Source organism: Physella acuta, unplaced genomic scaffold, assembly GCF_028476545.2.
Source record: "Physella acuta isolate Inbredline_101_S28 unplaced genomic scaffold, ASM2847654v3 ptg000233l, whole genome shotgun sequence".
Taxonomy (NCBI): domain Eukaryota; kingdom Metazoa; phylum Mollusca; class Gastropoda; family Physidae; genus Physella; species Physella acuta.
In genome coordinates this window covers 513,664-655,000 of record NW_026731752.1, presented here as the reverse complement: position 1 = coordinate 655,000, position 141,337 = coordinate 513,664, and the positions used below count along the sequence as shown (strand labels likewise).

Below are 141,337 nucleotides of genomic sequence, written 5' to 3'. Positions count from 1 at the left end.
TTCCGTAAAAAAAAGTTCACCATTGCAACGTTTTTTGATGACAAAGCTAAGATGTGGAACGCTTGAATTCAGTTCTCGGATTAACGAGGGTCGCTGTCTAGAGCTTGGCGGGCCCCTCTCCCACCCCATTACGTCACCAATGGGATACCCCAAAATCTGGGCGGGCAGGAGAAAGGGGCGACTCCCCCAACAACCCCCTTTACAAATAAAAATCAGTTTTAAGGCTAAGAAATCGTCGATTTGATTCAGTGTTGGCTACAACTGGTAACCATGGCAACCATTGTTGGCTACAACTGGTAACCATCGCAACCATTCTGTCGAGCCTGGCTGCTTCATAAAGAGCTATTTTCAAGCAATCACTCGGGCATTGTGGCCCATCAGGCCATGCGAGTTCTAGGGCAGAGCCGACACGACGGGGGGGCAGAGGCGACGCTTTTATTCACATTTTCAATAGCGTCCATTTTAACATTCTGCCAGATTCCAGAATTGTCGAAGACGGTCGCGACGGCAAAGTAACGAATTTTTCACACGACAAACCATCGAATCCCAAAAAATCGCGACGGTAAAGTAACGAATTTTTCACACGACAAACCATCGAATCCCAACAATCGCGACGGTAAAGTAACGAATTTTTCCCACGGCAAACCATCGATCCCAAAAATCGCGACGGTAAAGTAACGAATTTTTCACACCACAAACCGTCGAATCCCAAAAATCGCGACGGTCAAGTAACGAAATTTTCACACCACAAACCGTCGAATCCCAAAAAATCGCGACGGTAAAGTAACGAGTTTTTCACACGACAAACCATCGAATCCCAAAAAATCGCGACGGTAAAGTAACGAATTTTTCACACGGCAAACCATCGAATCCCAAAAAATCGCGACGGTAAAGTAACGAATTTTTCACACCACAAACCGTCGAATCCCAAAAAATCGCGACGGTAAAGTAACGAAATTTTCACACCACAAACCGTCGAATCCCAAAAAATCGCGACGGTAAAGTAACGAGTTTTTCACACGACAAACCATCGAATCCCAAAAAATCGCGACGGTAAAGTAATGAATTTTTCACACGACCAACCATCGAATCCCAAAAAGTCGCGACAGTAAAGTAACGAATTTTTCACACCACAAACCATCGAATCCCAAAAAATCGCGACGGTAAAGTAACGAATTTTTCACACGACAAACCATCGAATCCCAAAAAAATCGCGACGGTAAAGTAACGAATTTTTCACACGGCAAACAATCGAATCCCAAAAAAAACAGACTTCAAATGTTTCATTGGCACAGTATTGGAGAAAAAATGAGTAGGCTAGATACAATTTTATGGAGTTTGTTGACCACCTTTCCTAGCATTTACCAAATGACCAACTTGCCTAGCATTGACCAATTGACCACCTTTCCTAGCATGGACCAAATGACCAACTTACCTAGCATTGACCAAATGACCAACTTGCCTAGCATTGACCAATTGACCAACTTGCCTAGCATAGACCAAATGAACAATTTGCCTAGCATTGACCAATCGACCAATTTGCCTAGCATTGACCAAAAGAACAACTTGCCTAGCATTGACCAATCGACCAATTTGTCTAGCATTGACCAAATGACCAACTTGCCTAGCATTGACCAAATGACCAACTTTCCTAGCATAGACCAAATGACCAATTTGCCTAGCATTGACCAAATGACCAATTTGCCTAGCATTAACCAAAAGAACAACTTGCCTAGCATTGACCAATCGACCAATTTGTCTAGCATTGACCAAATGACCAACTTGCCTAGCATCGACCAAGTTGCCTAGCATTGACCAAATGGCCAACTTGCCTAGCATTGACCAACTTGCCTAGCATTGACCAACTTGCCTAGCATTGACCAACTTGCCTAGCATTGACCAAAAAAAACAGACTTCAAATGTTTCATTGGCACAGTATTGGAGAAAAAATGAGTAGGCTAGATACAATTTTATGGAGTTTGTTGACCACCTTTCCTAGCATTTACCAAATGACCAACTTGCCTAGCATTGACCAATTGACCACCTTTCCTAGCATGGACCAAATGACCAACTTACCTAGCATTGACCAAATGACCAACTTGCCTAGCATTGACCAATTGACCAACTTGCCTAGCATAGACCAAATGAACAATTTGCCTAGCATTGACCAATCGACCAATTTGCCTAGCATTGACCAAAAGAACAACTTGCCTAGCATTGACCAATCGACCAATTTGTCTAGCATTGACCAAATGACCAACTTGCCTAGCATTGACCAAATGACCAACTTTCCTAGCATAGACCAAATGACCAATTTGCCTAGCATTGACCAAATGACCAATTTGCCTAGCATTAACCAAAAGAACAACTTGCCTAGCATTGACCAATCGACCAATTTGTCTAGCATTGACCAAATGACCAATTTGCCCAGCATTAACCAAAAGAACAACTTGCCTAGCATTGACCAATCGACCAATTTGTCTAGCATTGACCAAATGACCATCTTGCCTAGCATCGACCAAGTTGCCTAGCATTGACCAAATGGCCAACTTGCCTAGCATTGACCAACTTGCCTAGCATTGACCAACTTGCCTAGCATTGACCAAATGGCCAACTTGCCTAGCATTGACCAACTTGCCTAGCATTGACCAACTTGCCTAGCATTGACCAACTTGCCTAGCATTGACCAACTTGCCTAGCATTGACCAAATGATTAACTTACCTAGCATTGACCAACTTGCCTAGCATTGACCAAATTAACAATTTGCCTAGCATTGACCAATCGACCAATTTGCCTAGCATTGACCAAATGACCAACTTGCCTAGCATTAACCAAAAGAACAACTTGCCTAGCATTGACCAATCGACCAATTTGTCTAGCATTGACCAAATGACCAACTTGCCTAGCATTGACCAAATGACCAACTTTCCTAGCATAGACCAAATGACCAATTTGCCTAGCATTGACCAAATGACCAATTTGCCCAGCATTAACCAAAAGAACAACTTGCCTAGCATTGACCAATCGACCAATTTGTCTAGCATTGACCAAATGACCATCTTGCCTAGCATCGACCAAGTTGCCTAGCATTGACCAAATGGCCAACTTGCCTAGCATTGACCAACTTGCCTAGCATTGACCAACTTGCCTAGCATTGACCAACTTGCCTAGCATTGACCAACTTGCCTTGCATTGACCAAATGATTAACTTACCTAGCATTGACCAACTTGCCTAGCATTGACCAAATGATTAACTTGCCTAGCATTGACCAACTTGCCTAGCATTGACCAACTTGCCTAGCATTGTCCAACTTGCCTAGCATTGACCGAATGACCAACTTGCCTAGCATTGTCCAACTTGCCTAGCATTGACCGAATGACCAACTTGCCTAGCATTGAATAACTTGCCTAGCATTGACCAAGTGACCAACTTGCCTAAAATTGACCAAATGACCAACTGAATACAAACAGCTTCACCTAACACATTTCAGCGATCAATATTTTAATTAGTTGCTTTTGGTCTGTAGGTTTGGTGTGGGGGTGGCTGAGGGGGGGGGGGGGGCGGGTGGCCAGGAGCGCTGGCGTCTTGCTGGACAAAAGCCACCATTGTGCTGGACGGCCGAGCTATGGCAGGAGAAAAGGCTCCGTTAATAAACTGAATGCCAGGTTATTGAAGCCGGTCTCCCAGCTCAGGGTAGACTTGATAATATTTCCTAATGAGCTGGTGGGGAGGGTGGGGGTTGTATGAGGGTGGGGGTTGTATGAGGGTGGGGGGGTTGTATGGGGGTGGGGGTTGTATGGGGGTGGGGGGGGGGGTTGTATGGGGGTGGGGGTTGTATGAGGGTGGGGGTTGTATGGGGGTGGGGGTTGTATGGGGGTGGGGGTTGTATAAGGGTGGGGGTTGTATGAGGGTGGGGGTTGTATGAGGGTGGGGGGGGTTTTGTATGAGGGTGGGGGTTGTATGGGGGTGGGGTTGTATGGGGGTGGGGGTTGTATGAGGGTGGGGGTTGTATGGGGGTGGGGGGGGGGTTGTATGGGGGTGGGGGTTGTATGGGGGTGGGGGTTGTATGGGGGTGGGGGGGGTTGTATGGGGGTGGGGGTTGTATGGGGGTGGGGGTTGTATGGGGGTGGGGGGGGGTTGTATGGGGGTGGGGGTTGTATGGGGGTGGGGGTTGTATGGGGGTGGGGGTTGTATGGGGGTGGGGGTTGTAGGAGGGTGGGGGTTGTATGGGGGTGGGGGTTGTATGGGGGTGGGGGTCGTGTGAGGGTGGGGGTTGTATGAGGGTGGGGGTTGTATGGGGGTGGGGGTTGTATGGGGGTGGGGGTTGTATGGGGGTGGGGGTTGTATGGGGGTGGGGGTTGTATGAGGGTGGGGGTTGTATGGGGGTGGGGGTTGTATGGGGGTGGGGGTTGTATGAGGGTGGGGGTTGTATGGGGGTGGGGGTCGTGTGAGGGTGGGGGTTGTATGGGGGTGGGGGTCGTGTGAGGGTGGGGGTTGTATGGGGGTGGGGGTTGTATGGGGGTGGGGGTTGTATGGGGGTGGGGGTTGTATGGGGGTGGGGGTTGTATGGGGGTGGGGGTTGTATGGGGGGGGGGTTGTATGGGGGTGGGGGTTGTATGGGGGGGGGGTTGTATGAGGGTGGGGGTCGTATGGGGGTGGGGGTTGTATGGGGGTGGGGGTTGTATGGGGGTGGGGGTTGTATGGGGGTGGGGGTTGTATGGGGGTGGGGGTTGTATGGGGGTGGGGGTTGTATGAGGGTGGGGGTTGTATGGGGGTGGGGGGTGGGGGTTGTATGGGGGTGGGGGTTGTATGAGGGTGGGGGTTGTATGGGGGTGGGGGTCGTGTGAGGTTGGGGGTTGTATGGGGGTGGGGGTTGTATGGGGGTGGGGGTTGTATGGGGGTGGGGGTTGTATGGGGGTGGGGGTTGTATGGGGGTGGGGGTTGTATTGGGGGGGGGGGGGGGTTGTATGGGGGTGGGGGTTGTATGGGGGGGGGGTTGTATGGGGGTGGGGGTCGTATGGGGGTGGGGGTTGTATGGGGGGGGTTGTATGGGGGTGGGGGTTGTATGGGGGTGGGGGTTGTATGGGGGTGGGGGTTGTATGAGGGTGGGGGTTGTATGGGGGGGGGGTTGTATGGGGGTGGGGGTTGTATGACGGTGGGGGGGGGTTGTATCAGGGTGGGGGTTGTATGGGGGTGGGGGGGGTTGTATCAGGGTGGGGGTTGTATGACGGTGGGGGTTGTATGACGGTGGGGGTTGTATGAGGGTGGGGGTTTTATGGGGGTGGGGGTTGTATGACGGTGGGGGTTGTATCAGGGTGGGGGTTGTATGGGGGTGGGGGTTGTATGGGGGTGGGGGTTGTATGGGGGTGGGGGTTGTATGAGGGTGGGGGTTGTATGGGGGTGGGGGTTGTATGACGGTGGGGGTTGTATGACGGTGGGGGGGGGGGGTTGTATGAGGGTGGGGGGGTTGTATCAGGGTGGGGGTTGTATGGGGGTGGGGGTTGTATGAGGGTGAGGGTTGTATAAGGGTGGGGGTTGTATAAGGGTGGGGGTTGTATAAGGGTGGGGGTTGTATAAGGGTGGGGGTTGTATAAGGGTGGGGGTTGTATAAGGGTGGGGGTTGTATAAGGGTGGGCTTTGGAGCAATATGGGGGAGGGGGTGTGGAAGTAGGTTACTAATATAAAGTATGTACTGGTTTCAATAAGCATGGCCAACATTTGGGTATGGCCAACATTTGGGTATGGCCAACATTTGGTTATGGCCAAAATTTGGGTATGACCAACATTTGGGTATGGCCAACATTTGGGTTTGGCCAACATTTGGTTATGGCCAACATTTGGGTATTACCAACATTTGGGTATGGCCAACATTTGGTATAAAGACAGATTTGCTGATAATTGCAGGCCTAAATATGATCAGCCTAAGGCGGAATACGGCCACTCAATGACTACATTATATATGGTGGATGTGGTGGGTCTGGTGGATGTGGTGGATGTGGTGGATGTGGTGGATGTGGTGGATGTGGTGGATGTGGTGGATGTGGTGGGTCTGATGGATGTGGTGGATGTGGGGGTGTGTGGTGGATGTGGTGGATGTGATGGATGTGGTGGATGTGGTGGATGTGGTGGATGTGGTGGATGTGGTGGATGTGGTGGATGTGGTGGATGTGGTGGATGTGGTGGATGTGGAGGTTGTGGTGGATGTGGTGGATGTGGTGGATGTAGTGGATGTGGTGGATGCAGTGAATGTGGTATTTTTGTGTGTGTGGGGAGTATGGTGGGTGTGGTGGATGTGGTAGATGTCACTAGGAAATTAAATTCTTCAGACCATACTTGGCACATTAAGGATTGGTGACATAATGGGTTGGTGACATAATGGGTTGGTGACATAATGGGTTGGTGACATAATGGGTTGGTGACATAATGGGTTGGTGACATAATGGGTTGGTGACATTAAAGTTTGGTGACATAGTGGGTTGGTGACATAATGGATTGGTGACATAATGGGCTGGTGACATTAAAATTTGGTGACATAATGGGTTGGTGGCATAATGGGTTGGTGACATAATGGGTTGGTGACATTAAAGTTTAGTGACATTAAAGTTTGGTGACATAATGGATTGGTGACATAATGGGTAGGTGACGTAATGGGTTGGTGACATAATGAGATGGTGACATAATGGGTTGGTGACATAATGGGTTGGTGACATAATGGGTTGGTGACATTAAAGTTTGGTGACATAGTGGGTTGGTGACATAATGGATTGGTGACATAATGGGCTGGTGACATTAAAATTTGGTGACATAATGGGCTGGTGACATTAAAGTTTGGTGACATAATGGGTTGGTGACATAATGGGTTGGTGACATAATGGGTTGGTGACATTAAAGTTTGGTGACATTAAAGTTTGGTGACATAATGGATTGGTGACATAATGGGTAGGTGACATAATGGGTTGGTGACATTTAAGTTTGGTGACATAATGGGTTGGTGACATAATGGGTTGGTGACATAATGGGTTGGTGACATAATGGGTTGGTGACATAATGGGTTGGTGACATAATGGGTTGGTGACATAATGGGTTGGTGACATAATGGGTTGGTGACATAATGGGTTGGTGACATAATGGGTTGGTGACATAATGGGTTGGTGACATAATGGGTTGGTGACATAATGGGTTGGTGACATAATGGGTTGGTGACATAATGGGTTGGTGACATAATGGGTTGGTGACATAATGGGTTGGTGACATATTGGTTGGTGACATAATGGGTTGGTGACACAATGGGTTGGTGACATAATGGGTTGGTGACATAATGGATTGGTGACATAATGGATTGGTGACATAATGGGTTGGTGACATTTAAGTGTGGTGACATAATGGGTTGGTGACATTTAAGTTTGGTGACATAATGGGTTGGTGACATAATGGGTTGGTGACATAATGGGTTGGTGACATAATGGGTTGGTGACATAATGGGTTGGTGACATAATGGGTTGGTGACATAATGGGTTGGTGACATAATGGGTTGGTGACATAATGGGTTGGTGACATAATGGGTTGGTGACATTTAAGTTTGGTGACATAATGGGTTGGTGACATAATGGGTTGGTGACATAATGGGTTGGTGACATAATGGGTTGGTGACATAATGGGTTGGTGACATTTAAGTTTGGTGACATAATGGGTTGGTGACATAATGGGTTGGTGACATAATGGGTTGGTGACATAATGGGTTGGTGACATAATGGGTTGGTGACATAATGGGTTGGTGACGTAATGGGTTGGTGACATAATGGATTGGTGACATAATGGGCTGGTGACATTTAAGTTTGGTGACATAATGGGTTGGTGAAATTTAAGTTTGGTGACATAATGGGTTGGTGACATAATGGGTTGGTGACATAATGGGTTGGTGACATTAAAGTTTGGTGACATAATGGGCTGGTGACATAATGGGTTGGTGACATAATGGGTTGGTGACATTAAAGTTTGGTGACATAGTGGGTTGGTGACATTAAAGTTTGGTGACATAGTGGGTTGGTGACATAATGGATTGGTGACATAATGGGTTGGTGACATAATGGGTAGGTTACATAATGGGCTGGTGACATAATGGGTTGGTGACATAATGGGTTGGTGACATAATGGGTTGGTGACATAATGGGTTGGTGACATAGTGGGTTGGTGATATTAAAGTTTGGTGACATAGTGGGTTGGTGACATAATGGATTGGTGACATAATGGGTTGGTGACATAATGGGTAGGTGACATAATGGGCTGGTGACATAATGGGTTGGTGACATAATGGGTTGGTGACATAATGGGTTGGTGACATAATGGGTTGGTGACATTAAAGTTTGGTGACATAATGGGATGGTGACATAATGGGTTGGTGACATAATGGGTTGGTGACATAATGGGCTGGTGACATAATGGGTTGGTGACATAATGGGTTGGTGACATTAAAGTTTGGTGACATAATGGGTTGGTGACATAATGGGTTGGTGACATAATGGGTTGGTGACATAATGGGTTGGTGACATAATTGGATTGTCCAATCTCGGGTTGGATATCTTAGCAAGTCTAGAATCCCCTCCCCCTCTACATAAATATCAGTGCCTGCCTCCATAAATTTGTTTTCCTCCAGCCTCTCCCCCCCACCCCCCTCCGATGTAATCCCGGGAGCTCTATGGGGAGCACGCCAGCAATTAGCGGGCAAGAGACCAAGAAAGAATTCCCCCCCCCCCCCCCCCCCCCCCCCTCCACCTCAGCTCTGGGCAGCGGCTCCCGATGAAAGGCCCACAGAAACGCCGTTATTGAATCCAACACTATATTGTCAATCAGGAGCCACGGCTCACTATACTTTAGATTCTAAAGCTCCGAGGTCTCGCTATACAATACGCAACTTTTTAAGCTGGAGGAAGTGACGTCACAAAACTCTGGACTTGGATCGATGACGTGGTCGTGGTGTACGGTGCGCGGGTGGGTCATTTCTTCAATCTTTGTATGGTGCGCGAGTGGGTCAATTCTAAATTTTTTTTGTATGGTACGCGGGTGGGTCAATTCTTCCTTTTTTACGTTGACCGAATTTCATGCTAAGTATTATATCAAATTAGTAGTTTTGTACTAACTTTTGATCGATTTCCGGTAAACGGAAGCGGTACTCAATCAACTTCCTGTTTTTGAAATGTCAATAACTTGATTATTGTTTAAGTTAAGTGGACGAAATTTCACGCTTATGTTGTAAGCGAATGCTTCTTGCAAATTTTGAAAGGTATCCAACTTGAGTACTGTTCTAAATGAAATTTCGTACACAAGTTCACGATTTTATACTTAGATTACCGTCACATTTTTAGTGAACTACAAGAAGTGGAAGTAGTATTTTATTTCTGGGTTCAAATTACCGATAACTAGAATGCTGTTTCAGGTAAATGGACGAAATTTTAAACGTATGGATAAGATTTCATTCCCTTGATACTATCAAATTTTAAATAATTTCCTGTCATCGAAAATATTATTTTATGCAATTTTCGATTTTTTCAAAAGGGTCGATTTTTTTCAAACCTAATCACCTAGGCCAAGACTCGCATAATGATCTAAAACATTTCTATATCCGGACTGCATGAAAGTGACATCGCTATTACAGTTTGTAACGTTAACCTATCTATCAGCCAAATAGAAGGAGAACGTCCCCGGATTCTTTTTTCGGGGTCATATGCAAATGCCTTACGGCCTAAGTGGATGAACACTTAACACAACGACCACTAGGGCTCGAATTTAATGTCTAGGGAAGCTAGTGATACTATTGTAATTAACACTCATCCAATCTACATACGACCTTTTAATCAGCGAACTCAGAAGTGGCAGAACACAAGGTTGAACTAAATAAAATATTTAATGTATAAAATATCAAAAACCCAACTTACACAATGTAGGAAAAAACACTATCACAGATTTCTACACTGTCTAAAGAACAGCTACAGGCCACACAACACTGCTGTAGCTTCAAGACTTACTTAGCGACAAGTAATATTAAACTAGAAGACTAAATCAACTGAAGAAAGCAAGGCACACACAGGTCTTAAGTACTCTCACGTTCAAATGGTCAGAGTCTATAGCCGGACAATATGGACGGCTGCCTGACTAAGGTAAAACTGCCTCGTAGACTGCCAGGTCAAGATAAACTGCCTCGTGTTGCGAGTGTGCAGTGCAATTATAGACTTCTGTGACAGGGGAGGTTATCCTCAACTCATGTCGCCATTGGTTGGGATAATCATCTGATCAGAATCATTCAATCAGATTTTAATGGAAATTTTCTATGTCTCAAACACCTTAATAGTCAGTGGAAAAACCCCAGGTGTTACACCATCATTCCATATAAGGAATTATACAATGTCAAAATAAAAATGACTCGACCTAAGTAGGTCACATCCCCTCCCTTTTTGGAAGTGACAGATAGGTTCCACAAAAACATACATAGGGAACCAATCTGGCAATGAAATAACAAAAATGTTTTACAAATGTAGGCAATCAAAATCATAACACCAGATGAAAATATCCCTGAACATAAAAGGGAAGTAACTCCAACTTTTACAATTGGTGAAAGGGGAGTAACCCTTCAAAAAGTAATTATACATCAAAATCCCTCAAAAAAGGGTATTACAATATTTCCATGTGGATATTAAAAGTGGTAAACCCGCCAGGGTAAGACCTTTATTTCAATGACTAGCTACAATATCAATGGAGCCATATGAGACATATTATTATAAAAGATTACATATAATCAAAAACCACCTTTAATTAAGGTTCACCTGAAAATAAACAAAATATTCAACAGGATTGGAATTTTGAAAAATTCTAACTCACACCACTCATTTTCATATGAGTGACACTCAAACAAAACCTGTTTATGGTCCTAATGAACCACAAAGCGTGTCACATGATCAAGGTGTGTAACAAGATTTTACATCCTTGACAAACAATCAGCCACAACATTATCACTACCCTTAATGTGTGAAATTTCCAGATTAAAATTTTGGAAATATAAGCACCATCTCAATATTCTTTGATTTGTCTGTCCTAACTTAGAGGTAAATTTCAGGGGATCATGGTCAGAAAACACTCTGACTGGATTGGTTGAAGAAGAGACATAGACTTCAAAATGTTGTAATGATAAAACCAAAGCTAAAGCTTCTTTTTCAATAGTAGAATAATTCTTTTGGTTCTCATTTAACTTCCTGGAAAAAAAGGCAATGGGATGGTCAATTCCCATGTTGTCTTCTTGAAATAGGACTGAGCCAATGGCTAAGTTGCTAGCATCAATGGCAAGTTTAAAGGGCTTGCTAAAATTTGGTGCAGCCATAACAGGAGCATTTGATAAAAATGACTTAATGGTTAAAAAAGCTTCTTGACATTTATCTGACCATTCAAATTCAACACCCTTTTTCAATAATGCAGTAAGAGGTTCAGCAATAGCTGAAAAGTTTTGACAGAACCGCCTATAGTAACCAGCCATCCCAAGGAACTTTTTGATCTCTTTACAATTTTTGGGAGGTGGCAACTTTACAATAGCATCTACTTTAGCTTCAATGGGCCGAACTTGGTTCGTTCCCACTTGGTAACCCAAATAGGTAATTGAAGCTTTACAGAAATCACTTTTATGTAAGTTTACAGTAAAATTCACTTCAGACAATTTTCTAAAAAGGTTAGTCAATTGAACAATATGTTCTTCAAAAGTATTAGAAAATACAACTATATCATCTATGTAGGCCTCACATTGGTCTATGTCAGCAATGACAGAGTTAATGACTCTCTGGAAAGTTTGACCAGCATTTCGCATACCAAAAGGCATACGTTTGTATCTATAAAAACCATTAGGGGTTACAAAAGCAGATATTTCTTTTGCACGGTCAGATAATGGGATTTGCCAGTATCCTGAAAGTAAATCAATTTTGGAAATTATCTTAGCCTGACCAACTTTATCAATAACGTCTTCTATCCGAGGTAAGGGATAGGAATCAGCTTTGGTGAGCGCATTCACCTTCCTAAAGTCGGTCACAAACCTGAAAGATCCACCGTCTTTCGGGACTAGGAGACATGGGGAACTCCAGTTGCTGAAACTGGGCTCAATGATATCATTCTTGAGCATATAATCAATTTCATCTTTTATCAAAGCAGCTTTTTCTGGATTAACTCTATAGGGGTGTTGTTTAATGGGTTTTGCGTCAGCAACGTCTACATCATGAGGTGGAACCTTCGCTTCTTTGGGGACATCCCCAAAAATAGAGGGAAATGTCTCGAATAACTGAGACAACCTATGGCTTTCCTCTGTGGACAAATGCATAAGGTGGACATTCAAATTATCTAAAAAGGAAGAATTTACCAATTTTGGGGGTTTCAGTTTATCATGTATCACATCATCAGAAACATTTGAACATACAGGTAAATTAATTTTAGCTGTGGATTGAAAATTGTTACAATTATCATAATACTTTTTCAGTGAGTTGACATGATACACTGTCTGTTTCTTTCTTCTGTCGGGCGTATTGACAACATAGTTCAAATCACTTAATTTTGAATGCACAGTGAAGGGTCCACAATATCTCAAGGATAACGCATTGTTCAGATTAGGCACTAACACAAGAACTTTGTCGCCTGGATTGAATGTTCGTTTACAAGAACTCTTATCATACAGTTCTTTCCTTCTCACTTGGGCCTTTCTTAAGTTCTTGTGAGCCATTTCGCACACGGCTTTCAGTCGAACGTGAAAATCGTCGAAGTTTTCCACTGGATGATCACTGGTACCTGTCCAACGTTCGTGTATCAGCTTCAGGGGACCCCGGACAGAATGTCCAAACACAAGTTGAAAAGGCGAGTAGCCTAAAGAGTCCTGGACACAGTCCCTCGCGGCGAAAATAATCCAAGGAACAGACTCATCCCATTGGGTGTTACTATTAGCGAATGTCCTTAGCATGGTTTTGAGGGTTTGGTGGAACCTCTCAAGTACGCCTTGAGACTGAGGGTGGTAGGCTGAGCTGGTGATGTGGGTAACGCCTAGCGTGGCTAGCGCTTCCTGAAAATGGTGACTGGTGAAGTTGCTGCCTTGATCTGTTTGCACGATTCTAGGTAATCCAAAGGTAGTGAAGAACCGGGTCATGGCTCTGACTACAGTCTTTGCCTTAATGTTCCGTAAGGGAATCGCCTCGGGAAAACGGGTACTTGAACACATAAAGGTAAGTAGGTACTCGTTGCCCGTCTTGGTTTTAGGCAAGGGACCTACACAGTCCATGACGATTTTAGAAAAAGGTTCTTCTAATACAGGAATCGGACTCAAAGGGGCCTTAGGAATTGTCTGGTTTGGCTTTCCGGCCAACTGACAGTTCGTGCAACTTCTACAGTAACGCGACACATCTTTTCTCATTTTGGGCCAAAAGAACAGTTCTTTGATCTTCGCCGTCGTTTTAGTGACTCCTGGGTGCGCTGACATTGGATGGTCATGTGCCAGCTTAAGTATTTCATGCCGATAAGGTGGAGGGACCCACAGCTGGTTTTTACCCAACCATGGTTCGGCTGGTGAGGCAATCACTGGTATAGCGCGACGAAAGAAGAGGCCATTCTCGGCGAAATATTCTCCATCGTCAGATGATAGAGATTTTTCGACCGTTGCTTTGAGTTCCGCGTCGACTTGTTGAGCTTTAATGATGTCTTCCTGAGATATTCTCAGGGGTAAGCCCAGACTTGTGTTTTCTGGAAGCATAGACTCCAGTTTGGGAGTCGAATTTCTTGACGATGATGGTAGATGTGGTTCAGACGTTGTGTCAGCCAATTGTTTGGTCTGGCTTCTTGTCACCGCACATGCAGGATACAGTTCATAATCATTATCTGGAACTGTTGACAAAGGGTCTGAAACCGTACAGGGGTATACTTTGCTTCCCGCAAGGTCATTCCCTAGAAGTAGGTGTACTCCTGGGACAGGAATACTATCTATCACACCTAAAATGACCTCACCTTCGACGAGATGATGTTTCAGGGCAAACTTGTGTAGAGGGACGACAGTAGATTTTGTCCCCACTCCCTGGATAATGGAAATCCTTCCGGTGTTCGTCTCAGGTGTAATGTCCATTGAACTTTTCAAGAGGAGTGATTGTGACGCTCCTGTGTCTCTTAGAACGGTGATATTCTTCTGAGACAACGGATCACCTGGTTTGCTAATGATGGCTTCAGCAATAAAAGATGAAAAGTCAACTTTTCTCGATCCCTCGAGATCGGTAGACTCGGAAGAAACTGGATGGTGGCGAGAACAGTCAAAATGTGACTGCACATAATGTGTGGAGACTTGACTACCTTCTTGCGGACACTTAGGGTTAGAGTCCTTTTGAATTCTAGAGTTCATAGTTGAACTGGCTGCTTGAGGGGATAGAGCATAGTGCGCGGAAGTACGCACCACCTCTCTGTTATTCTGAAGACGTTTGTAACAGTCCTTGACATGGTGACCAGGCCTTTTGCAGAACTGGCATACTGCTCGACGATTGAGAGTTGATCTTGGTTTCTCTCTGGACTGTGATGCCTTCAAATGTTGGCCAACAGGATGATTGCTGCCAAAAAGGGGAAGCACGGGGTTGAGGCGGTTTCCTGACACTGGTGGTTTCTTATGCACCAACATATAGGTGTCAGCCGACTCAGCAGCCTTCTGGATGTCAGTTATCTTGTTATCCAGAATGTGTAGTCGTATCTCTTCAGGCAGGGACGATAGGAATTCTTCCCTTAGGATAAGTGACCTGAGTTTCTCAAACTCAGAAACTTCCTCAGAGTGTAGCCACCTTGAGAATATTTTCTCCTTTTCAAAGAGAAATTCCACATATGATTGTGTGGGTAACTTGCGGAGTGTTCGGAATTTTGTCCGATAGGCCTCGGGCGTCAGTGCGTAGGCCTTTAAAATGGCAGTCTTGACCAAACTATAGTTATTTTGAACGTCGTGAGAGAGTGCCTGGTATGTTTTTGCAGCTTTCCCAGTAAGGACAGAGCTCAATAAAGCAGTAATGGAAGTTTCGGGCCATTCACATGTCTTCGCTAAACTCTCAAACGAGTTAAAGAAAACGACCAAATCTGTTTCATCAAATTTAGGCACTAATTTCCCAAATTTGGCAATCACTTGCCCTACCGACAACTTTTTTGGATCTACCAGAGAAGTGACATCACTAACTTGACCAAATTCTGATTCCAACCTCCTCCTGTCTAAAGCAATTTTAACCTCTAACTCCTGTTCTTTTAATGCCTTCTCTAAAGCAACTTTCTCCTCACGAAGTAATACACCAGCCAACAAACTTTCATCAAATACCCCTTCATTAATGAAATGAACAACAATTTTATCTCTCAACACCTCTGACTTCTGCGTAACAGAATAATCCAATTTCAATTCCTTAACAAGACTAATCAACACTTTTCTACTCAACTTTTCTACACCTTCAAAAGTAGGATTAGCCAAAAAAGACTCCATAACACTAACTTTCAAATCACAACAAGCCTAGGTTCACTAACTTAACACACAGCGTTGGGCCGTGTACTTGACCTCTTCAATCTAGGACAACACGTCTGGCTATTGACCTAGATACCTCTATGCTTGCGCGCGTTGTAAGGACACTGCGCTACTGGATATAAAAACAACTAAATCCAACTAACCTTAGTATTCAACTGATATAACCAACAACTGGAACGACAGATTAAATCCCGGACGAGCCCCCACTTTGTAACGTTAACCTATCTATCAGCCAAATAGAAGGAGAACGTCCCCGGATTCTTTTTTCGGGGTCATATGCAAATGCCTTACGGCCTAAGTGGATGAACACTTAACACAACGACCACTAGGGCTCGAATTTAATGTCTAGGGAAGCTAGTGATACTATTGTAATTAACACTCATCCAATCTACATACGACCTTTTAATCAGCGAACTCAGAAGTGGCAGAACACAAGGTTGAACTAAATAAAATATTTAATGTATAAAATATCAAAAACCCAACTTACACAATGTAGGAAAAAACACTATCACAGATTTCTACACTGTCTAAAGAACAGCTACAGGCCACACAACACTGCTGTAGCTTCAAGACTTACTTAGCGACAAGTAATATTAAACTAGAAGACTAAATCAACTGAAGAAAGCAAGGCACACACAGGTCTTAAGTACTCTCACGTTCAAATGGTCAGAGTCTATAGCCGGACAATATGGACGGCTGCCTGACTAAGGTAAAACTGCCTCGTAGACTGCCAGGTCAAGATAAACTGCCTCGTGTTGCGAGTGTGCAGTGCAATTATAGACTTCTGTGACAGGGGAGGTTATCCTCAACTCATGTCGCCATTGGTTGGGATAATCATCTGATCAGAATCATTCAATCAGATTTTAATGGAAATTTTCTATGTCTCAAACACCTTAATAGTCAGTGGAAAAACCCCAGGTGTTACACCATCATTCCATATAAGGAATTATACAATGTCAAAATAAAAATGACTCGACCTAAGTAGGTCACAAGTTATATTAGAATATACGAGAAAGTTTAGTGGAAATTATTTAAAATTTTGTTATAATTTTCTTAATCAGTAGTAAAAAGCACAATGATAGAAGTGTGTGTAGGTGGAGGGGGGGGGGGGGAGGGGGGCACACAACTTGTCCGGTACTGTCACAACTGTTAAATTTTCTCTTCTCTAGAAAATGATTTCAAGGGTTTTTGTAGAAAGTGGTTTTAAGGGTTACCATAGAAAATGGTCTCCGTACTTGAATGAACCAATCGCTACTCGCCTTACATTGATCAAGTGCACTTGTGAGGTGAGCACGTAGCAAGTATCTTCTTGTCTCCCCACCCTCCACTTCTGTCCTACCCCACCCATTTACTGCCCCCCCCAACCTCCACTTCTATCTTATTCCACACATTTTCCACCCCTCAACCACCCACTTTTCTTTCCCCCACACCTCCGTGTCTCCACCCTCCCCCATCCCTTCACTTCTTTGTTCTACACCCAATCACCCACACCACACCTCACCCCACACCTAACCCCCACACCACCTCACCCATTCCTAGCACCACCTCACCACCTCACCACTCCTCACCCCCACCCCACCAACACCTCACCCACACCTCACCAAGAAATCACTGCACACCCCCCTCCCCAGTGTTAAACATTGAAAGTTTTGAGAAAACGTAAACGGGCCACGTGATCACACTTCATTTTTCTATCACCAACTGACCAACTGACGAACTGACCACCAACTGACCAACTGACCACCAACTGACCACCAACAGACCACCAACAGACCACCAACTGACCACCAACTGACCACCAACAGACCACCAACTGACCACAAACTGACCCCCAACTGACCACCAACTGACCACTACCTCGCCTAACATACAAGACATCTCCCCATCTTACTCATATCACCTTCTTTATTGTTGCTTATACACAACCATATACAACCACATACAGCCACATACAGCCATATACACAGCCACATATATAGCCACATACAGTGTACACACGCAAACACACATATCAACACACAAACACGCACAGACGAATATATACCACACGGAGCCAAACACACACACATATCGTTTGTTATATAAACACGAACACAAGTTTGTTATATAAACACTGACACACCAGTTTGTTATATAAACACTGACACACCAGTTTGTTATATAAACACTGACACACCAGTTTGTTATATAAACACTGACACACCAGTTTGTTATATAAACACTAACACCAGTTTGTTATATAAACACTGACACACCAGTTTGTTATATAAACACTGACACACCAGTTTGTTATATAAACACTAACACCAGTTTGTTATATAAACACCAACACAACAGTTTGTTGTATAAAGCCCGTACAATTTCAAGTCATTTGATCCAACAAAAGATGCCTCTGATCCTATTGTCCCAGTCAAGTCTAACATCCGATCAATTTGAAATGTGAGGCTTGGTATCGACATGGGAATTAGTTGACTTGTTGCAACAATTACATTTTATCCCTATAATATGATACTTTACCTTAGGTATCGATACCATAATACCTAAAACACATTGAGTGTCGATACGTTTTGATATCGATACCTTTGTTTGCAATCATTTGGTTCGATACTCCATCAATGTCACGCTAACTTTAACACGCTAGAAATGTGAGGGCTAAAACACGCTAGAATTGTGATGGCTAACATTAAACACGCTAGAAATGTAAGGGCTAACATTAAAACGCGCTAGAAATGTAAGGGCTAACATTAAAACACGCTAGAATTGTGAGGGCTAAAACACGCTAGAAATGTGAGGGCTAACATTAAAACACGCTAGAAATGTGAGGGCTAAAACACGCTAGAAATTTGAGGGCTAAAACACGCTGTTCTTTAAAACACTTTGCGTACCTGGAATGTTTATTCCAAGAATTTTTTTTTAAATTTTCAATATTTTATTACTGATTATTAATTGGAAACATTAATGATTGAAACACACATGATTGAAACACACATGATTGAAACACAAATGATTGAAACACAAATGATTGATACACAAATGATTGAAACACAAATGATTGAAACACAAATGATTGAAACACAAATGATTGAAACACAAATGATTGAAACACAAATGATTGAAACACAAATGATTGAAACACAAATGATTGAAACATAAATGATTGAAACACAAATGATTGAAACACAAATGATTGAAACATAAATGATTGAAACACAAATGATTGAAACACAAATGATTGAAACACAAATGATTGAAACACAAATGATTGAAACACAAATGATTGAAACATAAATGATTGAAACACAAATGATTGAAACACAAATGATTGAAACACAAATGATTGAAACACAAATGATTGAAACACAAATGATTGAAACAAAAATGATTGAAACATAAATGATTGAAACACAAATGATTGAAACACAAATGATTGAAACACAAATGATTGAAACACAAATGATTGAAACATAAATGATTGAAACACAAATGATTGAAACACAAATGATTAAAACAGAAATGATTGAAACACAAATGATTGAAACACAAATGATTGAAACACAAATGATTGAAACACAAATGATTAAAACAGAAATGATTGAAACACAAATGATTGAAACACAAATGATTGAAATACAAATGATTGAAACACAAATGATTGAAACATAAATGATTGAAACACAAATGTTTGAAACACAAATGATTAAAACAGAAATGATTGAAACACAAATGATTGAAACACAAATGATTGAAACACAAATGATTGAAACACAAATGATTGAAACACAAATGATTGAAACACAAATGGTTGAAACACAAATGATTGAAACATAAATGATTGAAACACAAATGATTGAAACACAAATGATTGAAACACAAATGATTGAAACACAAATGATTGAAACACAAATGATTGAAACACAAATGATTGAAACACAAATGATTGAAACACAAATGATTGAAACACAAATGATTGAAACACAAATGATTGAAACACAAATGATTGAAACACAAATGATTAAAACAGAAATGATTGAAACACAAATGATTGAAACACAAATGATTGAAACACAAATGATTGAAACACAAATGATTAAAACAGAAATGATTGAAACACAAATGATTGAAACACAAATGATTGAAATACAAATGATTGAAACACAAATGATTGAAACATAAATGATTGAAACACAAATGATTGAAACACAAATGATTAAAACAGAAATGATTGAAACACAAATGATTGAAACACAAATGATTGAAACACAAATGATTGAAAATGTTATTTTATTGTTATCGCGGACGCTTGCATTTGTACAACCTTGACCTGCAGCGACTTTGACCCAACAGCCATGACCTTGACCTTAGACCAGTGTGCCTTGCAGCAGGAGGTTGTCCGGGGGTTCTGGTGTCGGCGCCGTGACGGGGGAGTCCGTGCGGCTGGCATCATCGGACCAGCTCTGGGGATCTGCAGCCAGAGTAGGGAGGGGTCAGTCACTGGGGTCAGTGGCTGGGGTCAGTGGCTGGGGTCAACGGCTGGGGTCAGTGGCTGGCATCATCGGACCAGCTCTGGGGATCTGCAGCCAGAGTAGGGAGGGGTCAGTCACTGGGGTCAGTCACTGGGGTCAGTGGCTGGGGTCAGTGGCTGGCATCATCGGACCAGCTCTGGGGATCTGCAGCCAGAGTAGGGAGGGGTCAGTGGCTGGGGTCAGTCACTGGGGTCAGTGGCTGGGGTCAGTGGCTGGCATCATCGGACCAACTCTGGGGATCTGCAGCCAGAGTAGGGAGGGGTCAGTGGCTGGGGTCAGTGGCTGGGGTCAGTGGCTGGGGTCAGTGGCTGGCATCATCGGACCAGCTCTGGGGATCTGCAGCCAGAGTAGGGAGGGGTCAGTCACTGGGGTCAGTGGCTGGGGTCAGTGGCTGGCATCATCGGACCAGCTCTGGGGATCTGCAGCCAGAGTAGGGAGGGGTCAGTGGCTGGGGTCAGTCACTGGGGTCAGTGGCTGGGGTCAGTGGCTGGCATCATCGGACCAGCTCTGGGGATCTGCAGCCAGAGTAGGGAGGGGTCAGTCACTGGGGTCAGTCACTGGGGTCAGTGGCTGGGGTCAGTGGCTGGCATCATCGGACCAGCTCTGGGGATCTGCAGCCAGAGTAGGGAGGGGTCAGTCACTGGGGTCAGTGGCTGGGGTCAGTGGCTGGGGTCAGTGGCTGGGGTCAGTGGCTGGCATCATCGGACCAACTCTGGGGATCTGCAGCCAGAGTAGGGAGGGGTCAGTGGCTGGGGTCAGTGGCTGGGGTCAGTGGCTGGGGTCAGCGGCTGGCATCATCGGACCAACTCTGGGGATCTGCAGCCAGAGTAGGGAGGGGTCAGTGGCTGGGGTCAGTGGCTGGGGTCAGTGGCTGGGGTCAGCGGCTGGCATCATCGGACCAACTCTGGGGATCTGCAGCCAGAGTAGGGAGGGGTCAGTGGCTGGGGTCAGTGGTTGGGGTCAGTGGTTGGGGTCAGTGGTTGGGGTCAGTGGTTGGGGTCAGTCGCTGGGGTCAGGCGTTTGTCAAAGTGTTCAACCCAAACATTTGGACTAACCCTTGATGTAGACCGGAGGAGACGGAGTGGTCTAGCGGTAGAGAGCTGGACTGCTAACCCGTTAGTCTCGAGTTCGAATCCGGGTTCAAGTCTGTAGACCGTCCCTGAGTCCACCCAACTCTGATGGGTATCTAACTCACGTTAGGGAGAGCAAAGGCGGCTGGGCATAGTGCTGACCGCAATATCTCTTCATATGCCGAAGTCACAGAAACAAGTGAACTCTATTTCACTTACCCCATAGACAGTCAGGTTTGAAAGGGAAACTTTACTTTTTTTAAAATTTTATGTAAACCAGGGGTCTCCAATCTTTTCAGCCCGGGGCCGGGTTAACTATCAAACAAATGGGGCCACAACACACTGATGTAACAACAGGGGCCACAACACACTCATGTAACAACAGGGGCCACACGACACTCATGTAACAACAGGGGCCACAACACACTCATGTAACAACAGGGGCCACAACACACTCATGTAACAACAGGGGCCACAACACACTCATGTAACAACAGGGGCCACAACACACTCATGTAACAACAGGGGCCACAACACACTCATGTAACAACAGGGGCCACAACACACTCATGTAACAACAGGGGCCACAACACACTCATGTAACAACAGGGGCCACAACACACTCATGTAACAACAGGGGCCACAACACACTCATGTAACAACAGGGGCCACAACACACTCATGTTTGTTTTTCGAATTGTTTTTCAATTAATTCATTCTTGAAAATGTATTTTCACACAGGTGTGTTGTTCCAAAAATTGAAAAGTACCTTGATGCAAAAGTTTCCACATTAGGAATGTATTCCTTGTGTAAAGTCTTGTAATATCCCACCAGTGCTTCTTTGAACTTGTCCCTAAGGAGGTAATTTGCTTGCAACCCAATAACCTACAGCTGCAGTTCATCTGGGCAACTGGCCACATCTGGGCAACTGGCCACATCTGGGCAACTGGCCACATCTGGGCAACTGGCCACATCTGGGCAACTGGCCACATCTGGGCAACTGGCCACATCTGGGCAACTGGCCACATCAGGGCAACTGGCCACATTTGGACAACTGGCCACATTTGGGCAACTGGCCACATCTGCTTCAAATGGTTTTGGTCTCACTTTTCATGTCTTTGAATCCTAGTCAGAAAACCGCTACTGAAACCGCAGCTGAACGTCTTTGGTGATCTCGCATGCAAATGACGTGGGGAACTCAGTGGTTGCTTCAGCCATGAAGACCTTGCACTGCTGAAAGTTGGCCTGTACTTGTTCCAAAAACCAGACAAGTGTTAGTGTCCACTAAAAATACAGTGCAGTAACATTGGTTGTAGAATGTCTTTCTGTATGCCACTCGTATACTTTACTCCATCAACAGTCAGGTAACTGAGGCTAGTCCAAGTTATAATCAGCAAATGTTTTTTTTTAAAGTCATTGAATATAATATATCCTCTCCGGTAACAGTGCCATACTTGTTATGTAGGGAAGCCAGCTCTTGTGTTTTGCTCATGTCTTCATCCACACCTCTAATAAACACAAGAAGTTGCGAGGTGGAACAACTGTCCAGCGACTCATCAATTGCAATTAGAAAAATGTCGAAACTTGCTTGAATTTTTCGTTATTTGAGTCTGAATGTTTTCACCATGTCTGCTACACGGCGGGCGATTGTATTTGCACCCCCAAAGCTACATTTTCAAATTGTTTTGAAGTTTCTGGGCAAAGTTTCTCAGCAGCTACAAACAAACATAATTTTAGGTGGACAAAAATATCACCACGGGCCTCGCGGGCCGCAGTTTCGAGAGCCTGGTGTAAAGGAACAACACTAACACGACAACGTGACCACTTAACTGATTTCAACGAGAGGGGAGACGACCTCAATAACGATGTTGCCAACAGCAGTAGGACTGGCGCTGGTAGCTTCCCCTTGCTTATTCTTAGCGGTCTTGTGGGCCAGGCGATTGGCTCGCTGAAAGTCGTCGAGTTAGGTAAGTCGTGGGTATCAACCACCACGCCAACCACCTCAACCACTACCCCAACCACCTCAACCACCACAACAACCAAAACCACCACCTCACCCACCACCCCAACCACCTCAACCACCACCCCAACCACCTCAACCACCACCCCAACCACCTCAACCACCACCCCAACCACCTCAACAACCACCTCAACCACCACAACAACCACATCAACCACCACAACAACCACATCAACTACCACCCCAACCACCTCAACCATCACAACAACCACATCAACCACCACAACAACCACATCAACCACCACGTCAACCACCACAACCACCACCTCAACCACCACCCCAACCACCACCTCAACCACCACATCAACCACCACGTCAACCACCACAACCACCACCTCAACCACCACCCCAACCACCACCTCAACCACCACCTCAACCACCACCTCAACCACCACCTCAACCACCACCACCATCACCATCTCAACCACCACCTCAACCACCACCTTAACCACCACCCCAACCACCACCACCATCACCACCTCAACCACCACCACCACCACCATCACCACATCAACCACCACCTCAATCACCACCTCAACCACCACCCCAACCACCACCTCAATCACCACCCCAACCACCACCTCAACCACCACCCCAACCACCACCACCATCACCATCTCAACCATCACATCAACCACATCAACCACCACAACAACCACATCAACTACCACCCCAACCACCTCAACCACCACAACAACCACATCAACCACCACATCAACCACCACCCCAACCACCTCATCCATCACAACAACCACATCAACCACCACAACAACCACATCAACCACCACGTCAACCACCACAACCACCACCTCAACCACCACCCCAACCACCACCTCAACCACCACATCAACCACCACGTCAACCACCACAACCACCACCTCAACCACCACCCCAGCCACCACCTCAACCACCACCTCAACCACCACCTCAACCACCACCACCATCACCATCTCAACCACCACCTCAACCACCACCTTAACCACCACCCCAACCACCACCACCATCACCATCTCAACCACCACATCAACCACCACCCCAACCACCACCTCAATCACCACCTCAACCACCACCCCAACCACCACCTCAATCACCATCTCAACCACCACATCAACCACAACTTCAAACACACCTCAACCACACCTCAACCACCACCTTCACAATCATCAGCAAGTGACCTTGGATGTTGGAGGTTTTTCCTGGGTCAAGGTCGGCAGAACGTGATGCAGCACCAGCTGTTTCCGGTAGATCAAAACCTCCAGCTCGCCCAAGGCTTTCAGGCGGCTTCTGCGGGCAGAGGGCATATTGGTTAGGTTAGAGGGCATCTAGGTTAGGTTAGAGGGCATATTGGTTAGGTTAGAGGGCATATAGGTTAGGTTAGAGGGCATATTGGTTAGGTTAGAGGGCATATTGGTTAGGTTAGAGGGCATATTGGTTAGGTTAGAGGGCATATTGGTTAGGTTAGAGGGCATATTGGTTAGGTTAGAGGGCATATTGGTTAGGTTAGAGGACATATTGGTTAGGTTAGAGGGCATATTGGTTAGGTTAGAGGGCATATTGGTTAGGTTAGAGGGCATATTGGTTAGGTTAGAGGGCATCTAGGTTAGGTTATAGGGCATATAGGTTAGGTTAGAGGGCATATAGGTTAGGTTAGAGGGCATATAGGTTAGGTTAGAGGGCATATAGGTTAGGTTAGAGGGCATCTAGGTTAGGTTAGAGGGCATATAGGTTAGGTTAGAGGGCATCTAGGTTAGGTTAGATGGCATATAGGTTAGGTTAGAGGGCATATAGGTTAGGTTAGAGGGCATCTAGGTTAGGTTAGAGGGCATATTGGTTAGGTTAGAGGGCATCTAGGTTAGAGGGCATATTGGTTAGGTTATAGGGCATATTGGTTAGGTTAGAGGGCATATTGGTTAGGTTAGAGGGCATATTGGTTAGGTTAGAGGGCATATTGGTTAGGTTAGAGGGCATATTGGTTAGGTTAGAGGGCATATAGGTTAGGTTATAGGGCATATTGGTTAGGTTAGAGGGCATATTGGTTAGGTTAGAGGGCATATTGGTTAGGTTAGAGGGCATATTGGTTAGGTTAGAGGGCATATTGGTTAGGTTAGAGGGCATATTGGTTAGGTTAGAGGGCATATTGGTTAGGTTAGAGGGCATATTGGTTAGGCTATAGGGCATATAGGTTAGGTTAGAGGGCATATTGGTTAGGTTAGAGGGCATCTAGGTTAGGTTAGAGGGCATCTAGGTTAGGTTAGAGGGCATCTAGGTTAGGTTAGAGGACATATAGGTTAGGTTAGAGGGCATATTGGTTAGGTTAGAGGGCATCTAGGTTAGGTTGGAGGGCCCCTCCCCACCCCAGAAATACGATATCACTCCCCTCCCCACCCCAGAAATATAACCCACAACAATAAACACACACAATTTTACAATTCTCGACAATAAAATCAATATATATCTCAAATGATATTTTGTGACTTTTTTCCTGTGACTTTTTTCCTGTGACTTTTTTCCTGTGACTTTTTTTCCAGTGACTTTTTTCCAATGACTTTTTTCCTCTGACTTTTTTCCTCTTACTTTTTTCCTGTGACTTTTTCTTGTGACTTTTTCCTGTGAAATTTTTGCTGTGACTTTTTTCATGTGACTTTTTTCCTGTGACTTTTTCTTGTGACTTTTTCCTGTGAAATTTTTGCTGTGACTTTTTTCATGTGACTTTTTTCCTGTGACTTTTTCTTGTGACTTTTTCCTGTGAAATTTTTCCTGTGACTTTTTTCATGTGTCTTTTTTCCTGTGACTTTTTCCCCCCTCACCTCCCCACCATACCATGATTTACCCGAGCGAGGCCAAAAGCTAGACAGTTGCTATGGCAACCAAAGACATGCTCACCTGACCGCAGCGAGTGCTGCCGTGGCGTCAGCAGGCGACCGGATGTTGGTGTAGCGTCGGTAGCAGGCCGGCTCTAGACGTTTGGCGTCGCTCTCTTTACTGATGGTGGCCACTGGGAGACACAGGGGGTCAAGGTGGCAAGGTCAGATATACGGGGTTACGGTGACATTTCACCAAACAGACACGCTGATGTGACACTGACAACACTGACACGACACTGACATGACATGACACGACACTGACACGACACTGACACTGACACGACACTGACACGACACTGACACTGACACGACACTGACACGACACTGACACGACACTGACACGACACTGACACGACACTGACACGACACTGACATGACATTGAAACGACACTGACACGACACTGACACGACACTGACACGACACTGACACGACACTGACACGACACTGACACGACACGACACTGACATGACACGACACTGACACGACACTGACACGACACTGACACGACACTGACACGACACTGACATGACACTGACACGACATTGAAACGACACTGACACTGACACGACACTGACACGACACTGACACGACACTGACACGACACTGACACGACACTGACACGACACGACACTGACATGACACGACACTGACACGACACTGACACGACACTGACATGACACTGACACGACACTGACATGACACTGACACGACACTGACACGACACTGACACGACACTGACACTGACACGACACTGACACGACACTGACACGACACTGACATGACACTGACACGACACTGAAACGACACTGACACTGACACGCCACTGACACGCCACTGACACGACACTGACACGACACTGACACGACACTGACACGACACGACACTGACATGACACGACACTGACACGACACGACACTGACATGACACTGACATGACACTGACACGACACTGACACGACACTGACATGACACTGACACGCCACTGACATGACACGACACTGACATGACACTGACACGACACTGACACGACACTGATATGACATGACACCGACATGACACTGCCATGACATGACATGACACTGACACGACACTGACATGACATGACACTGTCATGACACTGACACGATACTGACACGACACTGACACGACACTGACACGACACTGACACGACACTGACATGACACTGACATGCCAGCTTACCTGCTAGATCACAGACCGCCGTGACCGTACACCTCATCTCCGCCGCCTGACACCGGAGAGCCTCTCCCTGCCGGTCAATGCCGGCCAGCATCTCTCTCAGCTCCTCCGTCTCCAGCCGTAGCTGGTCCATGTACAGCTCCAGCCGAAACAGCCGGGCCGTCTTATCCCTGGTGGGGGGGGGGGACAAGTGGGCCTGCAGTCAGCCGTTAGACTCAGCTTGGACATCGGGATTGTCCCGAACTTAATATGTCCCGAGCTAAATTTGTTCCGAACTAAATTTGTCCCGAACTAAATTTGTCCCGAACTAAATTTGTCCCGAGCTAAATTTGTCCCGAGCTAATTTTGTCACAAGCTAAATTCCCGAGCTAAATTTGTCCTGTGCTAAATTTGTCCTGATATATATATATATATATATATATATATATATATATATATATATATATATATATATATATATATATATATATATATATACACGACTATACGTTGTGTATTTTCTCTATAGTTCGCCGAAATAAGCACAGCCATGTTAAATGTGTCCGATCTAAATTAAACCTAGATGTCTTGAGACTGACCTATATTTTTTGATACACTTTTTGAGTTGATGGTTTTGAGAGGCCACTCTCTTGTTCAGTTTATAAATATCCACCAATCCGCTGTCGTCACACACGTAGGTCTCTTCTTCCTCCTCGCAGGAAAACTCTCAAAAATATAGGGGAGAAAAGCACAGGCAGTTAGGCAGACAGGCAGACAGACAGACTAACAGACAGACAGACAGACAGACAGACAGACAGACAGACAGACAGACAGACAGACAGACAGACAGACAGACAGACAGAGACAGACAAGACAGACAAGACAGACAAGACAGACAGACAGACAGACAGACAGACATCACAGACAGACAGACAGACAGACAGACAGACAGACAGACAGACAGACAGACAGACAGACAGACAGACAGACAGACAGACAGACAGACAGACAGACAGACAGACAGACAGACAGACAGACAGACAGACAGACAGACAGACAGACAGACAGACAGACAGACAGACAGACAGACAGACAGACAGAGAAAGAGAAAGAGACAGAGACAGTGACAGTGACAGTGACAGCGACAGCGACAGTGACAGTGACAGAGATATCGACAGAGACAGAGACAGTGACAGTGACAGAGATATCGACAGAGACAGAGACAGACACAGACACAGACACAGAGACAGAGACAGAGACTGAGACTGAGACTGAGACAGAGACAGACAAGACAGACAAGACAGACAGACAGACAGACAGACAGACAGACAGACAGACAGACAGACAGACAGACAGACAGACAGACAGACAGACAGACAGACAGACAGACAGACAGACAGACAGACAGACAGACAGACAGACAGACAGACAGACAGACAGACAGACAGACAGACAGACAGACAGACAGACAGACAGACAGACAGGCAGAGAAAGAGAAAGAGACAGAGACAGTGACAGTGACAGTGACAGCGACAGCGACAGTGACAGTGACAGAGATATCGACAGAGACAGAGACAGTGACAGTGACAGAGATATCGACAGAGACAGAGACAGACACAGACACAGACACAGAGACAGAGACAGAGACTGAGACTGAGACTGAGACAGAGACAGACAAGACAGACAAGACAGACAGACAGACAGACAGACAGACAGACAGACAGACAGACAGACAGACAGACAGACAGACAGACAGACAGACAGACAGACAGACAGACAGACAGACAGACAGACAGACAGACAGACAGACAGACAGACAGACAGACAGACAGACAGACAGACAGACAGACAGACAGACAGACAGACAGACAGACAGACAGACAGACAGACAGACAGACAGACAGACAGACAGACAGACAGACAGACAGACAGACAGACAGACAGACAGACAGACAGACAGACAGACAGACAGACAGACAGACAGAGAAAGAGAAAGAGACAGAGACAGAGACAGTGACAGTGACAGTGACAGCGACAGCGACAGTGACAGTGACAGTGACAGAGATATCGACAGAGACAGAGACAGACACAGACACAGACACAGACACAGAGACAGAGACAGAGACAGAGACTGAGACTGAGACAGAGACAGAGACAGAGACAGACAAGACAGACAAGACAGACAAGACAGACAGACAGACAGACAGACAGACATCACAGACAGACAGACAGACAGACAGACAGACAGACAGACAGACAGACAGACAGACAGACAGACAGACAGACAGACAGACAGACAGACAGACAGACAGACAGACAGACAGACAGACAGACAGACAGACAGACAGACAGACAGACAGACAGACAGACAGACAGACAGACAGACAGACAGACAGACAGACAGACAGACAGACAGACAGACAGACAGACAGACAGACAGCCAGACAGACAGACAGACAGACAGACAGACAGACAGACAGACAGACAGACAGACAGACAGACAGAAAGAGACTGAGACAGAGACAGAGACAGTGACAGTGACAGTGACAGTGACAGAGATATCGACAGAGACAGAGACAGAGACAGACACAGACACAGACACAGACACAGACACAGAGACAGAGACAGAGACAGAGACTGAGACAGAGACAGAGACAGAGACAGAGACAGAGACAGACAAGACAGACAGACAGACAGACATCACATACAGACTTTTACCTTTGAGAACACAGCTGGACCCCTCACTGTCTGTCACGTGATTGGTTAGCTGTTTGACCCCTGAGGTCACATCGAACTCCGCACTTGCCTGGTCACCTTCTGACGCCACTGGCGCGTCTTGACCTTGACCTTCCGACTTTTCGTTGGGGTGGGAGCTTGAGGGCAGAGACACGAGGTCTAGCTCGTTTCTTGAGGGCAGAGACACGAGGTCTAGCTCGTTTCTTGAGGGTAGAGACACGAGGTCTAGCTCGTTTCTTGAGGGCAGAGACACGAGGTCTAGCTCGTTTCTTGAGGGCAGAGACACGAGGTCTAGCTCGTTTCTTGAGGGCAGAGACACGAGGTCTAGCTCGTTTCTTGAGGGCAGAGACACGAGGTCTAGCTCGTTTCTTGAGGGCAGAGACACGAGGTCTAGCTCGTTTCTTGAGGGTAGAGACACGAGGTCTAGCTCGTTTCTTGAGGGCAGAGACACGAGGTCTAGCTCGTTTCTTGAGGGCAGAGACACGAGGTCTAGCTCGTTTCTTGAGGGCAGAGACACGAGGTCTAGCTCGTTTCTTGAGGGCAGAGACACGAGGTCTAGCTCGTTTCTTGAGGGCAGAGACACGAGGTCTAGCTCGTTTCTTGAGGGCAGAGACACGAGGTCTAGCTCGTTTCTTGAGGGCAGAGACACGAGGTCTAGCTCGTTTCTTGAGGGCAGAGACACGAGGTCTAGCTCGTTTCTTGAGGGCAGAGACACGAGGTCTAGCTCGTTTCTTGAGGGCAGAGACACGTGGTCTAGCTCGTTTCTTGAGGGCAGAGACACGAGGTCTAGCTCGTATCTCAAGGTCGTGTACGCCTGTGTCGGCCTCATCGCTTCCCCGCACACGACTGGGGCGGCCAGTTGACCGGCATCCACCACGTTATCCACCACGTTATCCATCACGTTATCCACCACGTTATCCACCACGTTATCCACCACGTTATCCACCACGTTATCGACCACGTTATCCACCACGTTATCCACCACGTTATCCACCACGTTATCCACCACGTTATCCACCACGTTATCCACCACGTTATCCACCTTTAAACCATCGTCAGTTCTATCCACTTCAACCACAGCTACATCTTCTTCTATACCACCCACCCCTTTATCCAGGTCTTTATTTACTGATGTATCCACTTCTATACCACCCACCCCTTTATCCAGGTCTTTATTTACTGCTGCATCCACTTCTTTATTATCCATATTTATATCCAATTGGATATCAGTCAACTTTAGCACTGCACCGGATTTCACCTCGCTGACCTCTAACTCGTTGACCTTCACATTGGCAGCCACCGTACACCCGACCCCAGGTTGACCTTGAGAAGAGGCTCCTGACACCTCACCGTCAGGTACCGGCTGAGTCTTCCTGTCCTCGGCGTCAGAAGACGTCGAGGGATGACCGGCGTCACCAGACGTCGAGGGATGACCGGCGTCATGAGGCGTCAGTGGGTGACCGGCGTCGTGTATAGTTGGCTTGTCTGTTGGGGTCTCCTGAGCGACCTTGACCTCCTTGCCCAGGACGTTGACCGTGCCGTAGTCCTTGTACGTCTTGATCTGCGTGTTCTCTCCGCCGATGTTGATGTAGATGTGTTCGCCGCTGATGTTCATGGGCGCCCTCTTGCTGTCCGAGAACACGGGGGCGTCCGTGCTAACTTTCTTGTTCTCTTGCGCATCTGAGTCTGCGCATGTGGCCTCAGCCCCACAGACTTCCTGCTCCAGGTCCCCCACGATGATGACCTGCGCGTGCTTGCCGTTGATGCTGAACTGCTCATGTTCGTCCTTGATTTTAAAACGGTCCCGTGCGAGGCTGACGTTCATGTGCGAGCCCTTGCTGACCAGCTTGGAGGGCAACAAGTGCTCAAAGGTGTGACACTCCGGCTTGCGACCCATCTCGATTTGCTTGGTCTGCTCGTTGTAGAAGAGCTTCCCCAGCTTCTCCATGTTGGCCAGAGCCGGATGTTTATGGCACTCGCCGACTCGCCAGCTCAACTTGTGGCTGCAGCATTTCCGGTCTACTTTCGTTTTCCCACCGGAAGTGCTGCCAAGTTCTGACGGATCTGTCTGTGTGGACACAGATAGGGGCTCGCCCAGCGCCTTGCTGGCTGTCGGGCCGGGCACGGAGTCCAGACTACCGCCAGATGAGACGGAGCTTGAGGCTTTACGCTTCATGTACCTCGCGGCCTTGACCCGACGACCCGAGTCCGGTTCACGGAGGTCAAACTGGGCGATGTACGAGTGGTAGAAGCGCTCGAGTGGCGAGAGACTGGCCGCAGGGACGCAGAGGTTGGACGGGCGGGAGAGGATGGTGCTGGTGCTCAACTTGTCTATGGGGACGGAGGCCAACTCAACGTAGCTCTGCTCCATGTCCAGCTCCTGGGGGAGGGGGGGGGGTAAGGGGGGCAACGGTCAGCACAGGTCACGGGTCACATGTAGGTCTATAGTGTAGGTCAATTTAGTGTGTTGTATCATACAAAGGTAGAAGCTACACAGACAACATGACACAGACAACATGACACAGACAGACAACATGACACAGACAACATGACACAGACAACATGACACAGACAACATGACACAGACAACATGACACAGACAACATGAAACAGACAACATGACACAGACAACATAACACAGACAACATGACACAGACAACATGACACAGACAACAAGACACACACAACATGACACAGAGAACATGACACAGACAACATGACACAGACAACATGACACAGACAACATGAACCAGACAACATGACACAGACAAGATGACACAGACAGACAACATGACACAGACAACATGACACAGACAACATGACACAGACAACATGACACAGACAGACAACATGACACAGACAACATGACACAGACAACATTACACAGACAACATGACACAGACAACATGACACAGACAACATGGCACAGGCAACATGACACAGACAACATTACACAGACAACATGACACAGACAACATGACACAGACAACATGGCACAGGCAACATGACACAGACAACATGACACAGACAGACAAAATGACACAGTCAACATGACACAGACAACATGACACAGACAACATGACACAGACAACATGACACAGACAACATGACACAGACAACATGGCACAGGCAGACAACATGACACAGACAACATGACACAGACAACATGACACAGACAGACAACATGACACAGACAGACAACATGACACAGACAACATGACACAGACAACATGACACAGACAACATGACACAGACAACATGAAACAGACAACATGACACAGACAACATAACACAGACAACATGACACAGACAACATGACACAGACAACAAGACACACACAACATGACACAGAGAACATGACACAGACAACATGACACAGACAACATGACACAGACAACATGAACCAGACAACATGACACAGACAAGATGACACAGACAGACAACATGACACAGACAACATGACACAGACAACATGACACAGACAACATGACACAGACAGACAACATGACACAGACAACATGACACAGACAACATTACACAGACAACATGACACAGACAACATGACACAGACAACATGGCACAGGCAACATGACACAGACAACATGGCACAGACAACAAGACACACACAACATGACACAGAGAACATGACACAGACAACATGACACAGACAACATGACACAGACAGACAAAATGACACAGTCAACATGACACAGACAACATGACACAGACAACATGACACAGACAACATGACACAGACAACATGACACAGACAACATGGCACAGGCAGACAACATGACACAGACAACATGACACAGACAACATGACACAGACAGACAACATGACACAGACAGACAACATGACACAGACAACATGACACAGACAACATGACACAGACAACATGACACAGACAACATGACACAGACAACATGACACAGACAACATGACACAGACAGACAACATGACACAGACAACATGACACAGACAACATGACACAGACAGACAACATGACACAGACAACATGACACAGACAACATGACACAGACAACATGACACAGACAGACAACATGACACAGACAACATGACACAGACAACATGACACAGACAACATGACACAGACAACATGACACAGACAACATGACACAGACAACATGACACAGACAACATGACACAGACAACATGACACAGACAGACAACATGACACAGACAACATGACACAGACAATATGACACAGACAACATGACACAGACAACATGACACAGACAGACAACATGACACAGACAACATGACACAAACAACATGACACAGACAACATGACACAGACAACATGACACAGACAACATGACACAGACAACATGACACAGACAACATGACACAGACAACATGACACAGACAACATGACACAGATAACATGACACAGACAACATGACACAGACAACATGACACAGACAACATGGCACAGACAACATGACACAGACAGACAACATGACACAGACAGCATGACACAGACAACATGACACAGACAAGATGACACAGACAACGTGACACAGACAACATGACACAGACAACATGACACAGACAACATGACACAGACAACATGACACAGACAACATGACACAGACAAGATGACACAGACAACATGACACAGACAGACAACATGACACAGACAACATGACACAGACAACATGAAACAGACAACATGACACAGGCAACATGACACAGACAACATGACACAGACAACATGACACAGACAACATGGCACAGTCAGACATGAGTGACCTTGGCCTAACTGACCTCAGAGAGGTGTTGCTGAGGTAGGTCATCAAAGCTGGGACTGTTAGATCGACCAAGCAGGTAGGGTCTGGTCAATGACCTTTTAGACATTGGCACGGTAGCTGATGACGTCAGGCACGAGCCCTAGCACTCACAGATCTGCAGCAGCCGACACCTGGAGACTTGTGACGTCAGCAGCAACACCTGGGGACTACACAAAAACCTACACATTACTGCAACCAATATTCTCTCCCCCTCTCTCTGTCTCTCCCTCTGTACTGTTTCTATCTACAACACTCTCTCTCTCTCTTCCACCCTCTCTCTCACCCTCTCTCTCTTCCACCCTCTCTCTTCTCCCTTTTACTTTCTCCCTTTCTATTCCTCTCTCTGTCCTTTCTCTCTACCACTCATCTCTCCTATCTCATCTCTCACCTCTCTCTCCCACACTCTCTCTCCTACTCATTTCTACCCCCCCCCCTAACCTCTAAAACACAACAATGAGACACCCCTAACCTCTAAAACACAATAATGAGACACCCCTAACCTTTAAAACACAACAATGAGACACCCCTAACCTCTAAAATACAACAATTAGACACCCCTAACCTCTAAAACACAATATTTAGACACCCCTAACCTCTAAAACAAAATAATTAGACACCCCAACCTCTAAAATACAAAGCTCTATGCACCATATAGAGTTTCAAATTTTTAAAACACGCAGAATAAGGGATGTAATGCAATTTGTATTACTATGGATAGTTTTAAGAAGACTTACTTCCCCTGAACAAATCAGAAGTTTTAAAAATATATTGAGCATTAGTTATAGGTTTTAAAAGGCAATGCAATAATAGTAAATTTAAAAAAAAAAGTCTTTTTTAAAAGATATCGCAAGCCAAAAATTTATACTTACATTTATAAAATGAAAGCTGTTTGGGAACCATCGATTACACTCATTACACATTTGTGTACTGAATATAGGCCGTTCAAAAGTACAAAATAATTTAATCAATTCAAATATTAAAAAAAAAAAAACTACCCCCAACCTCTACCTCAAGTCAACCAGAGTGGCCAGGGAAAGTAAAACAAAGTCAGAACAATTATTTCCTTGATAAAATACACAATAACACTCAATGTGATATGGCCTAGTAGTTTATTTATATTAAATAGTATAACATCCCCTATCATCACAATATCCTGACTCTACTAATCCAATTCGAAAATAAAAGTTGTTAGCTAAATTACGATTACTACTAGTAATTATTTTTAGCGCAATTTTCATACTGGAATTGCGATTATTAACTCGTCATATCTGGATGGATGAATGAATGAATGAATGTGTGTCCGCAGCTTTAAGTCGTATCTCCTCCTCAACAAAGCAATATCGAGGACTAGTTCCAAAAGCAAATATGTTAAGCAAGTTCCAAGGATGATTGTGGGCCAAAAAAATTCCCGGAATTCCTTCCTTGATTTCCCGAAAAAGCCAAAAAACCTCGAACAAATGCAGCGTTTGCTCCATATCTCGGCAACCAGACAACTTAGCGACTTGAAACATTTACCAATCGATTCATGCCATAATTTAGACCAATATTGCCGAAAAAAGTTTTCAAAAATATCCTTTCGTTCGGTCACAAAAAATTAATTAAGAACATTAAAACTGAGCGTCGTGTAGGTTTTTAGCGCAAAGCTGAGGTGCGAAAGGATTTTACCATAGCGAATGAGCGGAGGTTCGAAAGGATTTTTTAAAAATCTCGTTAATAAATATTTTTTCTATTTTGTTTTGAATTATTAAAACTACTTGTGTTGCATTATTTATTTGCTGAATATATGATTTATCTCGATTTAAAATTGTTACGGATAACATAAGGAAATTGCGCTTAAATTGTCACTAGACTTTTTAATAACTTGTTTTAAACATTTTCAGCCTAAATAAACCGGAAGTTATTTTGTTTTTATTACACCAATTTAATAAAAACGTCAATTTGGTTGAAAAATATACTTTCTGGCAACAACCGTTTAAAACCAGTTAGAACCAGATTTGTATCGCCCTGTCTGATGCAGCTAGAGTTGGCTGTGTCAGACAAATTCATGGCTGCAGCTAGATTTAAAAAAAGACTGACCTGACTAATTGATGGCACAATAAAGACTGACCTAATAGACGGCACAATAAAGACGGACCTAACTAATGGACACCAGCGAGTTGACGAGATTCTTTCCGTAATGTTATTGACATGGAATAAAAATGTGCTTTTTTAGATTTAGAACCATAAAAGTAATAAATGATAAAATTTTATTAAAAACTTAAGCCTAAAATTAATTCAGAAATTTAATATTTTTAGAATCAGTGCTATACAAGTTGCAGATCCAAAGATCTTGAAAATAATTTGTTGAGTTTAAGGCTACATTTCTAGAGCTATTTATTTTCATCAAGCCTAAGTTATAACCCGATGTTTCACTTTCGTAAGACAAACATTGATTGGCTGTAAAGGAACTCCGTGATCGATTTCTGACAGCCCCACTTAATAGTTATTTTGTTTACAAAACTTTGCAGATCAAGTTTTTAAATAACTTTGCAAATTTAAACACCATGACCTATTTTTTCTATTTTTAGCTTACAATGTGTACAACAAAATTTATGGCGGCCATTGTTTATGTCGCCATTACACGTAAAAACCAAATTGTTTTTGCTTTTTTTTAAATTTTTATTTAGTTACCGAAAATATTAAAAACATAAAATACATCCAATCTTTAGTAAAGTCCGAAAAAAAACAGACAGACAGGAGTTTTATAAGCATTTTAATTGTAACAACGCCGTGCAAGATTTTTAAATTAATTTATGCACCTCTCAAATACCTTTGAGACTTTTCTCGCTAGTGTCCATTGACGGCACAATAAAGACTGACCTGACTAATTGACGGCACAATAAAGACTGACCTGACTAATAGACGGCACAATAAAGACTGATCTGACTAATTGATGGCACAATAAAGACTGACCTGACTAATTGACGGCACAATAAAGACTGACCTGACTAATTGACGACACAATAAAGACTGACCTGACTAATAGACGGCACAATAAAGACTGATCTGACTAATTGATGGCACAATAAAGACTGACCTGACTAATTGATGGCACAATAAAGACTGATCTGACTAATTGATGGCACAATAAAGACTGATCTGACTAATTGACGGCACAATAAAGACTGATCTGACTAATTGATGGCACAATAAAGACTGATCTGACTAATTGATGGCACAATAAAGACTGACCTGACTAATTGATGGCACAATAAAGACTGACCTGACTAATTGATGGCACAATAAAGACTGATCTGACTAATTGATGGCACAATAAAGACTGACCTGACTAATTGACGGCACAATAAAGACTGACCTGACTAATTGACGGCACAATAAAGACTGACCTGACTAATTGACGGCACAATAAAGACTGACCTGACTAATTGACGGCACAATAAAGACTGATCTGACTAATTGATGGCACAATAAAGACTGACCTGACTAATTGACGGCACAATAAAGACTGATCTGACTAATTGACGGCACAATAAAGACTGACCTGACTAATTGACGGCACAATAAAGACTGACCTGACTAATTGACGGCACAATAAAGACTGACCTGACTAATTGACGGCACAATAAAGACTGACCTGACTAATTGACGGCACAATACAGACTGATCTGACTAATTGACGGCACAATAAAGACTGACCTGACTAATTGACGGCACAATAAACACTGACCTGACTAATTGACGGCACAATAAAGACTGACCTGACTAGATTCTAATTGACGGCACAATAAAGACTGACCTGACTAATTGATGACACAATAAAGACTGACCTGACTAATTGACGGCATAGTCCCAGAGATTCCTATTCGCCACGTTCCCACATACAGTGTCCGACTATCAGTTTTCGTTTTTTCTATTCGAGCAATGATGACATTTAAATCAAGTTTTGTTTCAAGAAGTACTTTGATGTAAACAACATTTTTCTTGATGGTTTAATTATCCCATATTGGCGCAACTGATGACGTCAAGACGCACTCTAAAATGTTTGGAAATTCCCGAAATTCGCCGCATCAATTTTATCTTGAAGTAGTTTGGAAGACAAGAAAAGCCAAAGAAACAAAAACACACAAACACTATGGAAGATGAGAATTTGAGACTAGTCAATGGCTTATGTACAAGCTGCAATGTTATGCTTGGACCAGTGGCGGAACTGTAAAAAAAAAAAAGCTCCCTCCCCCCTACGCAAACTTTACTAAATTTTAAATAAATGTATGTTCTAATTTGGTAATTTAACCTATTTTCTAATTTGGTAATTTAACCCATTTTCTAATTTGGTAATTGAACCTATTTTCTAATTTGGTAATTGAACCTATTTTCTAATTTGGTAATTGAACCTATTTTCTAATTTGGTAATTTAACCTATTTTCTAATTTGGTAATTTAACCTATTTTCTAATTTGGTAATTTAACCTATTTTCTAATTTGGTAATTTAACCTATTTTCTAAATTGGTAATTTAACCTATTTTCTACTTTGGTAATTTAACTATTTTCTAATTTTGGTAATTTAATCTATTTTCTATTTTGGTAATTTAACCTATTTTCTAATTTGGTAATTTAACCTATTTTCTAATTTGGTAATTTAACCTATTTTCTAATTTGGTAATTTAACCTATTTTCTAATTTGGTAATTGAACCTATATCATTGCAAGTTGTAACCAGACTGAGACAACAAACCAGACAAAAATATGTCCAAACTCGAGCCTGATTTGATCTTTAAAAAATGTTCTTGTTTGGCATTTCATGTCCCGAAAGTTGTGAAAATAACAATTAAAAGACCGGCTAGCTGCTAAAAAATATATAAACACGTAAGCTTGATATGTGTGTTATGGTTTCTTGCATGCTGTTTATTTTTATGATTTTTGTATTTATATGTTTAATTTTGAACACATCTTTTTTTTTATCTATGGCATTCTTTAGAAAGTCTTATTTAAATACTAATTAAGAGAAATTAATTGCTTTTTAATTTACTTACAAAACTATTTAATGGAGATTTATGGTCACTCCTGTTAGACTATTGAAGGAAGGGAAATAAGTCATGGAAGTAATGTGAACCTATCTACCACACTACAGCTCAAGTAGATTTCATAACTACTAGCAGTATATCCGTGCTCAGCCACGGTGAATATTTTTTAAATGTAGCAACTTAAGAACAGAACAAAAGAAAACACAAGCACAACACAAGCACAACACAAACACAAACACAACACAAACACAACAGAACACAACACAAGCACAACACAAACACAACACAACACAAACACAAACACAAACACAACACAAACACAACACAAACACAACACAAACACAACAGAACACAACACAACACAAACACAAAACAAACAATACACACACAACACAAACACACAAAAACAACACAAAAACAAAACAAACACAACACAAACACAACACAACACAACACAACACAAACACAACATACACACACACAACACAACACAACACAAACACAACACAAACACAACACAAACACAACACAAACACAACACAAACACAACACAAACACAACACAAACACAACACAAACACAACACAAACACAACACAAACACAACACAAACACAACACAAACACAACACAAACACAACACAACACAAACACAACACAAACACAACACAAACACAACACAAACACAACACAAACACAACACAAACACAACACAAACACAACACAAACACAACACAAACACAACACAAACACAACACAAACACAACACAAACACAACACAAACACAACACAAACACAACACAAACACAACACAAACACAACACAAACACAACACAAACACAACACAAACACAACACAAACACAACACAAACACAACACAAACACAACACAAACACAACACAAACACAACACAAACACAACACAAACACAACACAAACACAACACAAACACAACACAAACACAACACAAACACAACACAAAACGGGACGGCTAGTATTATATAAAATGGTATATCTTCTTGTAGTTTGGTGCAGGTGTCTATAAAAGAGCTTTCTGGTGCTACCGACAAAAACGAACTCCTTCGTGCGCAAAAAAGGACAGACACAAAAGAAAACGCAAAAAGACACAAATAATAACATGCGGGAATAGCCGTTCCCGAATAAGGATGTCATTTGTTACTTCAACTGTCTTTGATTAAAAATAATAATAAGAAAACAGTACGTTCAGTGTATAGAATAAATAAAAGGCAGTATTTAAAATACCTGTCTGGGCGCCGGAGGACGCCTGGATTCGATTCACTTAAAGACTATAGTAACCTTTCTTATCCACAGCCTATCGCACTGTTTAAAACGAAATTATGCACCATAGCGCTCATAGGACAGCCCAGGGCGCCAAATTGAACCCTATAATACACCAAGCTTATCCGTAAACGGGGAAGAAATATACTTATAGGAAATGTAGGACCTAGCTTATTAACTGTTATTGATTTTAAAAAAAATAATTAGTAAACAGTACGTTCAGTGTATAGAATAATAAAAAGGCAGTACTAAAAATACCTACAACATTGCACTTGATCAATCCCCGCTAATTATGTAATTTTTTTTTTTCCCAACACCAAAACAAAGTAATAAAAAGTAAATTCTTTTCCTCTCAATGTAATGTTTTTTAAAGGGAAGTAATTGTGTTTTCCTAATCAAGGGACGTAATGAGCGTTAAAGGACTAAATGCAAATAATTTTCAGACACAATTACAAATTTTATTAACGTTGATACATTTTTTTTTTAAATTATGTAATGTTCATGCTGAAAATTATTATTTTAAGTATGCAAAATGAAAATTGTTTTAAAACACTTTCAATATTAATTTTTTAACTAATAAATTTAGACCATGAGCACTTCAGACATTTAAAACTTAAATCCATAGAAGTATTGTTTTTTTTATATTCTTTTGTAATCCACGACGAACATACATTTTACAAACATACAGAATTTAACTTTAAAAAAAAATTGGCCTACAGAATTTAACTTTAAATATTGGATTTTTAACGCAACAGTGTGTACACTAATCACTGCTTTAGTTGTCTGGGTTTTTTTCAAAACCACAATCAAGTTGCACGAGAAACGTTGTTTATATGGTAGGAGTTAGGTTCCCTAAATGGCCTGCCCCCCCTCCCCCCCCACCACACACGCATTGCTAGGTCTGGTTGGATGTCAAGCATGTCCTGTGGTGTAGTTGAGCACCTACAGATTACACCTGTTTTAAGATGGGATTAGAGTGACGTCAGTGTGTACACCTGTTTTAAGATGGGATTAGAGGGACGTTAGTGTGTACAGCTGTTTTAAGATGGGATTAGAGGGACGTTAGTGTGTACGTTCGCATGTCACGTGTCTGACCTCAGGGTTTGCTGATGTCGGGAAATATGAGCGGTTACCTCCCGTGGTGGACATGTTTGTCTACCCGTGGCTAAGTTAATCTTTCCCCGTCCGTGCTGTCACCTACACGACACCGACACGACACAGACACGACACCGACAGGTCACCTAGCGTGGCAGCTAATCTACTGCAAGGAGCGGGGTTAACCAAGCGTAAGAGGAAACTTTCGGGTGCATGAAATAGTTCACACACCTGACGTGTGTTACCAACACACACTCGTGGCTTACACATAGAACACACACACACCTCAGTAACGACACGAATCTAGACTTATGGGCTCTCGGGCCAGTGGGCTTTCAAGTTCCAGACCTTAGTAGCAGATCACCGGGTAAGTTGAAGACGTGTCCGTGTGGCATCTAAAGGGCCAGCGACAAACGGACTCCGTCAGATACACCCATGTACCCCCCTAGATACACCCATGTACCCCCCTAGATACACCCATGTACCCCCCTAGATACACCCATGTACCCCCCTAGATACACCCATGTACCCCCCTAGATACACCCATGTACCCCCCTAGATACACCCATGTACCCCCCTAGATACACCCATGTACCCCCCTAGATACACCCATGTACCCCCCTAGATACACCCATGTACCCCCCTAGACACACCCATGTACCCCCCTAGATACACCCATGTACCCCCCTAGATACACCCATGTACCCCCCTAGATACACCCATGTACCCCCCTAGATACACCCATGTACCCCCCTAGATACACCCATGTACCCCCTAGATACACCCATGTACCCCCCTAGATACACCCATGTACCCCCCTAGATACACCCATGTACCCCCCTAGATACACCCATGTACCCCCCTAGATACACCCATGTACCCCCCTAGATACACCCATGTACCCCCCTAGATACACCCATGTACCCCCCTAGATACACCCATGTACCCCCCTAGATACACCAATGTACCCCCCTAGATACACCCATGTACACCCCTAGATACACCCATGTACCCCCCTAGATACACCCATGTAACCCCTAGATACACCTATGTACCCCCACCCTAGATACACCTATGTACCCCCCTAGATACACCTATGTACCCCCACCCTAGATACACCTATGTACCCCCACCCTAGATACACCTATGTACCCCCACCCTAGATACACCTATGTACCCCCACCCTAGATACACCTATGTACCCCCACCCTAGATACACCCATGTACCCCCCTAGATACACCCATGTACCCCCCTAGATACACCCATGTACCCCCCTAGATACACCCATGTACCCCCCTAGATACACCCATGTACCCCCCTAGATACACCCATGTACACCCCTAGATACACCCATGTACCCCCCTAGATACACCCATGTAACCCCTAGATACACCTATGTACCCCCACCCTAGATACACCTATGTACCCCCCTAGATACACCTATGTACCCCCACCCTAGATACACCTATGTACCCCCCTAGATACACCTATGTACCCCCACCCTAGATACACCTATGTACCCCCACCCTAGATACACCTATGTACCCCCACCCTAGATACACCCATGTACAACCCCTCCCCCCAGACACACACATGTACCCCCACCCTAGATACACCCATGTACCCCCACCCTAGATACACCCATGTACCCCCCTAGATACACCCATGTACCCCCCTAGACTAGATACACCCATGTACCCCCCTAGATACACCCATGTACACCCCTAGATACACCCATGTACCCCCCTAGATACACCCATGTACCCCCCTAGATACACCCATGTACACCCCTAGATACACCCATGTACCCCCACCCTAGATACACCCATGTACCCCCCTAGATACACCCATGTACCCCCCTAGATACACCCATGTACCCCCCTAGATACACCCATGTACACCCCTAGATACACCCATGTACAACCCCCCCCCCAGACACACCCATGTACCCCCTCCCCCTATATACACCCATGTACCCCCACCCTAGATACACCCATGTACAACCCCCCCCCAGACACACCCATGTACCCCCTCCCCCTATATACACCCATGTACCCCCACCCTAGATACACCCATGTACCCCCCTAGATACACCCATGTACCCCCCTAGATACACCCATGTACCCCCCTAGATACACCCATGTACAACCCCCCCCCCCCAGACACACCCATGTACCCCCTCCCCCTATATACACCCATGTACCCCCACCCTAGATACACCCATGTACCCCCCTAGATACACCCATGTACCCCCCTAGATACACCCATGTACCCCCCTAGATACACCCATGTACACCCCTAGATACACCCATGTACAACCCCCCCCCAGACACACCCATGTACCCCCTCCCCCTATATACACCCATGTACCCCCACCCTAGATACACCCATGTACAACCCCCCCCCCAGACACACCCATGTACCCCCTCCCCCTATATACACCCATGTACCCCCACCCTAGATACACCCATGTACAACCCCCCCCCAGACACACCCATGTACCCCCTCCCCCTATATACACCCATGTACCCCCACCCTAGATACACCCATGTACCCCCCTCGATACACCCATGTGCCCCCACCCTAGATACACCCTAGATACACCCATGTACCCCCCCTAGATACACCCTAGATACACCCATGTACCCCCCTAGATACACCCGTGTACCCCCCTAGATACACCCATGTGCCCCCACCCTAGATACACCCTAGATACACCCATGTACCCCCCCCCCCCTAGATACACCCATGTACCCCCCTAGATACACCCATGTAACGCTCACCTCCCTTAGATATACCCATGTACCCCTACCCTAGATACACCCAGAGGCGTAACGACCCTTCCCGGGGACAAACTTTTCGATTTGCACCCCCCCCCCTCAAACTTCCGATTTGCACCCCCCTCGAGATTTTGATTTGCACCCCCCCCCCTCAAACTTTCAATTTGCGCCCCCCTCAACCTTTCAATTTATTTTTCCAACCCATTTTGGCGCCCCCTAAGCTCGGCGCCCGGGGACATATGTCCCCCCCCCCGCCCCCCCCCCCCTCGCTACGCTACTGGATACACCCATGTACCCCTCTAAACTAGATACACCCATGTACCCCCCACCTAGATTTATATATGTACCCCCACCCTAGATACACCCATGTACCCACCCACCTAGATACATAGATGTGCCCCCACCCGAGATACACCCATGTGCCCCACCCCCAAGATACACCCATGTACCCCCACCCCTAGAAACAAACATGTGCCCCCACCCTAGATACACCCATGTACTCCCCCATATACACCCATGTACCCCCCCCCCCCCCCATTGATACAACCATAAGCCCCATAGAAACATTATGTCCCGCTGTATACACTCATGTCTTTCTAGATAACACACCTGCCACCCCACCAGATACACCCTTGCCCCCCCCCCCCCCCAGATACACCCTTGCCCCCCCCTCCAGATAAACCCTTGCGCCCCCCCCCCCCCAGATAAACCCTTGCCCCCCCCCCCCCCCCCCCCCAGGATACACCCATGTTTGTAAGGAATGTTTGTCTCCCCCCACACCTTAAGCTTGTAATTATCTTGAACAGTTGTCAGCTGTCAATCACTCAACGGATCGATGAATCAATCGATCAATGAATCGACGAATCAATCGATAAGGTTAGCCTTGTGTTCACTCCCTTGTCCCAGTTCACTCCAGTCATATGACCTCCTGCTTCAGTCATATGACCTCCTGCTTCAGTCATATGACTTACGGCTCCAATCCCATTGTTTCTTGCCTAAAGGTCACGTGTTCTTGACATGAGAAAATCTTGATCACGGAATTATCGATCTAGTGTGTGTCTTGGGCGTGCTATATCACTGTCTTCATTCAAGCGGCTAGTGTCTTGTGAGACAGTGTGTCTTGGGCGTGCTATATCACTGTCTTCATTCAAGCGGCTAGTGTCTTGTGAGACAGTGTGTCTTGGGCGTGCTATATCACTGTCTTCATTCAAGCGGCTAGTGTCTTGTGAGACAGTGTGTCTTGGGCGTGCTATATCACTGTCTTCATTCAAGCGGCTAGTGTCTTGTGAGACAGTGTGTCTTGGGCGTGCTATATCACTGTCTTCATTCAAGCGGCTAGTGTCTTGTGAGACAGTGTGTCTTGGGCGTGCTATATCGCTGTCTTAATTCAAGCGGCTAGTGTCTTGTGAGACAGTGTGTCTTACAATACCCGTCTTAACACATAGTATCGAGACATTTGTGTCGAGACACTTGGGATGGGATGTATGTCAAGACACCTCTGACACCTCTAAATGTGAAGACACCTTTAAATGTGAAGACACCATTGGTCTAAGGCTACTCCTACATGTAAGTTTTTAATCATCAAGTATTTTTTATTAATTATTTTTAGATTTCTCTTTCGGTGGGCCACGTCGGTCTTACAGGAGGTATGTAGACACACCTTGAGGTTATCGCTCAACGGATTGTAAGGGGTTGGAGGGTTGTAGGGTTGGCAGACTGTTGGGTTGACAGGCGGTAGGGTTGGCAGGTTGTAAGGTTGACAGGCTGAAGGGTTGGCAGGTTGTAGTGTTGGCAGGTTGTAGTGTTGGCTGATTGTAGGGTTGGCTGATTGTAAGGTTGGCAGGTTGTAAGGTTGGCTGGTTGTAAGGTTGGCAGTCTGCAGGGTTGGCGGGTTGTAGGGTTGGTTGCAAGACTGCTTACATGACCTACCCCAAAAAAAACACTTACACCGTCAGGACACGGTACGATGAACCACGAGAGGTAATTAGCTAAAGTCAATCAACCGTCACACCTAGATGTGTACCAGTGACGTCACATGGTCGCCTCGCTCCAGTGAACCCTGGAGGTGTTGGCGGCGAACGGAGTGACTAATTAGCCTGATTAGTGAACACCGCCTCGGTGAATAGTGAATTGACTGATCAGAACTGATTAAATTTTTTTTTACTAGTTCAGGCCATTTGTGTTGCATGTTAGAAGGTGGGGTCATATATGGTAGGGTCACATATGGTGGGGTCACATATGGTGGGGTCACATATGGTGGGGTCACATATGGTGGGGTCACATATGGTGGGGTCACATATGGTGGGGTCACATATGGTGGGGTCACATATGGTGGGGTCAACTATGGTGGGGTCACATATGGTGGGGTCACATATGGTGGGGTCAACTATGGTGGGGTCACATACGGTGGGGTCACATATGGTGGGGTCACATATGGTGGGGTCAACTATGGTGGGGTCACATATGGTGGGGTCACATATGGTGGGGTCACATATGGTGGGGTCACATATGGTGGGGTCACATATGGTGGGGTCACATATGGTGGGGTCAACTATGGTGGGGTCACATATGGTGGGGTCACATATGGTGGGGTCACATATGGTGGGTCACATAGGTGGGGTCACATATCACGGGGTCACATATGGTGGGGTCACATATGGTGGGGTCAACTATGGTGGGGTCACATATGGTGGGGTCACATATGGTGGGGTCACATATGGTGGGGTCAACTATGGTGGGGTCACATATGGTGGGGTCACATATGGTGGGGTCTCTATAGACTTGGTGGTGTGGGTTCACTAGATGACTTTCACTTTCTAGAATCTTCCACACACCACACACACAATTTCTTCACCACACCACCTGAGGACACATGACACCGACAGGTGGAGACCAAAAGAGGGGGGAGGGGTTGAAGAGGTGTGTCCAATTTATTTCCCTCTCTGACGGAATGGTCCAAAATTCTAATGTACAAAAAAAATAACTGAAGATCAAGGAAAACTCTAATTGGACATTAATTACACATTTAGGACACATTAAGGATACATTAAGGACACATTAAGGACACATTAAGGACACATTAAGGACACATTAAGGACACATTAAGGACACATTAATTACATATTTAGGACACATTTAGGACACATTAAGGACACCTTAAGGACACATTAAGGACACATTAATTACATATTTAGGACACATTTAGGACATATTTAGGACACATTTAGGACACATTAAGGACACATTAAGGACACAATAATTACATATTTAGGACAAATTAGGGACACATTAAGGACACAATAAGGACACATTAAGGACACATTAAGGACACATTAAGGACACATTAAGGACACATTAATTACATATTTAGGACACATTTAGGACACATTAAAGACACATTAAGGACACATTAATTACATATTTAGGACACATTTAGGACACATTTAAGACACATTTAGGACACATTAAGGACACATTATATAGAAGCATTCAATGCAGATTTCAGCGGTGCGACAATCCGAATCAAATTCCTTGAACAAGTTCCAGGATTCTTACTTTTATGGCCCCTTGTGCTGAGATCAATGATCAATAATCGATAAACGCTGGGGATAATTTATACCACGGGTCTGGGACCGCACTCACACGGAACCCTTATTAAAATCTCGTTCATTCACGACCCCCAGGTTTGACCCTCTTGCCGGTCGACCGGCTGTCAAGCCGGCAATAAGACAGCTATGATCGGTCCTCAATAGTTCAGCCGTCAGCGACTTGAAAAGTGTTGAAATGTGCGCCAAACCTTACACCATTTATTTGTGCGTTAGGTCATGACCATAGGAAATATAAGGTCACGACCATAGGATATATAATTTTCACAAAAACCTTATCACAAGTTTTTAAGTGCGCACAAAAAAAAAAAGAAAAAAATTAAAACAATTTTAGCTATAAATAGTAACAGTATTACCATTAAAAAGATATCCTGTCGACAAGCGCTGTACTAGTACCACGTTTTCTTAAACATCCGTGGTACGTTTAAAAAGAAATCAGAATGTATTTTAAACTCTCAAGTCTTAGCATTCGTGTAATCCCACCTCCACCCTGCTCCTACTCCCCCCCCCCCCACAACCCCAAATGCTAAAATCACATATTCTATCTTGTAATCTCGCATGTACCCCCACGTGAAAAGTTTAATATTTGGAAGGAAAAAAAGTTTTGTGCTTTTGTCATTTGAAAATCTTTGCTAGAAATTAATCAAAATTGGTTAAATTAATTAGAATAACCGATGAAATTAGACCATGTAAATATAACAGGACTGTATGATGGACTAATGATGGACTGTATAATGGACTGTATGATGGTCTGTATGATGGTCTGTATGATGGTCTGTATGATGGTCTGTATGATGGACTTATGATGGACTGTATAATGGACTGTATGATGGACTGTATGATGGTCTGTATGATGGTCTGTATGATGGACTGTATGATGGTCTGTATGATGGTCTGTATGATGGACTGTATCATGGACTGTATGATGTTCTGTATTATGGACTGTATGATGGTCTCTATGATGGACTGTATGATGGTCTGTATGATGGACTGTATGATGGACTGTATGATGGACTGTATGATGGACTGTATGATGGTCTGTATGATGGACTGTATAATGGCCTGTATGATGGACTGTATGATGGACTGTATGATGGACTGTATGATGAACTGTATGATGGTCTGTATGATGGACTGTATGATGGTCTGTATGATGGACTGTATGATGGACTGTATGATGGACTGTATGATGGACTGTATAATGGCCTGTATGATGGACTGTATAATGGACTGTATGATGGACTGTATGATGGACTGTATAATGGCCTGTATGATGGACTGTATGATGGACTGTATGATGGACTGTATGATGGCCTGTATGATGGACTGTATGATGGTCTGTATGATGGACTGTATGATGGTCTGTATGATGGACTGTATGATGGTCTGTATGATGGACTGTATGATGGTCTGTATGATGGACTGTATGATGGTCTGTATGAGACGTAGCTGCTCACAATTTACTTTTTTTGGCCGTCCTTTATGTTTAGACTATAAACATGTCTTAGACTGTCTTCATGTCTTAGACTGTCTTCATGCCTTAGACTGTCTTCATGTATTAGTTGTTAGACTGTCTTCATGTCTTAGTTGTTAGACTGTCTTCATGTCTTAGACTGTCTTCATGTCTTAGACTGTCTTCATGTCTTAGACTGTCTTCATGTCTCAGTTGTTAGCCTGTCTTCATGTCTTAGTTGTTAGACTGTCTTCATGTCTTAGTTGTTAGACTGTCTTCATGTCTTAGTTGTTAGACTGTCTTCATGTCTTAGACTGTCTTCATGTCTTAGTTGTTAGACTGTCTTCATGTCTTAGTTGTTAGACTGTCTTCATGTCTTAGTTGTTAGACTGTCTTCATGTCTTAGTTGTTAGACTGTCTTCATGTCTTAGTTGTTAGACTGTCTTCATGTCTTAGACTGTCTTCATGTCTTAGACTGTCTTCATGTCTCAGTTGTTAGCCTGTCTTCATGTCTTAGACTGTCTTCATGTCTTAGTTGTTAGACTTTCTTCATGTCTTAGTTGTTAGACTGTCTTCATGTATTAGTTGTTAGACTGTCTTCATGTCTTAGTTGTTAGACTGTCTTCATGTCTTAGACTGTCTTCATGTCTTAGACTGTCTTCATGCCTCAGTTGTTAGCCTGTCTTCATGTCTTAGTACTGTCTTCATGTCTTAAATTGACGTTTTGGTGCCATTAGCAACCCCCTACCTACCCAGACACAATCTACCTACCCCAAACACCCCCTACCTACCCCTGACACCCCCTACCTACCCCAGACACCTCCCTACCTACCCCAAACACCCCCTACCTACACAAGACACCCCCCTACCTACCCCAGACACCCCCTACCTACCCCTGACAGCCCCCTACCTACCCCAGACACCCCTCTACCTACCCCAGACACCCCCACCTACCCCAGACACCCCCCTACCTACCCCAGACACCCACTACCCCAGACACCTTCCCCCAACCTACCCCAGACAACCCCCTACCTACCCCAGACACCCCCCTCCCCTACCTACCCCATACACCCCCCTACCTACCCCAGACACCCCCCTCCCCTACCTACCCCATACACCCCCCTACCTACCCCAGACACCCCCCTCCCCTACCTACCCCATACACCCCCGAGGTACCAGCCGTTTCACTGGAAGCCTGTGAATAAAAATATGCGGAGGTTAAAGTTCAAATACGTGTTTCTATCTTCCCTTGAGATTAACGCACAGTGACCTGCACACTTTGCCCTCCCCACGGCACCCTCCCCACGGCACCCTCCCCACGGCGCCCTACCCACGGCGCCCTACCCACGGCGCCCTACCCACGGCACCCTCCCCACGGCGCCCTACCCACGGCGCCCTACCCACGGCGCCCTATCCAAGCTGTCCATTGATAACCCAACTATGCCACAACAAAGTCGACTACTTTTATAAAGTCAATATCGATTACCATAACCCTTTCACCGTCATCACGCGATGAGTGGGTACGATTATATTGTGTACGATCGTAGAATCGATTTCTCGGCAGGATGAATTGAGCCACTTAGTATCGATACCATGGACGTCAGTTTACCCACGGCCTACAGAGACGTCAAAAAAGAGGAACGATAACTAGCAAAAGGGAATAACTGAAGGGGATTAATGGGAACACATCAGGTGCCGAGGTAACTCATGAATTTAAACATGTGATGACTTTAGTAAGGGTTAGGGTTATGACGTCAGTTGATGCTATAATTGATAGAATATCACATGGTTGGTTAGAGAGTTCAAATGTTGACATTGTTCACGTAAGTCTGACCGGGTTGTTTCAATGAACAAAATCTAATTCAACTTTCTCATTTATCTCCAAACTATTTCGGTTAGTCCCATTTTGTCAAATAATTAAACCAAGCTGACAGATACTATAAATAGAACACTTTACAACCCACCAAATACCCACCATAAACCCACGACCCCGCCCCCCACTAACCAACAATAACAAATATAAAACTGTAAAACAATAATTCTGGACCCAGGCTTCAGTGATCGATTAGGTTCGATCAGGAGCAGTTCACGATTGTTTCGATTTCAATAAACCAATCAATCAGTAGGTCTATATTAGCAAACTGATCTTAGGCATTATCGATAACTTTTCAATTAACCGTAATTAGCGATGGATATTTTAAGTTTTCATTAACCGTGATTAGCAATGGACATTTAAATGTTTAATTAATCCGTAATTAACAATGGACATTTAAATGTTTAATTAATCCGTAATTAGCAATGGACATTTAAATGTTTAATTAATCCGTAATTACCAATGGACATTTAAATGTTAAATAAATCAGTAATTAGCAATGGACATTTAAATGTTTGATTAATCCGTAATTAGCAATGGAAATTTAATGTTTAATTAATCCGTAATTAGCAATGGACATTTGAATGCTTAATTAATCCGTAATTAGCAATTGACATTTAAATGTTTAATTAATCCGTAATTAGCAATTGACATTTAAATGTTTAATTAATCCGTAATTAGCAATGGAAATTTAATGTTTAATTAATCCGTAATTAGCAATGGGCATTTAAATGTTTAATTAATCCGTAATTAGCAATTGACATTTAAATGTTTAATTAATCCGTAATTAGCAATGGACATTTAAATGTTTAATTAATCCGTAGTTAGCAATGGAAATTTAATGTTTAATTAATCCGTAATTAGCAATGGACATTTAAATGTTTAATTAATCCGTAATTACAATGGACATTTAAATATTTAATTAATCCGTATTTAGCAATTGCCATTTAAATGTTTAATTAATCCGTAATTAGCAATGGACATTTAAATGTTTAATTAATCCGTAATTAGCAATGGACATTTAAATGTTTAATTAATCCGTAATTAGCAATGGACATTTAAATGTTTAATTAATCCGTAATTAGCAATTGACATTTAAATGTTTAATTAATCCGTAATTAGCAATGGACATTTAAATGTTTAATTAATTCGTAATTAGCAATGGACATTTAAATGTTTAATTAATCCGTAATTAGCAATGGACATTTAAATGTTTAATTAATCCGTAATTAGCAATTGACATTTAAATGTTTAATTAATCCGTAATTAGCAATGGACATTTAAATGTTTAATTAATTCGTAATTAGCAATGGACATTTAAATGTTTAATTAATCCGTAATTAGCAATGGACATTTAAATGTTTAATTAATTCGTAATTAGCAATGGACATTTAAATGTTTAATTAATCCGTAGTTAGCAATGGACATTTAAATGTTTAATTAATCCGTAATTAGCAATGGACATTTAAATGTTTAATTAATTCGTAATAAGTAATGGACATTTAAATGTTTAATTAATTCGTAATAAGTAATGGACATTTAACATTTTTAGTCATGTGACTGGCTGTAATGTTCACATCAAGAGCCAAGAGGTAGCCTAGTTGTAGCCTAGGTCTAGAGGTAGCCTAGACGTAGCCTAGGTCTAGAGGTAGCCTAGTTGTAGCATAGGTATAGAGGTAGCCTAGGTGTAGCCTAGGTCTAGAGGTAGCCTAGGTGTAGCCTAGGTCTAGAGGTAGCCTAGACGTAGCCTAGGTCTAGAGGTAGCCTAGGTGTAGCCTAGGTCTAGAGGTAGCCTAGGTGTAGCCTAGGTCTAGAGGTAGCCTAGGTGTAGCCTAGGTCTAGAGGTAGCCTAGGTGTAGCCTAGGTCTAGAGGTAGCCTAGAGGTAGCCTAGGTCTAGAGGTAGCCTAGGTGTAGCCTAGGTCTAGAGGTAGCCTAGGTGTAGCCTAGGTCTAGAGGTAGCCTAGAGGTAGCCTAGAGGTAGCCTAGACGTAGCGTAGGTCTAGAGGTAGCCTAGGTCTAGAGGTAGCCTAGGTCTAGAGGTAGCCTAAGTCTAAAGGTAGCCTAGAGGTAGCCTAGAGGTAGCCTAGGTCCTGTTACGAGCCTTAAACAGGTTTCGTTATCTCGCCCGTCCAACATAGCTTGCTGGATGTCAGACGACAGACGACAGTTTGATGAGCTACTAGCTGTAAACGCCTCCAATCAATTGATCTGGTACACCAAAGTGTTTGTTTAGCAAGAGACTAACGTAAACATTGCAGTAATTTGTAAAAACAACAAGTGGTGCGGAGGTTAATTAGATTAATTAGGTTAATTAATCAAATGTTTATTCCGATGTCAGTCAGCTGAGAAAATGTGTTCTGCTGTTGTGACAAGACGTGTGGTGTGTGGTGTGTGATGTGTGATGTGTGGTGTGTGGTGTGTGGTGTGTGGTGTGTGGTGTGTGATGTGTGATATGTGATGTGTGATGTGTGATGTGTGATGTGTGATGTGTGATGTGTGATGTGTGATGTGTGATGTGTGGTGTGTGGTGTGTGGTGTGTGGTGTGTGGTGTGTGGTGTGTGGTGTGTGGTGTGTGATGTGTGATGTGTGATGTGTGATGTGTGATGTGTGATGTGTGATGTGTGATGTGTGGTGTGTGGTGTGTGGTGTGTGGTGTGTGGTGTGTGGTGTGTGATGTGTGGTGTGTGATGTGTGATGTGTGATGTGTGATGTGTGATGTGTCATGTGTGGTGTGTGATGTGTGATGTGTGATGTGTGACGTGCGATGTGTGATGTGTGATGTGTGATGTGTGATGTGTGGTGTGTTATGTGTGACGTGCGATGTGCGATGTGTGGTGTGTGATGTGTGGTCATCTGATGACGTCATACTCGAGCTAGTAAATAGCGAAACTCGTCATTACATAATAGCACGTTTATCAGCCAATCAGAGAAGTCCAACTTGGACTGGAAGGGCGCCAGTGCTGGCAATGAGAGATCGATGAAAAAAGTGTTCAATAGCTCGTCTGACGGGCGCCCAAGTCGCGGGATTAGCGGGACCAGCGCGCCGTGAATGCATTTTGAGAGAAACACGTGTTCAGCCATTGAGCTTGGATTAAGTCAGTAGATCAAGGGTTTAATCCCACGTGAAATCAGCAGCTAGTTGGGATTAATAAAACACAAGCAACCAATCGTGAGTAGGAGAGTCTTTGTTTCATGTACCGTCCGCTAGTAGCGGCGACTCGGTTAGGTGGGGGGGGGGGGGGGTGACTGATGGAGTGAATATGACTTATATGACTGACTGTGTCAATATGACTTACATGACTGACTAGGTCAATGACTTATATGACTGACTGTCTAATATGACTTATATGACTGATTGTATCAAAATGACTTATACAACAGACGGAGTGAATATGACTTACATGACTGACTGTGTCAATACGACTTACATGACTGACTGTGTCAATACGACTTACATGACTGACTGTGTCAATACGACTTACATGACTGACTGTGTCAATACGACTTACATGACTGACTGTGTCAATATGACTTACATGACTGACTGTGTCAATACGACTTACATGACTGACTGTGTCAATATGACTTACATGACTGACTGTGTCAATATGACTTACATGACTGACTGTGTCAATATGACTTACATGACTGACTGTGTCAATATGACTTACATGACTGACTGTGTCAATATGACTTACATGACTGACTGTGTTATTTACTTAATTATTAAATTATTTCTCGACAACCTAGACAGTTGTCTTTAGTTAAAGAATTTTTAATTTGCTTAAAGACACCCCATACTGGCTAATTAATTAAAGACGTTAATCTGCCGTATGACGTTTACAAGACCTAACTTTGTGTAAGTGTAATCTGTGTAATATGTATGTACTGTATGTCTATTACTTAGGTAATATGTATGCAATAAGTGTAATATATCTGTACCACGTGTGTAATATGTATGTAATACATGTGTAAGATGTGCGTAGTATGTCTGTTGTACGTCCCATCTTCCTTACGCTAACATCTGATAAATATTTTGTTTGTGAACGTAGAATGTTGGACGGACCAACCCACAACTAGACCTACACTGCCGCTGAGGGCCCCCTACCATCCCCTGTCTAGTAGAGCCCCCCCCCCCCCCCCAAGCCAACATGTCGGTTACCTTACGCAGGCACCGGTCAGCGGAGCCCTACAGGGGCCCCTTTGGCCCCACCCCCGTGAGTCACGTGGGGTACCTGGAGAGTCGACACCTGCACCCTGAGAGGCTGCCCAGCAGGAAGAAGGAACAAGTTGTCTCCCTTCGTCTTCTGGATGTCAGCAGGGAGACTATCACTAACGTCACGGTGGGTTCACGTTGTCAGGGGTGGGTTCACGTTGTCACATTGTCACGATGGGTTCATGTTGTCACGTTGTCACGTTGTCACTGTGGGTTCACATTGTCACGTTGTCACGTTGTCACGGTGGGTTCACGTTGTCACATTGTCACATTGTCACGTTCTCTGTTTTCTTTGACTTTATTTCTGTGACGTTTTTTCCCAGCGAAAACTTTTTTTTCCTGTGTTTTTTCCTGTGACTTTTTCCGTTCACATGTATGATTCAACATATGACCCCCATAGGACCCCCATGTATGATCCAACATAGGACCCCCATAGGACCCACACATGCAACCCACCAGCGTAATCGAAGTACGACCTGCACGATCAACCCAGCCATAACTGATTGGTTAGATAATGAACCCCGTCATTGATTTTTTTACTTTGATCTACGAACCGATAAACTAATCATGATCGATCTAGATCAACTTCGATCATAACAAAACATCGCGTGGGTGCTCAGTCAAGCGTGTCGGGTTTTAGAAGTAACACGTCACACAGTAAGTGATGCATGGCTTGCTGTATGTGTCATATGTCACACAGTAAGTGATGCATGGCTTGCTGTATGTGTCATATGTCACACAATAGGTGATGCATGGCTTGCTGTATGTGTCATATGTCACACAGTAAGTGATGCATGGCTTGCTGTATGTGCCATATGTCACACAGTAGGTGATGCATGGCTTGCTGTATGTGTCATATGTCACACAGTAAGTGATGCATGGCTTGCTGTATGTGTCATATGTCATGGGTTTCGATCCCGCAGAATGTGGCGCCGACAGTGAGGCGGCTGGTGGCGACCAACCTGAGCCTGCTGATGGTGCCAGACGATCTGCTGTCTGGCCTCGTGCACCTGACCAAACTGGACATCAGCAACAACAGGCTGGGGGACGGCTCCTTCCCAGGTCAGCCTGACATGCCACCTCACGGTGTCTGTCTAAATTAGCAATTGATGTTTTGGAACTGTTAGTGTGTTTCTTTGTGTGTGTCTGTGTGTCTGTGTGTCTGTGTGTCAGTATGTCTGTGTGTCTTTGTTTTTGTGTGTGTCTAGATGTCTGCGTGTGTCTGTGTGTCTGTGTATGTCTGTATGTATGCGTGTATGTCTGTGTGTCTGTGTCTGTGTGTCTTTCTGTGTGTGTGTGTGACTGTGTGTGTCTGTGTGTCTGTGTGTGTCTGTGTCTGTGTATGTCTGTGTGTCTGTGTCTTTGTGTCTGTGTGTCTGTGTGTGTGTGTCTGTGTGTCTGTGTGTGTGTGACTGTGTGTGTCTGTGTGTCTGTGTGTGACTGTGTGTGTCTGTGTGTCTGTGTATGTCTGTGTGTCTGTGTCTGTGTGTCTGTGTGTCTGTGTGTGTGTGTCTGTGTGTATGTGTCTGTGTGTGACTGTGTGTGTCTGTGTGTGTGTGTGACTGTGTGTGTCTGTGTGACTGTGTGTCTGTGTGTGTGACTGTGTGTGTGTGACTGTGTGTGTCTGTGTGTGACTGTGTGTGTCTGTGTGTGTGTCTGTGTGTCAGTATGTCTGTGTGTCTTTGTTTTTGTGTGTGTCTAGATGTCTGCGTGTGTCTGTGTGTCTGTGTATGTCTGTATGTATGCGTGTATGTCTGTGTGTCTGTGTCTTTGTGTCTTTGTGTCTTTGTGTCTGTGTGTCTGTGTGTGTGTGTCTGTGTGTCTGTGTGTGTGTGTCTGTGTGTGTGTCTGTGTGTGACTGTGTGTGTCTGTGTGTGTGTGTGACTGTGTGTGTCTGTGTGACTGTGTGTCTGTGTGTGTGACTGTGTGTGTGTGACTGTGTGTGTCTGTGTGTGACTGTGTGTGTCTCTGTGTGTGTGTGTGTCTGTGTGTCTGTGTGTCCGTGTGTGTGTGTCTGTGTGTGACTGTGTGTGTCTGTGTGTCTGTGTGTGACTGTGTGTGTCTGTGTGACTGTGTGTCTGTGTTTGTGACTGTGTGTGTGTGTCTGTGTGTCTGTGTGTGTGTGACTCTGTGTGTCTGTGTGTGTGTGTTACTGTGTGTGTCTGTGTGTCTGTGTGTGTGTGACTCTGTGTGTCTGTGTGTCTTTGTGACTGTGTGTCTCTGTGTGTGTGTGTCTGTGTGTCTGTGTGAGTGTGTACAATGACAGCTAACCAAGTGCCACCTGCATGTGTAGATTCCATGGAGAGCCTGGACCAGCTACTGGAGGTCCGACTCAGCAGCAACTGTCTGACCAAGGTGCCGAGGTGCATCAGGAAACTCCGGAACCTGGCCCGACTAGATCTCAGCAACAACCAGGTCAGTTCTACATCCATGTGCCCACACACACGGCAACGGCACATGAGAGTGTCACCTCACTCTGTCCAGGTAGACTCACCTGCCACCTCTCTAAACTAGCCTGCCACCCCTCTCTGTGTGCAGGTAGACTCACCTGCCACCTCTCTAAACTCACCTGCCACCTCTCTAAACTCACCTGTCACCTCTCCAAACTCACCTGCCACCTCTCTAAACTCACCTGCCACCTCTCTAAACTCACCTGCCACCTCTCCAAACTCACCTGCCACCTCTCTAAACTCACCTGCCACCTCTCTAAACTCACCTGCCACCTCTCCAAACTCACCTGCCACCCCTCTCTGTGTCCAGGTAGACTCACCTGCCACCTCTCTAAACTCACCTGCCACCCCTCTCTGTGTCCAGGTAGACTCACCTGCCACCTCTCTAAACTCACCTGCCACCCCTCTCTGTGTGCAGGTAGACTCACCTGCCGGCCTTGAGAAACTCCGGAAGCTCCAGATCCTAGTGCTCGACAACAACAAACTGACGTCATTGATTAAAGAAATTTCTGGGTTAAAAAAGCTGGAGATCCTCAGGTGTAGCGGCAACAGGCTTCACGAGGTGAGTCACGTGACCTTAATCAGCTGACGTTGGTCACTCACACCTGCAGTACAACGGCTCAAATGTGTCTGACCTACATTGACGTGTCTGACCTACTTTGGCGTGTCTGACCTACATTGGCGTGTCTGACCTACTTTGGCGTGTCTGACCTACATTGGCGTGTCTGACCTACATTGGCGTGTCTGACCTACATTGGCGTGTCTGACCTACATTGGTTTGTCTGCCCTACATAGGTGTGTCTGACCTACATTGTATTTATCCAAAAGGTGTCACGTGATATTCGACATTTAAAAAAACTAGTTGACCTAGATTTGTCGGACAACCGGATCACGTGCTTGCCGACGGATATTTTTCTGTTGCCTGATTTAGATGTCGTTGACCTCAGTCAAAACGAGGTAGATTTTTCTTTCAGATTTTAGCATCTTATTGTAGACAAGACGAATGTGCTTGTTATTCTGCGTGTGTGGGTCATTGAATGTCAGTCTGTATGTGTGTATGTGTGTGTGTGACTGTGTGATCCCCTGTTCTACACATCTGTTGTCCCCCCCCCACCCCCCCCCCCCCAAGATCTCGAAAGTTCCGACACTCCGACAACGTCACCAAGACAACAGGTGTCTGTCTGCCATCGACCTGTCGGACAACAAGCTGCTCACCTGTCCGACACACCTGCTGCTGTTCACAGACAGGCTCGATGTCAGCGGCAACCACATCAAGGTCTTGCCCTACAGCCTGGTCAAGGTGAGTACCGGCTTGCCTACAACCACATCAAGGTCAAGGTCATGCCCTACAGCCTGGTCAAGGTGAGTACCGGCTTGCCTACAACCACATCAAGGTCAAGGTCATGCCCTACAGCCTGGTCAAGGTGAGTACCGGCTTGACACTTGTCTGACCTAGTTTAGCACCGTATGACCTAGTTATACACCTACCGGACTTATGGCCTTGAATGACCACGTGTGACCTAATTAAATTGACCTATTTGTCAGAAACTCGATGACAGCCGAAACCAAGACCTCCTGGTGGACGACAACCCCCTGACCTACCCACCCCCCGAGGTCTGCCTCTCGGGCCTCAAGAACATTGTGACCTACTTTCAAGAGAGTAGGTCGGAGGTCAAAGTTTACCAAGGAATTAAGGTAAGAAAATCTGACCAATCGGCGACGTTTTAAAAATTGCTCATACAAGGGTGCAAATCGTTTTGAAGTACAATAATGTCGGCGTCCTGAGACCTTGTAACTTCCCATGTTTGAGGTTCTAGTTGAGACCTTGTAACTTCCCATGTTTGAGGTTCTAGTTGAGACCTTGTAACTTCCCATGTTTGAGGTTATAGTTGAGACTTTGTAACTTCCCATGTTTGAGGTTATAGTTGAGACCTTGTAACCTGTCGAGTTGAGACCTTGTAACCTGTCTAGTTGAGACCTTGTAACCTGTCTAGTTGAGACCTTGTAACCTGTCTAGTTGAGACCTTGTAACCTGTCTAGCTGAGACCTTGTAACTTCCCATGTTTCAGGTTCTAGTTGAGACCTTGTATCCTGTCTAGTTGAGACCTTGTAACCTGTCTAGTTGAGACCTTGTAACCTGTCTAGTTGAGACCTTGTAACCTGTCTAGTTGAGACCTTGTAACCTGTCTAGCTGAGACCTTGTAACCTGTCTAGTTGAGACCTTGTAACCTATCTAGTTGAGACCTTGTAACCTGTCTAGTTGAGACCTTGTAACCTGTCGAGTTGAGACCTTGTAACCTGTCTAGTTGAGACCTTGTAACCTGTCTAGTTGAGACCTTGTAACCTGTCTAGTTGAGACCTTGTAACCTGTCTAGCTGAGACCTTGTAACTTCCCATGTTTCAGGTTCTAGTTGAGACCTTGTATCCTGTCTAGTTGAGACCTTGTAACCTGTCTAGTTGAGACCTTGTAACCTGTCGAGTTGAGACCTTGTAACCTGTCTAGTTGAGACCTTGTAACCTGTCTAGCTGAGACCTTGTAACCTGTCTAGTTGAGACCTTGTAACCTGTCTAGTTGAGACCTTGTAACCTGTCTAGTTGAGACCTTGTAACCTGTCTAGTTGAGACCTTGTAACCTGTCTAGCTGAGACCTTGTAACCTGTCTAGTTGAGACCTTGTAACCTGTCTAGTTGAGACCTTGTAACCTGTCTAGTTGAGACCTTGTAACTTCCCATGTTTCAGGTCCATGTTGAGACCTTGTAACTTGCCATGTTTCAGGTCCATGTTGAGACCTTGTAACTTCCCATGTTTCAGGTCCATGTTGTAGGGCACCACCAGAGCGGCAAGACGTCCCTGGTGCAGACCCTGGTGGAGCAACAGACCCGGATGTCTGAAGACGTGCAGGACAGTACGGCCGGCCTGGACACGGTCAGCTGGGGCATCGAGCTGGAGACCCTGGAGGACGGGAGGCCGGGCAAAGCTCTGGAGGTCAGTGGCAACATTAGGTCTATCGCACTCCGTCAACACTTTAAGTCGGGAGCTACAACATTAGGTCTATCGCACTCCGTCAACACTTTAAGTCGGGAGCTACAACATTAGGTCTATCGCACTCCGTCAACACTTTAAGTCGGGAGCTACAACATTAGGTCTATCGCACTCCGTCAACACTTTAAGTCGGGAGCTACAACATTAGGTCTATCGCACTCCGTCAACACTTTAAGTCGGGAGCTACAACATTAGTTGTATCGCTCTCCGTCAACACTTTAAGTCGGGAGCTACAACATTAGGTCTATCGCACTCCGTCAACACTTTAAGTCGGGAGCTACAACATTAGGTCTATCGCACTCCGTCAACACTTTAAGTCGGGAGCTACAACATTAGGTCTATCGCACTCCGTCAACACTTTAAGTCGGGAGCTACAACATTAGGTCTATCGCACTCCGTCAACACTTTAAGTCGGGAGCTACAACATTAGGTCTATCGCACTCCGTCAACACTTTAAGTCGGGAGCTACAACATTAGGTCTATCGCACTCCGTCAACACTTTAAGTCGGGAGCTACAACATTAGGTCTATCGCACTCCGTCAACACTTTAAGTCGGGAGCTACAACATTAGGTCTATCGCACTCCGTCAACACTTTAAAGAGTTTAAATTAACAGGGCTATATCACAAGTCAACCATTTTGTAAAAGTTCCTTCAATTGTATGACGTGGCTCTCGTCTGTTGCAGCTAAATGTCTGGGACTTCTGTGGCCACGCCTTCTACCTCTACCCACACTACATATTTCTGGAGCAGCCGGCTGTGACCTTACTGACCTTCAGCGTGCCGGAGTACCGGCCGGACCGGTTCCATGAGCTGCTAGGCTGCTGGTTGGACTGGATGATGGCGAAAAGCAACCAGCTGGTTGTCGTGCTGGTGGCGACACAGTGCGACATGGCGGACCGGCAACACGTGACGGAGGTAACTTCCGTTTGCTGTCGTGTGCTGTCGTGTGCTATCGTGTGCTGGCGTGTGCTGTCGTCTGCTGTCGTCTGCTGTCGTCTACTGTCGTCTGCTGTCGTGTGCTGTCGTGTGTTGTCGTGTGCTGTCGTGTGCTGTCGTCTACTGTCGTCTACTGTCGTGTGCTGTCGTCTGCTGTCGTGTGCTGTCGTGTGCTGTTGTGTGCTGTCGTCTGTTGTCTTGTGCTGTTGTGTGCGGTTGTGTGTTGTCGTGTGCTTTCGTCTACTGTCGTCTGCTGTCGTGTGCTGTTGTGTGCTGTCGTCTGCTGTCTTGTGCTGTTGTGTGCGGTCGTGTGTTGTCGTGTGCTGTCGTATGCTGTCGTGTGCTGTCGTGTGCTGTCGTGTGCTGTCGTGTGTTGTCGTGTGCTGTCGTGTGCTGTCGTCTACTGTCATCTACTGTCGTCTACTGTCGTCTGCTGACGTGTGCTGTCGTCTACTGTCGTCTACTGTCGTCTGCTGTCGTGTGCTGTCGTCTGCTGTCGTGTGCATAACGACGTGCTGTCGTGTGTTGTCGTGTGCTGTCGTGTGCTGTCGTGTGCTGTCGTGTGCTGTCGTGTGCTGTTTTGTGCTGTCGTGTGCTGTCGTGTGCTGTCGTGTGCTGTCGTGTGCTGTCGTGTGCTGTTTTGTGCTGTCGTGTGCTGTCGTGTGCTGTCGTGTGCTGTCGTGTGCTGTCGTGTGCTGTCGTGTGCTGTCGTGTGCTGTCGTGTGCTGTCGTGTACCTAACGACATGCTGTCGTCTGCTGTCGTGTGCCTAACGACATGCTGTCGTCTGCTGTCGTGTGCTGTCGTCTGCTGTCGTCTACTGTCGTGTGCCGTCGTGTTCTGTTGTGTGCTGTCGTGTGCCTAACGACGTGCTGTTGACAGGTGATGTCGGACGTACAAGCGCGAGTCTTGCAGCACATCGAGATGAAGAGTGACGTCATCAAAAGCCGGATCCGTGAGATTGAGGACCGGCCACAGATCTCCCCGACACTCTCAGACCAGCTGCAGGGGTATATCAGGCTACTGCAGGTGGGTGGGGGGGGGCGTGGGGGTGTGGGGTGGGTGGGGGGGGTACATCAGGCTACTGCAGGTGGGTGGGGGGGGGGGGGTTTGGGGGGTACATCAGGCTACTGCAGGTGGGTGGGGGGGGGGTACATCAGGCTACTGCAGGTGGGTGGGGGGGGGGGTTGGGGTGGGGGGTTCATCAGGCTACTGCAGGTGGGTGGGGGGGGGGTACATCAGGCTACTGCAGGTGGGTGGGGGGGGGTACATCAGGCTACTGCAGGTGGGTGGGGGGGGTACATCAGGCTACTGCAGGTGGGTGGGGGTATATCAGGCTACTGCAGGTGGGTGGGGTGGGGGGGTTGGGGTGGGGTGGGGGTGGGGGGTACATCAGGCTACTGCAGGTGGGTGGGGTGGGGGGGTTGGGGTGGGGTGGGGGTGGGGGGTACATCAGGCTACTGCAGGTGGGTGGGGTGGGGGAGGGTTTGGGGGGTACATCAGGCTACTGCAGGTGGGTGGGGTGGGGGGTGGGGGGTTGGGGTGGGGTGGGGGTGGGGGGTACATCAGGCTACTGCAGGTGGGTTGGGGTGGGGGTGGGGATGGGGGGTACATCAGGCTACTGCAGGTGGGTGGGTGGGGGGGGGTTGGGGTGGGGGTGGGGGGTACATCAGGCTACTGCAGGTGGGTGGGGTGGGGGGGTTGGGGTGGGGGTGGGGGGTACATCAGGCTACTGCAGGTGGGTTGGGGTGGGGGTGGGGATGGGGGTACATCAGGCTACTGCAGGTGGGTGGGGGGGTACATCAGGCTACTGCAGGTGGGTGGGTGGGGGGGGGGTTGGGGTGGGGGTGGGGGGTACATCAGGCTACTGCAGGTGGGTGGAGGTGGGGGGGTGGGGGGTGGGGGTGGGGGGTACAGCAGGCTACTGCAGGTGGGTGGGGGGGGTACATCAGGCTACTGCAGGTGGGTGGGGGTGGTGGTGGGGGGGTGGGGGGGTGGGGGCGGGGGTGGGGGTGGGGGTGGGGGGTACATCAGGCTACTGCAGGTGGGTGGGGGGGGATACATCAGGCTAATGCAGGTGGGGGTGGGGGCGGGGGTGGGGGGTACATCAGGCTACTGCAGGTGGGTGGGTGTGAGGGGGGTGGTGAGAGGGGGAGGGTTAGTGGTGAGAGGGAGAGGGTGGGGGAGGGTGGGGAGACTGGTGGAAGGGGGAGGGTGGGGGAGGGTGGGGGAGGGTGGGGAGACTGGTGAGAGTGGGATGGTTGGGGAGGGTGGGGAGACTGGTGAGAGGGGGAGGGTGGGGGAGGGTGGGGAGACTGGTGAGAGGGGGAGGGTGGGGGAGGGTGGGGAGACTGGTGAGAGGGGGAGGGTGGGGGAGGGTGGGGAAACTGGTGAGAGGGGGATGGTGGGGGAGGGTGGGGAGACTGGTGAGAGGGGGATGGTGGGGGAGGGTGGGGAGACTGGTGAGAGGGGGAGGGTGGGGGAGGGTGGAGAGACTGGTGAGAGGGGGAGGGTGGGGAGACTGGTGAGAGGGGGATGGTGGGGGAGGGCTACAACCTGTTGCTGCTCGCTCACCACCCATCTACAAAAGATCTAACCTGACCTTGTCTTCTCTTGACCAGGCTGTCAAGGTCACCATCTACCCGGAAGTCGTGTCGACCAGTGCTAGACGCTACACGGGCTTTGATCAGCTGACGCAGGCCATTCTTTCATTGGCTGGGGACAGACAACTCTTTCCAAACGTCATGAGAGTTATCCCAACGTTTTGGCTGGATGTACAACAATACTTTGAGGTCAAATATCAAATCTGTACACTGTACACATCCCTCATGTAACGCATAGCGGCACTAGCCGGCGTCCAGTAGCTGATGGAGGCGTATAGTGCCGGTGTGTCCGTCAATTAACTAACCGATGCTCTACTTGCAGGACAAGGGCAACTCCATGGCCTGGCCAGTTCTTAGGTTTGAAACGTTTCAGGAGGAAGTGACGTCACGCTTTGGGATGAAACACCTGGTGAAACCTATAGCTCAATATCTTCACGATACCGGGCAGGTGAGTGGTGGCTGAGGTGGTAGGTGTGGTTGGTGTGGTTAGTGGTCTGGTGGTGGCTGATGTGTGGTTGGTGTGGTTGCTGGTCTGGTGGTGGCTGATGTGTGGTTGGTGTGGTTGCTGGTCTGGTGGTGGCTGATGTGTGGTTGGTGTGGTTGCTGGTCTGGTGGTGGCTGATGTGTGGTTGGTGTGGTTGCTGGTCTGGTGGTGGCTGATGTGTGGTATGCGAGAATTGTCGGTTGTGTGAACCTTAACTACATCTATGAAATAAGCTTGTTTTATTAAATGTAATCAACTTAGCGATTTACATTGCCGTTAGATTTTGTGGTTTTCACATGTGGAGACGCTACGAGACTTGGTCTTTATACGGCCATCTTGGCTCTTTGACGTCTTCCGGTCCGTGTTACGTCACGACTTCAACACTTTGTCTTTCAGCTCACTCGAGGTTCACAGGTGAGTGTTGCTACTCCACAACCACAGACACTATCAATATAACCACCACCAACATCACCACCAACATCACCACCATCACCACCATCACCACCAACATCACCACCAACATCACCACCACCATCATAAAGACAACCATCGACATTGCAACCAGCATCACCGACACCAACACCACCATCAAGACAACCATCAACATCTCTACCAGCACCAACAACATCACCACCGTCACCACATCAGCACCACCCTATGTTACCCTCCAGTCTGACTCTCTAGTCTGACTCTTCAGTCTGACTCTCTAGTCTGACTCTCTAGTCTGACTCTCTAGTCTGACTCTCCAGTCTGACTCTCTAGTCTGACTCTCCAGTCTGACTCTCTGACTCTCCAGTCTGACTCTCTGACTCTCCAGTCTGACTCTCTGACTCTCCAGTCTGACTCTCTGACTCTCCAGTCTGACTCTCTGACTCTCCAGTCTGACTCTCTGACTCTCTAGTCTGACTCTCTGACTCTCCAGTCTGACTCCCTGACTCTCCAGTCTGACTCTCTGACTCTCTAGTCTGACTCTCCAGTCTGACTCTCTAGTCTGACTCTCCAGTCTGACTCTCTAGTCTGACTCTCTAGTCTGACTCTCCAGTCTGACTCTCTAGTCTGACTCTCCAGTCTGACTCTCTAGTCTGACTCTCCAGTCTGACTCTCCAGTCTGACTCTCTAGTCTGACTCTCCAGTCTGACTCTCTGACTCTCCAGTCTGACTCTCTAGTCTGACTCTCCAGTCTGACTCTCTGACTCTCTAGTCTGACTCTCTGACTCTCCAGTCTGACTCCCTGACTCTCCAGTATGACTCTCTGACTCTCTAGTCTGACTCTCCAGTCTGACTCTCTAGTCTGACTCTCCAGTCTGACTCTCTAGTCTGACTCTCTAGTCTGACTCTCCAGTCTGACTCTCTAGTCTGACTCTCCAGTCTGACTCTCTAGTCTGACTCTCCAGTCTGACTCTCCAGTCTGACTCTCTAGTCTGACTCTCCAGTCTGACTCTCTGACTCTCCAGTCTGACTCTCTAGTCTGACTCTCCAGTCTGACTCTCTGACTCCAGTCTGACTCTCCAGTCTGACTCTCTGACTCTCCAGTCTGACTGCGGCACGGTTTGAAAGATTGAAGAAAGAAGCTTGGTCGGACGGCGTCCTCGACCGTGACCTTGCTAGATGTATCCTCGCGCCCCTGGTGACCTCTGACCCCATGAACCTGACCAATGATGTCATGCATCTGTTGACCCAACATTTTCAGCTCGGCTACTCCATCATCAAAAAACAGTCTGACTCCTCAACTCCAAACAAAAAACAGCCTGACTCCTCCTACTCTCTGACGCCTGAGAGGGAGGGGCCGGCACCCCACTTGTCCAAGATTTTGATGCCGTGGCTAAGGAAGAACACGGAGCCAGGGGAGTTCACCGCAGTCTGGGGCAGCATGGGAAGTAAGCAGCGACTTGAGGCCGTCTTCCTGTTCCCAAACTACTTCCCACCCGGGATCTTTGAGGTCATGTGCGTTAGGACGCACAGCGACGCACACAAGCTGCGCTTCCTACACCACTGGAATACAGGTGTGCACGCACTACAGGTGGATGAGCAGGTGCACGTGCTGATATCGTACTCTCGTGAGCACGGCCAGACGTGGTTCAAGGTCGAGGTCAAGCGAGACAAGGCCGTCTCGGTAGAGGACGACAACACGACGGCTCTCTGGGCGGTGTTGTTGCCCCTGATCATGGACATGGAGGAGCTACTGGGCACATACGCAGGTAAGGTGCACTTGACATGTGACATACACAGGTAAGGTGCACTTGACATTGGGCAGGTGACCAAGATTTCACCTGTCTTACAGGAGTTCTCGTGGAGCGGCTGATGGGGTGCCCGTCCTGCAGGCAAGCGACGTTCCTGGGGGAGTGGTTGACGCCTAAAGAGACGCAAGGCATGACGGTCAGCTCATGTGACACATGTGGAGACGACATAGACACCGCCTACCTGGTACAGCCGAGAGAGAAAAAGCGAGGTAACCGAGAGGGGACATAACCGATAGTTTGTCTGTTGATGGGGGACCTAACTCATGATTTGATTGGTTAAGGGGAACCTAGCATACCATTGTGTGGACATTCCAAGGGAAACAACTCAATATATAGTTGACGTCACAAGGGAAACAACTCAATATATAGTTGACGTCACAAGGGAAACAACTCAATATATAGTTGACGTCACAAGGGAAACAACTGTTTGCTAGGAAAGGGGACAGATGGTCGAGTGGATTGTTTGATATGTGATTGGGGAAAAACTCTTCTCTTGTTTTTTCAACAGATGTATTCTGTGGTACTTGATATAACACATATATTATGTGGTACTTGGTATAACAGATATAGTATGTGGTACTTGATATAACACATATAGTATGTGGTACTTGATATAACACATATAGTATGTGGTACTTGATATAACACATATAGTATGTGGTACTTGATATAACACATATAGTATGTGGTACTTGATATAACACATATAGTATGTGGTACTTGATATAACACATATAGTATGTGGTACTTGATATAACACATATAGTATGTGGTACTTGATATAACACATATAGTATGTGGTACTTGATATAACACATATAGTATGTGGTACTTGATATAACACATATAGTATGTGGTACTTGTAAAAAAAAAATTATGTGGTACTTGTACTGACCCCTGCACTATGTAGTACCTGAAATGACCCCTGTATTATGTGGAACTCAAGATGACCCCTATTCCCACAATTTTTATCCAGATGGCCCGCATATGACCCACCAGTACGTAATGTGAACTTTTTTACATTCCAATTTGTTTTTAAATCTCCTACTTTGTAGTCTAAGGGAATTTTTTGTTTTATTATTTTCATTTAATTTATTTTTAGGTCTAATTAGTCTTCATCTAATTACTTTTCCTTCAATTAGTTTCTATTTAACTCGTTTTTGTTTATTAGTTTTTATGTGATTAGTGTTTATTTGATTAGTTTAATTTTAATAAAATTTATTTTATTAGTTTTTAATTAAGTACTTTTAATTTAATTTGTTTTTATTTAGGCCTAGTTAGTTTTTATTTAATTACTTTTAATTTGATTACTTTTAACTATATTTCATTTAATTAGTGCTAAACTAGCTTTTATTTCCCCCTAACAACCGAACGTCTGATATTGAAACTTGTCTGGATTTAGACATTTTAAAATTATTTTTAAATTTAATTTTAATTTAATTTTCTTTTTTTCCTTTTTTCTTTTTTATTCTTTATTTTTATTCATCATACGTAGATCTTAAAGTCAGCCCAGAAATAGTTATTTTATAAGGAAATCATTCAAAATCATTCAAAATAAGTCAAGATCATTCAAAATAGTTCAAGATCATTCAAAATAGTTCAAGATAATTCAAAATAGTTCAAGATAATTCAAAATCGTTTGATATCATTCAAAATAATCTAAAAAATATTTAATTATTTTCCGCTTACATTTTAAACTTGGCATAAGAAACAAAGTTTCAGGAATATTTTGTCGTGAGCTTAATTCTTGTTCCACCAAATTGTGAGCTTAATTCCTGTGCCCACCAAGTTGTGAGCTTAATTAATGTATAACCGGTGATTGATTTAAATTATGAAGTTCGAAGTTTTGTAAATATTTAATCTGGTTGATTTCCTCCAGTTTTTATAGAACGCAAAGTTCCGAATCCGACGACTCGCGTGCAGACGACCACACAATCAGGGCAGATGACGACTGACGCGGTGGTGACGTCAGCTGCTGCGTCACTTGATGTGATGACGTAGCGAGTCCGAGAAAGCAGTCAAGCAACCAGCAACCATCACCAGACAAGCAACCAGTCAAGCAACCAGCAACCATCACCAGTCAAGCAACCAGTCAAGCAACCAGCAACCATCACCAGTCAAGCAACCAGCAACCATCACCAGTCAAGCAACCAGCAACCATCACCAGTCAAGCAACCAGCAACCATCACCAGTCAAGCAACCAGTCAAGCAACCAGCAACCATCACCAGTCAAGCAACCAGCAACCATCACCAGTCAAGCAACCAGTCAAGCAACCAGTCAAGCAACCAGCAACCATCACCAGTCAAGCAACCAGTCAAGCAACCAGCAACCATCACCAGTCAAGCAACCAGTCAAGCAACCACTCAAGCAACCAGACAAGCAACCAGCAACCATCACCAGTCAAGCAACCAGCAACCATCCGAGGAATTTCCAAACCATCAGGATATTCAAATGACATGTCCGTGTTGTCATATAAATGACACCGTCTAAAGCATGTTGAAAAACCAAGTGAAACGATGTCATCTCTATAGTGACATTTACCTGACATCAGCCACTCTACACATGACATTGTAAAGTTGATGTAAAGTACGCCACTGTTGGGTGGATACAGACAGTCCACTACTCTACTGCTCCTGCACTCGCTTGCTGTCCGGACTGTCCAGGCCACTTGTTACGTAATGCTCAATTTAAAACAATGATCTGTGACCTTACGTTGTTGATATATAGTGAATCACCTCATTAGATGTCACATGACATCTGTATTATGTAACATGTCATCCGTGCTTGTCACATGTCAATACTGTATTTTTCCCACAAAACCACATCACAAAATCACATCACATGTATTACATATGTATTTTTATATCATTGGTACTGTCGAATTCACAAATTATAAATGACTGAAAAGTAGAAAAAAAAAACCAACTAAATAGCGGCGTATGATACGCAGCGGGTCGGCTCGTATATATATAATTCTCTTCTGGGAGACATTAGAAAACAATCTGCAAGCGCGCCTTACAGTCCCCCTCTCTTCCTCTCTATCGCTACCACCCCCCACCCCCCTCACATGATCTGGTGAGTTGTGTTCACGCTAAATTTTTACATTTTACAATCGTAGAGCTGGGTTTGGTGACGGCTATTAGGGGCAGATAATTTAGTTTGAAACGATTTTAAACTTAGAGGAGGTAACTAAGAGGAGGCTGCTTTCACGGGGGGGGGGGGGGGGGGGTTAGTGTTTTAAAGCAAATATTTTCAGTGGCAGCATTAGTACTGTCGAATTCACAAATTATGAATTACTGAAAAGTAGAAAAAACAAAAACTAAATAGCGGCGTATGATACACCGCGGGTCGGCTCGTATACATATAAAATATCAGATGACACAAATAATATCAGCCTGTTCAATTATTATATTAATATACTAACGTAGATTTCAGGACCACATATCACAAACTATACCACCTTAAAGTATACCACAAACTATGTCTATGTCACAAACTATATCAAACTATATCACAAACTATACAAGAAAGTTTACCACAAACTATAGCACCAAATACACCTTAAAGTGTACACAAAATAAAGTTTGACACAATATCACAAACTATACCACAAAGTATACAATCATCCCATATTATATTTAACAAACTATGTACAATAAAAAAATACCAAACGAATGTTAAAATCAATTTGATCTCTCCTTACAGTGTTATTTTTAAAAGCAATTAAGCTAAATGTTAATTAAATGTCAATTAAACTAAATGTTAATTAAATGTCAGTTAAACTAAACGCGTTTACTTTTAACACGTGTTTACTTGTAGTGTACTTATGTAGCGTGGTGTGGTTGTGTGGTGTGGTTGTGTGGTGTGGTTGTGTGGTGTGGTGTGGTGTGTTTGTGGTTGTGTAGTGTGGTATGGTTGTGTGGTGTGGTTGTGTGGTGTGATGTGGTTTTGTGGTGTGGTTGTGTAGTGTGGTGTAGTGTGGTTGTGTAGTGTTGTGTTGTGTTGTGTGTTGTGGATGTGTAGTGTGGAGTGGTTGCGTGGTGTGGTTGTGTGGTGTGGTTGTGTGGTGTGTTTGTGTGGTGTGGTTGTGTGGTGTGGTGTGGTTGTGTGGTGTGGTGTGGTGGGGTTTTTGTGTGGTGTGGTGTGGTTGTGTGTTGTGTGTTGTGGTTGTGTGGTGTGGTGTGGTTGTGTGGTGCGGTTGTGCGGTGTGGTGTGGTTGTGTAGTGTGGTGTAGTGTGGTGTAGTGTGGTTGTGTAGTGTTGTGTTGTGTGGTGTGGACAACTAAGAGCTGTGAAACGTTTGTTTACCTGCCAAGTCCAGCATGGACTAAATTTCAAACTATTTTTAGACTGACTAAAACATTGGACTAGACTAGAGCCACTGACATTGGGCTAGACTAGAGCCACTGACATTGGGCTAGAGCCACTGACATTGTGCTAGACTAGAGCCACTGACATTGGGCTAGAGCCACTGACATTGGGCTAGAGCCACTGACATTGGGCTAGACTAGAGCCACTGACATTGGGCTAGACTAGAGCCACTGACTAAAACATTGGGCTAGACTAGAGCCACTGACATTGGGCTAGACTAGAGCCACTGACATTGGGCTAGAGCCACTGACTAAAACATTGGGCTAGACTAGAGCCACTGACTGTAAAATTGGGCTAGACTAGAGCCACTGACTGTAACATGGGGCTAGAGCCACTGACATTGGGCTAGAGCCACTGACATTGGGCTAGAGCCACTAACATGGGGCTAGAGCCACTAACATTGGGCTAGAGCCACTAACATTGGGCTAGACTAGAGCCACTGACATTGGGCTAGAGCGACTGACTAAAACATTGGGCTAGACTAGAGCCACTGACCGTAAAATTGGGCTAGACTAGAGCCACTGACTGTAACATGGGGCTAGAGCCACTGACATTGGGCTAGAGCCATTAACATTGGGCTAGAGCCACTAACATGGGGCTAGAGCCACTAACATTGGGCTAGAGCCATTAACATTGGGCTAGAGCCACTAACATTGGGCTAGAGCCACTAACATTAGGCTAGAGCCATTAACATTGGGCTAGAGCCACTAACATTGGGCTAGAGCCACTGACATTGGGCTAGAGCCATTAACATTGGGCTAGAGCCACTGACATTGGGCTAGAGCCACTGACATTGGGCTAGAGCCATTAACATTGGGCTAGAGCCACTGACATTGGGCTAGAGGCACTGACTAAAACATTGGGCTAGAGCCACTTACTAAAACATTGGGCTAGACTAGAGCCACTGACTAAAACATTGGGCTAGAGGCACTGACTAAAACATTGGGCTAGAGCCACTGACTAAAACATTGGGCTAGACTAGAGCCACTGACTAAAACATTGGGCTAGAGCCACTGACTAAAACATTGGGCTAGACTAGAGCCACTGACTAAAACATTGGGCTAGACTAGAGCCACTGACTAAAACATTGGGCTAGAGCCACTGACTAAAACATTGGGCTAGACTAGAGCCACTGACTGTAAAATTGGGCTAGACTAGAGCCACTGACTGTAACATGGGGCTAGAGCCACTGACATTGGGCTAGAGCCATTAACATTGGGCTAGAGCCACTAACATGGGGCTAGAGCCACTAACATTGGGCTAGAGCCATTAACATTGGGCTAGAGCCACTAACATTGGGCTAGAGCCACTGACATTGGGCTAGAGCCACTAACATTGGGCTAGAGCCATTAACATTGGGCTAGAGCCACTAACATTGGGCTAGAGCCACTGACATTGGGCTAGAGCCATTAACATTTGGGCTAGAGCCACTGACATTGGGCTAGAGCCACTGACATTGGGCTAGAGCCATTAACATTGGGCTAGAGCCACTGACATTGGGCTAGAGGCACTGACTAAAACATTGGGCTAGAGCCACTTACTAAAACATTGGGCTAGACTAGAGCCACTGACTAAAACATTGGGCTAGAGCCACTGACTAAAACATTGGGCTAGAGCCACTGACTAAAACATTGGGCTAGACTAGAGCCACTGACTAAAACATTGGGCTAGAGCCACTGACTAAAACATTGGGCTAGACTAGAGCCACTGACTAAAACATTGGGCTAGACTAGAGCCACTGACTAAAACATTGGGTTAGAGCCACTGACATTGGGCTAGACTAGAGCCACTGACATTGGGCTAGAGCCACTGACATTGGGCTAGAGCCACTGACATTGGGCTAGACTAGAGCCACTGACATTGGGCTAGAGCCACTGACATTGGGCTAGACTAGAGCCACTGACATTGGGCTAGAGCCACTGACATTGTGTTAGAGCCACTAACATTGGGCTAGAGGCACTGACATTAGGCTAGAGCCACTGACATTGGGCTAGAGCCACTGACTAAAACATTGGGCTATAGCCACTGACATTGGGCTAGAGCCACTGACTAAAACATTGGGTTAGAGCCACTGACATTGGGCTAGAGCCACTGACATTGGGCTAGAGCCACTGACATTGGGCTAGAGCCACTGACATTGGGCTAGAGCCACTGACATTGGGCTAGAGCCACTGACATTGGGCTGAAATTTAAAGGTCTGGATAAAATGCTGCTGATTGCGCAATTCTTGGAACACACATGACGTCATCACAGTTAGTGGGTCATCTCCAGCACGTGCAGATGTGAGTCCTGCACGTGTCACGTGTCACGTGTCACGCGTGTGTTCAGTGTCTCCACCACCTGCCGTGTCATTACTGTTCACCTGCTGTCGGCTGGATCAGTGGCTCCCATCTGTCTGTTGGTTGTAGATGTTAGACCATAATGCGACCACGTCGAATGTGTAGCAGTACCATCGTTTGTAGAACTCAGACTTTGTTTCGTTTGTCTATGGACTTGGAATCTCATGTATTTTCTATTCCCGACTGGGATTATACCAATAGCAGTTTCTACGGAAGGCAGCGCTTTGAAATTCGTCATTAACTCAAAGGTTTGATTAATGGCAAAGTTCAAAGTTCAAGGTTGACTAAAAACTTCTGTTTCACAAGGTGAGGGCCATTACAGTGTCTAGGTTTATTTTTATATCTGTGGCTAGCTGTGGCTATCTGTGGCTAGCTGTGGCTATCTGTAGCTATCTGTGGCTATCTGTGGCTATCTGTAGCTATCTGTGGCTATCTGTGGCTATCTGTGTCTAATTAACGTACGTGTCGTTAATTGACTATAACAAATGACGTCACAGATGAGATAAAGTATCCGCCATGTTGGAAACTTGACCCGGATCACCAGATGGCTAAACCCTGCCGACAGATGTCACCAGGTGTCACCAGGTGTCACCAGGTGTCACCCCATCAACCCACCGTGCTAGTGACAGATAGTAGCAACACATCACCAACACATCACCTACACATCACCTACACATCACCTACACATCACCTACACATCACCTACACATCACCTACACATCACCTACAGATCACGTACACATCACCTACACATCACCTACACATCACCTACACATCACCTACACACCACCTACACATCACCTACACATCACCTACACATTACCTACACATCACATCACCTACACATCACATCACCTACACATCAGCAACACATCACCTACACATCACCTACACATCACCTACACATCACCTACACATCACCTACACATCACCTACACATCACAGACACAAGCGTCGAGTTGTTTTTGCTCTCCCCGCACGCAAGTCCGGGTGAGATTGGAACCTGTGCCATCAAGTAACCAAAACATTCCTGAGGTCAACACTAAACGCGCTGATCAACCAATTAGAGAGGACAAGGGGCGTAGTCGCTAATTCGTCAGGTATTGATATATTACTTCATTAATTAGGTCAGTTTTGTTTACTTTATTTTACTTATTTTATCATGTATTGATAAATTACTTCATTAATTAGGTCAGTTTTGTTTACTTTATTTTACTTATTTTATCATGTATTGATAAATTACTTCATTAATTAGGTCAGTTTTGTTTACTTTATTTTACTTATTTTATCATGTATTGATAAATTACTCATTAATTAGGTCAGTTTTGTTTACTTTATTTTACTTGTTAAGTAACTGGTTGTCAACTAGTTTAACTTTAAAAGAAAGTGGGAATCGTTCTATTTTTTTAAATATAGGATTTCAATACAGGGGTGGGGTCCTGGGGACGATGTGGATACAGTTATGGGGGCAATATGATATGGGGGTCCTGGGTTTGGGGGTGGGGAAGGTGTGATGAAAGGGGGCGTGTCGATTAGGATTGGGCCAGGTGGCCAATGCAGTGTCACGTGTTCTTTACGTTGTGGTGTTACTAATTATGGTTGCTAATTATGGTTGCTAATTATGGTTGCTAATTATGGTATATGTGTTTGAATGCTGTTGTTGTCGAGTCGTCTACTATAAATCAAGTCTAGTACGTGTCCCGTGAACTGTACCTTGTCGTCTTTTACTTTTATTCTACCTTTCCAAATAGTCTGTCTATATATAGCTACCGTCCTTGCTTTTTGCTCTAGGTCCGTCCTGTCTCTTTGTTAAGGGATTTTGTTTACAGTTATAACTATGTCGATGTTGAAGGTCTCGTTTCTTGTTATTTTGGTTTCTAGCGTCTTTTTCATGTTTTGTATGGTGGGGCATTCTACATAGATGTGCGTTTCGGTTTCGGATGTGTTTTGTCTGCATAGTGGGCAAAAGGGTTTCTGTTGTTTTGCTAGGGGTGTTGAATTGTAGATGAGTCTGTATGTTATTTCCCTGGCTTTGGGTGTGATGGTTTTAAGGTGAAGGTTCTGAAAGGTGTCAGTTGTGTCTGTTAAAGTTGAAATAACTAATACTTCCGGTTACCGGAAATCCCTCAACGATTGATAGAAAACTACTAATCTGATAAATGTTTATTATGAAATTTCGTCAAATGAACTGAAAGGGTACTATTTATAATGTTCAGACACACAGACACATTCACAGACATACAGACACACAGACAAACAGACAAAATTGGATAAAAGTTTTCGGACTCAAGGAGGTGCAAAAGGTGGAGATTTATGAAAATCTATTTTTAGTTCCTCTACATTTCGTACACGTGATATTTTCAAAATAATTTCAGGTGTGGCTCCAGTTATTTCTCGCACTCACTGTACGCTTGACAACACTCACAGTTTCATCAGAGAAAACTGGAATCGAATAAACATCAGTGCGCATGTTTGGTGAATCATTCAAACACGCGTCGGTGACATGCGTCAGGACACGCGTCAGCGAAATGCGTCAGTGACACACGTCAGTGACACACGTCGGTGATGTCAGCCTACGGCGCTGTAGACAACAGAAACGGCGGTGACACCGTCAAACTGTCTAGAAATTTCTTTAAGACAACTAATGTAACCAGCTTGCCGTGTGACGTTAGCCGGCAGCCGGTCTCCGTCAACACGTTCGGCTCCATCTTGCCGGATGTCAACAGCGAGGTTGACCTGAACACAACGTCCGAGGCTGAGGACCGGCAGCCTTACGAGCCGAACCTTCTAGAACGGGCCCTGGAGAGAAGCATCTGCTACAACCCCCGCCGCCGGGTCAAGGCCACGCCCCTGACGGTGGTGTTGCTGTGCCTGATGACGGTGACGTCACACGCCGCCGTTCTCATCATCTGCCCCATCTACACCTCGTCCATGTGCAGGGCGGGCGGGGACGCGATGGTGGTGCTCCTGTCCCTGGCCAGCGTGCTGCCCCTCCCCCTGATATTGCTAACCTTGACCCTCAAGCACGTGTACGACTCGACAATCACGCTCAGGCCCGTGGTGCCCCTGCCCATCTACGCAGCACTGGGCATATGCCTGGCATTGCGTCTTAATCTTGGGATTTATTCTAGGTAAGCTTCAAGTGAGTCACTGACTCACAGATTTATACAGGTGAGTCACTGACTCACAGATTTATACAGGTGAGTTACTGACTCACAGATTTATACAGGTGAGTCACTGACTCACAGATTTATACAGGTGAGTCACTGACTCACAGATTTATACAGGTGAGTCAGTAACTCACAGATTTATACAGGTGAGTCACTGACTCACAGATTTATACAGGTGAGTCACTGACTCACAGATTTATACAGGTGAGTCAGTAACTCACAGATTTATACTAGTGAGTCAGTGACTCACAGATTTTTACAGGTGAGTCACTGACTCACAGATTTATACAGGTGAGTCAGTGACTCACAGATTTATACAGGTGAGTCACTGACTCACAGATTTATACAGGTGAGTTTAACGATGAATTGAACATGACTACTTTTATGAACGCCATCATTCACGTTCTTTTGTGTGACGGCTAACGGACATGTGCTTATATGTTAACCTGCTTTTCATCCCCATGGAGACAGCCACCCCCACCACGCCCCCGCAGCTCTACAGCCGGGGCTCTCAGGGGCGAGCATCCCGTTCTCGTTCATCACGACACTCGTCATCACGAGAAAAGGTAGGTCACTCTCTCGTGTTGTTTGTCCATCAGCTAGTTCCGACTCTCATTGTATACATCGACCTGTGTTTAATATACACCTGATCCCTGTTTGGTACACCTGATCCCTGTTTGGTCCTTCTGACCCCTGTTTGGTACACCCGACCCCTGTATGGTACATCTGACCCCTATTGGTACACCCGACTCCTGTTTGGTACATCTGACCCCTGTTTGGTACACCCGACCCCTGTATGGTACATCTGACCCCTGTTTGGTATCCCCGACCCCTGTTTGGTACACCTGACCCCTGTTTGGTACACCCGACCCCTGTTTGGTACCCCCGACCCCTGTTTGGTACACCTGACCCCTGTTTGGTACACCTGACCCCTGTTTGGTACACCTGACCCCTGTTTATGAACTAAGATTCTTGCCAATTATGTGATCTACAGACACGTGACCCATCTCGTCCAATCAGGTTTGAGCCGGCGCCGCGGGGCCTGCTGTCTGGTGGCCCTGGTGGCCCTGTTCATCGGCCTGGAGCCACGGATCTGGTCCCTGGAGGGTAGCGGTCACGGTGACCTCTTCTACTCCCAGCACCTGGAGGATCGGATTCTCTGGCCCGTGCTCTTCTCACTCAGCTTTCTCTTCCTCTCTCTCTACCACACGCTGGGGGAGGGGCAGATCAGGGGGCGCAAGGTACGTGTCACGTTATGGTAGATGTCACGTTATGGTAGGTGTCACGCTATGGTAGGTGTCACGTTATGGTAGATGTCACGTTATGGTAGGTGTCACGTGGTAGGTGTCACGTTATGGTAGGTGTCACGTTATGGTAGGTGTCACGTTATGGTAGGTGCCACGTTATGGTAAGTGTCAGGTGGTGGTAAGCGTCCAGAAAGTATGAAAATATTTTTTTCTTAATGACACATATTTAAAGCTGTTTGTCTTTAAAATGTCATTGCTAATTCATTTTAGTACTTTTTACGCTGTTTTAAAATTATTTATTTTATTCTTAAACCTTGAAAAGTAAGAAAGGTAACCGTGTTAAATAAACAGACAATCAGGAGTAGCCGAGTTACTTCCCATAAACAAAACTTTGAGTCGTCAGATTTTTCTGCAGATCCACGTTGTGTCGCTGTCTACTTCCGGTCTCTTGTCTGCCTGTGTGTTTACCGTCCTAGCTTTTGGCGCCAATTTCCTGCCGTGGTATGGAGATGTAAGTATAGATTAAAACGTTAAGGGAGGAGGGGGGGGGGGCGTTTCTAGAGAGGTGTGGAGGGGAAGGTTATGGCGTATTTAGGCCAGGAGGGTGGTAGTGCTGTATTTAGGGAGGGAGGGGGTAGTGGTGTATTTAGGGAGGGAGGGGGGTAGTGGTGTATTTAGGGAGGGAGGGGGTAGTTGTGTATTTAGGGAGGGATGGGGGTAGTGGTGTATTTAGGGAGGGGGGTAGTTGTGTATTTAGGGAGGGAGGGGGTAGTGGTGTGTTTAGGGAGGGAGGGGGGGAGTGGTGTATTAATGGAGGGGGGGGTAGTGGTGTATTTAGGGAGGAGGGAGGGGGGTAGTGGTGTATTTAGGGAGGGAGGGGGGTAGTGGTGTATTTAGGGAGGGGGGTAGTAGTGTATTTAGGGAGGGATGGGGATAGTGGTGTATTTAGGAAGGGAGGGGGGTTGTGGTGTATTTAGGGAGGGGGGTAGTGGTGTATTTAGGGAGGGAGGGGGTAGTGGTGTATTTAGGGAGGGAGGGGTAGTGGTGTATTTAGGGAGGGTCACAACTCTTATGTTGAACATTGGGCAGCCGATTAACTTAAGACAACTCAAAAGAAATGCACTTACCGTTTTTGCCCCCCCCCCCCCCCCCAACCTCTTTACCCATGAACAGGTTAGCGATTGGTCAGAATTCTGGAAGCGGATAAAGAACGGATACACGTGTAACTTCAGGTGAGTGTAACTTCAGGTGAGTGTAACTTCAGGTGAGTGTAACTTCAGGTGAGTGTAACTTCAGGTGAGTGTAACTTCAGGTGAGTGTAACTTCAGGTGAGTGTAACTTCAGGTGAGTGTAACTTCAGGTGAGTGTAACTTCAGGTGAGTGTAACTTCAGGTGAGTGTAACTTCAGGTGAGTGTAACTTCAGGTGAGTGTAACTTCAGGTGAGTGTAACTTCAGGTGAGTGTAACTTCAGGTGAGTGTAACTTCAGGTGAGTGAGTGTAACTTCAGGTGAGTGAGTGTAACTTCAGGTGAGTGTAACTTCAGGTGAGTGTAACTTCAGGTGAGTGTAACTTCAGGTGAGTGTAACTTCAGGTGTAACTTCAGGTGAGTGTAACTTCAGGTGAATGTAACTTCAGGTGAGTGTAACTTCAGGTGAGTGTAACTTTAGGTGAGTGTAACTTCAGGTGAGTGTAACTTCAGGTGAGTGTAACTTCAGGTGAGTGTAACTTCAGGTGAGTGTAACTTCAGGTGAGTGTAACTTCAGGTGAGTGAGTGTAACTTCAGGTGAGTGAGTGTAACTTCAGGTGAGTGTAACTTCAGGTGAGTGTAACTTCAGGTGTAACTTTAGGTGAGTGTAACTTTAGGTGAGTGTAACTTCAGGTGAGTGTAACTTCAGGTGAGTGTAACTTCAGGTGAGTGTAACTTCAGGTGAGTGTAACTTCAGGTGAGTGTAACTTCAGGTGAGTGAGTGTAACTTCAGGTGAGTGTAACTTCAGGTGAGTGAGTGTAACTTCAGGTGAGTGTAACTTCAGGTGAGTGTAACTTCAGGTGAGTGAGTGTAACTTCAGGTGAGTGTAACTTCAGGTGAATGTAACTTCAGGTGAGTGTAACTTCAGGTGAGTGTAACTTCAGGTGAGTGAGTGTAACTTCAGGTGAGTGTAACTTCAGGTGAATGTAACTTCAGGTGAGTGTAACTTCAGGTGAGTGTAACTTCAGGTGAGTGTAACTTCAGGTGAGTGTAACTTCAGGTGAGTGTAACTTCAGGTGAGTGTAACTTGAGGTGACTGTAACTTCAGGTGAGTGTAACTTCAGGTGAGTGTAACTTCAGGTGAGTGAGTGTAACTTCAGGTGAGTGTAACTTCAGGTGAATGTAACTTCAGGTGAGTGTAACTTCAGGTGAGTGTAACTTCAGGTGAGTGTAACTTCAGGTGAGTGTAACTTCAGGTGAGTGTAACTTCAGGTGAGTGTAACTTGAGGTGACTGTAACTTCAGGTGAGTGTAACCTCAGGTGAGTGTAACTTCAGGTGAGTGTAATTTCAGGTGAGTGTAACTTCAGGTGAGTGTAACTTCAGGTGAATGTAACTTCAGGTGAGTGTAACTTCAGGTGAGTGTAACTTCAGGTGAGTGAGTGTAACTTCAGGTGAGTGTAACTTCAGGTGAGTGTAACTTTAGGTGAGTGTAACTTTAGGTGAGTGTAACTTCAGGTGAGTGTAACTTTAGGTGAGTGTAACTTCAGGTGAGATTCTTTTAAAACACTTTAAAATCTATCGATATAAAAGGCAATGTATTAGATTTTGCACGGGCGGCCTCAGGCAGGGTGCTATTTGGCGCCCAGGGCTATCCAGTGAGCGATATGGTGCCTACCTTCGTTTTAAACAGTGCAAAAGACTATGCATCAGATCGGGTTTTAGAGTCGTTCACTCGACATTCCATGGTTAAAAGTAGCCAGGGGCTTACGAGAGAGCCCTTTTACTTCTCGGAAACTAAGTTGTTAAGTGATTAACGGATTAAGGTTGATATTACGGTGAGTAATTAACGTGCACTCAAGGCTTTCATATAGCACGCTCCACGGCGGGCTGGGTAATACCGTGCCCCGATAAATATGATCAAAGTCCAAGCATTGTTTACATTTAAAAAACTCTGTTGTAGAAAACAAGAACATATAATTGGTAAAGCATTGATGAAACCCTTCTAATATATTTCGTCCGATTTTACTTTTAAAGATTACTGCAACTTTTATCCCATCGCCATGAAACTTGGGAAGGAATACACCTTGAGATTTTTCTGAAAAAAAAATATTTCATTTTTGCATGGGCGGCGCCGCAGCAGGGTACTATTTGGCAACCCGGGCTATCCCGTAAGCGCTATGCCGCCTACGTGTGTTTTAAAAGTGCGAAGGACTATGGATACAATGGGGCATTATACCCTTTCACTAAACCGAATTAGGCGCGTTCGCCCAGGCCCCGGTAGGGTGCGATTTGCTCAGGGCTATCCTCGTACTAATCCCACGGCAACGCGCGGGGACGGGCACGCTAGTATATACTAAATGGTAGCACACCCGAAACCTGTCTAAATGTTAACACACGTGAACCCTGTATAAATGTTAACACACGTTAACCCTGTATAAATGTTAACACATGTTAACCCTGCCTAAATGTTAACACACGTGAACCTGTCTAAATGTTAACACACGTGAACCCTGTATAAATGTTAACACACGTTAACCCTGTATAAATGTTAACACACGTTAACCCTGCCTAAATGTTAACACACGTGAACCTGTCTAAATGTTAACACACGTGAACCCTGTCTAAATGTTAACACACGTGAACCCTGTATAAATGTTAACACACGTTAACCCTGCCTAAATGTTAACACACGTGAACCCTGTCTATATGTTAACGCACGTGAACCCTGTCTAAATGTAAACACACGTGAACCCTGTCTAAATATTAATACACGTTAACCCTGTCTAAATGTTAACACACGTGAACCCTGTATAAATGTTAACACACGTTAACCCTGCCTAAATGTTAACACACGTGAACCCTGTCGAAATGTTAACACACGTTAACCCTGTCTAAATGTTAACACACGTTAACCCTGTCTATATGTTAACACACGTGAACCCTGTCTAAATATTAAGAGACGTGAACCTCCCCAGCTACGCCCCTGAGTGTCACCAGGCCCTAGTACAGCTGGTAGTGCTGAGTGTGGCCGTGTTTGGTTACAACCTCTTCTCTCTGCTGCTGGTCGCCGCCACTGAAGGCAGCCTGTTCGTCGCACTGGTCAGCTCACTGGCCGCACCTATGACGTCAGCCTTCTGGTCCCTCTTCTATTTTGATTATTCCAGTGACGTCATCAAATGGTCACCCAAATGGACACACTCGGCCAGTAAGTCAGGTTCAAGGTCAATAGTTCTTGTCGTGTACGTCGCGTCAAGGTCGCAAGTTGATGATTAGGTCAAGACCAGTCATATAGCTTGCACTGGTCTAAAGTGGGTCATTCGGTTTTTTTTAAACCAGCCATACATCATATGGCATTTAATGACATATCATATGGCATTTCATGACATATATCATATGGCATTTAATGACATCTTATGGCATTTCATGACATATCATATGGCATTTAATGACATATATTATATGATATTTCATGACATATATCATATGGCATTTCATGAAATATATCATATGGCATTTCATGACATAAAGAACTCACTAAACATGACGTAGGGGGTTTGATCAAGCAAACATTTATTCTCAACTTCGCCATCTTACCTAACCCTAACCTTCATCTTGACGTCACTAATCTTGACGTAAACAACTAATGTCATTTTTTTAAAGCATAAAAAATGTTTGGTGCGCGCCATTTTTTTCTGAGACACATTCAACGTGGACATTTTACTTTCTCTACTTTCTCTACTTTCTCTACTTTCTCTACTTTCTCTACTTTCTCTACTTACTTTCTCTACTTTCTCTACTTTCTCTACTTTCTCTACTTACTTTCTCTACTTACTTTCTCTACTTTCTGTACTTTCTCTACTTCCAGTCTTCACGATCGTGAGCACTGCTCTCCTGCTGCCGTCTGCCATCGCCTACGTCATCTTCTACCACCGTGACGTGCAGGAGGAGAAAGAGAAGGAGAAATCTGACGTCTCGAGCTCAGAGTACGACTGGGAGTAGACAGGTGACATGAGGCTGTCATCTGACGTGACATGAGGCTGTCATCTGACTTTACATGAGACTGTCATCTCACGTTACATGAGACTGTCATCTCACGTGACACGAGGCTGTCATCTTGCGTGACATGAGACTGTCATCTGACGTTACATGAGACTGTCATCTGAAATCTGACGTGACATGCGGCTGTCATCTGACGTGACATGAGACTGTCATCTCACGTGACATGAGACTGTCATCTGAAATCTGACGTGACATGCGGCTGTCATCTGACGTGACATGAGACTGTCATCTCACGTGACATGAGACTGTCATCTCACGTGACATGAGGCTCTCATCTGTCGTGACACGAGACTGTCATCTGACATGGCATGAGGCTGCCATCTGACGTGACATGAGACTGTCGTCTGACGTGACATGAGGCTGTCATCTGACATGACATGAGACTGTCATCTGACGTGACATGAGGCTGTCATCTGACGTGACATGAGACTGTCATCTCACGTGACATGAGGCTGTCATCTGACAATACATGAGACTGTCATCTCACGTGACATGAGGCTGTCATCTGACGTGACATGAGGCTGTCATCTCACGTGACATGAGGCTGTCATCTGACATGACATGAGACTGTCATCTCACGTGACATGAGGCTGTCATCTGACATGACATGAGACTGTCATCTCACGTGACATGAGACTGTCATCTCACGTGACATGAGGCTGTCATCTGACGTGACATGAGGCTGTCATCTAACGTGACATGAGACTGTCATCAGACGTGACACGAGACTGTCATCTCACGTGACATGAGACTGTCATCTCACGTGACACGAGACTGTCATCTGACAAGACATGAGGCTGTCATCTGACGTGACACGAGACTGTCATGTGACGTGACATGAGGCTGTCATGTGACGTGACATGAGACTGTCATCTGACGTGACATGAGACTGTCATCTCACGTGACATGAGGCTGTCATCTCACGTGACATGAGACTGTCATCTGACGTGACATGAGGCTGTCATCTCACGTGACATGAGACTGTCATCTCACGTGACACGAGACTGTCATCTCACGTGAGATGACAGCCTCATGTCACGTGACATGAGGCTGTCATCTGACGTGACATGAGGCTGTCATCTGACGTGACATGAGGCTGTCATCTGTCGTGACACGAGACTGTCATCTGACGTGACATGATTAACATAGGAGTCAGCGTCCTAACTACATGATTAACATAGGTGTCAGCGTCCTAACTACATGATTAACATAGGTGTCAGCGTCCTAACTACATGATTAACATAGGAGTCAGCGTCCTAACTACATGATTAACATGGGAGCCAGCGTCCTAACTACATGATTAACATAGGTGTCAGCGTCCTAACTACATGATTAACATAGGAGTCAGCGTCCTAACTACATGATTAACATGGGAGTCAGCGTCCTAACTATATGATTAGCATATGAGTCAGCGTCCTAACTACATGATTAACATGGGAGTCAGCGTCCTAACTACATGATTAACAATGTGAACTTGAGCAATTCTAATCTAGCACAGGCAAGACTAAGCGAGCACTTCCAAAATGAGTTGGAAAATACCAGAAAACTAACAACTGGAATGCAACAGCACAAATAATTATTACACATGTGCAGACAATATTTTTTGAAGGTTTTGTTCTCTCAACACAGTGATGTTGGTGTTCGATTTGCTCACCTCTGAAATAAATGCGTATGTTTTGAATCTGAATTCTTTTCCCTCTCGTTAAGGATGTATTTGGGACTACCACATGAATCCGGCAGGGGGGGGGGGAGTTTGGTATCTCCCAAAAGGTTAAGAACCGCCGCTAAATTTCGGCTATGTGGCTGCCCTCTTTTGATAATTTAGCCTTATTTAAATGGGTTAAATTATTGTTGACACTGGCGCCACTGAGTACAGCAGCGTTTTTCTGTGTCCTAAAAGCTAATGGTCTAGAGCAGGGGTTCCCAACCTTTTTTTACTCTAGAGCACATTCTAAAATATCGTTAGGGTGGCGGGCACCACCTATTTTAAATCGACAAACTCCTTCCATAACTTGTCATTTTCCCATAATTTATTGTCTTATTTTCTTTTAGTCATAATGTATTAATAAATAATAAACAAAAATGTTTCAAAATAATAAAACTATTTGGCATTTTTTTCAAATTGCATACACACAGAGAAATGTATTAACAAAACGTAAAAAAGTAAACAAAATACATAAATACAAAGAAAACATTTAATTAAAAAATATAATAAAGTCAATGTGATCTTTGGCATTGCATTTCATTGGCCAGAGCTTCATAATTAGGAGCGTATGATGATAATCCTGTTAGCAGACAATCATAAAGATGCTTATCGGTGAGTCGAGATCTATATCTTGATTTTTTAAGTTCATGTTTGAAAACAATGATTCGCATAAATATGTCGAACCGAAAAATGATTCAATTTTATATGCCGCTTTTTTCAACAATGGGAACTTTTCTCTATCCACTGTATTCCAAAAGTCCTCTGACATTAAGGATTTGAGCAAAATATCATTCTTAAGGTCCAAAATTTATAACTCTAGTTCTTCTGTTTTACCTTGAACAAAATCTGCAATACATGCGGCTATTTCCATAACATTTATTTGGCAAGTAAAAGGATTGATACAGAAGGAAACTATTGGCTCAATATGTTTAAACTGCAAACATCTCTCTTCAAACTGTTTTTTTTAACTCTTGAAGATGCTTAATAAATAATGTCCCATTTAATTCATTGTCGCCTAGCATTTTCTTCATATGTGCGAAATGCACGAGAGAATTGATCTGCAGATGTGATATCAACAAATTCAATTTAGCTTTGAATGACTTTACAGAGCTTAGACTTTACAGAGCTTAGACTTTACAGAGCTTATCATTTCAGCTAAGCTTTTGTCTTTACCCTGCAACTCAAAATTTAAAGAATTCAATTTTGTGCAAATGGCACTATCCATTCCAGGCTAGCGTAAATATTGCAGTCTGGCTCGCCGCTAGACAAGTTGGGACAAGTATCGAACATATTTAATAAACCTAGGCAGTCAACAAAAAATTTAAATTGTAACAAATGAATAAACATAAATCATATTTTAAAACACTGTTTATGAAAAAAATTCTGTCTCTGTCGAATAGTGAGAGGCGGGCACATACGAATCGTTCAGCGGACGCCATGACGCCAGCGGGCACAGGGTTGGGAACCCTTGGTCTAGAGCAAGGGTCGGCAACCTTTGGAGACGGAAGAGCCAAAAGTTACAATTTACCAAATTTCCAAGTTTTAAACAGCCACTAACATTTGTATTTCAATATTATAATTTTTTATACGGAATATATATATATATATATATATATATATATATATATATATATATATATATATATATATATATATATATATGTAACTAGGGGAAGTTACCAGAGACATAAGAACGCAGTACAGCGCTGTCAACTTTGACACGACTGATGCAATAACGCAGGTGTTGGCTGATAACGATCAGAAAGCTAAGGCGTAGTATCTTGGGAAGCGATACGATAAGAACGCAATACGGTCTGTCAACTTTGATGTGACAGGATGCAGATGGCTTATTAAATCGGACTGTACGACAGAAGCGGCGTAATTAACATTCTGATGCAACGATTAGAATCGATTACGATTACGATTATGATAGAACCGAATACGATTACGAATACGAAGGGGATATATAGGAAGGCGACGGCTGAGCTCGCTCTCTCTCTCGATCAGTCAGTCAGTGAGGCAGTATCAAGTTGGTTATTGAACGGGTTAGCCGTATTGTGTTAAGAAGGACGATAGACATGTGCATTCAGTTATGTGAAGACTAGTGAGGACTGTTGGGGTCAGTTGATTCAGACTATTATTGTGAAGCATTCCTTTTGATTCATTATATTATTGTGAAGCATTTCTTTGATTCATGTAATAAAAGGATCAATAGCGAACCTGCATCTTCGAGTATCTATACTGTGGTCGATGTTGTGTAGAATGAGTGGTTAGACTCGGTAACATTTGGCGTTGTCGAGCAGAACTCGTTAACATTTGGCACTACAGGCAAATAGTCTCGTTACATTTGGCGCTGCGGACAGGATGAATTCAACTAGACTTGCCGCTTGAGGCACCCATAGTCAACCTTGTTCATAACTGTGTTTCGTGTGTGTGTGAATTCGGACATTCAGGAACAGGGAAAATTGAGGAACGAGGAAAATTTTTCATACACACACGGTAAGAAAGAACTCTTTTTTTTACTCAAGGAATAAAATGTCTACTCTGGACGAGAAGCAGACCCATATTGTGGTCCTGCCCAGAGAGTCCCACATTAACAAATTTTACGGGGACGGTGATCCAGCTTTAACCAACAGGTTCAGTGAAGAGGTCAAAGCGGCCTGGGCCTCGAGACACATGTCACCAGAGGAAAGATTAAGACTGCTGATGGGCAGTATAGGAGAGACGGTTAGGGCAGAGGTCAAATGCCACGATAAAACCATCCAATCAGATCCAGATAAGGTGCTGGATCTAATTATGGAGACCTTTGGGGAGAGACGGTCGGGATCGCAACTGCTATCGGGGTTCGTAGGCTTAAAGCAGAGAATGGCGGAGAGTGTGATGGAGTATTCACACCGAATGAACAGGGTCTTTGATTCGGTAAAGGGCAAAACACCTGACATTGATGTACGCCTACTGAGGGACCATTTCATCGAGGGGCTAGCAACCCCGATCTTAAGGAGAGAGTTGAAAGAGGAGGTCCACAAAGACCCGCAGTTGACCTTCCTTCAGGTCAGGAACTCAGCGATCCGCAGGTCCGAGGATGAGGACCAATCGAACTGTTCGGTGGACAAAGTCTCTGTGCCGGAACAGAAACAATTCCCACCCACAGGGACCGGCACGGTGGAAACCATGATGGCTCAACTGTTGGCCCACCTGGATAAGGTTGACCAACGATTGGCGAGGTTAGAAAGCAGGTCAACAGCTGAGAATCAGGAAAAGAACGGGACAAAACAGAGACAGGTTGGACGGCCGCAACCCGCCGGTCCATCGCTCCGGTGGACGGCTGACGGTCGACCAATTTGCTTGTCCTGTTCACAACCCGGACATATGGCACGGTACTGTCAGGGAAACGGTCGTCCTCTGTAAGGCAGGGCCAGGCTACAGAGGGGCGAGGTTATGGCCCAAGAAACAAAATGATGGGAGTCTGTCCCGAAATGGTGATTACGATTGGGGACATCGCGGTGAAGGCAATTGTGGATACAGGCTCCCAGGTGACGACAATTACGGAAAATTTTTACACCAAATGGATGAAAGGAAAAGACCATAGGTTGAGGTCTGACACATGCATGCGCCTGACGGCAGCTAATGGACTAACCATTCCATACTGTGGTTATTTTCTGGCGGATGTCGTGGTGGCGGGACATAGGTTGAAGCAGGTTGGGGTGTTCGTTACGAAACACAACCTAGAGACAAATGTGTCAAATATACCTTGCCTGTTGGGCATGAATATTCTTGGCCAGTTGCCAGAATTTCTTACAAATATTGTCGGATCGACCACACCAGGTCGGGGATCCAAGTTGGCCAGGTTTGCCAAGACGAGAGGAAGGATATCAGTCCCGGCAAACACGGTCAAGGCAATCACATTACAAATTGGTGATAGAAGCGTGAATGGTGATGTGATGATAGAACCATGTGGCGCCGCACTGAGGGCAGGCGTCGTGTTACTGCGGACATACACATCAGCGGAGAAGGGACTAGTTCAAGGATTAGTGGCAAATGTTTTGGATGAGGAAATTTTTATACCGCCTAATACTCTGGTAGGAGTACCACAGAACGTCGAGGTACTAAGGTCGGCACAGCGCATCGAACTGAGCAATACCAGCAGTAATGAAGTAACAATTAGGTCGGTCAATGTGACGGCCGAGGTGAAGAAAGAGGATGGCCGATCATATACATTCCCGGAAACGGAGGACCCAAAACTAAATGAATTGCTGAATAAGTACAGGGATATATTTGCCTCGTACGAGGGTGATTTGGGTTACACGGAAGTAATAAAACACCAGATACCCTTACTACAGGACAGGCCTGTGGCGCAACCTTATCGAAGATTACCACCAAGTCACTACTCGGCGGTGAAAGCACACCTGAACGATCTACTAAAAAAGGGAATTATTACAACCAGCACTAGCCCGTATGCGGCACCGATAGTAGTGGTAAAAAAGAAGTCAGGGGAGATAAGACTGTGTTGTGATTACCGGAAATTGAACAATATCACAAGAAGGGATGCATTCCCCTTGCCTCGTATTGATGAATGTCTTGATGCGTTGGGGGGAGCAAGATTTTTTTCTACCTTAGATTTGGCTAGCGGCTACCACCAAGTGGCCATGCACCCCAACGATCAACATAAGACTGCATTTATTTCTCCACTGGGACTGTACGAGTGGACCCGTATGCCGTTTGGTCTAACTAATGCGCCTGCTACATTCCAGCGAGTAATGCAGAGTGCTATGAGTGACTTTCTATTTCAAATAATGTTGGTGTACTTGGATGATATACTAGTTTACTCAAAAACTTGGGAGGACCATCTAGAAAGATTAGAACAAGTGTTTCTCCGTCTTAGGGAGATAGGAGTAAAGCTGAACCCAGACAAATGCGTCTTCGGTCTGACATCGGTACGTTTTTTGGGTTATGTGATTTCGTCGGATGGCATCGCCACTGACCCAGATAAAATTGCAGCTGTTAAAGAATGGAAACAGCCAACAACTACGGTAGAGGTCAGATCATTCTTGGGCTTTGCTTCCTATTATAGAAAATTTGTACCTGGTTTTGCAAAAATTGCCGCACCGTTGCATGACTTGGTAAACAAAATGACAAAGAAACACAGTAAGGAGAAAAAGAAAGGTAAAACACAACTGATAGGTGAATTATGGACTGATGAATGCCTGAACTCGTTTAAGCTATTGAAAAAGGCTTTGACAGAGACGCCGATATTAGGATACGCGGACTTTGACAAACCATTTCGGCTAGAAATTGACGCCAGCTCTAAAGGTCTGGGAGCTGTGCTATCACAACAACAAAAGCAAGGTTTCAGGGTTATTGCGTATGCCAGTCGAGCTCTGAAGGAATCAGAGAAGAACATGACAAACTACAGCGCCATGAAACTAGAACTTTTGACATTAAAATGGGCTGTGACTGAAAAATTCAGGGACTATCTATTAGGTGCTAAATGTGTGGTATACACTGACAATAACCCCTTGAGTCACCTAAAGACAGCAAAGTTGGGATCCATCGAACAGCGATGGGCAGCAGAATTGGCACTCTTTGACCTGGAGATAAAATATCGCCCGGGGCGGTCCAATGGCAATGCGGACGCTTTATCAAGGAATCCGTACGAGAGACCGGGCGATGAGGAAGAAACGCTGACAGGAATATGTGAGGTCAGAGCGTCAACAGATATCCCTCACGGGGTGCAAGTGATGCAAAACGGACAGACCGGGGTGGAGCACATATCCACAGAGCCCGGACATATGGACATTAGTGATTTTAATTGCCTTAATCACAAAGAGATAAGAGATGCCCAGAGAACGGATAGTGGCTTACAGCCGCTGTTGAAACACGTCCAGGAACAAAAATTCCCAGGAAGAAGGGAAAGAGAACAATTTGGTCGAGAAACAAAGAAAATACTGAGTCAGTGGGACCGTCTCAGTATAAAGGATGGTGTTCTCATGCGGAGAATTCATGACCAAATTGATGGGACAATACACCAGGTGGTGGTGCCTGGACAATTACGAGAAGAAGTGCTAAGGTTGGCACATGACAGGGCAGGACACCAGGGTCAGGACAGGACGCACAAAATATTACGACGGAGGTGTTACTGGCCCAATATGGAAATGGAGGTCAAACGCCATTGTGAGGCTTGTGTGAGGTGTCAGCATGCGAAAATGCCAGTTGTCAAAATGAGACAGCCATCAGGACACCTACTAGCGACAAAACCACTAGAGATTATGGCTATGGACTTTACGTCGTTGGAGCAATCATCGGATGGGACGGAACATGTGTTGGTAATGACTGATGTATTCACCAAATGGACTGTGGCGGTGCCCACACGAGATCAGACGGCCAAAACAGTGGCAAAGGTCTTAATAGAACAGTGGTTCACCAAATATGGCATACCAATACAATTACACTCTGACCAAGGAAGGGCCTTCGAGTCAGAAGTAATTAACCAACTGTGCAGCCACTACGGGATCAACAAATCTAGAACAACCACATTTAATCCGAAAGGAAACGGACAGTGCGAGCGGTTCAACCGCAGCATGCATGATTTGCTGCGTACTCTAGAACCTGAACAGAAAAACGTTGGCCTGATTTTCTCCCAGAGTTGGTATATCTATACAACTGCACCCCCCATGCCACAACCGGCTTTTCGCCACACATGTTGCTGTTCGGACGGGAGGCTCGACTCCCTTTTGACTTGTTCCTAGGAAAAAAGGAGAGTATGACTGGCTCATACACTGCACTGGAATATGTGAATGAACATATGAGACGAATTAGAGAAATGTACAGGGTAGTACAGGAAAGACTAGAACATGAAGCACGGCGAAGGGAACCGCCGGTACAGACAAAGGACCCGCCACTCAAACTGAACGACAGGGTATTACTGCGTAGCCACCCGTTAGGCAGAAACAAAATCCACGACGTCTGGGGACAGGAGATATGGCAAGTCGTGGAGATGCCTAAAGTAGCAGGTGGCCCCTTTAAGATAAGACCCATCGATCACGCCAAACCGGATCGGTGGGCGAATATTGCTCAATTAAAGAAATATTGTCATAGTCAAGAAGAGCAGTTACACACAAGGAAACCCAAGACAATTAGGGAACCGGAAACTATAACGGAAATTCACATACCCATCCCGGAACCATGTCACCATCAACAGAACAACAGCGATACACAAGTGGAGGATAACGGCAACGAAGAGGATCCCGTTCCTCCCAGAAGCAGAGAGACAGTAGACCATCAGATAAGTGGTCCGCGGAGAAGTTTGAGAAACAGAAAGAATACGAAATTTTTTGTCAGCAACCATCAATTCTTTCATGGTCACGCTGGGATGAGAACAGACTGTTCAAAAAGTCATAAAAGTGAACTGGTGAAGGCACCAAACGATAAAAGGTGGATGTGAATTCTAGAACTGTTTTGTGTCTGAGGAAGATGATGTAGACACATTTGATATGTGAAATAGGGATAACTGTCAATCTTTTACGAATGGGACGACATTGACAGTGAATGGAACAATAAATTTTTTTTACGGTGGTGCGATTGACTTTGAAGGACTGCACCTGCCAAGCGTTGTTTGTGGTTGATAACACACAAAAAAAGGCAGGGGTGGATGTAACTAGGGGAAGTTACCAGAGACATAAGAACGCAGTACAGCGCTGTCAACTTTGACACGACTGATGCAATAACGCAGGTGTTGGCTGATAACGATCAGAAAGCCAAGGAGTAGTATCTTGGGAAGCGATACGATAAGAACGCAATACGGTCTGTCAACTTTGATGTGACAGGATGCAGATGGCTTATTAAATCGGACTGTACGACAGAAGCGGCGTAATTAACATTCTGATGCAACGATTAGAATCGATTACGATTACGATTATGATAGAACCGAATACGATTACGAATACGAAGGGGATATATAGGAAGGCGACGGCTGAGCTCGCTCTCTCTCTCGATCAGTCAGTCAGTGAGGCAGTATCAAGTTGGTTATTGAACGGGTTAGCCGTATTGTGTTAAGAAGGACGATAGACATGTGCATTCAGTTATGTGAAGACTAGTGAGGACTGTTGGGGGTCAGTTGATTCAGACTATTATTGTGAAGCATTCCTTTTGATTCATTATATTATTGTGAAGCATTTCTTTGATTCATGTAATAAAAGGATCAATAGCGAACCTGCATCTTCGAGTATCTATACTGTGGTCGATGTTGTGTAGAATGAGTGGTTAGACTCGGTAACATTTGGCGTTGTCGAGCAGAACTCGTTAACATTTGGCACTACAGGCAAATAGTCTCGTTACATATATATATATATATATATATATATATATATATATATATATATATATATATATATATATATATATATATATATATATATCTTCTCTATACTACTACAACTCAAATTTGTTTACATGTTTGAATATTTATTTGTTTGTCTGATTTACTACTGGAGAGAATCTGCCATATGCATAGACCTGTAAAATAGTATGTAGGTAGAGAACAATTTTTCTTTTCAGACAGACTGTTATCACAAATTTATTTAAAGACGTTAATTAATTTATTGATTTATTCATTGGTAGAATAACCAAATTAATTTTAAAAAGTTTCAAACAATAGCTTTTTTTTAACTGAATAGTGACGTCACATTATTTGTTTACTTTTGACATCAACAATGGCGGCTTCTATTGAAGAAGATTGTGTTCCCATTCCAATGTTTAACGCGTTCTAAAGCTAAGTTTCTGTCGGCTATAAATTTAACAATACGTCAGTTTGCTGTATTTATTACGTTCAGTAGCGTAGCGAGGGGGGGGGGGGGGGGCGGGGGGGGACATATGTCCCCGGGCGCCGACCTTAGGGGGGGCGCCAAATTGAAAGTTTGAGGGGGGGGGGTGCAAATGAAAAGTTCGAGGGGGGGTGAAAATCGAAAGTTTGAGGGGGGGTGCAAATGAAAAGTTCGAGGGGGGGGGGGGGGTGCAAATCGAAAATTTGCTCTCGAGGGGGCGCCAAATTGGAAGTATGTCCCCGGGCGCCGGGAAGGGTCGCTACGCCTCTGATTACGTTCCAACACTTATATCAATTTTCTACTGTCTTTTTCATTTAGTTTTACAATAAATTTCTTTAGCTCTACAATCTGTCCAAGAAAGTTATTTATAGATCTAGATCTAGAATCTAGGTTCAACCATAGATTAATTAGATACAAACCAAAGATTAATTAGATAAAAATACAATCCATTTTATAATCATAATACATTTTTAAGTCCTTAAAATAAATGCTTGATACAAATCTTTGTGATTTATCTATCTAGATCTAGATTCATCTAGCTAGAATAGTGAGGTAGATTGGAGTGGTTCTATTATAACACACTGACGAGAAGCCATGCTGTTTGTATATACATTTTATTGGACCTTGTCGGCTAACATGATCAGACCGGAACAGGAAGTAACAATAGATAAACACAAGGGACATCACTCAATAACAACATTATAAATATAACTAATACAAGAAGAGTGAGTTCCCCTGACCTCACAAATCCCAATATATTACATCCCTTTACCCTTAGTAAACACAACACATCTCTCAATAGAACAATTGACAGTATCCTAAAATCACCAATATATTGCAACATGAACATTATGGTAGATTACACCCTTACAAACAATGCACAATATGCTACAACATAATCAAGATACAAAACAATGATGTCAAAGTCCTTTTGACCTTTAAAATCATAGGTCTAACTTATCTGGGACTTTGATTGTCCTGTTTGACCTTCTCAGTGGCTTTTGATTTGGTGACTCAAGATTCTGACCATATGGATTCTCTATCTCAGGAGGTCTAGGATTTAAATCATTAACTCCAGAATTTACATTTTCTGACTCCAGACTACTTGGTTCACTCATATCAACAGAACTTGGTTGTGGAACAAACTGAGTTGGTGTGAACTGTTCAGATTTGGTGGGATTGACAGATTCACACTTATTATCTGCACAAGCTATTTTTAACTGGTCTGCATGTCTACGGACAATAAGTCCATCATTTGTTTTTACTTTATAAGACACAGGTCCTGTACATTGAACAATTTGACCTGGTATCCATTTTTCCTTTCTCCCATAATTTCTTAGATACACATTCTCATTAACACCAAATTCTCTTTCAATGCATGTTTTGTCATGATTTAATGGAACTATTTTTTGAATTGGCATCTGGAAGTATTATGCTATTATTCAGATCCTTGACTGACATAGATTTCTTTAATTGATCAATTTTCTCAGGTAATCTGATAGTGCTTTTTAGTAACCGAAAATACTGTTTAAAAGTAATATCCTGGACCATATCAATTTGCAACTGTGAAGTGGGTGTATTAAATGGCAAAAATCTTTTTTCTTTTGATACTACCCTTTTAGTTTCTGTAAGTGCTAATGATGTTAGCAAAGTTGTTTGATGATCACATTCCTTCTTATTTAAAGCATTTGAAATTGCCATATCACCATAATCATTTATTAAGTTACAAATACTTTGTTTAGGCAACTCTGACTGATAATGGACTGCATCTTCTCCATCTTTTATATTATCTTCACAAAGGTTTTTATTTCTTATTTTATATGGCTTTAAGTCATCATTCACTGACTCTTCAGGCCAACCATTTTTACAGTACTCATATACTTTTATTAAGCACTCATCTTTTTGTGTTTCTCTTTTAATATCATTCACATTTATATTGGAGTTATCCATGATAGTGAAGAGAACAAATACATCTTCTGGTACATAGCTAAGGCTTTGGTTTTTTAAAGGTAATCTACTAAGACTATCTGCACTATTCTCAGATCCAGGTTTGTATCTCAATTCATAATTGTATGCGGCTAGTGTGATAGCCCATCTTTGAATTCTTGGTGAGGCATGCTCAGGTAGGGTTTTGTTTTCTCCAAATAAACCTAGCAATGGTTTATGATCTGTAAAGATTGTGAACTTCCTACCAAACAGAAACTTATGAAATTTCTTAACACCAAAAATGATGCCTAAGCCTTCCCTATCTAACTGAGAATAATTTTTCTCAGCCTGGTTCAAAGATCTACTGGCAAAAGCAATGGGTCTGTCACCCTTTTCATCTATGTGGGATAAGACTGCTCCTACACCATCTGGTGAAGCATCACATGTTAATATAAGTCTTTTCCCTGGGTCATAGTGAGTTAGTAAGGTGTCAGAAGACAAAGCTTCTTTTGCTGTATTAAAAGCAGCTTCTTGTTGTTTACCCCAGTGCCAAGTTGCATTTTTCTGAAGCAGCTTGTACAGTGGTGATAGTTTATCAGACAGATTCCCTATGAACTTTGCATAGTAATTTATTAAGCCCAAAAAAGCTCTTAGTTGTTGGGTATTTTCAGGTTTGGGTGCTTCTTTAATGGTTTTTGTTTTCTCAGGTTGAGGTCTGATACCTTGCTTGCTTAATATATAACCAAGAAAACTAATTTCTGTCAGCATGAATTGACATTTATCTTTGTTTATCTTTAAACCTTTTTCACCAACTATTTTCAATACTTTATCAAGTGTTTTAAGATGTTCAGTGTCATTCTTACCAGTTATGTACACATTGTCAAAGTACACACAAACATTTGGAATATCTTTAAAAATACTGTCCATGACAGCTTGGAAAATTCCAGGGCTGGATGATATACCAAAACACAGTCTTTCATATTGAAAGAGTCCTTTATGTGTGTTTATTGTCGTATAGACTTTTGAATCTGGATGCAGTTCTAGTTGAGTGTAAGCATGACTAAAGTCTAATTCAGTGAATTTGTCTCCTCCTGCCAAATTCAAAGAAATTTCCTCAATGTTAGGAATAGGGTACCTATTTAGCTCTATTTGCTTATTCAGTGTAGCTTTATAGTCTCCACAAATTCTTACAGAACCATCCTTCTTTAACACTGGTACAATGGGCGTTGCCCAATCGGAATAGTCTACCTTCTTTATAATGCCATTAGATTCCAATCTACTTAGCTCATTTTCAATTTTATTCCTCATTGCATAAGGTGGAACTCTAGCTTTGCAGTATCTTGGATTTGTGTCTTTAATGCTTATCTTCACTGTTCTATCATTTAGTAATCCAGGATTACCAAAAACACTTTCATTTTCAGATATAACTTTATCTATTGAAGTAAGACTAGATTCTTTTGCATTGTTCAATGAACATATACTCTCCCAATTTAACTTAAGATCAACTAACCAGTTCCTACCTAGTAATGGTGGTCCATTTCCTTCAACCACAAGAAGAGGAAGTTTAACACTTTGACCATTATAGCTTACATGAACCATACACTCTCCTATTACCGGAACATTGTCACCAGTGTATGTTGTTAGACACTTGTGACATGGTTGTAGAGGCACTGATCCTCCTGTGACAGCGTCAAAGTCCTTCTTTGTGATGACTGTTAGAGATGCTCCAGTGTCAAGTTGGAAGCTGATGCTCTTACCGTTGATATTAACTAGTACATTGATGGGAGCATGACTTATTGATTTCACAGAGAATAGGTTGAAATCCGGCTGCAAATCAGTTTGAGCATTTTCACAGGTAGAGTGGTTCATTGGTTGGGTTAGGTAGTCTTGGTGAGAGTTAACATAGTGCTGCCTTTGGTTGAGGTACTGTCTTGACTGGCTAGATTTAGCAACAGACGAAGACTTTGCAAAGCAGGCCTTGGCAATGTGACCTTGCTTACTGCACTTATAACAAGTTGCAGACTTGAACTTGCACCGATGAGATGCATGGGGACCTTTGCATCGATGACATTTTTGATAATTATTACTAGATTTAGATCTAAGATTTGAACGTGCAGGCTGTTTAGCATAAGTTGAAATGCTCTGATGGGTTTGGTGTTTGTTGACTAACCTGCTGTTTACTGCATGGATCTCTGAAGGTGTTAGAGATTTTGCCGCATCTGATGACTGCTGGAATGAAGTTGCGAGTTGTATTGCTTTTTCTAATGTTAGATCTGACTCGAGCAGTAACTTTCTTTGAACATCAGGGCTATTTACACCTGTCACAAACTTTTCACATAGTCTGTCAGACAGCGTGTCGCCGAATTCACAAAATTCACTTAAATGACGTAAAGCAGCAACGTATTCTGATATTGACTCATTTGGTTGACGAGTCCTACCGTCAAATCTAGCTCTACATAGAAACTTTGATGGGGTAGGCGCATGGTGGTCTGTTAGCAATTTGCTCAGCTCGTTAAAGCTCTTGGTAGTTAGACTAGCTGGTGCGCATAAGTCCTTTAGTAGCCTAAATTGTTGAGGCCCTACGACTGTTAACAAAACAGCTCTCTTTTTGGCTTCTATCGTCACGTCGTTAGCTTCAAGGTAAAAGCTTAACCTATCTAGATAATCATGAATGATTTCATCATTCGAATCAAATTCTTTTATTTGGCCATACAGCGCCATTATTCTAGAAATACTTAGCCAATATGCTCTAGCAAACCTCTTTTTGAGTAAGTAGGTGCTCTTTCTAGTGGATTATTTATCTTCGTCGCCAGTTGAGGTAGATTGGAGTGGTTCTATTATAACACACTGACGAGAAGCCATGCTGTTTGTATATACATTTTATTGGGCCTTGTCGGCTAACATGATCAGACCGGAACAGGAAGTAACAATAGATAAACACAAGGGACATCACTCAATAACAACATTATAAATATAACTAATACAAGAAGAGTGAGTTCCCCTGACCTCACAAATCCCAATATATTACAAATAGGTCTAATGATTAGATCTAGATCTAGCAAGAGTTACACAAAAAACTAGACTTAATAAGACGTAAGCAAACGAGTCATATAATCTAGATCTAGATATTTCTATCTAGAATTAGATAATTTCAGACCTTCATTATTTTATATAATTATTTGTTTGTAATTGGCTAATTTAATATAAAATTTAATTTGAAAGCTACTACTACTAGACTTAGATCTAGATCTATGCGCGTAAATCAAGATGCATAAGGAGACTCAAAGTATTAAACTATACTATAAAAAACATAAATGACGTCACGAGTTAAATATCTAAGTTGTTAGTGTAACCGGCTTTCATGCGGGTGGCACGGGTTCTAAACACGTCAATGTTGATTTTTAAAAAGAAATATTTTTTTTTATTTTTGAGATGTGAATGATAAAGTTGCCTATCTGAACTTGGCGGCAACAAGGGAAGGTGAAGTTGAGTTCATCTGTTTTTTTGTCCTAAGCATAGGAAGGGATAGTGTGGTCAGAGACATGCTCGGCTGGAATCGTTTTTTAAACGTTAAAAACATGTTGTCTGAGACTTGGCGGGACACTGGGCAGGTGAAGTAGAGTTGAGTAGGTCACCTGTGACGTCAGTATATGAACGGATAGTCCGAAATCGGTGTTTTCGGTGGTTTTAAAAGATAAAAATCATCTTTTTGAATGTGAAATCTGGTTTTTGTCACGATAAGTGACAGACGTGATATTTTTTTTATGGATTACCCCCGAAACCCACAGTTATCCAAGGGATGACGGGTAGTCTAGTATACTACTAAAACTCAAGTTTGTTTACATAATGGAAATAATTTTTTTGTTTTGTTTTTTTGTTTGTCTGATTGAATACTGGAGAGAATCTGCTCTATGTGGAGTGCTGTAAAATAGTATATACAGTATATAGGTAAAGAACAATTTTTGTTTTCAGACAGACTGTTAATCACAAATTTATTTGAAGACGTTTATTAATTAATTGATTTATTCATAGTTAGATTAACCACATCAATTTTAAAAGTTTAAAACATTGACTTAACTTTGTGAGAATAGTGACGTCACATGATTTGTTTACTTTTTAGTACAATAAATGGCGACTTCAATCCAAGATTTATTTGCCGATTCAGATGTTTAACGCATTCTTAAACTAAATTTCTGTCGGCTATAACTTTAACAATACGTCCGTTTGCTATTTTTAGTACGTTTCAACACTATTATCAATGTTGTAACACTTTTTTTTAATTTTATTATACAATACATTTAATTTGAAATTATTCTAGATCTAATTCTAGGGCTGATTCGCGTAGATTGTTACGCCACTTAAAAGTAAAATTTATAAGTTATTAACTTCTCGAGAGTACGAGGCTAGATATGTAAGAGGTTAGCACATTAGGTTACCATGCGGGTGGCACGGGTTCTAGACATGCCAGTGTTTTTTTGTTTTTAGTTGTAAATGATAATGTTGCCTTTGCCTATTGGAACTTAGCGGGATACAGAGCAGTTGAAGTAGAGTTCACCTGTTTCTTTGTCCTCAGTATATGACGTGGATAGTGTCGTCAGAGCCATGCTCAGCCGGAATCTTTTTTTTTTTTAAGATAAAACATGTTGTCGCAGACTTGGCGGAACACTGGGCCAAAATCTGTGTTTTCACAGACAAAAACATGTCTGAGTTGGGAGGACACTGGGTTGGTGAAGTAGAGTTGACCTGTTTTTGTGACTTCAGCATATGAAAAGATTATGTTGTCAGACCCATGCTCAGACGAAGTCAGTGTTTTTAAAAGACGAAAACGTCTGAGGTATGACGCCTTTTTAAATGTGGGGGTCTGGTTATTTTGTGATGATAAGTGACAGACGTGATGTCATTTATGGATGACCCCCAAAAACCCACAGTTATCTAACTAGATAACGGGTAGTCTAGTAGTTATATATAATTTGAAATAAATAGATTTAAATATGAAATCATATTTATTCAAATAAAAACACACACATGTTTCGCAGAAAAAATATTAACGTATTTTATCTAGCTCTGCTAGAAAAATAAAATCAGTAATCTAATTATATAACTTTAATTATTGAATACTATTTATAATAGTTTGGCCTTGCATGCCTTGTGAAAGTTTGTTTAAACCTGGCTCATAACTTGTTTTCAGTTTCAAGCGCGCACTAAGCTAGTTGGCTTCTATACTTTGTATTATATTCAACCAAGAAAACGCTTGCTCGCATGAATGTTGACCCGAAGATCGTCAGCACTCCAAATGCCAACTTCATCTCACTTTAGCATCCTGGAAGACTATTCCATCCGTCACATAATAGCGCCTCAACCTGTGTTTCTTCAAGACTTTTTTCTCCGAGGGTGCACTTAAAATTTTCGGGAGGGGGGGGGACCATTTTCCGGGGGGGGGGGGCGGACACTGACATAAGTATATACTTCCTATATAAATTCCATTTCGTTCGGGGGGGGGGGGGGGTGGTGCGGTAGACTTTCTTCTGGGGGGGGGGGGGGCTGTGCCCCCCGAAGAGATGCCTGGAAGAAACTCTGACCTCAACTCGCGGCATTTCTTTTAGAGCAGTCCACGGGCAGCGAAACGTGCATGTTTTACTGGACCTCCAAATCTTCTAACTTGCTATTAATATATTATGTGAACTTATCACTCCACACATGTTTTATTTTCAAATCTAGCAATTTCATTTGAACCAGCATCAATTTCAAATAGCTCAAAGTTATTCTCATTTGTTTTTGTATTAAGAAGATCTACCATGAACGCCATAGTACCTGCATTTCTTTTGAATTGCTCAAATATCTCAGTGAACTCATCCTTCATTTTGTTTATAGTAATGATGAGGTAATTCATGTTATTAGGAGCGTTGGTTTTATTACGACATTTTTTTTTCTCGAAATAACGTAATTAAACGCTCTCCGTGTCTTCAACAAAATGAAGTAATTTTTTTTTCCGAAACAAACTTCTTTAAGCAAGGCATATGCTGGGTTTTCCTTTCTTTGCAGTTTTACGTTTAGCTCGTTTAGTTTCTTTGTGATATCCATCTATGAAGTCGAATGTTTCAATTTGGGATAGACAAGTTAATAGGAAGTGCATTGAAACATTCTAATAGAATAGCGAGTGCTTATTGTTTATGTTTATTATTATATCGTTCATTACCGAGTGTTGCAGAACATTGATCGCACAGTTAATTATCAGCTCAGCTCAGTGGCAGAGGCGGGAGGGGGGTGTAAGGTGGGTTACAACCCCCCCCCCCCCCCACCATGGACCCTTCTGTAAAAAAAAACTACTGCTACTTATTTAAATCTATTTCTGAATCAGTATAAACGTGTAATTGAATGTGTATGTTTATAACAGTCAACAAAAAACTGACGCTATATTCACTCTGAGTTGGTTACCCTCCCCCCCCCCCCCACCTCACCACCACAATTGTGTAGAGCGACATTAATGTCACACCTAGGTATACGCTGGGTTGGATAATTGACCTAAAGTGACCGGACAGTGGTGATTGAAGTTGACCCCCCCCCCCAACCCACCCCAAACTAATCAGTTAAATTTGGGAAAACGCTTAATGATGTACCAAAGTACCATGCCGCCAGAATCATAGCTTTTGAAACGTAAATCTCTGTGAATATTGTTTTTGCAATTACCAGTAAAAAGGTGTGTGAGCAATACAGTGATCTAGCACACACCTTATCATTATTTTAAAAACTGATCTTTAAAGAACACAAAAAGTCAGTAGCTAATTAAAAAATGAATGATCTAAAATGCAAGATCGATATTTGAGTTATATATGTAGACTGTTATTTGTATTATATTCTTCTTTTTAGTACATTTATAGAAGCTTGTAATTATAAATGTTTTATTTATTTATTATTCCGAATGTTTTTCTATTGTGTTGAAAAGCTGGATTTTATACCAACTCTGATTTAAAAAACTTTCATTATGCAGTAATACTTTAGCATTAATGATGACAATATATTTAATTCTGATTGTAGACAATATGTTGTTGTAAAAACGAATAGTGTTAAGTTATTTTATTAGATTTTTAAGTAATTATTGATTTATTTTGATATTTATAATTAAATGTGTAGACATATACATATTTAAATGAAGAGAGTGATTATTTCCCCTTTTCGCTTGTCTTAATTAATGTCCCAGGAATTATTATGTAAATTATTTTACAAGGATTATAAAACAGATTATGTTGCGTTCATTGTTTTTGGTGGTAATGTGTGTATATTTTTTGTTTTTTTTTTTAATTTAGTGATACATTTTTTGTTTTGTCGGCCTAAATTGTGTGTTTTTTTAAAAATTTCTTTAGAGTGCTACTTTCAATTTATTTTAGATCATAACGAAGCAATTACAGCTAATATATATATATATATATATATATATATATATATATATATATATATATATATATGTATATACTACCCCGAAATCCTGGATACGCCTCTGATGTAGGACTATATAGCGCTATGACCCTAACGTTACAAACATGTAGGCCTAAAGACCTACTAGTCCGGCTATTTGCAACGTTCTAAAACACAAGTTTTAAAAATGTAATATATGTTTTAAATGTGAGTTTTTCGAAAGGTCGATTAGTTATGTTGTCGCATGTAGCAACACAAATAAGAATGAAAACCGACCCTAGAGTCATGATATATGAGTCAAGCGGACACAAAGGCACACGTTTTACCCTGTGATATGTAGCTGTCATCTCTTTATGTCAGACAAAGTTTATTTAAAGACAGCCCTTCCAACAGTTATAAAACGTCTGTCCTTGCTTCAATTAAAAGTGTTTTTGATTAACCTGGCTTTTAAACCACCACTTTACACATTGTAACGTACACAATATACAATGGAATAACCGCCACGCAACATACGCCTCCCCGTACACCACACAACATATGCCTCCCCGTACACCACACAACATACGCCTCCCCTTACACCACACAACATACGCCTCCCCGTACACCACACAACATACGCCTCCCCGTACACCACACAACATACGCCTCCCCGTACACCACATCACATAAAACACCGCCACATAACATACCTTAAAATTATCCCCCCCCTCACAAAATAACCTAAAATACTCCCCAAAAATAACCCCGCTCCGTACACCATATACCCTAAAATACCCCCCCCCCCACACACACACACGCACACGCAAGATAAAATACAAACCCTGACAATGTATGCATGACTGAAAACAAAAATGGGCGATGTAAAACAAGGTTTAAAGTTTATTCAAAAATACATTGAAATATCTAGCTATGTACACACTATTCATTGGCCACACACGTTATATAGTTTACAGAAAAATGTCAAGAATTAGAAACATAATCGGTCAAACTTGGCAGGACAACGTGCTAACTGGCGAGCTCACAAGAAGTCATAAAGGACGAGCTGACCCAACCTTAAGAACCAATTGCGTATTGGAAAAATCAGAAAATTAATTTAAATGCTCTTAAATGATCAAGGCACCTTATATATATAAATATATATGTATATATATATATATATATATATATATATATATATATATATATATATATATATATATATATATATATATATATATACAGCATATGGCAAAGAGTTTTGTTACCGATTCCGTAGAAAACATAAGACACAATATGAATGACATCGGCTGCGTCGGTTCCTACACCAGAGTTGGCACCAGGTCAGAACAATGTAGTAGACGACGGCTCCTCGACCTGCGGCTCTGGCTCTACAGCGGTGGCGTTGGGAGCAACTTCAGGCGTCTCCAAAAGTTCTTTGACTATTGTGTCGCGTCGAATGTCTGGAGCTGTTGACTCGGCCTTCTGCTCGGGCGGCAGGTTGGATGTGCAGACGTCGGGTTGGGAGTTCAAGGTCGTGTCTGGCGCCACAACTGGGCTGGGCACCACCTCCTTTGGCGTTTTCTGGATGTGCACGAGCTTCGGGACGAAGTAAAGCACGATGACCAGTACATTGTTGGCCAGCACAGCTGATAGGATGGACATGCGCTTCTGGATCTGTAGAGGAAGAGTTTTGACCCCTGTACCTACCAGTTTCGTATCTGACCCCTGTACCCACCAGTTTCTTATCTGACCCCTGTACCCACCAGTTTCTTATCTGACCCCTGAACTCACCAGTTTCTTATCTGACCCCTGAACTCACCATTTTGTTATTTGTAGAGAAGAAAGAAATTGTGAAGCTGATCCAAGTGATGATGTTCGCGTAGACGACAATTCCGATGTAGCGCACCTCCCTGTTGTTAAACGTGAACTTCCGGTTTATGAAGGCCATTATGAAGGCCGTTAGTAGCATGGAACCGTTGTACGAAAAGAAGAAATAGAAGCCAATATCCGACCAGTCACAGGAAAACTCAACGTAGTGCTCTGAAATACGACGGGAGGGGTATTCTATAGGGGGAGGGGTATTCTATAGGGGGAGGGGTATTCTATAGGGGGAGGGGTATTCTATAGGGGGAGGGGTATTCTATAGGGGGAGGGGTATTCTATAGGGGGAGGGGTATTCTATAGGGGGAGGGGTATTCTATATGGGGGAGGGGTATTCTATAGGGGGAGGGGTATTCTATATGGGGGAGGGGTATTCTATAGGGGGTGGGGATGTAGCTAAGATGCCTGGCACATATACACTAGAATGCACAAAAGGTATGTTATCACATGCACACACACCAACACACACACACACCAACCCACATATACACCATGACATACACCATCATACACACAAATAAACATACACCCAGACATACACAAATATGTTTTTTACCCCTTTTAAAAACTTGATAAAGCTTTGGTTTTGGTTGGTAGACTAATGTAATTTCAAAACAGACATACACCTGGAGAATATGAATACACATATATATATATATATGTGTATATATATATAGTATATATATAAATATATATATATATATATATATATATATATATATATATATATATATATATATATATATATATATATATATATATATATATATATATATACATATATATATATATATATATATATATATATATATATATATATATATATATATATATATATAGAGAGAGAGAGAGAGAGAGAGAGAGAGAGAGAGAGAGAGAGGGAGAGAGAGACTTATTACATAACTCATCTTCTAAACCTCTAGTCACAGAAGCTGTATGTACTTTTACCGTCGTCCCCCCACACTCCTCCAACCCCTATTTTACTCCCCCAACCCCTATTTTACTCCCCAAACCCCTATTTTACTCCCCCAACCCCTATTTTACTCACTGACCCCTATTTTACTCCCCCAACCCCTATGGTACTCTCACAACCCCTATTTTACTCCCCCAACCCCTATTTTACTCCCCCAACCCCTATTTTACTCCCCCAACCCCTATTTTACTCCCCAACCCCTATTTTACTCCCCCAACCCCTCTGTTACTCCCACAACCCCTATTGTACTCCCCAACCCCTATTCCCCCCCCTCCGCACCTTTAGATATAAGTCAGAAGGAAACACTGGTAAGATACAATGTGATAGCAGTAATCTATAATAATAGTTTCGCTGTCTGTCTATCTATCTATCTATCTATCTATCTATCTATCTATCTATCTATCTATCTATCTATCTATCTGTCTGTCTGTCTGTCTGTCTGTCTGTCTGTCTGTCTGTCTGTCTGTCTGTCTGTCTGTCTGTCTGTCTGTCTGTCTGTCTGTCTGTCTGTCTGTCTGTCTGTCTGTCTGTCTGTCTGTCTGTCTGTCTGTCTGTCTGTCTGTCTGTCTGTCTGTCTGTCTGTCTGTCTGTCTGTCTGTCTGTCTGTCTGTCTGTCTGTCTGTCTGTCTGTCTGTCTGTCTGTCTGTCTGTCTGTCTGTCTGTCTGTCTGTCTGTCTGTCTGTCTGTCTGTCTGTCTGTCTGTCTGTCTGTCTGTCTGTCTGTCTGTCTGTCTGTCTGTCTGTCTGTCTGTCTGTCTGTCTGTCTGTCTGTCTGTCTGTCTGTCTGTCTGTCTGTCTGTCTGTCTGTCTATCTATCTATCTATCTATCTATCTATCTATCTATCTATCTATCTATCTATCTATCTATCTATCTATCTATCTATCTATCTATCTATCTATCTATCTATCTATCTATCTATCTATCTATCTATCTATCTATCTATCTATCTATCTATCTATCTATCTATCTATCTATCTATCTATCTATCTATCTATCTATCTATCTATCTATCTATCTATCTATCTATCTATCTATCTATCTATCTATCTATCTATCTATCTATCTATCTATCTATCTATCTATCTATCTATCTATCTATCTATCTATCTATCTATCTATCTATCTATCTATCTATCTATCTATCTATCTATCTATCTATCTATCTATCTATCTATCTATCTATCTATCTATCTATCTATCTATCTATCTATCTATCTATCTATCTATCTATCTATCTATCTATCTATCTATCTATCTATCTATCTATCTATCTATCTATCTATCTATCTATCTATCTATCTATCTATCTATCTATCTATCTATCTATCTATCTATCTATCTATCTATCTATCTATCTATCTATCTATCTATCTATCTATCTGTCAAGAACGCTCTAGAGAAAACACAAGGAAAATAAAAACATGCATAGTAATTCGAAAAACGAAGTATGACGTCGACACATTTAGCACAGAGTTGAAAATCATCTCAAACCAGAGAGTGCACACAGTAATATAATGACGTCATTGATTCTGGCGTAAACATTGAATAAAGAGGAAATGTTGTCTAATCTAAGTGGTTTGCGTGAAGAGTTTCTTGCATACGATTCTTCGGGTAGGGGCGAAGCCCCACCCCCCGCGTAAGAACGTCTGAGCCCCCCCCCCCCCTCGGGGAGGGGGCGGACACTGGAAAAAGTATATAATTATATTTCGTTGAATGGGACGGTAGACATGTTTTTTTAGGGGGGGGGTGGGGTGTGGGGGGGGGGGGGGGGAGGTGGGGTGGTTTTAATTTAGACTTTTTCCTCCCCGGAGAGGGGTGGGGGTACTTGAAATTTTCGGTGGCGGGGGGTAGAATTTTCGGGGAGGGGGCGGACACTGGAAAAAGTATATAATTATATTTCGTTGAATGGGACGGTAGACATGTTTTTTTGGGGGGGGGGGGGGGGGTGGGGGGTGGGGGGGGGGGGTGGTGTGTGGGGGGGGTGGTGTGTGGGGGGGGGTGGGGGGGGGGGTGGGGGGGTGGTTTTAGTTTACTTTTTCCTCCCCGGAGAGGGGTGGGGGGTACTTGAAATTTTCGGGGGCGGGGGTAGAATTTTCGGGGAGGGGGCGGACACTGGAAAAAGTATATAATTATATTTCGTTGAATGGGACGGTATACATGTTTTTTTGGGTTGTGGGGGGGTGGGGGGGGGTGTGTGGGGGGGGGTGTGTGTGTGGGTGGGGGGTGGTGTGTGTGGGGGTGGGTGGGGGTGTGTGGGGGGTGGGGTGGGGGTGTGTGGGGGGTGGTTTTAGTTTAGAGAAAAGAGACAGCACTATCAGCCTAGCGCCCGGTGTATCCTTCCTCAACGGGCCATTTTTCTCGTCACTTATATGTTAGGGTTATCTTTTTACTTGAGTTAACGTGAGAAAAATGTCCCCTACTTGTGTTAAGGTGAGAAAAATGTCCCCTACTTGGGTTAAGGTAAGAAAAATGTCCCCTACTTCGGTTAAGGTAAGAAAAATGTCACCTACTTGGGTTAAGGTAAGAAAAATGTCCCCTACTTGGGTAAAGGTAAGAAAAATGTCCCCTACTTGTGTTAAGGTGAGAAAAATGTCCCCTACTTGTATTAAGGTAAGAAAAATGTCCCCTAGTTCACCTGGAGAAGGGCGAGTAGAAGGGAGAATCCAACTTCATAGACCAGCCTTCTGGAGGTCAAAGATATCTTCTCATAATTGAGCAAGTGACAACTCACGACCTAAGAAAGTTGGTTACCAAGTTACACTGGCAGACTACCTATTTAGTCATTCTACCTATTTATTCATTCTACGTATTTAGTCATTCTACATATTTAGTCATTCTACATATTTAGTCATTCTGCATATTTAGTCATTCTGCATATTTAGTCATTACTCCTATTTAGACATTCTACCTATTTATTCATTCTACATATTTAGTCATTCTACCTATTTAGCCATTTTACATATTTAGTCATTCTACATATTTAGTCATTCTGCATATTTAGTCATTACTCCTATTTAGACATTCTACCTATTTATTCATTCTACATATTTAGTCATTCTACATATTTAGTCATTCTACATATTTGGTCATTCTACCTATTTAGTCATTCTACATATTTAGTCATTCTACCCATTTAGTCATTTTACATATTTAATCATTCTACATATTAGCCTTTATACCTTTTAGCCATTCTATTAATTTAGTCATACTACTTATTTAGTCATTCAATATATTTAGTCATTATACCTATTTAGTCATTCAACATATTTAGTCATTCTTCCTATTTAGTCATTCTACCTATTTAGTCATTTTACCTATTTAGTCATTCTACATATTTACTCGTTTTACCTATTTAGTCATTCGACATATTTAGTCATTCTACGTATTTAGTCATTCTACATATTTAGTCATTCTGCATATTTAGTCATTACTCCTATTTAGACATTCTACCTATTTATTCATTCTACATATTTAGTCATTCTACATATTTAGTCATTCTACATATTTAGTCATTCTACCTATTTAGTCATTGAACATATTTAGTCATTCTGCCTATTTAGTCATTCTACATATTTAGTCATTCTACCTATTTAGTCATTTTACATATTTAATCATTCTACATATTAGCCTTTATACCTTTTAGCCATACCTATTTAGTCATACTACTTATTTAGTCATTCAATATATTTAGTCATTCTTCCTATTTAGTCATTCTTCCTATTTAGTCAATCAACACATTTATTCATTTTACCTATTTAGCGATTCTACCTGCTTAGTCATACTACCTATTTAGTCATTCTACATATTTAGTCGTTTTACCTATTTAGTCATTCTACATATTTAGTCTTTCTACCTATTTAGTCTTACTACCTATTTAGCCATTAAACATATTTAGTCGTTTTACCTATTTAGCCATTCTACATATTTAGTCATTCTACCCATTTAGTCATTCTACATATTTAGTCATTCTACATTTTAAGTCATTCTACATATTTAGTCTTTCTACCTATTTCGTCATTCTACACACTTAGTCATTCTGCATATTTAGTCATTCAACATATTTAATCATTCTGCATATCTAGTCATTCTATCTATTTAGACATTCTACCTATTTAGTCATTCAACATATTTAGTCATTCTGCATATTTAGTCATTCTACCTATTTAGACATTCTACCTATTTAGTCATTCTACATATTTAGACATTTTACCTATTTAATCATTCTACCTATTTAGTCATTCAACATATTTAGTCATTCTACATTTTTAGTCATTCTACCTATTTCTACATTCTACACATTCTCAATCCTATGCACATGCACATACGTATTCACACACACACAACTGACAAAGTCCCCACACCCACTTCCACAGCCCCCCCACACACTCACACACATACTCACACAGCCCTAACCACAAACTCACACAGCCCCCCCCCCACACACACAGCCCCCCCCCCCTACAACCCACACAGCCCCCCCCTAAAACCCACACACTCCAATAGCCCCACACACTCACACAGTCCCCCCCCAAAAACCCACACACTCACACAGCCCCCCCTCAAACCCACACAGCCCCCCTAAAACCCACACACGCACACCCCCCCCCCCACACACAGCCCCCACCCACAACCTACACAGCCCCCCCCCCCCCAAACCCATACACTCCCATAGCCCCACACACCCAAACACACTCACACAGCCCCCCCCCCCCACACTCACACAGCCCCCCAAACCCACACACTCCTACAGCCCTCCCCCACACCCACACTTTACCTTAACAAACAGTGAGCCGTTGACTAGTACTATGCTGATACAGAAGGTAAAGAAGGTTGCGGTGCAGCTGAACTCGGTGGGTTCAAGGTTGTTGGACATCGGCACGGTCAGGAAACCTAAGGATGGTCAACAGGAAGTTCTAGAACAACTGACTGGTAGTTAAATTCACCATCTAACAACTGACTGGTAGTTAAATTCACCATCTAACAACTGACAGCCGGTCGCGCTAGACTAAATTTAGTCAGCGCTTATAGAAGCCCACCGTTTCTATAGTGTATCGCACTCATTAAAAGCCCGTATGTGTTACAGAGCTCACTGTGGAGCCTGGCTTGCCAAACCACACCCTCCTGGGGTGCTGAATTTATCATCTTCGAAGAAACCTTCCCAGGCGATCAGATGAAAGTTGTAGTAGTTCAAATCAAATTAAATCAACGCACATACTATTACAATTTTGCTGTGAGATAATTTTATTTGGTCTGAGATGTTTTTCTGAGATCAATTGTCCATGGTATTACTTGTCCTGATATATTTTGTCCTGTTATCTTTTGTCCTGAGATCATTTGTCTGTGAGATATTTTGACTGAGAAATTTTGTCTTAGAAAATATGTCCTGATATATATATATATATATATATATATATATATATATATATATATATATATATATATATATATATATATATATATATATATATATATATATATATATATATATATATATATATATATATATATATAAACTATTTACATACCAGTGCTCCGCCACGGTGAATCATTTTAAGTGTAAAAAAAAAAATTAAACACAACAAAACTAAACACATACACAAAAGAAAACACAAACGCAATGCAAACAGAAATACACACACAATGCAAACACAAATGCAAAAGCAAATGCAAAAAAAACACAAACGAAAACACAAACGCAACACGCAACACGCAAATACTAACACGAACACAAAAGAAAAACAAAAGTAAACACAAACACAAATAATTATCATTAAAAAAAAAATTTTAATTATCATTAAAAAAAAAAAAACCACGTTTTCTGATTGAACTAAAAAGTTTTTTGTTCATTCAATAGGAGGCCAAAAGAGTGAAAGTACCGAACCTTGTTTTTATCAAATTACAATTACTAGGTTATGTCCCTTTTTTGTACAAATCAATAGGAGTCTAAAATGATCAATAAAAATTTTCCATGGATCACTTTAGTAATAATAATAATTGAATATTGTATTGTCATCGGAAACAAAGCTTCCCTGAAAATTTCAGCGCGCTAGCTAACTGGGAAGTGCCCGAAATTTCGATCGCAAGATTTGATGGAAAGACAGACGCGAAAGCAAGTTAAAGAAAACGTGGGGGAAAAAACAGTTGACATAACAAAAGACATCTTTATTCGGAAACGGGAATTCCCACAGGTTATTATGTCTTTTTTTTTGCGCACGAATGGGAATTCGTTTTTGTCTGTCGCACTAACCATGAACGTCGTCTTTTTTTACCAACCATATTACGTACCTATTTTTTAAAACAGACGTTTTACTTGTACATTTTGCAGTGTAAAGTTTTACTACGTTCTTGGTTGTAAAGGCAAGATCTAAGAAACAATTTTTTAAGAGCTATGTTTTTTATTTTTAGCTTCAAAGTTTACATCAGATGACGTGCACCGCAAATATTTAAAAACAAAATCAATAACAGTTAAAAAGCCAGCTCCTAAATTGTTGCTGTTGCATAATTTCGTTTCAAACAGTGCAGTAGACTATGGACAAGAAAGGCTGCTTCAATCTTTAAGTGAATCAAATCCGGGCGTCCTCCGGCGCCCATAGAAGATGCTATTTGTCGCCCCGGGACTCCCCTTCCTTCGTACAAGTGAGTGCAAAAGACTGAATAAGTTGGGGGACTATAGTCGTTTACTGAGCTGAAACAGGCGGTTCTACTGGCGCCCCAATATAGAGCGATTTGGCACCTTAAGCTAGACTGTGAGCACTTTGCGTTTATGTGTGCGTTTGTGTTTGTTTTGTTATGTTTGGGTTGATTTTGCGTTTGATGTTGGGTTTGTGTTTCGTTTGGATTTGGTTTGTTTTCATTTGATTTTTTTGTTTGCGTTTTTGTTTGTGTTTTCTTTGTGTTTGTGTTTGCGTTTGTGTTTGGGTTTGTGTTTGTGTTTGCGTTTACGTTTTAGTTTGTATTTGTGTTTGCGTTTGTGTTATGTTTGTGTTTTGGTTTTTGTTGGTTGTAGTTAGGGTAGGCAATGCCGGGTATATGCTAAATACTAAACACACATGTCACGGTCCTTTACAGATAGGTTTTTTCACAGAGGCCATTGCAGCGCCTGGCCGGGACCGCTAGTTTATATATACAAAGTTGAATTCTGTACGTGTGCGGGCGGGCAGCGGACGGAGCCGTTATTACAAAGAAATATTATTATTTAAATTAATGATATAAAAAAATTAAAATTAAGGTTCTTATAAATAAACTTCATTTTCCAAACTTATAGTATTAATTGACGGCATGTTCATTCAACAAAATTAAAGAAAATGTATCACCCTTCACAAAAATTCTAATTGTGTCTGAAAATTATTTACTTTTAGTCCTTTAGCACTCATTACGTCCCTTGATAAATTAGGAAATACAATTACTTCCCTTTAAAAATACATTACATTGGGGAAGGGGGGGGGGAATTACTTTTAATTACTTTGTTATGGTGTTAGGAAAAAAATAATTACATAAATAGCGTGAATGATCAAGTGCAATGTGGTAGGTATACTGCCTTTTATTTATTTTATACACTGAACATACTGTTTACTAATTATTATTTTAAATCAATAACAGTTCAGAAGCCAGCTCCTAAATGTCCTCTATGTTTACTTCTATCTTTCCGTTTGAGGATAAGCTTGGAGAATTATAGTCGTTCACTAAATTATAGCTGGTGCGTCCGCCGGCGCCACAGCGGGACTCAATATGGCGCCCTGGGCTATCCTGTGAGCGCTATGGCACAAAATTTCGTTTTAAACAGTGTGATAATATTTGGATAAGAAAGGTTACTATAGTCTTTAACTGAATTGAATCCGGGCGTCTTCCGTCGCTCCGACAGGGTGCTATTTGACACCCCGGGCCTTCCCGTGTTTGCTATGGCGCCTACGTTCGTTTAAGTGAGTGCAAAAGACACCTACCTGCGATGGTTGAAACGACCTATTGAGTAAAACAGGTTTCACCTACCTGCGATGGTTGAAGCAACCTATTGAGTAAAACAGGTTTCACCTACCTGCGATGGTTGAAGCAACCTATTGAGTAAAACAGGTTTCACCTACCTGCGATGGTTGAAGCAACCTATTGAGTAAAACAGGTTTCACCTACCTGCGATGGTTGAAGCAACCTATTGAGTAAAACAGGTTTCACCTACCTGCGATGGTTGAAGCAACCTATTGAGTAAAACAGGTTTCACCTACCTGCGATGGTTGAAGCAACCTATTGAGGAAAACAGGTTTCACCTACCTGCGATGGTTGAAGCTATAAGCATGTAGCAGTACACTATGCCGGTGTCACGTACTATATCGTGATTTCTGTTCTGGAACAGCATCACGGCTATAAATAGTAGCGAGACTATGGCGGCGAGGGCCAATATGTTGTAGATTATGAAGAAGAAAAACATATGCTCGTAGTCGTCTGGTGGAATCGATTCGCATATTGTTTGCTGGGGAATAAAATGGTATATAAAATAAAAGTTTCATAAAAAAACGTTTTAAAAACAAACGCTTATGTAATAATGCACTAAAAAGTAGAACATAAATAATACACTACTATTTAAATAACTATAAAGAAAAGCGTGGGTCACTTTATTATTTACTAGCGTACCCGACCCCCGCGCGTTGCCGCGGGGATAGAAGGAGGGTTTCATCCATACGTTACCAAGTTACCAATCCTATATTCTTAGACGCGTAACCTTGTTTTCTAAAAGTGAGTTATTTAAATGTAAACAATGCCTGCGCTTGGATCATAAATACCGGGACACGGGTTTACCTACACTACCGAGTTAAAACCTTATGTGTACATTAATCACTCACCGAAATAATCAGGTAGAACACACTTCGGTGACCACCCATGTGTCAGGGACGTAGAGTGGCGCTCTCGGGAGCACTTCCCCGCGATTACACTACCGCATAGGCGCCACGTACGGCCCCTGGCTCCTCAAAACTAACAGGCGCCATCGTGCCAAATAGCATCATGTTAATAATGATGCAGATTTCGTCATTCGCTAAAGTGACACAAATGAACAGAAATTTTTTCTTTAACACGTAAAAAAATTATTTGACGTGTTTTAAACATCAGTGTGACTGATGCAATATGCTAGCGTTACTAATGGTCTATTATTAGATGCTCGATCTCAATTTCTGACTGGATTGTCTAATAATAGATGCTTATTGCATCATTCGCAAAGTGACGAAACTCTACAGTAGTCTCCTCATATTCAAAAAGTTATTTTTTCATCTTTCGCAAGGTGACGAAACTGTACAGAAGGATTTCCTCGCGTTACAAAGTTATTTTTAGAAGCCTGTTGTAGTTTTACCGCTGAATATAGTAGTACCCCTTACTCGCTATGCAGAACGCTCGATTAACGGATGCCAAGTGCCAACTTAGTCGCTCTAAAACTGTACAGAAGGATTTCCTCGCGTTACAAAGTTATTTTTAGAAGCCTGTTGTAGTTTTACCGCTGAATATAGTAGTACCCCTTACTCGCTATGCAGAACGCTCGATTAACGGATGCCAAGTGCCAACTTAGTCGCTCTAAAACTCTGGGCACCAAACCGTGTATTGACGGAAGTTGTACCCTATATGGCGCCGCCCGTAAGAAACTTTAGTTTTATTTTTCGCAGAAATATTCTCGGGAGTATTCTCATCTACTCCCTAAAGTTTCATGGCACTCGGATGAACCGCATCCGAGTTTTATTTTTTATATACCGTGTATAGAGAAAACAAAACGCTCCCCCCTGGGGGCGCCGCCCTTGCAATATTAAACAGTATTTTTTGCATAACCCTACCATTGAGTGATCTAATCATCTCCCCAAAGTTTCATGGTACACGGATGAACGGTGTGAAACCGACATTTTATAAACCGTATATAGAGAAAAATCGCAGCCGCCCGTGGCGCCGCCCTTAAGAAATAAAAAAAAACGATTTTTTTACAGAACCCTTCCCTGGATTGTTCTAATCAACTCCCCCAAAGTCTCATGGCTATCGGATAACGGTGTCACACCAAAATCGACTTATTTTTATAAACCGTATATAGAGAAAAATCGCACCCTCCCGTGGCGCCGCCCTTGCGAAATTATTATTTTTTTTTTTACAGAACCATTCCCTAGAGTGGTATAATAAACTCCCCAAAGTCTCATGGCTATCGGATGAACGATGCCAAACCAAAATCGACTTTCATTTTTATATACAGTATATAGAAAAAAACAAATCGCGCCCTGCCGGGGCGCCACCCCTGCGAATTTGAAATATTTTTTATCGCAGAAACCTCCCCAGGAATATTCTCAACAACTTCCCAAAGTTTCACGGCGATGTGATGAGAGGTGTAGTAATGCATAAAGGACAGACACACACACACACACAGACATACATTGCTTTATATATATATATATATATATATAGATAGATAGATAGATAGATAGATAGATAGATAGATAGATAGATAGATAGATAGATAGATAGATAGATAGATAGATAGATAGATAGATAGATAGATAGATAGATAGATAGATAGATAGATAGATAGATAGATAGATAGATAGATAGATAGATAGATAGATAGATAGATAGATAGATAGATAGATAGATAGATAGATAGATAGATAGATAGATAGATAGATAGATAGATAGATAGATAGATAGATAGATAGATAGATAGATAGATAGATAGATAGATAGATAGATAGATAGATAGATAGATAGATAGATAGATAGATAGATAGATAGATAGATAGATAGATAGATAGATAGATAGATAGATAGATAGATAGATAGATAGATAGATAGATAGATAGATAGATAGATAGATAGATAGATAGATAGATAGATAGATAGATAGATAGATAGATAGATAGATAGATAGATAGATAGATAGATAGATAGATAGATAGATAGATAGATAGATAGATAGATAGATAGATAGATAGATAGATAGATAGATAGATAGATAGATAGATTGGATACATTTATTAATATTTAGCAAGAGACCAAAGCTTTTCTTTATAGTTATTTAAATAATACAGTATTATAATATATTGAAGGAAATTCATTTATTTTCTACTTCTTAGTACATTATTACAAAAAAGGTTTGTTATTAAAAAGTTTTTTATGACATTTTTTTTCGTCCTTTACATTTTTACTTTCTCGTATACAGAGTATAGAGAAATTATTGTAATCGTGCACATGAAATTTTGACAGTTTTCACAGTTTTACACCGCAGTACTTCATCACATCCGGAGTATAGAGGGGCAAAACTTATAAATCCAGATATATCAAAATGTTTTTTTTTTTGCGTAATCAATTAGGAAAAAACTGGACTGTGCAATTATGTCCGTATGTCCGTATGTCTGTGTGTGTGTATGTCTGTAAACAAGATAACTTGAGTACCGTTACAGCTAGGTTGATGAAATTTCATATATAAGTAATATATCAAATGTGTAGTTCAGTATCAACCTTTCAGCGATTCCGATAACCGGAAGTGGAACTAATACTACTTTCAGTTTTCCAAAACCTTATAACTTGAGTAGGGTAAGGTGGGGTAATTCCACACACGGGGTAATTCCACACACTATATATTGGATACTCTCTATTTTTAATGAGAGTAAAGTTTAATTAAAAGTTACTATTCCCTGTTTCTAAGAGGTCATTTCTTGTACTTTCTGATACTGTTAGAGAAGCGTTCACCTACATTCAGAACAAGAATTTTAATTTTATCTGCATCTATCTTCAAACATCCTTAGGTAAGTACAACCCCTGCACTTTTTAAAAATATTTTTTTTTGTCTTATTTTTAATTGTTGTCAATTATTTATTGATTATATAAAAGCTTAATCATTTTTGTTAATAGTAACAGTTAATGATGCTAGATTCAGCCTTTAATTTAGAACAGGAAAGCATATTTTTTTCAATAGTAGGTGTGGGGCAATTCCACACACATGGTGTGGGGCAATTCCATACACTATAGTTTGGAATGTCCCATGTTGCTTTTTATACTCTTTAGAGGGTTTAGCTATTATTTTAAACCATTTAAACTGGTTGTGGCTAATTCTGGAATTCACAACTCATGATTTAATCTTAAAAAATACTTAAATAGTTCTAGATCTAGTACTATTCATTTTTAAAAAGACTGCTATTAAAGTTAAGTAAAATTGCCACAGACTTATTTTATTTCTTTATCTATTATTATTTTTACTGTACCTATATTATTTATTATAATTTATGCAATATTTAGAGCTAAACATCCCCATAAACACATTAGTAATTACACTTTTTAACATTTAATTTTGTTTTTATTTTAGAATGGTTCACAATTATAAACGAAAAACTTCGGCCTATGACAGATGAGAGCAGAATTCAGGAGGAAGAAATTGAGGCTTTCTCTTCATCTAGTGATGAAGAGTGGTTGCCCCCATGCAAAATTGTTTCCAAGGGGAAAAATGTTTTTTACACATTTTTAAATACATGAATTTTAAAATATTCATAATGTGTGTGGAATTGCCCCACTTGCCATGTTTTTGCAATAAAAGTGAAATATTTAAAAATTGTATTTTATTTTGTGAATTATCTTTATATTTGTTTGCCATCATATAAGTAATGCATGTCTAGTTTTACCCTCAATATTATATTGTGGTAGTGTTGATTTTAGATTTTTTACAATTTTTTTAGAAAAGAAGTGTATGGAATTACCCCGGGTTACCCTACTATTTCAGATAGATAAATGAAATTTCAAATGTAAGTAAAAGATCTAATTTTCTGCCTTCTGTCAAATTTTGAGTAATTTCATTTGAACGGAAGTAGTAATTTACGCTATTTACGATTTCTCAAAAAAAAAATGCATATGAATTTATAAAGCACTAATAATATTCCGCACTATTACACACATATTGTTTGCTATTCACTTGGAGCGCAATTCTTTTTTTTTCTACGAGATTCTATTCTATTTTAAAGTTTAAGAAATTAAAAATGAATTAAAATTCATGTCTATATCGTGATGTGCCATCTCCCGTAGTTTTATATCAGAATATTCGAGAAAGTTTAGGGGAGATCACTCCATTTACGTAAATGTAAATAGAGCTCCATAACTAAAATCCATGCGCACCTAATGAACATAATAACTCGCATATAATAGTGCGGAATCAATGTATAAGACTGCTTACTAATTATGACATAATTTTAGTTAATTCATAAAACATCAACTGGGCATTCAATTAAGTCAAATTTAACGTCCGATTGCATTGTCTTCATGTCTTGACCGACGTGGCAACTTTGAACCAAATCTATCAGTTAGGAGTGCTCGAAATTTCGTTCTGGCGTTTCGATCAAAACAGACCAACGACAGACAGAGAAAGCGATTTAAATAAAAGCTTGTCAAAAATTCAATACAAAATTCATTAAAAATATTTTAATAAGAAGCTTTTATTTATTGATGCACTAAAAAGTAGAAAATAAATTATACACTACTATTTAAATAACAAAGTGCAAATGTTATTTTTCCGACTCACGATGTAAAACGTCGAAATTTCGAATTTTTGCACGATTACAATACTTCCTCGATACTTCGTGTACAAAAAAGTACAAAAAATTAAATAAGTTGTCATTTAAACACCAAACCATTAGCTTTTATAATAAAAACCATCAATTACGAAGTAAAGCGAAATTTTCTACAGTTTGTAAGAGAAAATTTCGCGGCCCTAAAAAGTGGGTCCTTGGGCGCTGCCCTCTAAGCCCCATCTCTTTAATCCGCTATCTAAGTAGCCATGAATTAACCAGACGACTAGATAAGGGATAAAGAGCTGACCACGTGACCAAGAGATCAGATGAATGACTCACATTCTGAGCAGGAGCAGTGAATGGCGGGCAGACAACACATTTATCGTTGCTGGGGTGGACAATCTCTTGTCTAGTGCACGCACTGCAAGTCCAACAACAGGCCACAATTGTCGGACCTTTATATAATCCTAGAGAAACGTACACACATATATATATATATATATATATATATATATATATATATATATATATATATATATACGACGTGCGTATATATTGTAGAGAGGGGAGGGTGAGTTTCAGTGTTTTGTGTTCCGTCAGGATAATGGCATTAACATTAAAATAATAATTAAGTATGCTAATTAACAAAGACCATCAAGTTTTTAAAATTAAAATTTAAGTTTAGGTATAGGATATGGATATGGGACACGGATAGTCGTAGGCTTGGGGTTAGCGTATGGCTAAGGGTACGGATAGAGATGGTGATGGAGAGATAATCTAGGTTATGTAGGCCCCCCCCCCCCTAAACGCCCAACACTCCTGACGTCTCTACTCCCTATCGTCCCCACCAGTGGCGTAGCTAAGGGAGGGTGGGTGGGGTGGCCGCCCCGGGCGCCGACCTTAGCGGGTAGAAAAAAATAAAAAGCTTGTTTAAGGTTCATTACAGTTCAAGTTAAGAAAATAGAAAACTTGGCTAGACGGACATTACTTGCGTGATACTACATACAACTTAAAAATGGTATGGGGTCCATTTTTGCCAAATTGAATATATATTATTATGGGGGGGGAGGGGGGGGAGTTGCGCAAAATTGTTAGTTCGCCAGGGGTTGCTAGGCCTCTGGTCCCAATTCCCCTGACGACCCCGCTCCTCTGACGACCCCCAATCTCACTCCCCTGACGACCTCGTTCCCCTTACGACCTCCGACCACACTCCCCTGGCGATCCCACTTCCCTGACGAACCCACCCCCCTGACAACTCCACTCCCCTGACGACCCCCTCCCCTGGCGATCCCACTTCCCTGACGAACCCACCCCCCTGACAACTCCACTCCCCTGAAGACCACCGACCCCACTTCCCTGACGAACCCCTCCCCTGACGACCCCCTCCCCTGACGACCCCACTCCCCTGACGACCCCCGACCCCACTCCCCTGACGACCCCCTCCCCTGACGACCCCACTCCCCTGACGACCCCACTCCCCTGACGACCTCACTCCCCTGACGACCCCCTCCCCTGAAGACCCCCGACCCCACTCCCCTGACGACCCCACTCCCCTGACGACCCGACTCACCCTTAGCACACGGGTTACTACAGTGTGATCTGATCCTGCCATTGGCAGACAGGGTCAAGTTGTTTAACTTGAAAGGGTTTAAGGTTGTATACTTGAAGTCCTGCGGATCAAACTCGGCTAGTTCCTGTACGATCGGTATATCATCGTCTCCTAAAATTATCTGTACAGTAGGGAGGAACCAGCAACCAGAATAATTGAGTTACATAGATCAACGACTTATGTGACTACTTAACTGTTTACATAGATCAACGTTTTATGTGACTACTTAACTGTTTACATAGATCAACGTTTTATGTGACTACTTAACTGTTTACATAGATCAACGTTTTATGTGACTACTTAACTGTTTACATAGATCAACGTTTTATGTGACAACTGTTTACATAGATCAAAGTTTTATGTGACAACTGTTTACATAGATCAACGTTTTATGTGGCTACTTCACTGTTTACATAGATCAACGTTTTATGTGACAACTGTTTACATAGATCAACGTTTTATGTGACTACTTAACTGTTTACATAGATCAAAGTTTTATATGACTACTTACCTGTTTACATGGATCAACGTTTTATGTGACTACTTAACTGTTTACATAGATCAACGTTTTATGTGACTACTTAACTGTTTACATAGATCAACGTTTTATGTGACTACTGTTTACATAGATCAACGTTTTATGTGACTACTTACCTGTTTACATGGATCAACGTTTTATGTGACTACTTAACTGTTTACATAGATCAACGTTTTATGTGACTACTTAACTGTTTACATAGATCACCGTTTTATGTGACAACTGTTTACATAGATCAACGTTTTATGTGACTACTTAACTGTTTACATAGATCAACGTTTTATGTGACTACTTAACTGTTTACATAGATCAACGTTTTATGTGACTACTTAACTGTTTACATAGATCAAAGTTTTATATGACTACTTAACTGTTTACATAGATCACCGTTTTATGTGACTACTTAACTGTTTACATAGATCAACGTTTTATGTGACTACTTAACTGTTTACATAGATCACCGTTTTATGTGACTACTTAACTGTTTACATAGATCAAAGTTTTATATGACTACTTAACTGTTTACATAGATCAACGTTTTATGTGACTACTTAACTGTTTACATAGATCAACGTTTTATGTGACAACTGTTTACATAGATCACCGTTTTATGTGACAACTGTTTACATAGATCAAAGTTTTATGTGACAACTGTTTACATAGATCAACGTTTTATGTGACTACTTAACTGTTTACATAGATCAACGTTTTATGTGACTACTTAACTGTTTACATAGATCAACGTTTTATATGACTACTTAACTGTTTACATAGATCAACGTTTTATGTGACTACTTAACTGTTTACATAGATCAACGTTTTATGTGACTACTTAACTGTTTACATAGATCAACGTTTTATGTGACTACTTAACTGTTTACATAGATCAACGTTTTATGTGACTACTTAACTGTTTACATAGATCAACGTTTTATGTGAAAACTGTTTACATAGATCAACGTTTTATGTGACTACTTAACTGTTTACATAGATCAACGTTTTATGTCGCTACTTCACTGTTTACATAGATCAACGTTTTATGTGACAACTGTTTACATAGATCAACGTTTTATGTGACTACTTAACTGTTTACATAGATCAACGTTTTATGTGACTACTTAACTGTTTACATAGATCAACGTTTTATGTGACTACTTAACTGTTTACATAGATCAACGTTTTATGTGACTACTTAACTGTTTACATAGATCACCGTTTTATGTGACTACTTAACTGTTTACATAGATCAACGTTTTATGTGACAACTGTTTACATAGATCACCGTTTTATGTGACTACTTAACTGTTTACATAGATCAACGTTTTATGTGACTACTTAACTGTTTACATAGATCAACGTTTTATGTGACTACTTAACTGTTTACATAGATCACCGTTTTATGTGACTACTTAACTGTTTACATAGATCAAAGTTTTATATGACTACTTAACTGTTTACATAGATCAACGTTTTATGTGACAACTGTTTACATAGATCACAGTTTTATGTGACAACTGTTTACATAGATCAAAGTTTTATATGACTACTTAACTGTTTACATAGATCAACGTTTTATGTGACAACTGTTTACATAGATCAAAGTTTTATGTGACAACTGTTTACATAGATCAACGTTTTATGTGACTACTTAACTGTTTACATAGATCAACGTTTTATGTGACTACTTAACTGTTTACATAGATCAACGTTTTATGTGACTACTTAACTGTTTACATAGATCACCGTTTTATGTGACTACTTAACTGTTTACATAGATCAACGTTTTATGTGACAACTGTTTACATAGATCAACGTTTTATGTGACTACTTAACTGTTTACATAGATCAACGTTTTATGTGACTACTTAACTGTTTACATAGATCAACGTTTTATGTGACAACTGTTTACATAGATCAACGTTTTATGTGACTACTTAACTGTTTAAATAGATCAACGTTTTATGTGACAACTGTTTACATAGATCAACGTTTTATGTGACTACTTAACTGTTTACATAGATCAACGTTTTATGTGACTACTTAACTGTTTACATAGATCAACGTTTTATGTGACTACTTAACTGTTTACATAGATCAACGTTTTATGTGACTACTTAACTGTTTACATAGATCAACGTTTTATGTGACAACTGTTTACATAGATCACCGTTTTATGTAACTACTTAACTGTTTACATAGATCAACGTTTTATGTGACAACTGTTTACATAGATCACCGTTTTATGTAACTACTTAACTGTTTACATAGATCAACGTTTTATGTGACTACTTAACTGTTTACATAGATCACCGTTTTATGTGACTACTTACCTGTTTACATAGATCAACGTTTTATGTGACTACTTAACTGTTTACATAGATCAACGTTTTATGTGCCAACTGTTTACATAGATCAACGTTTTATGTGACAACTGTTTACATAGATCAACGTTTTATGTGACTACTTACCTGTTTACATAGATCAACGTTTTATGTGACTACTTAACTGTTTACATAGATCAACGTTTTATGTGACTACTTAACTGTTTACATAGATCACCGTTTTATGTGACTACTTAACTGTTTACATAGATCAACGTTTTATGTGACTACTTAACTGTTTACATAGATCACCGTTTTATGTGACTACTTAACTGTTTACATAGATCAAAGTTTTATATGACTACTTAACTGTTTACATAGATCAACGTTTTATGTGACTACTTAACTGTTTACATAGATCAACGTTTTATGTGACAACTGTTTACATAGATCACCGTTTTATGTGACAACTGTTTACATAGATCAAAGTTTTATGTGACAACTGTTTACATAGATCAACGTTTTATGTGACTACTTAACTGTTTACATAGATCAACGTTTTATGTGACTACTTAACTGTTTACATAGATCAACGTTTTATATGACTACTTAACTGTTTACATAGATCAACGTTTTATGTCACTACTTAACTGTTTACATAGATCAACGTTTTATGTGACTACTTAACTGTTTACATAGATCAACGTTTTATGTGACTACTTAACTGTTTACATAGATCAACGTTTTATGTGACTACTTAACTGTTTACATAGATCAACGTTTTATGTGAAAACTGTTTACATAGATCAACGTTTTATGTGACTACTTAACTGTTTACATAGATCAACGTTTTATGTCGCTACTTCACTGTTTACATAGATCAACGTTTTATGTGACAACTGTTTACATAGATCAACGTTTTATGTGACTACTTAACTGTTTACATAGATCAACGTTTTATGTGACTACTTAACTGTTTACATAGATCAACGTTTTATGTGACTACTTAACTGTTTACATAGATCAACGTTTTATGTGACTACTTAACTGTTTACATAGATCACCGTTTTATGTGACTACTTAACTGTTTACATAGATCAACGTTTTATGTGACAACTGTTTACATAGATCACCGTTTTATGTGACTACTTAACTGTTTACATAGATCAACGTTTTATGTGACTACTTAACTGTTTACATAGATCAACGTTTTATGTGACTACTTAACTGTTTACATAGATCACCGTTTTATGTGACTACTTAACTGTTTACATAGATCAAAGTTTTATATGACTACTTAACTGTTTACATAGATCAACGTTTTATGTGACAACTGTTTACATAGATCACAGTTTTATGTGACAACTGTTTACATAGATCAAAGTTTTATATGACTACTTAACTGTTTACATAGATCAACGTTTTATGTGACAACTGTTTACATAGATCAAAGTTTTATGTGACAACTGTTTACATAGATCAACGTTTTATGTGACTACTTAACTGTTTACATAGATCAACGTTTTATGTGACTACTTAACTGTTTACATAGATCAACGTTTTATGTGACTACTTAACTGTTTACATAGATCACCGTTTTATGTGACTACTTAACTGTTTACATAGATCAACGTTTTATGTGACAACTGTTTACATAGATCACCGTTTTATGTGACTACTTAACTGTTTACATAGATCAACGTTTTATGTGACTACTTAACTGTTTACATAGATCAACGTTTTATGTGACAACTGTTTACATAGATCAACGTTTTATGTGACTACTTAACTGTTTACATAGATCAACGTTTTATGTGACAACTGTTTACATAGATCAACGTTTTATGTGACTACTTAACTGTTTACATAGATCAACGTTTTATGTGACTACTTAACTGTTTACATAGATCAACGTTTTATGTGACTACTTAACTGTTTACATAGATCAACGTTTTATGTGACTACTTAACTGTTTACATAGATCAACGTTTTATGTGACAACTGTTTACATAGATCACCGTTTTATGTAACTACTTAACTGTTTACATAGATCAACGTTTTATGTGACAACTGTTTACATAGATCACCGTTTTATGTAACTACTTAACTGTTTACATAGATCAACGTTTTATGTGACTACTTAACTGTTTACATAGATCACCGTTTTATGTGACTACTTACCTGTTTACATAGATCAACGTTTTATGTGACTACTTAACTGTTTACATAGATCAACGTTTTATGTGCCAACTGTTTACATAGATCAACGTTTTATGTGACAACTGTTTACATAGATCAACGTTTTATGTGACTACTTACCTGTTTACATAGATCAACGTTTTATGTGACTACTTAACTGTTTACATAGATCAACGTTTTATGTGACTACTTAACTGTTTACATAGATCAACGTTTTATGTGACTACTTAACTGTTTACATAGATCAACGTTTTATGTGACTACTTAACTGTTTACATAGATCAACGTTTTATGTGACAACTGTTTACATAGATCACCGTTTTATGTGACTACTTAACTGTTTACATAGATCAACGTTTTATGTGACTACTTAACTGTTTACATAGATCACCGTTTTATGTGACTACTTAACTGTTTACATAGATCAACGTTTTATGTGACTACTTAACTGTTTACATAGATCAACGTTTTATGTGACTACTTAACTGTTTACATAGATCAAAGTTTTATATGACTACTTACCTGTTTACATAGATCAACGTTTTATGTGACTACTTAACTGTTTACATAGATCAACGTTTTATGTGACTACTTAACTGTTTACATAGATCACCGTTTTATGTGACTACTTAACTGTTTACATAGATCAACGTTTTATGTGACTACTTAACTGTTTACATAGATCAACGTTTTATGTGACAACTGTTTACATAGATCACCGTTTTATGTAACTACTTAACTGTTTACATAGATCAACGTTTTATGTGACTACTTAACTGTTTACATAGATCACCGTTTTATGTGACTACTTACCTGTTTACATAGATCAACGTTTTATGTGACTACTTAACTGTTTACATAGATCAACGTTTTATGTGCCAACTGTTTACATAGATCAACGTTTTATGTGACAACTGTTTACATAGATCAACGTTGTATGTGACTACTTACCTGTTTACATAGATCAACGTTTTATGTGACTACTTAACTGTTTACATAGATCAACGTTTTATGTGACTACTTAACTGTTTACATAGATCAACGTTTTATGTGACTACTTAACTGTTTACATAGATTAACGTTTTATGTGACTACTTAACTGTTTACATAGATCAACGTTTTATGTGACTACTTAACTGTTTACATAGATCAACGTTTTATGTGACAACTGTTTACATAGATCACCGTTTTATGTGACTACTTAACTGTTTACATAGATCAACGTTTTATGTGACTACTTAACTGTTTACATAGATCACCGTTTTATGTGACTACTTAACTGTTTACATAGATCAACGTTTTATGTGACTACTTAACTGTTTACATAGATCACCGTTTTATGTAACTACTTAACTGTTTACATAGATCAACGTTTTATGTGACAACTGTTTACATAGATCACCATTTTATGTAACTACTTAACTGTTTACATAGATCAACGTTTTATGTGACTACTTAACTGTTTACATAGATCACCGTTTTATGTGACTACTTACCTGTTTACATAGATCAACGTTTTATGTGACTACTTAACTGTTTACATAGATCAACGTTTTATGTGCCAACTGTTTACATAGATCAACGTTTTATGTGACAACTGTTTACATAGATCAACGTTTTATGTGACTACTTACCTGTTTACATAGATCAACGTTTTATGTGACTACTTAACTGTTTACATAGATCAACGTTTTATGTGACTACTTAACTGTTTACATAGATCAACGTTTTATGTGACTACTTAACTGTTTACATAGATCAACGTTTTATGTGACTACTTAACTGTTTACATAGATCAACGTTTTATGTGACAACTGTTTACATAGATCACCGTTTTATGTGACTACTTAACTGTTTACATAGATCAACGTTTTATGTGACTACTTAACTGTTTACATAGATCACCGTTTTATGTGACTACTTAACTGTTTACATAGATCAACGTTTTATGTGACTACTTAACTGTTTACATAGATCAACGTTTTATGTGACTACTTAACTGTTTACATAGATCAAAGTTTTATATGACTACTTACCTGTTTACATAGATCAACGTTTTATGTGACTACTTAACTGTTTACATAGATCAACGTTTTATGTGACTACTTAACTGTTTACATAGATCACCGTTTTATGTGACTACTTAACTGTTTACATAGATCAACGTTTTATGTGACTACTTAACTGTTTACATAGATCAACGTTTTATGTGACAACTGTTTACATAGATCACCGTTTTATGTAACTACTTAACTGTTTACATAGATCAACGTTTTATGTGACTACTTAACTGTTTACATAGATCACCGTTTTATGTGACTACTTACCTGTTTACATAGATCAACGTTTTATGTGACTACTTAACTGTTTACATAGATCAACGTTTTATGTGCCAACTGTTTACATAGATCAACGTTTTATGTGACAACTGTTTACATAGATCAACGTTGTATGTGACTACTTACCTGTTTACATAGATCAACGTTTTATGTGACTACTTAACTGTTTACATAGATCAACGTTTTATGTGACTACTTAACTGTTTACATAGATCAACGTTTTATGTGACTACTTAACTGTTTACATAGATTAACGTTTTATGTGACTACTTAACTGTTTACATAGATCAACGTTTTATGTGACTACTTAACTGTTTACATAGATCAACGTTTTATGTGACAACTGTTTACATAGATCACCGTTTTATGTGACTACTTAACTGTTTACATAGATCAACGTTTTATGTGACTACTTAACTGTTTACATAGATCACCGTTTTATGTGACTACTTAACTGTTTACATAGATCAACGTTTTATGTGACTACTTAACTGTTTACATAGATCAACGTTTTATGTGACTACTTAACTGTTTACATAGATCAAAGTTTTATATGACTACTTACCTGTTTACATAGATCAACGTTTTATGTGACTACTTAACTGTTTACATAGATCAACGTTTTATGTGACTACTTAACTGTTTACATAGATCACCGTTTTATGTGACTACTTAACTGTTTACATAGATCAACGTTTTATGTGACTACTTAACTGTTTACATAGATCAACGTTTTATGTGACTACTTCACTGTTTACATAGATCAACGTTTTATGTGACTACTTAACTGTTTACATAGATCAACGTTTTATGTGACTACTTAACTGTTTACATAGATCAAAGTTTTATATGACTACTTAACTGTTTACATAGATCACCGTTTTATGTGACTACTTAACTGTTTACATAGATCAACGTTTTATGTGACTACTTAACTGTTTACATAGATCAACGTTTTATGTGACTACTTAACTGTTTACATAGATCAACGTTTTATGTGACAACTGTTTACATAGATCAACGTTTTATGTGACTACTTACCTGTTTACATAGATCAACGTTTTATGTGACTACTTAACTGTTTACATAGATCAACGTTTTATGTGACTACTTAACTGTTTACATAGATCAACGTTTACCTGACTAATGATGACGTTGTTAATTCCGTTTCCGTTTGCGTCAAATGCGATTCTTCCCACATCAGTATACATTAGTGTGGTCATCATCTCCTAGCTCGGGATTACAAGTTTTGATTAGCTCCACCTCAATTACCATTACATGTGTGATTACAAGTTTTGATTAGCTCCACCTCAACTACCATTACATGTGTGATTACAAGTTTTGATTAGCTCCACCTCAACTACCATTACATGTGTGATTACAAGTTTTGATTAGCTCCACCTCAATTACCATTACATGTGTGATTACAAGTTTTGATTAGCTCCACCTCAACTAACATTACATGTGTGATTACAAGTTTTGATTAGCTCCACCTCAACTACCATTACATGTGTGATTACAAGTTTTGATTAGCTCTACCTCAACTACCATTACATGTGTGATTACAAGTTTTGATTAGCTCCACCTCAATTACCATTACATGTGTGATTACAAGTTTTGATTAGCTCCACCTCAATTACCATTACATGTGTGATTACAAGTTTTGATTAGCTCCACCTCAATTACCATTACATGTGTGATTACAAGTTTTGATTAGCTCCACCTCAATTACCATTACATGTGTGATTACAAGTTTTGATTAGGTCCACCTCAACTACCATTACATGTGTGATTACAAGTTTTGATTAGCTCCACCTCAACTACCATTACATGTGTGATTACAAGTTTTGATTAGCTCTACCTAAATTACCATTACATGTGTGATTACAAGTTTTGATTAGCTCCACCTCAACTACCATTACATGTGTGATTACAAGTTTTGATTAGCTCTACCTCAACTACCATTACATGTGTGATTACAAGTTTTGATTAGCTCCACCTCAATTACCATTACATGTGTGATTACAAGTTTTGATTAGCTCTACCTCAACTACCATTACATGTGTGATTACAAGTTTTGATTAGCTCCACCTCAACTACCATTACATGTGTGATTACAAGTTTTGATTAGCTCCACCTCAATTACCATTACATGTGTGATTACAAGTTTTGATTAGCTCCACCTCAATTACCATTACATGTGTGATTACAAGTTTTGATTAGCTCCACCTCAATTACCATTACATGTGTGATTACAAGTTTTGATTAGCTCCACCTCAATTACCATTACATGTGTGATTACAAGTTTTGATTAGCTCCACCTCAACTACCATTACATGTTTGATTACAAGTTTTGATTAGCTCTACCTCAACTACCATTACATGTGTGATTACAAGTTTTGATTTGCTCCACCTCAACTACCATTACATGTGGGATTACAAGTTTTGATTAGCTCTACCTCAACTACCATTACATGTGTGATTACAAGTTTTGATTAGCTCCACCTCAACTACCATTACATGTGGGATTACAAGTTTTGCTTAGTTCTACATCCACCTCAACTACCATTACATGTGTGATTACAAGTTTTGATTAGCTCCACCTCAACTACCATTACATGTGGGATTACAAGTTTTGCTTAGTTCTACATCCACCTCAACTACCATTACATGTGTGATTACAAGTTTTGATTAGTTCTACATCCACCTCAACTACCATTACATGTGGGATTACAAGTTTTGATTAGTTCTACATCCACCTCAACTACCATTACATGTGGGATTACAAGTTTTGCTTAGTTCTACATCCACCTCAACTACCATTACATGTGTGATTACAAGTTTTGATTAGTTCTACATCCACCTCAACTACCATTACATGTGGGATTACAAGTTTTGCTTAGTTCTACATCCACCTCAACTACCATTACATGTGTGATTACAAGTTTTGATTAGCTCTACCTCAACTACCATTACATGTGGGATTACAAGTTTTGCTTAGTTCTACATCCACCTCAACTACCATTACATGTGTGATTACAAGTTTTGATTAGCTCTACCTCAACTACCATTACATGTGGGATTACAAGTTTTGCTTAGTTCTACATCCACCTCAACTACCATTACATATTCAATGGATGAAACTTGTATAACCATGGTCTCAACGGGTGGTTTGTTGGCTAAATGCCCGTATAATGGCACGATAACCCACATGACTTCAGGATAACCCACATAACGTTAGGATGACCCACATAACGTTAGGATGACCCACATAACGTTAGGATGACCCACATAACGTTAGGATGACCCACATAACGTTAGGATGACCCACATAACGTTAGGATGACCCACATAACGTTAGGATGACCCACATAACGTTAGGATGACCCACATAACGTTAGGATGACCCACATAACGTTAGGATGACCCACATAACGTTAGGATGACCCACATAACGTTAGGATAACCCACATGACTTCAGGATGACCCACATAACGTTAGGATGACCCACATAACGTTAGGATGACCCACATAACGTTAGGATGACCCACATAACGTTAGGATGACCCACATAACGTTAGGATGACCCACATAACGTTAGGATGACCCACATAACGTTAGGATGACCCACGTGACTTGAGGATGACCCACATAACGTTAGGATGACCCACATAACGTTAGGATGACCCACATGACTTCAGGATGACCCACATAACGTTAGGATGACCCACATAAAGTTAGGATGACCCACATAACGTTAGGATGACCCACATAACGTTAGGATGACCCACATAACGTTAGGATGACCCACATAACGTTAGGATGACCCACATAACGTAAGGATGACCCACATAACGTTAGGATGACCCACGTGACTTGAGGATGACCCACGTAACTTTAGGATGACCCACATAACGTTAGGATGACCCACATAACGTTAGGATGACCCACATAACGTTAGGATGACCCACATAACGTTAGGATGACCCACATAACGTTAGGATGACCCACATGACTTCAGGATGACCCACATAACGTTAGGATGACCCACATAACGTTAGGATGACCCACATAACGTTAGGATGACCCACATAACGTTAGGATGACCCACATAACGTTAGGATGACCCACATGACTTCAGGATGACCCACATAACGTTAGGATGACCCACATAACGTTAGGATGACCCACATAACGTTAGGATGACCCACATAACGTTAGGATGACCCACATAACGTTAGGATGACCCACATGACTTCAGGATGACCCACATAACGGTAGGATGACCCACATAACGTTAGGATGACCCACATAACGTTAGGATGACCCACATAACGTTAGGATGACCCACATAACGTTAGGATGACCCACATGACTTCAGGATGACCCACATAACCTTAGGATGACCCACATAACGTTAGGATGACCCACATAACGTTAGGATGACCCACATAACGTTAGGATGACCAACATAACGTTAGGATGACCCACATGACTTCAGGATGACCCACATAACGTTAGGATGACCCACATAACGTTAGGATGACCCACATAACGTTAGGATGACCCACATAACGTTAGGATGACCCACATAACGTTAGGATGACCCACATAACGTTAGGATGACCCACATGACTTCAGGATGACCCACATAACGTTAGGATGACCCACATAACGTTAGGATGACTTACATAACGTTAGGATGACCCACATAACGTTAGGATGACCCACATAACGTTAGGATGACCCACATGACGTTAGGATGACCCACATGACTTCAGGATGACCCACATGAAAAGAGATTGACCCTGAGGATGAGATAATGACCCACATGTTACACCGGGGCAGCCTTGTGTTTTACCTTCAGGAGACGCGGGCCAGTTACACATTCGGGTAGCTCTCTCTTGTCTGCAAGCGGGCAATACTTCTTGATAACACGGTCGATTCCAAATGCCACGGCAAACACCGCTCGCTGTGCCACAGAAGCGAAACGGAATGTGTAAGCCCCATGGAGCTCTTCAACATTGTGCTTGAGACACTCTTTATCTAGTCGCTCACAGCGGTTAAGATCCATCCAGTACCTAAATACACGTTATACAAACATCCTATAGTTATCAACATTTTAGATCCAACCAGTACCTAAATACACGTTATACAAACATCCTATAATTATCAACATTTTAGATCCATCCAGTACCTAAATACACGTTATACAAACATCCTATGGTTATCAACATTTTAGATCCAGCCAGTACCTAAATACACGTTATACAAACATCCTATAGTTATCAACATTTTAGATCCAACCAGTACCTAAATACACGTTATACAAACATCCTATGGTTATCAACATTTTAGATCCAGCCAGTACCTAAATACACGCTATACAAACATCCTATAGTTATCAACATTTTAGATCCATCCAGTACCTAAATACACGTTATACAAACATCCTATAGTTATCAACATTTTAGATCCAACCAGTACCTAAATACACGTTATACAAACATCCTATGGTTATCAACATTTTAGATCCAGCCAGTACCTAAATACACGCTATACAAACATCCTATAGTTATCAACATTTTAGATCCATCCAGTACCTAAATGCACGTTATACAAACATCCTATAGTTATCAACATTTTAGATCCATCCAGTACCTAAATACACGTTATACAAACATCCTATAGTTATCAACATTTTAGATCCAACCAGTACCTAAATACACGTTATACAAACATCCTATAGTTATCAACATTTTAGATCCAGCCAGTACCTAAATACACGTTATACAAATATCCTATAGTTATCAACATTTTAGATCCAGCCAGGAATCTATAGAAACAGAGGAACCTATAGAAACAGAGGAACCTATAGAAACAGAGGAACCTACTTTTTGAACCAGGGGTTGGTGTGGGTGTCGGGTCGAAGTGCGGACAAATGCCCGTTGTATCCCTCGGTGGTGTACGTCTTGAAGCCTAGGTAGACACTTCCCACAAACAATCGGACAGAATCCTGGAAAGTTTGGTTCATTCAATAACTCATCTATAGATCATTCAGATAGGCTTTGAGATTACGGGTGGCTCAGACATTTCATTATATCCTAAGTGATTCATGACATTGATTCATGACATTTAAGGTGGGTCATGATATCCACAATAAGTCATCATGACTAGACAATTATCGCAAACAATAACTACATGCAGAGTTTCTTCCAGGCATCTCTTCGGGGGGGGGGGGGGGGGGAGGGCGGAGTCTACCCCCCCCCCCCCCCCCCCGAACGAAATTAAATTTATATAAAACTGTCAACCGGAGAACTTGACTTGAGTTTTTATCTGATCCGCCAGTACTGCACAATCATTACTTAAATAACTTTTTCAACCAAACTTTTTCATTAAACGTAAATAGCAAAGCACAAAATCAAACTAAAATTACTATTCTTCAAAAAAGTATAATTTTATCATGCAAAAATTGTACCAGTTACTTTACTTATCGGGATAGATAACTCGCAAGAAAATAAATTTACATCACAACAAAAATAATAATTACTTTCTTTTAGTATTTGTTGATGTTAGAAAAACAGACGCATATGTCGCCCAATCCACGGACAACATGCGCTAAGACAGAAGCTCTGGACGCCACACCCTTCTGACTTGATTTTATGTACCGTATATAGAGAAAAAACGCAACTTACTGCCCCTCCGAAATTTAATGCAACCCCCCCCCCACCTCCCCGCAAAAACACTCCTCCGATTGTTCTCATCAGACCCTCCAAGTTTTACGGCAATCGGTTGAAGGTGTGGTCAAGGTGTGGTCAAGGTGTGGTCATGGTGTGGTCAAGGTGTGGTCATGGTGTGGTCAAGGTGTGGTCAAGGTGTGGTCAAGGTGTGGTCAAGGTGTGGTCAAGGTGTGGTCATGGTGTGGTCAAGGTGTGGTCAAGGTGTGGTCAAGGTGTGGTCAAGGTGTGGTCAAGGTGTGGTCAAGGTGTGGTCAAGGTGTGGTCAAGGTGTGGTCAAGGTGTGGTCAAGGTGTGGTCATGGTGTGGTCAAGGTGTGGTCAAGGTGTGGTCAAGGTGTGGTCATGGTGTGGTCAAGGTGTGGTCAAGGTGTGGTCATGGTGTGGTCATGGTGTGGTCATGGTGTTGTCAAGGTGTGATCAAGGTGTGGTCAAGGTGTGGTCAATGTGTGGCCATGGTGTGGTCATGGTGTGGTCATGGTGTGGTCAAGGTGTGGTCAAGGTGTGGTCATGGTGTGGTCAAGGTGTGGTCATGGTGTGGTCAATGTGTGGCCATGGTGTGGTCAAGGTGTGGTCATGGTGTGGTCAAGGTGGGGTCAAGGTGTGGTCATGGTGTGGTCAAGGTGTGATCAAGGTGTGGTCAAGTTGTTGTCAAGGTGTGGTCATGCATAAAGGACGAAGCCACATACTTTAGTTGTTATTTATTTAGAAAGTGATCCGCGCTTTTCTTAATAGTTATTTAAATAGTGGTGCATTGTTATTTATTTATGGAAAATATTTTCAGTGTAGGGCTGTTAAGTAGTTCACCAACCTGTTATATGGCTCATGCAGGTTTTATTGAGCCGTATAACTGGTTGGTGACCTACTTACCAGCCCTATGGTCTAACTCAGTGTGTGAGGAGATAGGTCCACGGTATATATTTATTGGTAGTATGATTGTAGGTCATCAAAAGAAAAACATTGTTTCTTCTGTCACGAGCATCTTCAAAAAAAAAACATGATCAATGGGTAAATAAACCGGGAGTGATCTCCCATAAACTTCATCGAATATTCTTATATGAAACAACAGGGAATGGCAACTCGGGATATAGACATGACTTTTAATCCATTTTAAATACTTAAACTTTTTACAATAGAATAAAATCTCGTAGAAAACAGAATTGCACACCAAGTGAATGTCATATAAAATGTGCAAAATAGTGCGGAATATTATTAGTATTTTATAAATTCACTTTATAAATTCACATGCGTTTTTTGAGAAATCGGAAATAGCGAAAAAATTTTCTTCCGGTCAACGGAAATTATTCAAAATTTGACGTAAGGCACAGAATTAGATATTTTACTTACATGTGAAATTTCATTTATGCATCTGAAATAGTACTCAAGTTATAGGCTTTTGAAAAATTCAAAGTAGAAAAAGTTCCACTTCCGGTTATCGGAATTCGCTCATAAGTTGACACGGATCTACGATTTTGATATAATACTTATATATGAAATTTCATCAACCTAGCTCAAGTTATCGTGTTTACACACACACACACACAGACATATGGACAGAATTGGATAATCCAGTTTTTCCGACTCCATTACGCATAAAACGCCAAAATTTTGATATATCTGGATTTATAATTTTTGCCCGATTAAAATAAGTCCTCTACATCCCGGATATGATGAAGGACTGAGGTAAAACGGTGAAAACTGTCCAGAATTAATGTGATTTTTGTGCACGATTACAAGACTTTCTCTATACTTCGTATATACGAGAAAGTAAAAACATGATCACTGGGTAAAACAAATTATCACAATTTTAAAATGTGTTACACTTTGATGTATAGAGTATTTGAATGAATTTTTGTTGGTTCATAGACAAGTGTTTGGTTCAGTAGTTGGGGTTAGGAATTGCGTGTGGTTGGTAGGTTGGTAGGTTGGATAAAATGGAGGCGTATAAGCCAAAAGTGGTCCTACGACTTATTTGTCGGGAGCCAATATGTCGCGAGTCAATAAGACGTAAGTCCGTTTGACGAAAGTCGATGTGTTGAAACCTTTTTGTCGGTGCTATTTTGACAGGGTCGTTTTCTAGGAGGTCGATTTGTCTTTGTCGTTTTGAGGTGATGCGTTTTTGTGTGTGGGTTTAGTTTGGTATCGTTTTAACGGTGTACCAGTCAGTCGAGAACTTGAAATCTAGCAGGAAAACCTCGTGACCTCTGTGTACTCGAGTTTGTGTAATCTTAGTTTGTGTTGAATTGTGTAGTTTATTTAGAAGAGACTTTGTGTGGATAGCCGTTAAACTTTTAATATTTTGCATTTTGCAGTTCTAACGAGGCTTTTATTTAGTCTTGTGTCTTGTAACCCGTTGTTTGTCTTGTGTGAGCACTGTCTGTCTGTGTGTTTGTCTTGTGTGAGCACTATATGTCTGTGTGTTTGTCTTGTGTGAGCACTGTTTGTCTGTGTGTTTGTCTTGTGTGAGCACTGTCTGTCTGTGTGTTTGTCTTGTGTGAGCACTGTCTGTCTGTGTGTTTGTCTTGTGTGAGCACTGTCTGTCTGTGTGTTTGTCTTGTGTGAGCACTGTCTGTCTGTGTGTTTGTCTTGTGTGAGCACTGTCTGTCTGTGTGTTTGTCTTGTGTGAGCACTGTCTGTGTGTGAGTTCACAACACTTATCTACTCACGTAGTCATTGTAGTTAAACAAATCCAAGACCCGGTTTAGGAATGGCTCGTTCATGACCCACACAAGCCAGCCTGCCTCTTTCGACTGAATAATGCTCGCTACCAAGGCGTGCGCCGAGTACTCTTCTAAGAAGGTCAGGACGACCCGAGAATTACCTAAGATCTTTACATCCTGGGCAGATAAAAGTTAAGCTTGTAAAATTAAATCAACTCAATATATATATATATATATATATATATATATATATATATATATATATATATATATATATATATATATATATATATATATACTTTACCAATTGTCTACATTGTCCTCTCAACTTAAGCTAAAAATACCTATAACTATCTTAACTTTCTGGTTTTTCAAACTTTTTTTTTACTACTTCCCTCTTATCTTCGAGATTTTGTCTGCTGTGGTAAGACATAGGTCGAAACTGGTGAACAACATTTTCAACACATTGATTGATGTACTTAAATCTTGACGCGTAACTTTATTGTGTAAACAAAATACACTAACCCGTAGTAGGGCACATAAAAACCACATAATCAACATCCCACTACACCAACACACCACTACACCACTAGACCACTAGACCACTAAACATCTACACCACCATACCACCCCACCACTACACCACTCCACTACACCATTACAACACTACATCAATACACCACCCCACCTCTACACCACTACACGACTAAACCACTAGACTACTAGACCACCCTACCACTACACCACTACACCACTACTACCGTCAGTGTGGATCGAAACGCCGGAGCGAAATTGCAGGCACTTCTACTTGACAGATACGGTTTTTAATTTGTACGTGGGTTAAGACATGAAGACAATGCATCGTGATATAACATCTGACTTAATTGGATGCCTAATTAATTTTTTTAATTAATTTTTTATGAATGAATTAAAATTTTGACCAAATTAGTAGGCATTTCTATCCAACCACACCACACGCGTCAACACGTTCAATAGCGCGTCATCACGTTCATTAGGCGCGTAATGGTTTTTAGCATGAAACTATTGTAAGTCAAAACATGTAAAGTACTAAAAACAAACCGGGAGTGACCTCCACTAAACTTTCTCGAATATTCTAATATAACGCTCCGGGGGATGGCAACTCGGGACATGGACAATATTTGTAATCCATTTTTAATTACTTAAACTTTTTGAAATAGATAAGAATCTCGTAAAAAAAAGAATTGCACACCAAGTGAACGCCAAATAAAATGTGCATAATAGGGCGGGATATTATTAGTACTTTAAGATTTTTGAGAAATCGGAAATAGTGTAAATTACTACTTCAGGTCAACGGAAATTACTCAAAATTTGTTAGAAGGCAGAGAATTAGAATTTTTACTTACATGTGAAATTTCATTTAACTATCTTAAATAGTACTCAAGTAATAGGCTTTTGAAAAATTTAAAGTATAAAAAGTACCACTTCCCGTTATCGGAAATCGCTCAAAAGTTGATACGGATCTACGATTTTGATATAATACTTATATATAAAATTTCATCAACCTAGCTGTTTACACACACACACAGACACACAGGCACACATACACACAGACATACGGACAAGATTGCAAAACTATGTTTTTCCGACTCAGGGAGCCCTAAAACGTCGAGATTTGTAAAAATCTCAATTTTGTTTGGCACGATTACAAGACTTTCTCTATACTTCGTATATTAGAGAAAGTAAAAATGTCATAAAAAACGTTTTAATAACAAGCTTTTATGTACTAATGCACTAAAAATTTAAATAACTAGAACGAAAAGCGTGGGTCTCTTCCTAAACATTAGTGAAGGTATCCAATAGATATTAAAGTGACCCAAGCTTTTTAAAAATAGTTATTTAAATAGTAGTCTATAATTTATTGTCTACTTTTTAGTGCATTAGTACATAAACGAGAAAAATGGCCCGTTGAGGAAGGATACAACGGGCGCTAGGTTGATAGTGTTGTCTATTTTCTCGGTACTTTGATTTATACAAAATATAGTCATAGGCATATCCCTAAACCATGCGACAAAAGTCGCATTTAGAGATTCTTTCAGGCAACTCTACTTGGGAGGAGGGGGCTTCGCCCCCCCCCCCCCCCCCCCACACACACACACTCCAAAACATGTCTACCGTCCCATTCATCGAAATATAATTATATACTTTTTCCAGTGTCCGCCCCCTCCCAGAAAATTCTACCCCGCCCCCGAAAATTTCAAGTACCCCCACCCCTCTCCGGGGAGGAAAAAGTCTGAAAGAAACACTGGTCGCATTTGTAGATTGAAGTGGATTGTTATCTTAGACAGATGATACAACATTCGAGAAAGCCATTTTTATGTACCTTGTTTATTGTGTATCGGAAACGGAACAATACATGCAAGGGACATCACTCAAACATTATAAGACTAATAAAGAAGAATGAGCTCCCCTCAATATAAAGCTCAATATATTACATCCCTTTACCCTTAGTAAATAATAACATAGCTTTCAAGAGAAT

General features: G+C 42.2%; 5 protein-coding genes across 5 annotated transcripts in view; 2 read left to right on the top strand and 3 right to left on the bottom strand.

The window, feature by feature from the left end:
- Positions 1–19,827: 19,827 nt before the first annotated feature.
- Positions 19,828–37,620, bottom strand: LOC131938093 (uncharacterized). The gene is made up of 9 exons (XM_059295988.1): positions 37,606–37,620; positions 34,724–34,913; positions 29,915–32,312; positions 27,796–27,922; positions 27,221–27,387; positions 26,040–26,151; positions 24,332–24,440; positions 22,967–23,084; positions 19,828–20,005 (listed from the first exon to the last, which is right to left on the bottom strand). Exons 2-9 carry the CDS (start codon positions 34,811–34,813, stop codon positions 19,902–19,904), a joined length of 3,225 nt encoding a protein of 1,074 aa, XP_059151971.1. The 5' UTR covers positions 34,814–34,913; positions 37,606–37,620; the 3' UTR covers positions 19,828–19,901.
- Positions 37,621–45,989: 8,369 nt separating this feature from the next.
- LOC131938092 (malignant fibrous histiocytoma-amplified sequence 1 homolog) lies at positions 45,990–70,322 on the top strand. The gene is made up of 19 exons (XM_059295987.1): positions 45,990–46,503; positions 55,923–56,213; positions 57,010–57,148; positions 58,380–58,501; positions 58,955–59,098; positions 59,365–59,493; positions 59,666–59,836; positions 60,082–60,231; positions 61,348–61,521; positions 62,264–62,494; positions 63,397–63,543; positions 65,136–65,306; positions 65,440–65,565; positions 65,882–66,015; positions 67,135–67,799; positions 67,883–68,050; positions 68,818–68,839; positions 69,721–69,781; positions 69,885–70,322. The coding sequence occupies exons 2-19, from the start codon at positions 56,022–56,024 to the stop codon at positions 70,320–70,322; spliced, it is 3,384 nt and encodes a 1,127-aa protein (XP_059151970.1). The 5' UTR covers positions 45,990–46,503; positions 55,923–56,021.
- Positions 70,323–75,296: 4,974 nt separating this feature from the next.
- LOC131938097 (uncharacterized) lies at positions 75,297–84,228 on the top strand. Its single transcript, XM_059295993.1, has 8 exons — positions 75,297–75,651; positions 76,927–77,682; positions 78,193–78,287; positions 78,742–78,962; positions 79,384–79,479; positions 80,142–80,200; positions 83,133–83,362; positions 84,023–84,228. The coding sequence occupies exons 2-8, from the start codon at positions 77,117–77,119 to the stop codon at positions 84,154–84,156; spliced, it is 1,401 nt and encodes a 466-aa protein (XP_059151976.1). The 5' UTR covers positions 75,297–75,651; positions 76,927–77,116; the 3' UTR covers positions 84,157–84,228.
- A 21,077-nt stretch (positions 84,229–105,305) lies between these two features.
- On the bottom strand, positions 105,306–130,639 carry LOC131938094 (metabotropic glutamate receptor 1-like). Its single transcript, XM_059295989.1, has 9 exons — positions 130,563–130,639; positions 121,988–122,147; positions 120,757–120,884; positions 115,175–115,373; positions 111,687–111,802; positions 109,548–109,646; positions 106,496–106,565; positions 105,878–106,098; positions 105,306–105,732 (listed from the first exon to the last, which is right to left on the bottom strand). The coding sequence occupies exons 1-9, from the start codon at positions 130,632–130,634 to the stop codon at positions 105,400–105,402; spliced, it is 1,398 nt and encodes a 465-aa protein (XP_059151972.1). The 5' UTR covers positions 130,635–130,639; the 3' UTR covers positions 105,306–105,399.
- Positions 130,640–134,257: 3,618 nt separating this feature from the next.
- LOC131938090 (metabotropic glutamate receptor 3-like) overlaps positions 134,258–141,337 on the bottom strand; it is a 29,962-nt gene continuing 22,882 nt past the window's right edge. The window contains exons 4-6 of the mRNA XM_059295986.1: positions 138,826–138,996; positions 135,318–135,439; positions 134,258–134,504 (exon numbers count right to left, since the gene is read on the bottom strand). Of these exons, the coding sequence (XP_059151969.1) occupies positions 134,258–134,504; positions 135,318–135,439; positions 138,826–138,996 (540 nt within the window). The remainder of the gene's footprint in view (positions 134,505–135,317; positions 135,440–138,825; positions 138,997–141,337) is intronic.

Bases quoted from the DNA above. Each gene is read 5' to 3' on its own strand.
- LOC131938093 (XM_059295988.1), bottom strand. From the start codon at position 34,813: ATGTCTAAAAGGTCATTGACCAGACCCTACCTGCTTGGTCGATCTAAC. The intron at 32,313-34,723 runs GTCAGTTAGGCC...CCCCTCCCCCAG, and splicing joins CTCAGCAACACCTCTCTGAG to GAGCTGGACATGGAGCAGAG. The intron at 27,923-29,914 runs GTAAAAGTCTGT...TATATTTTTGAG, and splicing joins GTCCAGCTGTGTTCTCAAAG to AGTTTTCCTGCGAGGAGGAA.
- LOC131938092 (XM_059295987.1), top strand. From the start codon at position 56,022: ATGTCGGTTACCTTACGCAGGCACCGGTCAGCGGAGCCCTACAGGGGC. The intron at 63,544-65,135 runs GTGGGTGGGGGG...TCTCTTGACCAG, and splicing joins GGTATATCAGGCTACTGCAG to GCTGTCAAGGTCACCATCTA. The intron at 67,800-67,882 runs GTAAGGTGCACT...CCTGTCTTACAG, and splicing joins GCTACTGGGCACATACGCAG to GAGTTCTCGTGGAGCGGCTG.
- LOC131938097 (XM_059295993.1), top strand. From the start codon at position 77,117: ATGTCAGCCTACGGCGCTGTAGACAACAGAAACGGCGGTGACACCGTC. The intron at 78,288-78,741 runs GTAGGTCACTCT...TCGTCCAATCAG, and splicing joins ACTCGTCATCACGAGAAAAG to GTTTGAGCCGGCGCCGCGGG. The intron at 80,201-83,132 runs GTGAGTGTAACT...GAACCTCCCCAG, and splicing joins GGATACACGTGTAACTTCAG to CTACGCCCCTGAGTGTCACC.
- LOC131938094 (XM_059295989.1), bottom strand. From the start codon at position 130,634: ATGTATACTGATGTGGGAAGAATCGCATTTGACGCAAACGGAAACGGA. The intron at 111,803-115,174 runs GTAGGTGAAACC...GACCATCCTTAG, and splicing joins TATAGCTTCAACCATCGCAG to GTTTCCTGACCGTGCCGATG. The intron at 105,733-105,877 runs GTGAGTTCAGGG...CTTCCTCTACAG, and splicing joins TCTCTACAAATAACAAAATG to ATCCAGAAGCGCATGTCCAT.